At 43.7% G+C, this 144,179-nt stretch overlaps 1 protein-coding gene across 3 annotated transcripts; it reads left to right on the forward strand.

Annotated features, from left to right (window-relative positions):
• The first annotated feature begins 30,525 nt into the window (after nucleotides 1-30,525).
• PDGFRA (platelet derived growth factor receptor alpha) lies at nucleotides 30,526-78,301 on the forward strand. Of its 3 annotated transcripts, none has more exons than XM_019962765.2 (23): nucleotides 30,526-30,706; nucleotides 40,002-40,062; nucleotides 41,538-41,855; nucleotides 45,747-46,007; nucleotides 47,332-47,462; nucleotides 49,335-49,506; nucleotides 49,599-49,788; nucleotides 52,300-52,415; nucleotides 53,341-53,467; nucleotides 54,691-54,884; nucleotides 55,581-55,675; nucleotides 55,886-56,018; nucleotides 58,199-58,303; nucleotides 58,686-58,796; nucleotides 59,052-59,205; nucleotides 60,218-60,384; nucleotides 63,232-63,347; nucleotides 63,701-63,823; nucleotides 64,760-64,871; nucleotides 66,509-66,608; nucleotides 66,719-66,824; nucleotides 68,073-68,314; nucleotides 74,886-78,301. In XM_019962765.2, the coding sequence occupies exons 2-23, from the start codon at nucleotides 40,014-40,016 to the stop codon at nucleotides 75,031-75,033; spliced, it is 3,270 nt and encodes a 1,089-aa protein (XP_019818324.2). In that variant the 5' UTR covers nucleotides 30,526-30,706; nucleotides 40,002-40,013; the 3' UTR covers nucleotides 75,034-78,301. The 3 variants fall into 3 exon arrangements, with proteins under 3 accessions (XP_019818324.2, XP_019818327.2, XP_019818326.2); XM_019962768.2 differs by lacking the exon at nucleotides 30,526-30,706 and adding an exon at nucleotides 31,308-31,873; XM_019962767.2 differs by lacking the exon at nucleotides 30,526-30,706 and adding an exon at nucleotides 33,919-34,331.
• The last annotated feature ends 65,878 nt before the right edge of the window (nucleotides 78,302-144,179 follow it).

Consider the following 144,179-nt stretch of genomic DNA (forward strand, 5'->3'; position numbering starts at 1 on the left):
CCCATGGAAGGTACTAGATTTTTGGGAGAAAGGGCAACTTAGTCTTTATTTCCAAACATTTATTCAGGGCAAGACTTTTCCTAATAAAATTCCATTCAAATGTAATTTTTCTGATTCTGTTTGAGCCTATTCATGTTAATTTCTAATTACAACAGAAAATGTCTAATGTCCTTCTGCATTTGTAGCCAACATGGCTAAGAATACCCCTAATTGAGGACTTTGTAACTGCTCTGAGTTCCTTAGGGTATATTCATCTGTCTTTGTCTCTCCTATATTTATCTTGTGAAAGAAGCTAGCACTGGTACTAAAATAATGCCACAGTGAAATACTGACCCTTGGAGATCAAGGACTATTAATTTGCATTCAAAATAATATGACTCCTGAACTTCCCTAGTGGCCCAGTGGTTAAGAATCCACCTGCCAATGTAGGGGACACGGGGTCGAGCCCTGGTCCAAGAAGATCCCACTTGCTGTGGAGCAACTGAGCCCATGTGCCACAACTATGGAACCCTGGGCACCTGGAGCCAGTGCTCTGCAAGAAGAAAAGTCACTGCAATAAGAAGCCTGTGCACTGCAACAAGAGAAAACCCTTATGCAGCAGCGAAGACCCAGAGTAGCTAAAAATAAAAGTAAATAAATAATTTAAAAAATAATAATATAACTCCTAAGAGAGTGAAAAGACAAGCCACAGATTGGGAGAAATACTTTGCAAAACAGATATTGATAAAGGATTTCGTTTTTCTTTTTTTCTTTTTTATTTTATTTTATTTTTAAACTTTACAATATTGTATTGGTTTTGCCAAATATCAAAATGAATCCGCCACAGGTATACATGTGTTCCCCATCCTGAACCCTCCTCCCTCTGATAAAGGATTTCTATCCAAACTACACAAAGAAATTTTAAAACTCAGCAATAAAAATTAAAAAAAAAAACCTAAAAAATTGGCAAAAGATCTGGGTATCCACCAAAGAAGATAAGCAGGTGGAATAAGCACATGAAAAGGTGCTTAACATCTATATCATTAGGAAACTGCAAATTGAAACAACAATGAGATATCACTAAATACTTCTTAGAATGGTGAAAATGCAAAGCATTGACAACAGCAAATACAAGCAACGGTGTGGAGCAATAGGAACTCTCATTTCTTGCTAGCGGGAGTGTAAAATGGTACAGTCACTTTACACACAGCTTGGCAGAGTCTTACAAAGCTAAACATGGTCTTACCATAAGATCCAGTAATCTCGCTTCTAGTTGTTTACTCAGATGAGAACTTACGTCCACACAAAAACCTGCACACAAATGTTTATAGCAGCTTTATTCATAAGTGCTTAGAAAAAATCAAGGTAATCCTTTGATAGGAGAATGAATAAACAAACTGTGGTATATTACACAGTGAAGAATTTTTCAGTGATAAAAAGAAATGAATGATCAAATCCTAAAAAGACATGGAGGAAACGTAAATGTATATTTCTAAGTGAAAGTAGCCAGTCTATAAAGGCTACTGTATGATTTTCAACTATATGATATTCTGGAAGAGACAAAACTATAGAGACAATAAAAAAGATCAAGGGTTGCCATGGATTGGGGGCAGGGGAAGGGAGGAATGAACAGGTGAGGCACAGGGGATTTTTAGGCTGGCAAAATTATTCTGAATGATTCCGTAATGGTGAACACATGACAGGGTGCCTCTGTCCAAACCCCGAGAACTGCACAACACAGATAGTGGATTGTAACATAAACTATGGCCTTTACTAACAATTGTGCATGTGTGTGTGCTCAATCACGTCTGACTTTGTGATCTCATGGGCTGTAGGCCACCAGGCTCCTCTGTCCATGGAATTTTCTAGGCAAGAACAGTGGAGTGGGTTGCCATTTCCATGTGTGCCAGGCATTTTTCCACACCCTTAACATGTAGGAATTAATTTATTCCTCATAGCAACCCTATGAAATAGGTACTTGTTTAACAGATAAGGAAACTGAACCACAGAGACTTAAATAATTTGCAGCATTATGGTAACAATGGGCTTCCCTGGTGGCTCAGACAGTAAAGAATCTGCCTGCAATGCAGGAGACCTGAGTTCAATCCCTGGGTCAGGAAAATCTCCTGGAGAAAGGAATGGCAACCCACTCCATTCTTGCCTGGAGAATTCCACAGACAGGTGCACCTAAAGGGCTACAGTCCCTGGGGTCGCAAAGAATCGGACACCACGGAGTGACTTCACACACACACACACACACACACACACACACACACACACACACAGGACCAATAAGTGATAGAAAAGGATTTGAACCCAGAGAGTGGCTTTGGAGGCCACACACTTTTGACAACTGCTAAAGTACAGGCTGGGCTTCCCTGGTGGCTCAGAGGGTAAAGCGTCTGCATACAATGTGGGAGACTCGGGGTCGAACCCTGGGTCGGGAAGATCCCCTGGAGAAGGAAATGGCACCCCACTCCAGTACTCTTGCCTGGAAAATCCCATGGACTGAGAAGCCTGGTAGGCCCCAGTCCATGGGGTCACAAAGAGTCAGATATGACTGACCGACTTCACTTTCACTTTCAAAGTAGAGGCTGGGGGAATAAAGAGATATGGCAGCAAATGGTCTCCTCCCTTAAGAAGATTTCAACCCATTAGGACAGCAAGGCATGAAGACTGCAGACAATTACAGAGGACTGACCTTTTGCCTTTGGAATGCTCACTCAGGCCCATCCCTACTGGCACATCAGCTGATGGTTTCTTGATCCATGGCCTGGGCTCAGTTTTCTTATTACATATCATCATAGTCAACATTGACGAGCTATTGACGTTATTTAGTAATTGTTTCCTCTGTGCTTGTCTCTCCTCAGTTAGACTCAAATTCCTTGAGTTCAGGGATAACTTCGGAGTAGGTAGCCTTTCCCTTCTCCAGGGATCTTCCCAACCCAGGTCTCCCGAATGGCAGGCAGATTCTTTACCAGCTGAGCCACAAGGGAAGCCCATATAAAGTTATAGTTGGCTCTCTACCTGCACAGTTCAGTTCAGTTCAGTCGCTCAGTTGTGTCTGACTCTGCGACCCCATGAATTGCAGCACTCCAGGCCTCCCTGTCCATCACCAACTCCCAGAGTTCACTCAAACTCACGTCCATGATGTTGTGATGTCATGAGTCAGTGATGCCATCCAGCCATCTCATCCACTGTCGTCCCCTTCTTCTCCTGCCCCCAATCCCTCCCAGCATCCGAGTCTTTTCCAAAGAGCCAACTCTTCTCATGAGGTGGCCAAAGTATTCGAGTTTCAGCGTTAGCATCAGTCCTTCCGAAGAACACCCAGGACTGATCTCCTTTAGAATGGACTGGTTGGATATCCTTGCAGTCCAAGGGACTCTCAAGAGTCTTCTCCAACACCACAGTTCAAAAGCATCAATTCTTCGGCACTCAGCTTTCTTCACAGTCCAACTCTCACATCCATACATGACCACTGGAAAAACCAGTCTTGACTAGACGGAACTTTGCTGGCAAAATAATGTCTCTGCTTTCTAATATGCTATCTAGGTTGGTCATAACTTTCCTTCCAAGGAGTAAGCATCTTTTAATTTCATGGCTGCAATCACCATCTGCAGTGATTTTGGAGCCCCCAAAAATAAAGTCTGACACCTGCACAGGAGGTGATTAATAAGTACTTTCAGATTGATTAAGTGTTGGGAGAACGCTCAATGAGGAAAGAAATTTTAAGTCAAAGTTTCAATGAAAATAGAACTGAAGGGATTTCCTTGGTGGTCCAGTGGTTAAGAATCTGCACTTCCGTTGTAGGGGGTATGGGTTCGACCCCTGGTTTGGGACCTAAGATTTCGAGTACCTCATGGTGTGGCCAAAAAAAAGAAAAAAGAGAGAGAGAGAGAAAGCTCAAAAGTTATTGTGTGTGTGTTTGCTTGTTTCTTAGGACTTTTGGTGGCAAATTTCCACTTCATTTATAGTTCATTAACTGTGATAGTCATGGTGTGTGATATTAGTCGTATCTTTGATAGCCCATTAGAGTACAAATGCTTGAGTAAACCATTAACATCAGATAGAAAGGAATTCACCTTTGGATCTTCAAGTTCAGAGGTCAAGGGTCAGAAATCACCAGACCTAGGGAAAGGAGTCAACCTCTGGGGAACTGGAGTTGTGAGTGTTTTAGCCTGACACTATCACAGACTGTGTGACTGGGGCAGACCACTGAACTTCTCTGAGCCTCAGTTTTCCATCCACTGCATGAAGCTAATTCTACCTACACTGCCTACTTGCCTACTTCTTAGGGTGTTTGTTTCAACTGAGGCTTTTGTGAATGAAAGAGCAGGATTCTATATAACTTGAAAGAGAGAAGGTGGTGGGAAAGGATAATGATAAACTATTTTGTAATTTGTAATTCATTTTATTATGGTCTGCATCAGAGACTTATTGTTTGAAACAGGGCAGCATAAAAAACATGTTCTTTTTGTGTTCATGTAAGAACTTCCCAAAGAAGGTTTGAATCATCTGGGTCAAGCTGAAGGATACCAAGTAAATACCCTTTTCTCTCTCTTAATAAATTATCCTCTAATGGGACTGAAATATTCACCATTGTCCCAATAGTGTGGAATTGTACCATTGTAGTGAGAACTCTGTATGTCTGCTACTTTCTTTTTCTTTTTTTTGGAGGAGTGATGTGCAGGATCTTAGTTCCCTGACCAGGGATCTAACCCTTGCCACCTGAAGTGGGAGTTTGGAGTTTTTACCACTGGACTGCCAGTGAAGTCCAGTGTATGTTTGCTACTAATAGTCATAATTTTAATAGGATGTCTCCTACTAGGGGAAAATATTTAAACAAGGACTGAACTACCAGTTGGTCAGTGACCAAGTAAAGACCAACGGCAAACCAGTGTTGATCAGTCATTCACATTCCATTTCATATATATTGAAGCCATCAGAGCACTTTACAGTCATAGGTAGGTGGCAGAAACAATTGTCAGGTTTCCCAGAAGTTTTTTCCAAGGAATCTGAAAGCAACTCTTACAGCACTTTAAAGATTCTCTGGGAGGGCATCCTGACTGCCCTTACCATTGGAACCAGAAATCAGCATAGAACGCTGATTTGAAAAGGCTTTGAGAGCTCCATGCAGGATAAATTAGGAGGTGTGGGAGTGGTTGAAGAAAAGATGGAGCCCCCTTGAATCTCCTCCTCTATTACCTCCCACACATACGGCTTGGCGCTTATCTAAAGGAACGAAGGCATTGGCAGAGGGCTCATCCACTTATCCAACCATCATCGTTCCTTTTTTTCCATCCCCAGGGAATAGGAAGCAGAACAGATGTGGCAGAATGCCGTAGACAAAATCCACCAGCACATAGGCTGCCGAGAATAGCCAGGTTCGAGGGACACTTGGCCAGTCCCTTCCCTCTGCCTCTCCAGCAAAGGAGAAGGAAGCCTCAAATTTAGGAGCTATTCTGATGTTTAAATATGCTGATTGTCATGAAGTACTGCAGAGCAAAGCCCAGGTTGGGGTTGGGGTGCATGTGTGTGTGTTCCTAGAGTAAGGAAAGAGGCTTCAAAAAAGCCCTTTGCAGTTTGGGAGAGATGGGTTGACCCTTGGGTGACAGTCTGGCAGACAGTGTAATTATCTGAGGGTGCAGACTCAAAGTGAGATATGGGAGGCGGGAGAGTAGGAGGCGAGAAGAAAACGTGTTTGGGGAAGGATGTGTTTCTCTAAGCTTACAACTGCCTTAAGCACACTGATACCAAGATCTTTATTATTTATTTATTTGGCTGCACCAGGTTTTTTTTTTTTTGGTTTGTTTGTTTAGTTGCTGCATGTGGGATCTTCAGTTTTCATTGGGGCATGCAGGATCCTTGATTGTGGCATCTGGGATCTAGTTCCCTGACCAAGGATTGAATCCCGGGTCCTCTGCATTGGAAGCGTGGAGTCTTACCACTGGACCAGGAAATTCCTCCCACACCCATCCATTTTTGAGCCTTTGGTTAGTTCCTTCAAGGCAGCCCAGATGCACCCCTGGACATTTACAGCCTCAGGAGACGTTTTTAGTGGTGAGGGGCAGGCGTTGGAGAAAGTGGGGGCTGTTGGAGACTAGGTTACTTCATCTTTCCAGCCTCATTTTCATTATTTGTGAAAAATGAATAATAATAATAATTACTACCTAATAATCTGTTGGGGGGCTTAAATAAAATAACATGTGTAAAGCATATAGCATAGTGACTAACACCTACAAGAGTTCCATAATTGCCAGGTTTTTACTGTTTCACATGATACTTCTATTGGAGTAGTTTGCGTATACACTAGTCACTCCCATTTGATTATAAGTCCTTGGGGGCAGCCTCTGAATGTATGCATCTTTGTCTTTCCTTAGGAACTAAGCACTCCTTGAAGGCAGGAACCTGTTCTTATTCTTGTAGATATTTGTTCCTTAGCAAAGGGCATGGCACATAGTAAACAATGGAGCAACTGTGTTTGCTGAATGAATGAATGACAGACTGAATGAGTGAGTGAATGAATGAACGCGTGAATGAATGAATGCGTGAGTGAAAGAATGAATGAAGACCACAATAAAGTGAAGAGAATGGAAATCTGAGAATGGGATGTGATTCCACGTGCCTGTTATTTTTGCTTGAAATTAATTCTTAGATCTTCTCTGCTGGGATCCTGGCTGACATACATTTGCAGGGGTTGACTGGATGATATAATTGCTGTTTTCTGTCTCTAACTACTGTGATTATGACTCAAGTAGTAGATACATTTATGGTGCTATGTAAATAATAATTATTTTAATTATGGTTTGACCTGTACAATATATTCTAACAACGTAGCTGACTGTGCATTTGTGTATGTGCACTCTTGAGAGTGATGGAAAAAAATCTCCTATTATGAAAGTACAAAGGAATCTCCCCTCTATACACATGGTAATTTTAGAATTATAACATAGAGAAGTACAATACCACTGTAATTATACCAAGTTTGCAGAAAGAAATGGCTTTGAAATAGTATATAATCTGTGTTCTATTTAGATAATATAAAGTTTAATTTTATTGACAATATTTTATTTTTGATGCTAGTAAAATTTAGTAATGGTGATTTTCAAGTTCCCTACAAGAGTACGAAAGGGCCTTGCAGATTTAAGTAACATGATTTATGTATGATGCTTCGTCAAGTGTCTGGGATGTGCTAAGTGCTTGGTAAGTATTTGGTATTCATTTGGCAAAAGCATATATGTAAGTAAGCATTCAATATAAATGATGAGCTGTATGCTTTTTTTTTTGCAGGGGGGTTGGTGGGATGTTCACCATGTGGCATGAGGGATCTTAGTTCTCTGACCAGGGATTGAACTCATGCCCCCTTGCAGTGGGAGTTGAGTCCTGACCACTGGACCGCAGGGAAGTCCTGTATGCATTTTTTTAAAATCACCTCCACAAAGAACTCCAGTTTCATCCACGTGGCACCTGGGAGAACTTTATCAATTACAGCAACATTATTTTTTGCACTTGAAATGCACAAAGGACCATGTTAGACACGGGTTGACGTGGAGAATGGTTGACGCCCATGGATAGAACACAAAGATGAACAGCATAGTATGGGCTTCTGAGGAGCTTACACTGACATAAATGAAAGAGACATGACACTCACAGAACAATACTAGAACTCTTGCTGAGCACTTACTATGTGCCAGGAGCTGTTCTACATGCTCTGCACATACAGCTCCAATCAATCTTCACACAGATGAGGAAAACGAGGCACAGGAAAGTTAAGCAAGGTGTCACAGATAGCAAGCAGCAGGCAATTCCAGTCTAAGCTGTCTGACCCCAGCATCCACTCCCAACATTAAACTGCCCCCTCTAAGAGCATGCAAATAGCAGTAATACAAGTATAACCTTCCAGGGAAGGGTAAGAAAACCTTCTGTGGGAATATTCCAATCAAGATGTTGGGAAGCCTTCTCTGGGGACTGGCATTTGAGCTGAATTTTGGATGACTGAGGGAAAGGGATGTCAAGTAGGAAACAACAGCATCCTAGAGAATTTGATGGTGACCCCCATTCTGGGGTAAACTGCTGTAACCCTTAGTACCTTTTATTGCAATTGTCTGTTTAGCTGTTTTATCCCTTGTTAAATATAAGCTCTTTTCTGGACATCTTTTTATCCTGAGCACCTTGGATACCTTCAAGGGCTTACTAATATGATCTCCCACCACATTTTTTTCCCCCTGGAATTAGATATTTTACACAATAAAATGACTACATTTAATTTAAAATACCATATGCCCTACAGAAATGCATGTTTATATAGTGCTAAGATATGCTGAAGGGATTCCCTGTGGCTCAGAGGTTAAAGCGTCTGCATATGCTGAACACACAGCTCATTATTTGAAACATACTTTTGTGGCTAAATCAGTAGGATTATTGGAGCCAAAGTAAACCTTTTAAATGTACACACTATGGCGGATGAATGCCTTCGAATAATCTGGCAAATTAATTTTAAGTGAAAATGACAATAAATCCTGCTCTTATTCTCATTTGAATCCTCTGTACTTTCTATTCCGCTCACAACCCACAGGATGTCTGGCTTCTCCTGTCCAGTAGGAAATCAAGAGCAGTGGTTGTCACATGGGTGCTATCTGATGGAAAAGACAACAGAGGGAAATTGCATTAGCACAAGAGTCAGTGAACACACTTGAGAAATGCACAAAATTACCAACTTCTAATAGTTCATATGTTTTCAAAATTCTTGCCAGCAACACTATTTTTCACATTATCAAATTCTGTCCCCATTGTTATTAAAATGTTTGAGTCTTTGAAGCATATTCTTTCTTACGATAAAGCTATTGGCTTTAGGCTCTGAGCCAGCTGATCCCTAATGCCTGCTCCACTCCTTTGCAATAATCTAAGCCCTTAAGAAAAGGGTATTCCCTTTTGGAAGACATTAGGGTGCTTCCTCGAGATACAGAGGGCTATTTACTGGAATAGCCACACCTTCCCTCACAGTGAAGTGTAGAGAAAGCCCACTCAGTTGTGTCCGACTCTTTGCAACAACTATACAGTCCATGGAATTCTCCAGGCCAGAATACTGGACTGGGTAGTCTTTCCCTTCTCCAGGATTGCTAGGTCATATGGTAGTTTCATTTTTAGTTTTTAAGGAACCTCCATACTGCTCTCCACAATGGCTGTATCAGTTTCCAAAATGGTACAGATGAACCTATTTACAGCGCAAGAACAGAGATGCAGAAGTAGATGTCCATTCTCTACATCAGCATCTCTATTCTTGCGCTGATCCAGCAGTCCCACTACTGAGAAAATCATAATTCAAAAGGACATAAGTACCCCCATTGTTCATTGCAGCACTATTTACAATAGCCAGGACACAGAAATAACCTAAATGTCCAGTGACAGACGAATGGATAACGAAGATGTGGTACATGTATACAATGGAATATTGCTCAGCCACTAAAAGGAACGAAATAGGGTCATGTGTAGAATAGACAGCTAGTGGGAACCTGTTCTAAAGCACAGAGATCTCAGCTCAGTGCTCTGTCAATATCTAGCAGTGGGGTGGGGGAGTTGGGGTGGGAAGGAGGGCCAAAAGGGCGGAGACGTGTGTGTACATACGGCTGATTCACTTCATTGTACGGCAGAAACTAACACAACATTGTAAAGCAATTATATTTAAAACACACACACATATTATTTTACTCATAGTCTAAAATAGACTGTAGTCATTCACTTTTTTTTTTTAAGTAAACATTTGGTGAGTGCCTGGTCAGCCAGGCACAGAGGCTAGAGTGGTTTACGAAGCAGACAGGTTTACAATCTTTAAGGATTTTACAGTCTAATGGGAGAAACAACAAAAAGGGGTGAGGGAGAGATAAATATGTAACTACAAACTGCTTTAAGCACAATGTGATTAGTTCTATGAAGGGAAGAACTGGAGGGAGGGGTTGAGGACCTCCTAAGGGCAGACTTTAAATCTGAGATAAGAAGGGTGGGAAGGAAAGCTTGTGAAGAGGGCAGGATGGAGTGTTTTTGCAGGCTGAGAGGGCAGTGTGCATGTCTAGAGTGGGAAAAAGCTTTAATAGATTTTAAGAAGGAAAAGAATAGTATAGAAGAAAGAGAAAGGGAGTGGCATGCAGTGATATTGCAGTTGTATACTGAGCCACATTTAGCAGTCTGGGTTTTGTTTTAGATTCAGTGAGAAGCCAGGGACTTCCCTGGCCTTCCAGTGGTTAGGACTCTAAGCTTCCACTGCAGAGGACATGGGTTCCATCCATGGTCAGCAAACTAAGATCCCACATGACCTGTGGCACGGCCAAGAAAAAAAAGCAAATTCAATGAGAAGTCATCGAAGGCCATTAAGGAGGAAGTGACACTAGTCAGATTTATGAAAGAACACACTGCCCATGATAATGGCTAAAATTAAAAAGATAGATAAACAGCCAAGAGTTGGCAAGGCTACAAGACAAGTAGAGTGCTTACATCTTGCGAGTGGGAGCATAAATTGGTATAACACTTGGAAAATTGTCAGTATCCACTAAAGTATGCGCACCCCACCAAAAATTCCATCCCTAGGTATATTCCAGACAGAAATGCTTACATAGGCTCACCAAGAGTCAGGCATGAGAATGTTTGCAGCAGTTTTCTTCTTGATAGCTAAAAACTGGAAACTATTCAAGTATCTATCAACAGCAGAATGGGTAAATAAATTGTGGTGAATTCATAAAATGGAATACTTCCCAGAAACGAGAATAAACAAACTACAACTACAAGCCACAACATAGATGAATTTCATTAACAAAATGTTGAGTGAAAGGAACCAGAAGAGAACACGCTGCATGATTCTATTTCTATAAAATTTTAAAGCAGAGGCAAAACCAACCTATGATGTTGGCAGTTAGGACAGATACCTTTAGAAAGAGGGTGGTATGGAAGGTCATGAGGAATTTCTGAGATACTGATCATTAATATATTTGTTTCATGTAAAACATTGTCATACATTTTATGTAAAATCACTGAGTTGTACAGTATGGTTTGTGTTCTTTCTGTGTGTATGTTATATTTCAACAATATGTTTTTCATTTACATTTAAAAAGCATTTACATTTCAAAAGGAGCACCCTGATTAGTGTGTAGGGAATCAATTTACAATAGGCAAGAGTAGGTTAAGAGGGGGCTTTCTCTGGTGGTCCAGAGGTTAAGACTCCAAGCTTCCACTGAAGGGGCTGCGGGTTTGATCCCTGGTTGGGGAACTAAGATCCCACATGTTGCGTGGCATGGCCAAAAAAAAAAAAAAGAATAGGTATAGAGAAGCAATTGGAAGGTGATTCCTAGTGAGAGGAATTTCAGTGGACCAGGTGGATACAGTGGAGACAGAGAGGAACGAACGAATTTGAGATACTCTTGGAAGGAAAAATCAGTAAAACCTGTTAATGGCCTGAATAAAGCCGGTAAAGGAGAAGAAAAAACAAAGCAAAGTTCTAGATTTTGGATTTGGACAACTGAGTGGCTGGTGGTATCATTACCTGAGATGGGAAAGACTAGGGGAGAATCAAGTTTGGGTAGAAATCTACAGTTTGTGGATCAAGATCTCCCATTATCTGCATTGGTGCAAGGCTGATCCTCAGGGAAATTGTTGTTCAGTCACTAAGTCCATGCGACCACATGGACTGCAGCACACCAGGCTTCCCTGTCCTTTACTATCTCCCAGAGTTTGCCCAAACTGATGTCCACCAAGTCAGTGATGCCATCCAGCCATCTCATTCTCTGTCACCTGGTTTTCCTACTGCCTTCAGTCTATCCCAGCATCAGGGTCTTTTCCAATCAATCTTTGAATCAGGTGGCCAACGTATTAGAGCTTCAGCTTCAGCATCTTCACTGATTCCTAAAATGTCAGTGTTCACTCTTGCTGTCTCTCGCTTGAATGGAGAAGGTCCAAATAACTCAGAACACCTAAAGCTTTGCCAATCCTGAACTCTCAGGAAAAATAAAGGAGGAATATTCCCATTCAGAACAAGATCCCCTGTTCTTAGGCCACAGTCTCTCCAGTTTCTTCCCACCTCCATAGCAATGGATCAACAAGCAAACTCTCGCCACCAGGAAGGTAGCAACGGAATCCTTAACATTATTTTCTCTTGGTCAGAAAGTAGAAAATTCTTATCTCTTCCCCTCAGGTCATGTGTGTGCTCAGTTGCTCAGCCATGTCTGACTCTTTGCAACCCCATGGACTATATCTCACCAGATTCCTCTGTCCATGGAATTTTCCAGGCAGGAATACTGGAGTGGGTCTCCATTTCCTATTCCAGGGCATCTTCCCAACCCAGGGATCGAACCTGTGTCCCTTTGCATTTCCTGTATTGGCGGCAGATTCTTTACCGCTGTACTACCTGGGAAGAGCTCCTTAGGTTGTAGATGGTTGCAATTAAAGGAAAAACTTTTACTTGGGACAAAAAAAAGAAAGGAACCCAATAACCAACCAGAGAACACAAGAGGGAAGAAAAAGTGAGTGTTTTCTGAGTTGTCCAGGTTTGACCACAGCTGGCCACAAGCAGGGTGTCCAGGGCAAACCTGGGACGTTGATTAGGGGCTCTGTGGTGGGCTTTGTAGGCAATGCAAAGGATGCTGGAACTTGATCTTATAATATCAGAGGATTATTGAAGAGCTTTGAGTGGCACAGTGAGATTTGCATTTTATATGACTATGAAGGGCATCAGACAAACTAGTGTATTTAGAAACACATTTGGAAGGTATAAAATGGCATGGGAACATGGAATCATTTAAAATGGAGTAGAAGAACTGAAATGAAAGAAAAGTGACCTATATTTCCAGTAGTTTGTTAGGATTTTGAAGCTCAGGATAATTGAATTTATTTATTTAAAAAAATCATTTATTTTGGGCTGTGCTGGGTCTTTGTTGCGGCAGATGGACCCTTCCTTGCTACAAGGGGGCTTTCTGTAGTTTCGGCCAATGGGGGCTGCACTCTAATTTGGGTGTGAAGGTTTCTTCTTGCCGCGACTTGTTGCAGAGCAAGGGCTTTAGGGTGCTTGGGCTTCACTAGTTGTGGCATGAAGGCTCAGTAGCAGTGGCCCATGGGCTTATTTGTCCCAAGGCATGTGGAATCTTAGTTCCCTGTAGATTACAGATCCTACCATAGAGAGAATCTGTGTCCCCTGCATTGGTAGGCAGATTCTTAATGACTGGACCACCAGGGAAGTCCCTAATTGAATCTATTTTTATTCCAAACTTCAGCTATTAAGTAGATGTGGAGCATTCACCCTCTGAATGGTGTGTGTGATTGTAAGTTTGTGCTACTTGGCACAGCTTTAGAATGAAACCTGTAATGGGCATGGAAAAGGCTGTGCTTTTTAACCAATCTTGGCAGACCACTGTGCTCAAAGACCAAGGATTAAGCAGCACCTTCAGACAAGCTCTTTCTCTGTCATCCAGGTAGGGTGGGGGCCAATTCTACTTTCCCAAGTTTTATTGGTGGCTCAAGGGAAAGCAAACAGCACTCAGGCAGATAAGATAACCACTATTTGAAGTGTAAGCCTATAGTTTTAAATTGTCTTTTATTTGGAAATACATTTCAGTTCAATTCAGTTCAGCCGCTCAGTCGGGTCCAACTCTTTGCTACGCCATGGACTGCAGCACGCCAGGCCTCCCTGTCCATTGCCAACTCCTGGAGTTTACTCAAACTCATGTCCATTGAGTCAGTGATGCCATCTAACCATCTCATCCTCTGTCGTCCCCTTCTCCTCCCGCCTTCAATCTTTCCCAGCATCAGAGTCTTTTCTAATGAGTCAGTTCTTTGCATCAGGTGGCCAAAGTATTAGAGTTTCAGTTTCAGTATCAGTCCTTCCAATGAATATTCAGGACTGATCTCCTTTAGAATGGACTGGTTGGATCTCCTAGCAGTCCAAGTGACTCTCAAGAGTCTTCTCCAACACCACAGTTCAAAAGCATCAATTCTTCAGTGCTCAGCTTTCTTTATAGTCCAACTCTCACATCCATACATGACTACTGGAAAAATCATAGCTTTGGAAATACATTTAAATCTCATTTAAAGGCCAGAATAAAACTGTAATACTCAAGCACCTAGTTATAGACAACCTTCATTTTGTGCAGAGTAAAAAAATGTTTGATGTGCTTTCTACCTGCAATAATAGACTACTTTAGTCTATAGACTAATAATAGTATATAGACTAATAGTAGACTAGTTTAGCCTAACTAGGTGTTAGGCTAAAGCATATTAATTGCTGATGTTCAACCATTATTTGGATCTATAGAAACAGGAGTTACAAATGCTAGAGCTGTCAAATCTAATCCAGATTCTGTCACTGGCAAATTTAGGTGACCTACAAGAAAGTTTGATGAAATTTATATTAGCCATTCCTTATTTTGTGTGTGTGTGTGTGTGTGTGTGTGTGTGTGTGTGTGTGGTATGAGATAGTCTGGTATGTCTCTGTCTCAAGAAGTGTTGAAATATATCTTAAAACAAATTTACTTTCATGTGTTTTTAACAAATAAAATCATGCCATTGCACTCTTATTTAGTAGAAGATGGATTAAGCAAAGTGTAAAGTGTTAGTGTCTCAGTCACATCTGACTCTTTGTGACTCCATGGACTCCTCAGTCCATGGAATTCTCCAAGCAAGAATACTGGAGTGAGTTGCCATGTCCTTCTCCAGGGAATCTTTCCAACCCAGGGAATCAAACCCTGGTCTCCTGCATTGCAGGCAGATTCTTTTACCATCTGAGCCACCAGGGAAGCCCGAAGATGGGTTAGTGGTAGAGAATTAAATTTGAAGATTGGAAGTCATCACAATCATGTTTGAATTTGACCAAAAAGCAAATCTGGAAAACTCAGCAGTGGCCACAGGACTGGAAAAGGTCAGTTTTCATTCCAATCCCAAAGAAAGGCAATGCCAAAAAATGCTCAAACTACTGCACAACTGCACTCATCTCACACACTAGTAAAGTAATATTCAAAATTCTCCAAGCCAGGCTTCAGCAATACATGAACCGTGAACTTCCAGATGTTCAAGTTGGTTTTAGAAAAGGCAGAGGAACCAGAGATCAAATTGCCAACATACGCTGGATCATGGAAAAAGCAAGAGAGTTCCCGAAAAACATGTATTTCTGCTTTCTTGACTATGCCAAAGCCTTTGATTGTGTGGATCACAACAAACTGTGGAAAATTCTGAAAGAGATGGGAATACCAGACCACCTGACCTGCCTCTTGAGAAACCTGTATGCAGGTCAGGAAGCAACAGTTAGAACTGGACATGGAACAACGGACTGGTTCCAAATAGGAAAAGGAGTACATCAAGGCTGTATATTGTCACCCTGCTTATTTAACTTATATGCAGAGTACATCATGAGAAACGCTGGGCTGGATGAAGCACTGGAATCAAGATTGCCGGGAGAATTATCAATAACCTCAGATATGCAGATGACACCACCCTTATGGCAGAAAGTGAAGAACTAAAGAGCCTCTTGATGAAAGTGAAAGAGGAGAGTGAAAAAGTTGGCTTAAAGCTCAACATTCAGAAAACTAAGATCATGGCATCTGGTCCCAACACTTCATGGCAAATAGATGGGGAAACAGTGGAAACGGTGTCAGACTTTATTTTTGTGGGCTCCAAAATCACTGCAGATGGTGATTACAGCCATGAAATTAAAAGATGCTTACTCCTTGGAAGGAAAGTTATGACCAACCTAGATAGCATATTCAAAAGCAGACACATTCATTACTTTGTCAACAAAGGTCCGTCTAGTCAAGGCTATGGTTTTTCCAGTGGTCACGTATGGATGTGAGAGATGGACTATAAAGAAAGTTGAGTGCCGAAGAATTGATGCTTTTGAACTGTGGTGTTGGAGAAGACTCTTGAGAGTCCCTTGGACTGCAAGGATTTCTAACCAGTCCATCCTAAAGGAGATCGGTCCTGGGTGCTCATTGGAAGGACTGGTGTTGAAGCTGAAACTCCAATACTTTGGCCACCTGATGCAAAGAGCTGATTCATTTGAAAACATCCTGACGCTGGGAAAGATTGAAGGCGGGAGGAGAAGGGGATGACAGAGGATGAGATGGTTGGATGGCATCACCGACACAATGGACATGGGTTTGGGTGGACTCCGGGAGTTGGTGATGGACAGGGAGGCCTGGCATGCTGCGGTTTACAGGGTCACAGAGAGTCCGACACGACTGAGCAACTGAACTGAACTGAGAATGGAAATAGGTATTGGATCTGAATCATTAAGATTCTTCTTAAAGATGTGTGCATGTGTCAGTCAAGTGTTATGTCTCTGGTAACATGACTTACCATAAATACATGAGTCTCTTAGCTGGATATATCACTGTGGTTCAGCTGACCTTCATGCTCCCAAGTTACAAAATTCGGCTAACCCACAGTAATAATATCAGGTTTCTCACAGGGCTGCCATGGAAAATTATTTGATAAATATTTCCTGTGATGCTGGCTGATTTTAGAGTACTATCTCTACAGGAGAGTCTCAGAAAGTCAAATCTTTTAGCTCCACGATGCAGAAAATTCTGTCCAAATACTGTTTTTGTTGGTGATAAATGCAGAAGTTATTACAACTTTCCTTGCCAGCAGCTAAGGGTTTGTTTCAGTGTTTGAGAACTCCAGCAATTCATGCAGACTCAACCTTATTGAGGCTGTGATATTTGCTAAAGGAGCCCATTTGGGACATTTTCATTCGAGGTGAACTGAAGTTCAGGTCCTGAGTTGGCTCTTTGAAGTCTCTGGGGCCTGTGGGAGTTCAGATCTGCTCGAGTTGCTCACATAGGAAGGGCTGCTAGTCCTTGCCTCTGATGGGGTGCACGGCCTCCCCTCTCGCCCACGTCTCTGCCTGTGCTTCAGCCATTCCCTCTGCAAGAACACTTCTCTCACCTTTCTTCCCTGGCTATTTCTACTCACTCTGCAAGTCTTAGCTCAACCCCAGGAAGCCTTCTGCATTCTCTGAGGTTTGATAAAGTGCCCCAATTTTGTGCTTTCATGGCTTTATATTTGTACCTCTATGTTATCATGACCTTGTTATAGAAATTACCTGTCTCCCTAGCATGCAGCCTGACACCTGGTTGGGGATGGAAACTGGCTATAGTTCTAATTGTATCATCCTCCTCTCCCCCTTCCCCGGTGGCTTAGACAGTAAAGAATCTGCCTGCAATGTGGGAGACTGGTTCGATTCCTGGATTGGAAAGATGCCTGGAGAAAGGAATGGCTCACCAGTCCAGTATTCTTGCCTGGAGAATTCCATGGACAGAGGGGCCTGGTAGGCTACAGTCCACGGGGTCGCAAAGAGTCAGGCAGGACTGAGCAACTAACAACCCCTCCCCCTTGTACTGACACACAAACCTTAGTGTTCCCAGGGCGGCTCCAGACAGGGTCAGATCTTCCAGTGGAACCGCAGCTCGTTGAGGGCTGGACTGAAACTGAACCCTTTCTAGAGGTGACTGGGGAGTCTTGGGGAAGAGAGAGGTCCTGACTGGTTTCTTTCCAGAACATTTGAGAACACTTGGCTTAGTTTCAGGCACTAATTAAGAACTTACCCAGAACGGACTGAGATTCTGAGCTGGCCTCTTGCGCCCTCTGGTGGTTTCAAATCATAGATGAGTAGACCTAGAATTCAAACGCCTGATTGGGTTTTCTCCAAGGAGTAATCAACATTAACCATGGGAGACATCTACCAATCAAGTGAAGTCTTTTCATAAATACACTTAGGGAGCAATAAAATAATTAACCAAATTCACATACAATCGGAACTTGGAACCTCCTGTAGGATCCTTGAAGGGCATTAGGTTTTTTATTTTGTAGCACAAACTCTAACAGGCTGTATGTACCCAATGGATAATCGAAAATGTGCCTTAATCAAAGGCAATCGTTCTTTCATTGTCAGTCTGTGAAACATTAGCTCAGGGGGTGGGTAACAGTATATGTGTCTCTATCTCCCTAAGACAACTCCACCCAAAGGATGACTGCAGAACCAGCTTTGGGACTGTCATGAGGGTTTCGATTACATTCAAATGTCATGATAACCAAGATAACCAATTCCAAGGGGACCAAATTGTCTCTCTCTCTCTCTTTTTATGGCCACACCACACAGCATGATAAAAAAGCAGAGACATTACTTTGCCAACAAAGGTCTGTCTAGTCAAAGCTATGGTTTTTCCAGTGGTCATGTATGGATGTGAGAGTTGGACTATAAAGAAAGCTGAGCACCGAAGAATTGATGCTTTTGAACTGTGGTGTTGGAGAAGACTCTTGAGAGTCCCTTGGACTGCAAGAATATCCAAGCAGTCAATCTTAAAGGAAATCAGTCCTGAATAGTCATTGGAAGGACTGATGTTGAAGCTGAAACTCCAATACTTTGGCCACCTGCTGCAAAGAGCTAACTCTTTGGATGCTGATGCTGGGAAAGATTGAGGTGGGAGAAGGGGACAGCAGAGGATGAGATGATTGGATGGCATCACCAACTTGAGGGACATGAGTTTGAGTAAGCTCCAGGAGTTGGTCACGGACAGGGAAGCCTGGCATGCTGAAGTCCATAGGGTCACAAAGAATTGGACACGACTGAGCAACTGAACTGAACACAGAATGTGGGATCTTAGTTTCTGACTCTGAGTGAAACCTGTGCCCCATGTAGTGGAAGCCAGGACCCCTAACCACTGGACTGCTAGGGAAGTCCCCAGATTGTCTCTTTTGAACAAGGACAGTTCTTTAGTTGAGTGTGTTCAATCGAACTGTGATTCAGTTTCAGAAAATTACAGCTCCTTTGGGGGCACTAAAAAGTGTCATTTCTAGAAACAAGAGAATGTGCTTTGCTGTCTTCTTAACTGCCCAAAACGTATACTTCTTGTGGGAACTGATTTTCTGAGTGACTTTAAAATAATAGCAGAATATAGCTACTTTCCCTAGAAGTGCACGCAGCTTTCTGAGTCCTTTTGCTGTTCACCTGAAATTATCACAACGTTATTAATCAGCTACACCCCAAAGCAAAATAAAAAGCTTTAAAAGAAAAAAAAAAGCATTGCATGCAGCTTTAAATGGCAGCTTCTCAGGGAGTGTCCTTTGAGGCGCTGGCCCAGCGGAGGCTTCCTAGGATGGCCTCTCACAGCCCCAGATGACTGCAGAGCACTTTAATCAGGGCCTGGTTTCTTCTCGGTCTGTCTGCCCCCCAGCAGAAGCTAAGCCTTGCATGCAGAGGTCTTGCTTGTGGCCCCCCACAGTCTAGCACAGCGCCTGGCACAGGGAGGGCTGAATAAACATTCATCAGCTGACTGATAGCATCCAGTAGGGTGAGTGCTGAGGAGACAGGCCATAAAGGAAAGCTAATTTTGATTCTCACTTTAAGTCGCTGAAGGACCCCTTCACTCAAATTATGAACAAAAAAGTATGTGATTCAAGACAGTAATAATCGGGTTGGAGGCTTGAGTGAGCACCCAGAGGCGGATGTATAGCTACATTAGGGAGAGAGGAGAAATTCAATTGTCTCATTCAATTCCTGCGTTAATCAGGCTCAACATTTCCTTCCCTGGTGAGACTGTATTTCTCTGCCAAGGGCCTGGTCGAAGTTGGCCTAAACTCTGTGGATTGTTTACCTACAGGATTGTTGTATGACCCCAAATTGTGGGCATGAAGTTTACCTTTCTGAAAGAGTGTTTTTAAAACACTAAAAATCAAATGAGGATGTAAATATTTTGAGGATCTGAAAGCAGTAAGAAGAGAAGGCCAGAAGTGTGCAACCTGTAAGAATATAATGCAGGGTAAGAAGCAGGATATAGTGAAAATGAAGTATGAAACCAGGAGAAAGGAGATGAAAAAGAGCTAATGTGTCCTTCCTTTTGTCTCTTCACATTTCCTTTCATGTCACCAACTACCCAAAGACAAATTTAAGCTGAACAAGCAGCATGTCTGAATGAGTGTTATAAAACACACGCTTAGAATCTCATAGAACATCGTAAATGCGAGCAGTTCGGCAGGGAGACATCCAGTCTTGGTAGGCTTAATGGGATGTCCCACAGCTGTGTGTGTGTTTTCAGCCTGTCTCATTCCAGACAGCTTTCATTTTTGAGCGAGGGTAGTTGTATTTGTAGTTAGAATGAGCAAACTGTTTCTGACTTCATCAGTTAGAAGCAAGTTTGGCTGCAAGTCACAGAAAAATTCAAAATAAGAGACTCTGCAAGACAGAATTTTATTTCTCCTACATTTTCCAGAAGACACTTGGTAGTTTATACAAGGGGCTGTTTGGAGCTTCATGGGTCAGGAACCTGTTGTTTTATTGCATTACAGTGTGTATTGCATTTTCAAGGTTGCCTCATAATCTAAGATGGCTGCTGAAGCTCCAGTCATCACCTGCTTTCTATCCGGCAAAAAGATCAGATTAAGAAGGATATGCCTTTTATTATTGAAGACACTTCATGGCAGTTGCACCCACAATTCTGCTTACATCCTATTGGCCAGAACTTTTCTTCATGACCACATCTAACTGCAAGAAAGGCTATGAAAAGAAGATTTTGTCCCAGGAAGAAAAACGAAACAAAAGACAAAATGACAGCAACCCAAAAGTTCAATCACTGAGTAGGAAGGAAGAATGATCACTAAAGAACACTGGAATCATACACATTTTTTTGTCTCTGAAAGTGAACCCTGCCTTAATTTCTCCAGGGCTTGCCAAGACTACAAGTTGGGGCGAGAAGATCCTTAGGAAAAGGATCTGGCTTCAACCTTCCTCAGGTCTTTGGGTGATCTGAAAGCCAAATCTGCATACAAATGTACATTTAAGAGTATGAATGAGAGAACATTTTATCTAGCATTAAGCTCTCCTGCTTTCAAAGAATGTTTGTGTGTGTGTGTTTAGTTGCTCAGTTATGTCCAACTCTTTGCAACCTCATGGACTATAGCCTGCCAGGCTTCTCTGTCCATGGAATTTTCTAGGCAAGAATACCGGAGTGGGTTACCATTTCCTACTGCAGGGTATCTTCCCAACACAGAGAACAAATCCGTGTTTCTGGAGTCTTCTGCATTGGCAGGCAGATCTTTACTTCTGTACCACCTGGGAAGCCCAGAATCTTTATGTTATTGTTGTGCGGTTGCTAAATTGTGTCAAATTCTTTATGACCCCGTGGACTGGCAGCCTGCCAGGCTTCCCTGTCCTATCTCCTGGAGTTGATTCAGATTTATATCAATTAAATCACTGATGTCATTCAACTATCTCACCCTCTGTTGCTCCCTTCTCCTGCCCTCAATCTTTCTCAGAATCAGGGCCTTTTCCAATGTGGTGGCTCTTTGCATCACGTGGCCAAAGTATTGGAGAATATTTATGTTGTCATTGTTCAGTCACTCAGTTGTGTCCAATTCTTGAAATTCATGAAATGCAGCACTCCAGGCTTCCCTGTCCTTCACCATCCCCCAGAGCTTGCTCAAACTCATGTCCATTGAGTCGGTGATGCCATCCAACCATCTCATCCTGTGTCATCCCCTTCGCCTCCTGCCTTCAGTCTTACCCAGCATCAGGGTCTATTCTAATGAGTAGGCTCTTCATATTAGGTGGCCAAAGTTTATTGGAGCTTCAGCTTCAGCATCAGTCCTTCCAGTGAATATTCAGGACTGATTTCCTTTAGGATGGACTGGTTGGATCTCCTTGCAGGCCAAGGGACTCTCCAGAGTCTTCTCCAACACTGCAGTTCAAAAGCATCAGTTCTTCAGTGCTTAGCCTTCTTTATGGTCCAACTCTCACATCCATACATAACTACTGGAAAAACCATAGCTTTGACTAGATGGACCTCTGTCAGCAAAGTAATATCTGTTTTTTAATATACTGTTTAAGTTTGTCATAGCTTTTCTTCCAAGGAGTAAGTGTCTTTTAATTTCATGGCTGTAGTCACCATCTGCAGTGATTTTGGAGCCCAAGAAAATAAAGTCTGTTACTATTTCCATTGTTTCCCCATCTATTTGCCATGAAGTGATGGGACCAGATGCCAAGATCTTAGTTTTCTGAATGTTGACTTTTAAGCCAGCTTTTTCAATCTTCTCTTTCACCTTCATCAAGAGGCTCTCTAGTTCCTCTTCGCTTTCTGACATAAGGGTGATGTCATCCGCATATCTGAGGTTATTGATATTTCTCCTGGCAATCTTGATTCCAGCTTGTGCTTCATCCAGCCCAGAATTTTGCATGATGTACTCTGCATATAGGTTAAACAAACAGGGTGACAATATACAGCCTTGACGTATTCCTTTCCCAATTTGGAACCAGTCCGTTGTTCCATGTTCGGTTCTGTTTCTTCTTGACCTGCATACAGGTTTCTCAGGAGGCAGACAAGGTGGTCTCGTATTCCCGTCTCTTTAAGAATTTCCCACAGTGTGTTGTGATCCATACAGTCAAAGGCTTTAGCGTAGTCAATAAAGCAGATGTTTGTCTGGAATTCTCTTGCTTTTTCTATGATCCAACAGATGTTCACAATTTGATGTCTTGTTTTTCTGCCTTTTCTAAATCCAGCTTGTACATCTGGAAGTTCTAGGTTCTTATACTGCTAAAGCCGAACATGGAGAATTTTGAGCATTACTTTGCTAGCACATAAGATGAGTGCACTTGTGTGGTAGTTTGAACACTCTTTGACATTGCCTTTCTTTAGGACTGGAATGAAAACTGACCTTTTCCAATCCTGTGGCCACAGCTGAGTTTTCCAATTTTGCTGGCATATTGAGTGCAGCACTTCCACAGCATCATCTTTTAGGATTTGAAATAGGAGAATATTTATAATCACTCATAAATATAAAGTAACCTGATACGTCTGACCACAATTTATAATGTTGAACTTAGATGGTAAGCATAGAGAGCTCTTTAAGATTCCTAACTGTTTCTCAGCATCTTCTCTGCACACCAGAGTTATCAAGGTTCTATTCTGGATTTTCTCCTCATTTTAATACTTGCCTGCCTGATTTTTTTCAAATGTGTCATGTTGAGGAGTGAACTCATAATGCTCCTTCCAAAATTTATGTTCCTTTTGTCCCCCAACTGAATCAATAGCAAGAGCCCAAGCCAAGGACTCCACTCTCCCTCACAGCTCACATTCTGCTTCTTGCTCTCTGATTCACTTCCCCAAACTCCCTGCCCTCAGGCCCAGGAAGCATCTACCCTTGCTAGGTTACCGTGGTAGCCTCCCTGCCTCCAGGCATCCTGCAGACTAATCTTGCTTAAAATTCAACTCCATTCCTGTTCCACTTATCCTTAAATCAATTCTAAAACCTCTGTAGCATTAAGTTCAGACTCAACATGGCCTTTTAATTTCATTTAATTTCATGAAATTCAAAGACACTTGCTCCTTGGAAGGAAAGGTATGACAAACATAGACAGCGTAATAAAAAGTAGAGACATCAGTTTGCTCACAAAGGCCTGTGTAAGTCAAAGCTATGGTTTTTCCAGTAGTTATGTATGAATGTGAGAGCTGGACCATAAAGAAGGCTGAGCACTGAAGAATTGATGCTTTCGAATTGTGGTGCTGGAGAAGACCCTTGAGAGTCCCTTGGACTGCAAGGAGATCCAACCAGTCCATTCTAAAGGAAATCAGTCCTGAATATTCATTGGAGGGACTGATACTGGAGTTGAAGCTCCAATACTTTGGCTACCTGATGCAAAGAACTGACTCATTGGAAAAGATGCTGGTGCTGGGAAAGATTGAAGGCAGGAGGAGAAGGGGATGACAGAGGATGAGATGGTTGGATGGCATCACCAGCTCAATGGACATAAGTTTGAACAAGCTCTGGAAGTTGGTGAAGGACAAGGAAGACTGGCGTGCTGCAGTTCACGGGGTCACAAAGAGTCAGACACAACCGAGCAACTGAACAGCAACACAGCCTGGAAGGCCTCCAGGATCTGGCTCCTTTTTGCTCCTAGCCATACAAGTTCTAGTCATTCCAAACTTTTTTACTGCTGATGACTTCATGCTGTCTCTCATCTCTAAGCTCATGTCCAGGAGAGTCTTCCAGAATTAGATTATTCTTAGGCTCACAAAGGAGATGTTTCTTCCCTCTAAGAAGTCTTCTCCAAACTCTGAGCTGGGGTTAGGCTCCTCTTATGTGTTTTGACATCACTGTGCACCCTGACATTCACTGACAGCACTATATTCCAACTTTGTGTTTAACTGATTGTTCAACTAGTCTATAAACTCTATGTGGGCAGGACTATATCCTCAGCCCTTGATACAGAGTCTTGGGCATTTGTGGCTCAGGACATATTTACTGTCTTGAATTGGATAAAGGTAAGTTCCTCTCTTCCCTGGTAGCTGAAATGGTAAAGAATCTGCCTGCAATGCAGGAGACCTGTGTTCCAGCCCTGGGTCAGGAAGATCCCCTGGAGAAGGAAACAACTGCATTCCAGTATTCTTGCCTGGAGAATCCCATGGACAGAGGAGCCTGGTGGGCTACAGTCCATGGGGTCTGAAAGAGTGGGACACGACAACAAGCGACTATCACACACACACACACACACACACACACACACACACACAAGCTCCTCTCAGGCCAGGCTGAAGATCCCAGTTGTACACATTGTGGAGAGTTCGGGGGTGGGGTGGGGTGGGGTTCTGTGACCCATGACTCAAGAGGTCTGCCTTCTTTAACCTTCTTCGGAACAGTCTCATGAAAATAATGAGTGCTATACTAATGGGGCCCCTCTCAACACCCAGCAGTGAGGCTGCAGTGGTTGGGGTGGGGAGCACTGGTAGCTAGACAAGAGTATTGTAGCAAATTCCCTCATGGCAAAGACCATATCCATTCTGTTTGCTACTGTAACCCTAATGCCTAATAGAGAGCCAGACACAAGGCATATGTTCATTAAATGTTTTTTCAATCAATGAATAAACTCTTTCTCTCTTTTTTTTTTTTTTTGGCAGGGGAGGGGGGCGGGGGTCACATGGCTTGGATCTTAGTTCCCTGACAAAGAATTGAAACTGGTCCCACAGCAGTGGAAGTGCTGAGTTCTAACCACTGGATCACCAGCGCGCGTGTCAAGTTGCTCAGTCATTTCCGTCTCTTTGTGACCCTATGGAACTGCAGCCAGCCAGGCTTATCTGTCCATGGGGATTCTCCAGGCAAGAATACTGGAGTGGGTTCCCCTGCCCTCCTCCAGGGGATTGTTCCGACCCAGGGATCAAACCCATGTCTCATGTCTCCTGCAATGGCAGGCAAGTTCTTTACCACTAGTGCCACCCAGGAAGGCAAACCAGGGAATTCCCTGAATCAACTCTCTAAAGTGGAGAGCAAACTCTGACTGGCACATGCCACCGTTTTTATAACTTACTTAAATTTTAAAAAAATATAGGTTATTTACAATGTTGTGTGAGTTTTAGATGTGCCATAAGGTTTAATGAATTGAAAAACTGGAAGAGAAACTTCCAAAATCAAGGTTGGAGGATGTCTGGTGGAGGAATGTGACCATGTGTTAGATGCAGGCATGGCACACTTTGACCTACCAAGTGTATCCTCTCAAAGTCTGGGTGCCTGGTGCACAACCTTTCAAGACACCCCAGAGGCTCCCCCACGGATCCTCACTGCAGGTTCCCTGAGACTGAGGCCTCAGCATCCCTTCTACCTGACTTTCTTCCTGATCCTCTCTTGGAGGTGTCAGGCCTGTCTTCTCATTCTGGCTGCTTGTTCTGGTCCTTTCTGGCTCCCTGCTGCCTTCTGGCCTAGAACCCAGTTTTTGAGAGGGCCTGAGACATTGATGGGTAATAGCTAGGAATCAAGATAGCCCTGCCCCACCTTTAACTGAGACATGAACTAGAAAACTAGACTGGCATTCACCCAGTTCTTGAGGCCAATCCAGGGGAAGCAGGGACCTGGAGACGAGTATGTCAGTGACCCTGCCTGTGAAAAAGCCTGAGGAAAGAAGAGAAAGAGAAACTTTATCCAGTGCCTTACTGGGCTTCTCCTGCCTCATACTGTTTAACCTTCTCAACAATCTGGGGACAAAGTGCAGACATGCCCATTCATACAGATGAGGAGACTGAGGCTCAGAGATGTGACCTGTCTTGACTAGATCACACTGGAACTGGAATCCAGGACATGGTTAGGCAGAAACTGGCACTGCTGTGCACAAACTGCTTAACCCCTCTGACTTTGTTTGCTCATCTGTTAATTGGGGGTAATCATGCTCAACCCACAGGGTTGTTCGGGGGATTAAATAAAATAATACCCTGATTAAATAATGTGGCTCACACTCAAACTTCTGTACTATAATTAATGTAGTTGTGGATCCCAGGTTCCACTGGCTTTGCACCGCACAGTTTCTGCTGGAAGCCTTTCGCTTTTTTTTTTTTAAACATCATTAGCCCTTGCCTTACTCCTGGGACTTCCTGAGGACAAGGCCCTTTCTTCAGTCAAGCTGACCTAAACAGAGCCAGCCCTCCTGCCCCTCCCAAGCCACAGCTGTGAGTTGGAAAGCTGGATGCTGAGGCCCCTAATAAAGAGCAGACCTCCCAATCTCCTCCATCCCTCCCCCTCCCCTCACATGGCTTTCAAATTAAAAGTAACTAAAAGCTAAGGTCTAACAGAAGAAAAGGGGAATAGGTGGCACAAAAACCTTTCCATATTGGGAAAGCCAGGCTCTCTCCCTAGGAAGAGGGTATCCAAGAATCCAGACCCAGAGGGGTCTAGTCCCACCATGTCTTTCTCAGCTCTGAGGAGCTTAGTCCTTCCCTGCGCTTGTCAGGGTGGGAAACAGAGCTCACAGTCTATGGTCCTCGGGTCACCAAGCAGGCTGAAGTGTTAGGAACCCTAGCCCTAGCAGAGGCGCGTCTCTCCAGCCACGGGGAACAGCTTTGGACTTCTCTTTGGAGACAAATCTTTGAAGAGAAAGCCTCTAGGAACCCAGAAGAGACGCTGCGCCCTTAGTCAGCCACCAGCCAGAAGACGAGGTGTGTAGGGGGTCCCGGAGAGAACTGTTGCCCCAAGTTACACGAGCCCGTCTGTACCCTCTTTCTCCTCTTTTAATAAGACTTGGGCCTCTGTATTCTGAGCTGCAGACTAGAGCAAGCTTCCAAACCTCAGCTGGGACAGACCCGAGGCAAGGGCGGGGACCCCACCATCCGCAAGCCTCCTCGGAGCCTTCCTCACTAAGGTCCCTTCGCCGGCCCAGGGAGGCGTCTCTTCCAGGATCAGACAAGAATTGAAAGAGGGTGGGGAAAGGGACAGTTAGCGCCTCCCCCCCGCCCCCCAGCCACCAAATGGCCATTTATTTTCAATCCAGAAAGCTAGGGAAAAGAAAAAAAAAAAAAGCTAGGCGTCCCCCCTCACCACACACCCCCAACTTCATTTGAAAAAACCAACTGCGACTTGGTTTAAAGGTGATTTTCGCTACTATCGGCTTTGATAAATGCTGTAATCAGAGGTCTTCCAAAGCGCAAGAACCTTCTGAATTCTCCGAGGAAAGCAGAATTGGGGGGTGGGGCTGGAGCGCCGGGAAGGAGAAGAGAAACAGAAAGCCAACTCAGCGGGGAAACGCCCACGAAACTCAAAGGTGTGACCCGGGGCTGCGGCCGGCCGCGGTCGCCCGGGAGTGGGGTGGGCGAGCCGGGGAGGCAGAGCAGGGAGAGATTTGGGTTTTGTTTTCAGGAATCATTTGGATTTGGTTTTAAAAACTTTGGGTGGGGGGCTCTTTTTGATGGCTGGCTCTGCTCCATCTTTTGCTTCCAATTTCCTTGTCGCTTGAGGGCCTAGATGCGCAAGGCCACGCCAGAACACCGCGCTCCCCTGACTTCCCCACGTGGCTCATCTCTCTAGTTGGGCCTTCTTCCCAGAGGGTCGCAGCCGCCCCGACTGCGGGTTTGGGGAAAAAACCCTCATTCGTAATTCCATGATGATCTCTCAAGGGAAAAACACAAGAGGTGAAAATCAAAATCCGGGTTGAGGCTGGGACATTCGCTCAACTACCCAAGCCGGCGAGGGTCACTCCTCCGGGAGCTCAGGGTGGTGGGTCCCCCGCAGTGCCCCGGGCAGAAGCAGACAGAGAAGAGACCTCTCAGTTCGCCTCGGCCAGGAGGCATTTCTTGCCCGCTGCGGCTCCTGGACCACCCAGGACCCCGGGCATCAGGGGAGCAATCTGAAAGGATCTTAGAACCACACTGGGAGAGGGAAACGGCTCGCCCCACCTCCCGGTGACGCCCCTGTTGATAGACGCGCGCAGTCAATCCGCGGAACCTCGGCAGAGGGCGGACGGCAAGATTCAAACCCGCCTATGAGCAGTGGGAGGAGTGGGTGGGCAGAACTCGTTTTAAGGCACTAACCGCCTCTTTCCGTGGGCCTCCAGCTCCGAGGTTGCTCCCGACTAGTGGGTTTATTTTGCTTTTGCTGGGGAGGCAGATGTTGACCTCCCTCTATCTGCTCGGCCCAGGCTCGGGGAAATCTCCCAACCATTTGCTTCCCTTGCGCCACCCCCCACCGGTGTTCCATCCCCGGAGTCAGCTCCCCAAGCCTTTAAACCTTCTGGAATGTCACACATGGAAACCTTTAGCAAATGTTTGTTAATGATCATAACAAAGGCATCATTCAAATTAGGCAGGTAATTACTACCAGAAGGACAGCTGAGTGCTTACTTGCTCATCCGTTCTGTCTGTTTTAAACCCGCGAGGAGTTATGGCCCGAAGACACCCCTGCACAGTCCGCTTTTCGGGTCCCTTTAAGCGTCTCTGAAAGGAATTGTGAAGTTACCATTTGTGGGCGGGGAGAGTAGAGGCCTGGGTCCTGGAGATCCCGGCTTGACCAGGCTGGCAATATCCTAGCAGCAAAGCAGGCCTTACCGGGTAGGCCCTGCGCTCTGCCTCGCCTCCTACCCTCTCGAGTCCTTGGTATAAAAATTTGTATCTCAGCTGGATTTTATTATTAGCATGAAAGGCAGCACCCGCTTTCCCCCTATTATTCCGCACTCCGATTTTGGGGGGTTCTTTAGTCCTCGTTCGTTATCTACAAACATTACGGTATCCTGTTAGCATTCCGAACAAGGGGCTGTTCATATATTTGCCTTCAATGATTTCCTGAAGGAACATGTGGAAGTAATAGTGAGCAGTGCAGTCACCCGAACTGAAGATGCACGGGAGGCGGTTGCGCAGAAGGACTTGGGGAATGAGGCCCCTAGCCCAGCCTCAGGCGTCTTCACGAACCTGACACCCCAGGAGCCGGTCGCAGTTCCATACAGCACCCCTTCGAGTACTTCTCTGTGAGCATCCCCTGCAGGCTGCTCCGTGTCCACTCTCTAAGGGAGAAGGTGATGGCTGTTCCACATTCCAGCCTAAACCAGGCCGCCCTGGCCACTGTCAAGTGTGTGTTGGGGGGTGGGGGTGGGGGGAGAGTCGGGGGTGGTGGTAAAGGTTGATCCCTCCACCCAACGAGAGAATTCGAAATTAGAGAAGGTTGGGAAGGCAAACGCGCTCCCCTCCCCCGCCCTCGCTGGGAAGCCCCACTCTGCCCAGGTCTGGTTCCTGGAGCGTCAGCGCCCCCTTTCCTTCGCGAGCAGGATCGTCCTCTCCCGGCTTAGTCTCCTGCCTGGCGCCCCAGGGCTAGGGTTGGGGGCTCCCCTCTTATCCCTAGTGTACCCGTACGGCCCGACCCACGCGGCGGGAGAGGGTGCGGGGAGAGTCAAAATTGTACCCTTCCCCTGAATGCGGAGGTGGCAGGCTGGTTGTAGAAGATTCCCCAGACGATCAAGTCTGAGCCTTTTTGTGTGCGTGATAGAAGCCAGGACAACCTCGCCCAGATAACCATGAAAACAAAGGCAAGACAAGATAAGTGCTTTAAGAGAGTAAAGGTCGTTCTGTCGGAGAAAGTTCCAAACCTACGGCAGACCCTCGACTCTGTACCCTACTTCAATTCTGTCTTTAGACAAAATCAAACCAAACTAAAGCAAACCCCCTCCCCGCCCAAGAAAAAAACCACCCATCATCTTCATATTAGACTCAACAGCTGGCCTAATCCCATTAAAGGATTAGCAACTATATGGCACTTTCCTTAAAAGACCCCAGGTTCAAAACAACGCAACGGCTCGGAGACCTCTCCCGACGGCCCGGATTCTAGGTGGGTTAGGAGTTTCTACAGAAAGAACACTTATCGACTCCAGATTTATATTCTCTCTGGGCATTAACTGCAATTTTACGTGTTCCTTTTCTTCCTTTCAAAGAAAATACAAAGCAACGTAGCAGTGTAGGAAACTGTCCCCCGAAATCAAGAGGCAAACTCATTCTGGAAATGATGGGCAGTTTGTATTTTCACGAACCTCTTTCCCGGCAGAGCATCAACACCTCCCCCTCCCCCCCACCCCATCTGGTCGGCTTCTCTCCGCCCCCCAGTTGTTGTCGAAGTCTGGGGGTTGGGGCTGGACCCCCTGATTGCGTAAGAGCGAAAAGCCAAGGCGCAATCTGAAGGCTGGAAGATTCAGAGCGCACGGAGTTCGAGGGAAACTCTTATTTTGAAGAGGCCAAGGGGAGGGGGGGGCTTCATTTCCTGACAGCTATTTACTTAGAGCAAATGATTAGTTTTAGAAGGATGGACTATAACATTGAATCAATTACAAAACGCGGTTTTTGAGCCCATTACAGTTGGAGCTAGAGGGAGAGAAACAGAGGAGGGGACTGCAGGAGAGGGCTGCAGGCCGTGGACACACTTTTTCCTCCTCATGTAGGATTTTCATTGCGAATTGACATTGGAGGAGAAGGTAAGGGAGGAGAAAAAGGATTTTTGTTTCTAAAAGAAATCCCTGATCAGGCTCTTTGGGCTAGAAGTGAAGTAACTTCAAACTTTGGGCGATGAAAAAAAAAATTGGAGTCGAATTCTAGTTGTATGTCCAGAGAGTAATTTATTTTGAATAAACTTCACTTGGAGGGAAGATAACCATAGAGTTCGAAAGTCTAGGGGTTTAAAAAAACACATTTTCCAGACCTATTTTTAAAAGCAGTATTTTTCTAACAACTCTATGGCCTCCCAAAGAAATTGTTGAGGCTTACATTTTTGAGGTTTCTTTTGGGGGTTGGGGGTGATATTCCTGTATACTGGGACGAGCACCAAGCAGTGTTGGGAGTGGGGGCAGAGGTGTTTGCCCTCTTCTTGGCATGGAGTCCTGGAAGGCTACAGGTTTTTAATGAGTATTTTCATTCCTCGCCCGCGGTTTGGCGGGACAGCACTGTAGCCGGCGGTGTGGAGCGCGACTGGTGGACCGAGGGAGGTGGGGAGAAACAAGCGCCGAGTGGGGAGCGGAAGAGGTTGAGGGGAGGGGAGGCGTGAAGGGCTCGGCTGGAGAGGGCCGGACCTGGGGTGCCCACCGGGTGCACATGGCGCCGACCCAGGACGCGTAATTACTGGACGGTGCTGCGCCCGGTAAGGGCCAGACTCAGTACAACCGTGGCGGCTGTGAGACGAGCGGAGGGGGCGCCGATTTGGGCGAAGGTTTGGGGATCAGTGGTTTGCGGGAATCAGTGAACTGCGAGGGAGAGAGGGCGCCAGCCCCGCAGCGCGCTCGGGTTGCGCGCTGTAGCGCGGGGGCGACGGCGGCGCGGGCTGGCGGGCAGGCAGGCGGTCTATGGAGTAATGACAAACACATTTGGCCTCGAGTGAAGAAGTCGTCGTCGCCTCGCATTCCAGCAACTGGGATTTGAGGAATTTCGAACTGCGCTCCAAGGGGCCCTCATTGTGCGCGGTGGTCTCCACCCCCAGCAATCTCTGCGCAGCCCCTTCCTCGGTGGAACCGTTTTTGCAAGCCCGGAGCTCTGCTGCTCCCAGTCCCGGCCGCAGGAAGGAAAGAAGGAAGGTCGCCAAAGAAAAAAAGTGGAGAACTTGTTGTGGGGGAAGTTAGGGACAACTCGGAACGGAGAAACTTGGTTCCCAGGTAAGACAGATACATGGGAGGCGAACCGCCCTCATTACTTGCCTCGGGGTACCCGTGCCCCTTTCCACACGGGGGTGCGGGGCACTCGCCTCCTGCACTGGCCCAGCGCTGCTTCACCCTCTCCAGTGTCCCTGTATCTATTTCACTCCCTGTGCCAGCCTCTGTTCGCCCCGGAGGGGTCTCCTCGCGCCCCACCTTCTTCCATCGTCTATCCCCATGGAAATAGGCTTTTATACATGAGATTAACTTCTCCAGATAGCGCCAAGGGAGCGGGCAGCTTCCCCTTGGCTCGGAAACGACTGGGATCAGCGGTTCAGTTCGGAAAGGGTCTCTGTCAGCTCAGAGCGAGAGGGAGTGTGGCTCGACCGCTGCCTAAAGGGACCAGGAACCTCGGCCTCCTGGCCAGGTGTGAAGTAGCCTGGCCAAGCGTCTCAGCCTTGTCTCTCCCGCAGCCAGAGTGCCCTCCCCACACGTTGTTCCCCCAAGCCCTGCTAGGACTCCAGGACGTGCAGAAAGAGTGCTTAAAAGAACTTGCCACTTACTCCATCTCCAAGGGTGAGAGACCAACGGAGGATGGAGAGGGAGCGCGAATGACCCTTATCAGGTCCGGACTGCCCCGCGCCCGGCCCGGCCGCCTAGAAAAGCCCCGGGCTGCGCTGTGTGGGAAATGGCTTTTTGGCTCCTCAACCGAATTGCTCAACGTTTTGGACCGACTCGCCTCCGCACTGTCGCTCTCGAACAGAACTAGGCAGCTTTTTAGAGCGGGGAGAGACATCCGGGGCAAACGGGGCAGGACAATCAGCCGCCCAGCTCACCAGACTAACACCCCAGAGACCGGCGAGCCTGGGGACCCCTGGAGGGGAGGAAGGGACTCCCCGGACGTGCGCACCTCATTCGGTGACGCGCTGGCTCTGGTTCTAACATTCCCTCCCACCCCCAGCCCCACCTCCATCTGACCCAACCGGGCCCTGATGCTGCTGCTTTGCTCTTTTACTTCTCTCTTTTTTCCTTTCCTTTTCCTTCTCTCTTGGTTTTCTCCTCTTCACAGTCCTCTCGGGAAAAGGGGCCCTTACTCCACTCCCCAACAGACTCACTGACACCCTTGTGAGTCCCTGCTGGGGGCTCTTGAACAGTCTTACTTTGGGTTTGACCCAAGTGTAGCTGGACTCCAAAGCGACGGGTCGTGGCGGGTGGAAGACAGAAAGACGAGGTGGGAGAAGGCACCGGGAAGCTCCAGTCTTTAGACCGAGAGGGGCTCGAAGTGGAGTCCCGGCTGCCGGCCCCAGGTCCGCTTTCCTCCCAGGGCGCGGACTGGGGAGGGGTGTAGGGGGAGGGGCATCGGGGCCAGGCTTTCCAGCTGCAAACGCGTCTGGCGCCGAGGCGGCCCGGTTTTGTGCCTCCTGGGGACCGGCCGTGGGCGGCGCGCAGTGCCGGGACGCGTCCTGGGGACGTGGTGGCCGGCGCCTTCCTGCAGAGCCCGGTGGGTGGGACTCCCTCTGGCCTCCAGGGAGCCGCGACTGTTACATGTTGTTGGTGGAGAAGTGGCAGTTCTAGGAGGAAAGCTAAAAGCCTGCTTAGTCGCCGAAAGGTGCGGCTCTCAATCTCCCTGGCCTCTAGTCTAATAGGGTCGGCGCGCAGCATCAGCCGTCGGGGTACGAGGGGAGAGGGGAAAGGTCTTGCGATCTTCTCTTCTGTGGGATGCAGAGCTGGGGCAGATTGCGTTTCCCCACAGTGCTCTAGGGCTCTGCTGGTGCTTGTATTTTGCTGAAATGGATCGGTGGCATTTTCCTTTTGTTTTCAGCTGAGCAGTGAACCAGGGGTCCGTTGGAAATATAGATTGAAAGGGATAGAGGACCTCGGAATTCCCCACCTATTGCAGTCTACCCCTTCCCCGCGAAAGAGGAGTGAGAGGCGCAGGCGGAGCGTGTGTGCCCAGGGCAACCCGGGCAAAGCGAGCGTCGGGCGAGGGGGACGCAGTGGGTGAGGCTGGGTTCTCTAAAGCGAAGGGAGCGCAGCCTCAGCTCCACGCAGCCTTCTCCGCGCAGCTGTCCGCGGCCGTGGCGCTTTCAGGCCCATAGGAGGCGCTGGCGTGCGACTGTAACCCTAAACCCCTCGATCCTTCTCCCTCCACCCCGTCCGGCCCCCGTCTCAGGTCTCAGTCGAAAACAATGCAAACGCCGAGCGTCGAGCCTAGGGCGCAGCGGCCGCCGCAGCTCTAAACTAGGAGTGCGGCGGATGAGGACGCTAAACCGGGGGGCGGGCGGTCGTTGTCCCCAGCCTCAAGGTGACTGAGCGGCCGAGGGCGTGGACCGCAGCCAGCTCGGGGTCTGTGGGGGCGTGGTGGGGCCGGACCGTGCCAGCGCAGATCCTCCCCTGCGAAGGTGGGCGAGGCGCGGTCCCCGCTGCGCTGTCGGGGACCCGGAGCCAGAGCGACCGGCGGAGGCGAGGAGTGAGCCGGGTAAGATTCGCGCGGCTGCCGCGCCCTCTAGCGGGTGTCCGGCGCGCCGTCCGGCTCCCCGCCAGCCTCGGGAGGTCGGCGCCGCGGCGGGGTCGGAGCGCAGTGCTGGGACCCAGGACTCGACTAACCTCGGTCACCTTACCCACTCCTGGAGCCTCAAAGTGACGCCTTGCAGGCACTTTGTCTGCCCTGGAGGCGCTGGGTGTGCGAGAGAGGCGGAGGTTCCTGGGTTTGGTGATAAGGGTGGGGGTGTCATAATAGTGAAATGTGGGCGAAGCGGAGGATATAGGGTCCTGGGCACTCCTTTGGAGGGATGGGGCGACTTTTGTTTTCTGGCCCTTCGAAAATCCTTCTGCCGCGCAGGCGGCCTGTTGCTGTTTGTTTGTTTTATGACCCCGCGTTATTGTGCAACGGGAACAGTCGTTTCCAATCAGCCCGCAATTCCCAGGCTGCGTGGCAGTCGCGGCCCCCGCCTCGGGGTTTACGAGGCGGTGACAGTGGCTTACGAACAGACCCGACAGCTCGCGCCCGGCTGCGGCGTCGGGGACCCCACCTAGCGCGGCCCAGGTGGTCTGTCTCCCCTCAACGGGTGGACACTGCGAGATGGGGAGAACATTGGCTAAACAAAACCCTGAACCACTCGAGCTACTCCCGAGTGGCTTTTCCTGCTGAACCTTCCAAACCTTTGCGACCTGGAATGGCAGCGCCATTTTCCTGGCTCCCGAAGCTCAGTCGCCCCGGACGACCCGCGGGCAGGGATGATGCTGACGGTGCTGGTGATGATGTCTGGCGAATTCTCTTGGGGCCCAGCGGAACGTTAAGCCTTTTCACCGGCTTCTATTCTACGGGCTTGGAACAGAGGGCACCACGAAACCCAAACGTGCCACCTAATTAAGTAGGAGATTGGAAGATTTGAGATATGTTAACACAGGACTTGTAGCAGCGTTTACGTCGCCGCGAACCCGGAGGACTGCCTGTCTCTTGGACCAATACTGCCACCTGCTGGTTTTATATGAGAACTGCAACGATCCTTTGCTGGCATCGGCTTCGCGGAGATTTTAAGCAAGTCGTGGCATCAGCAAGACGCATTTTTCGGTCCAGTAGGACCAAGTTTTAGTTTTCTGTGAAGCTACAAGAATCACTGGACTGACAGCCCTTGTTTTATGGACTTTTGGGGTAGTCTTTCGCCATAGTTGTTAATCCTTTGTATTTACCTAATAAGCCAAGTGTTGGCCCACCACATCGGGTTATCAGAGCAGACCTGCGAAGAAGATAGGCCAGTTTTTGCGTTTCCTTTTACAGTGAAGCCCTAATGTTGGGGATTTGGTGAGCCTCAAGTATAGTACAAGCTGCTGCACCTAAGGTTGTCCCATTGGGTGTCACACCAGTTTGGTGACAATCAACAGGAAGTGACATTTTAGACTCCCCTGGTTAAATATCTGGTACAGGGGAGCAGAAAAGTTTATGAGCTCAGATTGTCCCACAAAATGTTCCCATGTAAAAATACTCCAGCTCCCACCCAGCACTGGAATGTCTAATGGAACTCAAGAAGATAAAAACAACAAAACAGGTTCTGGTGAGGTGCAGATCCCAGTAAACACTCCCTCGCTCAAGTTGCCACCAGGGTGAACCAGCATTTGGACCGCCTGGACTGAAGTCACAGGAACGTTTGTCACAGGGAAGAAAAACAGCACATGTAATTTTCACAGTTAGAATTAACTAAGGAGAGCTGAAATTAACTGAACCTCGGAAATCTGAATCTTGAAGTCGTCAGTGGCTTTTGGGACTGTGAGAGAGTCTTCAGTGGCCTCTAATCATGCCAGGGTGGGGTGAAATTCAATATTCAGCGGCTCTGCAGCGGGCTGCATTGAGCAGTTGGTGATCCGGAAGCCAGCCCTCTGGGTTTGTGAGAAGAATGCCATGCTCTCTCTTCTGGAAATAGTGCCCTTGCGTTGCTTGCCGTCTGTTTACTCTCTAGCTTAGCATGTTGGTTTTGATTGTAGAGTCATAGTTAATGGCTCTTCACTTCTGTTTGCAGGGACGGGCATGGCAGTGTGTTAAAGAGAAAGAATAGTGGCTGCAAACAGATTTTTTTTCTCTGTTTACATGACTGTATATATATATATTGGTTCAGCTGGGAACAGTCTTGATAGCTACATCAGGCTTCCCTGTATCAGAGTTCAGACCCAATTCTCCGCTAACACTGGTGGTGCAGAGCCAGTCAAGTGGCCTCTGGTTCCTGACTCTCTCAGTAAATAGATGTTGAAGTAGCCACTCTGATGTCCCTCTTGGCTAAGACATCTTTGGAACCTATAGAAAAAGAGGCAGCATGAAAACCAACAGCTGCAGTTTCTGCAGCCCTTTTAATTAAACTGTGTGGAATTTAGTCTTTATAATAATGCATTAAGGCAAGCCAGCAAATGAGGTATTCTTAGTGCTGATTTACAGAGAGAGACTGAGGTTCAGAGAGGTTAGACTGGGTGTCAGATGTGGGATCAGAGCCTAGCCCAATGCCATTTCTATCATATCAGCATCTATTGAGAGAAGAAACGAATGAGAATGAGGGGTGGAAGGGGAGGCCACAGCTACTTGCCTCAGAGTGAACACAGCAGAGATCTTTTTTTCTCCGATTGTTTCTCTAACCAGTGGCAGTAAGCTGTGATTATAGAGGATTGTGACAGAAGTCCAACATACAGTTGGCATGAGAGAAATGATTATGATTAAATTTTTTTTGGATGAAATCCATCATTCCACCTTGCAAAGTGATTTATTCTTGCTGACTCATAGCATGCCATGTTTGTCTGAATCTGCAACCTCAATTATATTTGCACGTCTGACTTTTGGATGAGCGCTGGGATAGGGGTTATTGATTCTGGAGGAGCATTTATTCCCAGAGTGGAAAAGCAGTGGAAACAGCAATACCACTCCTAGAGATTCTCACTCCAGGGCCAAGAGGCAGGGAAAGCTCCGTTCTTCCCAGTTGTTTTCCATCACCTCCCTGTAAGGCTCACAGTCTGCAATTATTCACGAGTAAATTGTCTGAGTCACAGATGAGTAATGACATGAAACTTCACAACTACGCCTGGGTTTCTAGCCAGGGAACCACTCTTATCAGAGATGGGAGTTTGAAATGGTGAGCAAACACGTTGATTTTCAGTATTTGCACCGTTATCGCTTGCTCGGAGGTCCTGTTTTCATTGCCCACTTTGTATGTCAGTAAGTAATCCTCTCTGGCATTGGGTCCCCCGTATCTGGATGCACAGAAGGAAGTCTGGTGGGGCCTGGCCAGGGCAAAATGCCCTTCAGAGCCTGCCTTGTAAAAGCAGCGAGCCCCTCTGTCGAGCTTGGGAATGCTTTAAAAGTGCATCATTGGCAAGCCCCACTAGAGAAATGCAGCATATAAATGTGATAAAACCCAAGCTGGCTGTGGAGGGCTCCTTTGAAGTTCGCTAAGTGGATTATCAGTGGGAGGCTGATATTTATATGTACAAACACACAGGCCATGTGGTAAATCAGGTTGGCCAGCCTGGCTCTGGGGACCCTGTGCCTGTCATTGCAGCAGTGAGGAAACCCTGAAACCTCCAGCACATGCCAGGATCCTTGGAGACTGTCATCCAGCCAGCATTGTGCAGATTGCTCTCCAGTTCAGAGCGCCTTGTGCTTCTCTCGCTGTGGCAGTGAGCAGAGGAGGAAAGCAGGGCCCCAATTTGCATGAGGAAATAGTTGAGGGTGGGGGAAGCCCACAAGGCTGAAACACTGACCTTCCCTTGAGAGAGACCATATGGTGGCTTGGAGAGAGCGTGGTTTTTGCATTACACAGACTTGGTGTTAGAATCCTGGCTTTACTACCAGCTGTGTGATATTGGGTCATTTGCTAAGCCTCTCTGAGCCTCAAGTGGCACTTTAAAACATCAGATATTTCAAAGAGTTATTGTTAACAAGCATGGCATACACATGACCCTTTTGAGCAAATACTGGTTTCTTGTTCTGCTTTGGAGAAATCAGAATTATCATCATTTCTTTCCTGTCTAACTCCTCCCTCCCCATTATCAGCATTCCATCTTTCCCCTTTCTTCCTCCTCCATTTAACTGGTAGACTTTAATGAGGCAGAAATCTGATGTCTGTGAGTAGGCCAGTTCCCAGATTCAAGCGAAAATAAATGATCAGGCTCTACCCAAAACTACTAGGTTGTTATCTACTGGATCCTCTGCAACGAAAAAAAAGGAGGAGGAAACAAGGACTAAACACAGGCATACATTGGCTGTATTCTTCTGTTTTTTAGACAGTTTACTCAGGAATCATGCACACACATCTTCGTTTCCAGAGTCAGTTGTGGAACAAATTAAGTGCTATGAACTCGTTCCATTGCGTGAACTGGGGTTTTGAGCAACTCAGGGACCCAGTGTATCCCAAGCCCAGGCCTGGGTGATCTTTTTAAGGATCATCTTGTAGCTTGTGCCACTGCCCACGACTCTCAGTGGAGCTTCTTTATTTGAAACTTGGGTGCTCAATGGCCCCAACCCCTGCAGGCTCCTTTGGGTGGACCTCAGGAAGATCATTTTCTCAGTTACTTCGTGTGGGAAGTGAAGGGGGAGATGATAAAATGTGTGAGGTGTACGTGGAAAGAAAAGGATAAAGGGACCTTCTCAGAAGGTGGACCAGAATAGACTTCCATGGTTTTACTTCAGGGCAGCACAGGTCCCTCTTCATTTTTCCCTCCCTTACTTTTCCTTATCCTCTCTTTCTTGGCCACTGTTTTTCCCTGTTTGTGTCTTAGGGACATTCGGTTTCAATCTCTCTCTCCACTGCTCTCCTGTTCCCCAGAATTTGCTGCAGGAGATCAGAGTGGAGAACTTGCTTTCTGAAGGTACAGGGACCTGTGTGATGAATTGTCCAAATTTTATCCTGTGCTTTACTGTATCCCTGAAACAGGAATTTAGCCACACTTTTCTCTCTCATTTCCTCTCACTTCTTCACTTCCTTTACTGTTTCGCCTTCCATGCCTGTGCCCTGGGCTTTCTGTGCCTCGTTTAGCCTGACTCTAAGTGTAGCAGGTCCTGGGAGAGCTTGGACTGGGGCCCCAGGCCTGAGCCTACAGATCGGCGTATGATATCCTCTAAGTGACACTGGGTGAGTGCAGCTTCTGGTACCCTCTGTACAGAATGGCTCTTAAGTATTAAGACATTCGTTGGCAGTCCAAGCATCTTTTCCAAAGGTTGCTGAGGATGCGACCGCGTACTTTCTGTTAGCAAAGCACAAAGCAAATGACAACCCATTTTGAGTGAAAACAGCTCAGGTTTAGAAGTTGAGTAAATACACGTTTATTTGTTTTTCGCAATCAATTTAAATGTTTTAAGAGGAACCGTTCTTCTGTACTTTTGGACATATTCCAAGACAATAAAGCCAGACGTTTTGGAATTTGAAAGCTGCAGGCAATCAAAAAGGGTTTCGACTTTAGCTGGCTCCTGTCATGGTCTTGGGCCCACACAAGGCTATATAACTCCTTCTTCTTAGGCATTTTACTGTTTTAACTGTGAATCTTACTTTAACCAGCATGTTGTTGACTGAAATGATGTCGTTAACATTTTCCATAGCACAAAGCACAAAGAGAACTAGGCTCATGACTAGTTGTTTTATTGACTAACATTGTTTCTGTTTGACTTTTTCAGTTTTCCAGAACAATGGGGACTTCCCATTGGGCACTCCTGGTCTTAGGCTGTCTCTTCACAGGTATGGATCTCAAGCCTCTCTGAGTTTGTTGTCGTAGGGGCAATCCCCGCCCCCCGCCCGCCCACCTAAGTTCTGTGCTCTGGGGGTGTATTGCCTGTATTCCTGCAAACAGTCCAAAAGAGTAAAGAGAAACAAGATGTTATCTAGAAGGACTACACACATTCAGTTCCCCTTGCTGTGTTGCGCTAATGCCAAAAAGAATGTTCTCTGGTGGCAATTTCAGTCTGTGTCATCATGGCATTGACACGCTGTTAGGAATAATAGTTTAAATTTGCCCGCCACCCTCTTCCGTTTCCTGGGTCATGGGTTTCCAGGAGAGGTGGGTCAGAGAAATAAATTCAAGAATGCTCAAAGGAAACAAAGAGAGGAAATTTTCATCCAGGAAATCATACGTGTCTTAAGTTACACCTGCCTTAAATGGAAGATGCTTTAATTGCTGCAAAATCTTTGAGTCACCTTTGGCCTTGAAACTGAATTACTCACTATCTCACGCTTGGGGAAGCTTACTAACTTTTCCACCAGGAGGATGCCAGCAGGGCCACGTGTTGAAATATTTATTGGACTTTCTTAGTTTTCATCCAGATAATCATGAATTGCAGATGTTCACCATGACACCAGTGTTTTTCTAGTCTGAGGAGTTAACTTAAGCCTATTAGTCTCTTTAGGTCTCACTTGGATGGATATGGCAACATTGAGCATGATCAGTGATTTAGGAGTTCTGAAGTCCACTCTGTATTCGTCACCCGCAGGACAATAGGGACTCAGGTGCACTTTCCACATCCCTCTTAACAAGCTGACCAATCAGAGTGCACACATACTGAAGTTGGGTGATTTCCCGCACCAGGCTTAGAAGGGGATTAGTGATCTTGAGTGCGTAATTTAGTCATAATATCACTTCTACCAGTTTTATAGACAGGGGAAGCTGAACTGACATTTTAGGTTCTAAGATGAACTGAAGAGTTTTCACTCTTGGGCTTGACTTATTCTTTTTGAATTGAAATCCACATCCTCCTACTTTGGTTTTGGAAGTCATTAGAGAGGAGGCACGCCAGAGTATTGTGAGAAATGGAAGACGCATGCTTCTTGAGCACAAAGCTGCCTTGTGCTTTGTTCAGTCCGTTCCTCTGTCCATAGGGAACGCAGACAGTAAAGAGCCCATATGAGCTTGAGCTTATGCCATCTTGCGCTATTTCGTGGTCCCACATAAGCGTCTAAGATATGGAGCTGGAGTGAGAAGTCCTCTGTCCATTGGAGTGTTTGGAGGGGTGAGCCCAGCAGGGGCTGGACAGGGCTATTGAGGCTTTTGGAGCGTTTGCTGCTCTCAGCAGATGCGGTGCTGTTCATAATGGGGGGCCTTTCATGGGCATCCAGGCTAACGAATTTTTGCGTAGAAATGGTCATTGTTCACAGAAGCTGCTCTGGGTGAGACCGTCCTTTCGGGCTGCATCCTGTTCAGAGCGTGTTTCCTTTTACAGGGCCGAGCCTAATCCTCTGCCAGCTTTCATTACCCTCCATCCTGCCCAATGAAAATGAGAGGGTTGTGCAGCTGAATTCATCCTTTTCTCTGAGATGCTTTGGGGAGAGTGAAGTGAGCTGGCAGTACCCCATGTCTGAAGAAGAGTACCCCGACGTGGAAATCAGAAACGAGGAGAACAACAGTGGCCTTTTTGTGACAGTGCTGGAAGTGGTCAGCGCCTCGGCGGCCCACACTGGGCTGTACACTTGCTATTACAACCACACGCAGATGGACGAGAACGAGATCGAGGGCAGGCACATTTACATCTACGTGCCAGGTGAGTTGCCTGGGTCCCCCTGGACCAGGCTTGTCCTGTCTTGCCTGTTCATTGCATGAAAGTTTTTAGAAGTAGAAAAATAATAAATATTTATCAGAGAAAATTTGAAAACTACAAACACACAAGCTTAAATCAAGATCATTTGTCCTGTCATCATCCAGAAATATTCATTGTTAACATTTTAGAACTATATTAAGTTTTGAAAACCATTTCATTGTGGCATCTTTTATTGGCATTGTGAGGAAAATCTGAAATGTACTCATTTCTATTCATTTTGATCTCTTACTTGCATGTACTGCGTATCAGGCACTGCTAAGTGTTGGGGACACAAAAATTAGTTAGATAGGGCTTATCTTGGAGTGGCTTATAGTTCATTATAATGGCTTCAAAATAACCATGATATTTTTCAAATCCAAAAAACATATACAGGCACGCCTCGGAGAGACTGTGGGTTTGGTTCCCAGATCCCAACATGAAGTGAATATTGCAATAAATTGAGTCATACAAATTTTTATTTTTATTTTTGGTTTTCTAGTGCATTGGATGTTTACACTTCTGTAGTCTTTTTTTTTTTTTTTTTGGCCATGTCATGTGGCATGCAGGATATTAGTTCCCTGACCAAGGGATTAAACCTGTGCCTCCTGGATTGGGAACATAGAGACTTAACCACTGGGCCACCAGAGAAGTCCCACATTGTAGCCTGTTAAGTGTGCAATAGCATTATGTCTTAAAAAGCAATGTACATACCTTAATTTTAAAATATTTTATTGCTAAAAATACTAACCATCATCTGAGCCTTCAGTGAGTTGTAATCTTTTTACAATAGTAGCATCAGAGACAGAGAAGGCAATGGCACCCCACTCCAGTATTCTTGCCTGGAAAATCCCATGGATGGAGGAGTCTGGTAGGCTGCAGTCCATGGGGTCTCTACAAGTCGGACACGACTGAGCAACTTCCCTTTCACTTTTCACTTTCATGCATTGGAGAAGGAAATGGCAACCCACTCCAGTGTTCTTGCCTGGAGAATCCCAGGGATGGGGGAGCCTGGTGGGCTTCCATCTATGGGGTCGCACAGAGTCGGACACGACTGAAGTGACTTAGCAGCAGCAGCAGCATCAGAGATCACCAATCACAGATCACTGTAACAAATGTAATGATAATGAAAACATTTGCAGTATTACAAGATTTACCCGTATTTGACACAGAGTGAGCAAATGCTGTTGGGAAAATGGCACCAATAGATTTTCTTGATGCAGCATTCACAAACTTTGAATTTGTGAAAAATCCAGTATCTGTGAAGCACAATATAGCAAAGTGTAGTAAACCAAGGTGTGCCTGTATTTAACCTTGATGAGTTGGAATGGATTTTTTTCTTTCTAATAAAAATCTTGGTCAGTGTTGTGTTTTGTCCTCCAAGAAGCAAATGCCAGCATAGGAGTAAGGTGGAGTTAAATATGCAAGGGATATATTAAAGGAGAGGCTTATGAGAGAAGGGCTTCCCTGGTGGCTCAAATGGTAAAGCGTGGGAGACCTGGGTTCAATCCCTGAGTCGGGAAGATCCCCTGGAGAAGGAAATGGCAACCCACTCCAGTACTCTGGCCTGGAAAATTCCATGGATGGAGGAGCCTGGAAGGCTACCGTCCATGGGGTTGCAAAGAGTTGGACACGACTGAGCAACTTCACTGGTTCACTGCTTATGAGAGAAGATGAGGAGGGATCCGGCAGAGGCTGGGAGAGTTGTCTGCCTGCAGTGCAAGTGTGACCCTGAATGAAGGAGAGAAGGAAGGAAGTGGGGGTAGATGAGTCCTAGACCTCTGTGTAAAGAAGGTCTGGGAGTCCTCCAGTCTAGGGAGACCTGGTTCCACACAGTCTTTGTCTGGAAACATCTCTGGAAGGAATGGCTTAAGGTTGGGATGGATTTCAGAGTCAGGCAGAATGTGTGGTGCTTTCTGGCAGCAGCCACCCTAATCAACTAGACTTAGCCATGAGCTTGAGATGCAAGCTCATGCATCTCATTTGCTTTACCACCCACCTAGCATTCTCTGGGCATTCCTTTGTAACGATCTATGTTTATCTCTGTACCTGTGTCTGTATCTGTGAAAAGTGAAAGTCGCTCAGTCGTGTCCGACTCTTTGCGACCCCATGGACTGTAGCCCGCCAGCCTACTCTGTCCATGGAATTCTCCAGGCAAGAATACTGGAGTGGGTTGCCATTCCCTTCTCCACAGGATCTTCCCAACCCAGGGATAGAACCTGGATCTTGCATTGCATAAGTAGTACTTGATGGTAGGGAAGACTTGAACTTTAAAGGAAACTCTGGCTGATGTGTTATAGATCAAACTGTATATTTTAACCTGAAGTTATTTTGTGGCTTTGTTTTTTGGAATCTTTGCTAATAGAGTTCAGGAATTTGGAACTCTAAAAACAAATTCAAGTCATGGAAATTTTAGTATATAGATGGTTGAATTAAAGGGGAATACAATTAGAATTTTGGTCTTGTCTTATTTAATCGCTAAGTTGTGTCTCTTTTGCGACCCTATGGATGGTAGCCCGCCAGGCTCTGTCCATGGGATTTTCCAGGAAAGAATACTGGAGTGCGTTGCCATTTCCTTCTCCAGGGGATCTTCCCGACCCAGGGATCGAACCCACATCTCCTGCACTGGCAGGCGGATTCTTTACCGCTGAGTCACATGGGAAGCCCCCAAACTAGAGTACTTGGCTTCAATAAACAAGCATATAAACCATTTATAGCTCTTGCCATCTGTGTTGTTTTAGCGGACATTGAGTAAGGGAGTTTCAGAAGTATATCTTCCTACCTTTCTGCTTTATCAAGTTTTTAAAAATGGCTCCTTGGGACTTTCCTGGAGGTCTCTTGGTTAATACTGCGAGCTTCCACTTCTGGGGGCCTGGGTTTGATCCTTGGTCAGGGAACTAAATCCCTTATCTGCATGGAACAGCCAAAAAAAAGTTTAAAATTGGCACCTTTCCCTGTCTTCTGTAACTATGGATCTAAACCCTCTTCACTTCTTTTCTGCCATTCTCATCTGTATCAACTTTCTTTCCTAACAATTGAAAAAAAATTGTTTCAAAAGGAATAGATATTTAGTATGTCACCCATTGTCGTTCTCACATAAATGCTCCCCTGCTTTGAAGACAGTGGTAGGAAGGTGGGTTTGTTAAACTGAGTCTTGATCTGCCTAAGATTGTCCAGAGATTTTTCCTATTTCTCCCTTGCCCCAGCACAAACATCATCCGGCCAGGCTCTGCATTGCTAGAGATTTTGTTTGCAATTATCTAGAGTTGTGTATCCTTTGTGAAACTGATGCTGGAAACTCTCAGTACTTATTACCAAGTAGTTTAAATAGCCGGTTGTCTTTTGAAAAGAAAAGTCTCAGGCTATTATACATTTGTGGAATTATACATTTTATTTATTATTTGAGAGGTTATTTTTTAGTAGATTTCTGTACTACTTTTCAAGTAATACAGCTATAGGTCATAGGCATTGTAAAAAGCATTTCATATTCAAAAATTATGAGTATTTTCTCATGTTTTGAGCAGACTTGATGATTTTTTTTCAGACTTGATTATTTTAATATCCATTTTGTTTTGTGTTTTGTAGTTTAAATTTTGACCTCCATTTCTGACAGTATTTATATTTGTTTTCAGTATTTTTTAAGAAGGCACGGGCAATTTGGTATTGTTCATACCTTAAAAAAATCACCTTCTAGCTGTTAGGATGACAAATGTCAGTGGGGTGACACTTCTGGATTTATGAGTAAAGGTAAAATTCATACCTAATATGACTAATGCCAAAGAAGTAATTTTTTTGCATATATGTGTGAAGGTGAAATTAATCCTTAATGTGTTTTTCATTTTTTCCCCCAAATGTCAGACCCAGATGTAGCCTTCGTACCTCTAGGAATGACAGATTCCTTGGTCATCGTGGAGGACGAAGATTCGGTCATCATCCCATGCCGCACGACTGATCCTGAGACTCCAGTGACCTTACTCAGCAGTGAGGGGATAGTGCCTGCCTCCTATGACAGCAGACAAGGCTTTAAAGGAACCTTCAGTGTCGGGCTCTATATCTGTGAGGCCACGGTCAGAGGGAAGAAGTTCCAGACCATTCCATTCAATGTTTATGCTTACACAGGTACTTGTGCTCTCTCTTATCTTCTCTAAATAAGAGGTACAGGCAAAGTCATCAAATACATGTAGAATTTTCTTTTAAAATCCTAGTCCCTAGTGATGGAACCCCCAAATTCTGATATGGGGACTTGGCATTAACCTCCTAAAGGTAGATTAACCCCACCTTGAACCTACAATGTTAAGCTCATCTCTGTGGCTGTAATAATATGAAGCTTGGCATTACTAAAGGCAAAATCTTTCCTATCCATGTACGATCTCGTGTTTCAACTTCGTGTTTCAACTTCAGTATACAGTAAGGAATTTTTTTTTTCTTGCATAAGCCTCTTACTGTTTTAGTCGCATTCCTGACTACAAAGGCCGTAACTACAAACACACACCTGTGGGGGTTGGACTTCTAGGTTAATTTTTATAACTTCAGAAAAGTGATTTTGAGAAAAGCTGGTAGCTGCCGACTTCATCCCTTTGATGTGAGTGGTTAATGCAAATGGGAATGTATAAACCACGCTTGGGCCAACACATTTATAGAGCACTTACATGCAGTATGGTGTTAGTGAGAGTATACCATTTAACTCTTGTGAAGGGCTTATTTTATGCCAGACTCCATGCTAGGTTGAGATGCTGAGAATAACTGGGAAGCAGAATGGGAGAGAAGAGGAGAATAAATAAATGATGGGATAGGAGCTAGTGGCTAGGAAAGTGAAGTCAGTAAAGCCTTGATCGGTCAATAAAAGTGATTGCAGTCATAATGCACCCAAATGCTTGAGGATTCGAATGTGGTCTTCTGGCGAATTGGAATTTATTATTACTATTGTTATTGTTTTGCATGTGCGTATATGTATATATGTGTATGTGTTTTCAGTTCAGTTCAGTTCAGCCGCTCAGTCACGTCCAACTCTTTGCCACCCCATGAACCTCAGCACGCCAGGCCTCCCTGTCCATCACCAACTCCCGGAGTTTACCCAAACTCATGCCATCCAGCCATCTCATCCTCTGTCATCCCCTTCTCCTCCTGCCCCCAATCCTTCCCAGCATCAGGGTCTTTTCCAATGAATCAACTCTTTGCATCGGGTGGCCAAAATACTGGAGTTTCAGCTTCAACATCAGTCCTTCCAATGAACACCCAAGAGTGATCTCCTTTAGAATGGAGTACTTTATACCAAATTATGTATGGCAACGCAGATCAAGGCTTCTGAGATTTTCAAAATTTTGTCTTGATCAAAGTTGTTTGCAAATTATTTTTCAGAATCTTCTTTAAAAATTCAAACCTTGTAAGATCCTGACTATACTTTGGATATTTAGGTTCTTGTGTTTGTTCTTTTTTTTAATAGCAACATCAAAACTTGATCTGGAAATGGAATCTCCTAAGACTGTGTATAAGGCAGGCGAATCAATTGTGGTCACCTGCACCGTCTTTAACAACGAGGTGGTTGACTTTCAGTGGACTTACCCTGGACAAATGGTAGGTACCCTCAAGGCCCCTGGTGGCAGGGAGTGGATCACAGTAGGGCTTCAAAGACCTATCGCTCATGGGGCAAAACACTGACCTCCTCTTGACCTTAGCTTTCCATCTCTGATACACACTCTGACAAGAGGACATTGTGGTAATTAGAGCAGTGGGAGAGTCTGAGATGATGATAGCTGAACCAGGTCCTTCAGAATGCATAGAGATTTCACACTGAGTGCTCTTTTTTCATCAGATAGGCAGGTTATATGGCTACAAGATAATGACCAAAAAATTAGCAAAGCAAAACACAAATGAATTTTAAAAGTTTCTGATTGCTGAAAGTCATGAATTCTCCTTTTCTTGCCTCCCATGCCTTTGAATTTTAAGGCATTGGGTAATGTTGTTTGCCTGCTTCCCTGCCTTGTGGACGCCCATGATACTCTGTTTCTTGCCTGCCTGGTCTTGCCTTTGTTTTAATATGAGCCAGAGTCGGACACGACTGAAGCGACTTAGCAGCAGCAGCAGCAGCAGGTCTTAATCTTTTAGTTGTGGCATGCAAACTGTTATTTGAAGCATGTGGGATCTAGCTCCCTGACCAGGATCCAACCTGGGCCCCCTGCATTGGGAGCACAGAGTCTTAGCCACTGGACCACCAGGGAAATTCCTTTATAAAAAAATTCATTTGTTTGTTATTTTGACTGTACCTCGAAACCGCACTAGGGGTCGAACCCAGGCCCCTGGCAGTGGAAGCACAGATTCCTAACCACTGGACTGCCTGGGAATTCCCTGCCTGGTTTTTCTATGCATAACTTTCCTTCAGTGAACAGGCATAACTTGAATCATTCAGTAAAGATTTAGTGATCTTTGCTGAATCCCGAGCACTCTGGTGGAAGCTGGCCCATCCACAGAAAGAAGAAGAAGGGAGGAGTGGAGGTGGGGAAGGGGAGCCACTGTGTCATCTCTGGTCCCTGGGAATTTACACATAGGGTCTCATTCATCCTTTTGTTTATTTTATTGATGTATATTTAATTTACAAAGTTGTGTTAGTTTCAGGTGTACAGCAAAGTAATTCAGTTATATAAATATATATAAAATATATATATTCTTTTTCAGATTCTTTTTATTATAGATTATCATAAAATATTGAGTATAGTTCCCTGTGCTATATAGTAAGTCCTTGTTGTTTTCCTATTTTATATGTATTGGTGTGTGTATGTTAAGTCCAGTTCTCATTCATTCTAACCTATCATGGTCAGTGTGTATGAACTGTGTGTAAAAGGCTGTGATGGTCCCACGCAGAAACCATTTAACAGTGTTTAATGCAGCGCCCTTTTGGAGAGCAAAACCCATCTATGTATAAGTAAATAAATAAATATATATGTATACACACACGCACACATATAAACATATATGTGTGTGTGTATGTATATATATATATATATATATATATATATATATGGTCTTTCCCCCTTCACTCCTAGTTTGCAAATTTCTGCTCCTTGCTCTTTTTTTGGCATCTGATAGTATCTCTCCTTTGTTCCATTTCTCTCCCCCATGCATGTGGGATCTAGTTCCCTGACCAAGGATTGAACCCAGGCCCCTGCATTGGTTGCATGGAGTCTTAGCCACTGGACCACCTGGGAAGTCCCTTTAGAGCAGCTTTAAATTCATAGCAAAACTGAGTAAAAAGTACAAAGATTTCCTGCATTGCCCCTTGGGCTCAACACAGGAGCAGCCTCCCCCGTCTATATCCCCACAGGGTGGTATACTTGTTACAATCCAGGAAGCCACATTGGTGTATTGTTATCACTGAGCCCATAACTTACGCAGGGGTTCCCTCTTAGGAAGCATCTTGTTAGAGTCAGTTTTCCTCCTCTTCTGCTGTAGAAAGGCAAAGGCATCACGAGGCTGGAGGAAACCAAGTTCCCGTCCATCAAGTTGGTGTACACTCTGAGGGTTCCCGAGGCCACGGTGAAAGACAGTGGAGATTACGAATGTGCTGCCCACCAGGCCACCAAGGAGGTCAAAAAGATGAGGAACGTCACCATTTCTGTTCACGGTACACTCTGCTTCCTAAAATGCCTGTCGGCCATGCTGCTTGGGATCCACCGTGAGGTGATCATTGTTTAATGGAAACTCTTCCCTGTACAGAGAAAGGATTTATTGAAATCAAACCCAACTTTAACCTGTTGGAAGCTGTCAACCTGCATGAAGTCAAGCATTTTGTGGTGGATGTGCAGGCCTATCCCCCTCCCAAGATAACCTGGCTAAAGGACAACCTGACTCTGATTGAGAATCTCACGGAGATCACCACTGACATAGAAAAGATTCAGGAAATAAGGTAAAGAAACACCCTTCTCAGGTTTGCCTTTTCTTTGTATTGTATATTCTTAGATAGACTGAGGTTTGTGTGTGTCTTATGACCCCAAACAAGAGTCAGTATAGAAAATTTAGCAATCAGAAATAGAAGATACTGGAAATCAGGTGCATTTCATGATAATGTTGCAATGCAATAATAGTATGTTGGTAAGTATGTAACAATGAAATGAGAAGAAAGAACTGAAAAATCTCTGCTCCCAATGAAAGACAGGTTCCTGGATTCAGAAAGGGGTGGAGGAAAGAAAGTAAAATTGGACCCACTTGGTTTTCATATATATTCCCTGATATCCATCACCCATATTGCAAGTAGACATGTATGGTGATTCCAGTTCCAGGGCAGTTATCACATAAGCCTACATGAAACACAACATCATTGGCTTAATTTGAAACACATTTGCCCCAGTGAGACTTTCATGGGAAATAAGAGTAGTGTCTGAGTAAATTTGGTCAGGAGAGAACGTACAATGGGTAGTTTGGATCCTTGCTCTCTGAGGAGCTGTAGACTGTTGTCATCTCTTAACTAGTGGTGGAGTTGTGTGTAAGTCACCATTCAGCCTCAGTTTCCTCATCTATAGTGTAGGGTTAAGAATACCTTATGTCCTTCAAGATGAGGAACTGGATGATATTTTGAGGTCTCTTGCAGCTTTAAGCCCTGATTAGAATCCAAGAGCAGAAGATCCCTCTTGAAGGGCCCAGCTAATCCAGCCCTGCATCTTTGTTAGAAACCTTTCAAAGGAGACAAAATCCTCTATTTCAAGCCTTCAGGAAAGAGGAGAAGATAGAACCTCTGCCATTAGTTCACTTAATTTCAGGATTTGCTTCCTTCTTTCTGAACTGAATTCCATGTGTAGCTGAGAAGCAACATCTGGGAAAATGGAATGTGACTACCTCTGTGGAACAGTGATAAAGATGGAAGTGGGACACTGAATCTGGAAGGCTTTCTAAGACACAAAATGTAGGAACACAGAGAAGTGGACAGGGTCTAACTTTCTACTAGGCTGTGAGGCCAGAGAGAAATAGGGTGATCCCAGCGTAGCCAACACTTGAGACACCAGGATTGTCTGCAAGCTACCATCGGTAGCGATGGTGGTTGTCCACGGAGCAGTCCAGGAGAGCTGTCTCTTAAGGTGTTTTTTGATTTCCTCCAGCACATATTCTGGTCCCCATGGCAGGCCAGGGAATGTAAGGATGCACACGGTGGAGGGGGGTCTGGTTTCCCTAAGACTCGTGGATTCACAGCTTCCTTGGCTGGACACATGCAAAAAGTGAACGATGGCAGACTGTCTGGTCACTGGCAGCCAGGGGTGCTTAGGGGGCTCTAAAGAAATCCATTCCAGAGGTGTTCAGTTTGGTGCGGCAGAGGCAAGGCCAGCCCAGTGTGCTCATCACATCTCCTAGCGTCAGGTGTCTTGGCTAGAAGACTCGACGTTTGCCGGCTGTTTTAGAGCCTCTGAAATGCTTTCATATAGATTATTTCATGTAATTAATTCTCAAAATGATACTACGCCTTGCATACAGTTATCCCATGGTGTACCCATAAAGGACCTGAGGCTTGGAGAGTTTCAGTAATGCCCCAGGTCTCTCCTTCCATGACCAGTGCTCTTCCTCTCACTCCGCTTGCTCTTCCACACTGTTGTAAAGGACAGTCAGATGGGCAATTACTTTATTGATGCACACACACACACACACACACACGACTAAATGTCATTTATTATACGTGTAAGCATCTTTTGGAGAAATTTCTCTTTAATGAGGTATGAAAGCATATGTTTCTCTATTTTTTTTTTAAGATGCATCTTGCACTTTAAAAATATTCACACCTAAAGACAGTGCATTGTAAGAAGCCTCACTCCTCTTCTGTCCTCGTATGCGTTGGTACCCTCGCCTCCCCACCCACAAGGAATACTTTTATTAGTTTTGTTAGGAAGGTTTCTTATGAAACCTTCCAGAGTTTTTTAAGCAAATACAAGCAAGCAAGAGTTTTATACCCCAGTGACCTCCCTGTATTAATACAGAGACAGTGTCTTTATTATTTCTTCCAAGGTTGTTCCAATATTTGGCTGAATCACTCATATGATGGATGTTAAGAGGAATCAAGTATTTGTTTTTATTTTGTATTGGCGTATAGTTGCTTAACAGTGTTGGCAAGTATTTTTTTCTTAAATATAAAAATCCAGGATTCAAATAAAAGGAAAGCTGGTAAGATTTGTTTTTTCCCATTTAGAAGTCAGGCCTTAGCAGAGCTGACTGCTCTTGTAGCCACATAAGCCATTGTTCATCTCTGGTCTTCTGTTTAAGAATAAAATGTCTACAACTCAGACCTTCAGTGCATAGACAGTATAAGGGAAATCCCAGGAAAGTGATCATATGGACAAGATATTTTTTAACAACATTTGAATTGAAAATGGTAACTGCTTAACGATTGGAATTTATTGGGCTACTCCTTGCTGAAACACAGTCCTTTTCTTTTAAGTTATCGAAGCAAATTAAAGCTGATCCGAGCAAAGGAAGAAGACAGCGGCCATTATACTATTGTAGTTCAAAATGAAGATGATGTGAAGAGCTATACTTTTGAACTCTTGACTCAAGGTTTGTAAGAGCCTGATAAAGATAACTTCAGCTCGGTGGGTGGGTGACTGAGAGTCTCCCGAGGAGAGCCTAGCCCTGTCCCCCCAGGTCATGGAGGGAAAAGCAACCCTTTCAGAGAGAAGCAGGGGGTGTGGGTGTCAGGTGTAGCTCTGTTGGACTTATGAATTTACATAATTCTGAAAAGTTCCAGGCTAGTCTGGAACTGTCTGACTTGGAATTCCTAGGCTTCAATCGCTTCCTTACCACCTGTTTCTCAATTAGGTACTTCCAGTTCTGAAAAGAGTGAGATGATATGTTTTGGCCCGGATGACATTAGGTCGTTCCAGAGTGTTTTGGCTTTTTGTGCCTAGCTTTCTTTATAGACCTCTGGAGAAGCCCCTCCCAGAACGGAGTGCCCGAGTCTGTGTATACTCCAGTTAAGCACCTAGTCACTGAGTACCTACCATGGGCCATGTTAGGCTCTTTTGACCCTCAGAGTCAATCTGTGATACAAGTATTAGCATATTTCTAACATTTGATCACTGGTTACAAAAAAGAATCTTTAAAATGTAATACTATTGCACTTTGGTAAATGCTGCTTTAGGCCCTAGCATTTAGATGAATCTATAAGCTGATTCCCAAGCTATAATTCTAAGAGCCTCTTTGTCTTTCAAGTCAAATCAACACAGGGGCTTTTTGCTTTCTTTACACCAGATTTAAAACACCACAGGGCACAAATGCCGTAAGCATGCTCTTAACCAGTTGGATCTGTGCAAACTGGAGTGTTGTTATGCATAAGACTGGTCTCAGCTCCCTGCTGGGTGGTTGGTTGATTTATAGGTTCAAATGTTATGTGGACAGGTTTTGAACTCATATTCCACTTGGTAGTTCCCCAAAGTTCTGGTATGCCAGCCATCCAGTTCTGATTTCTTTTCACCTCCTGCAGTTCCATCCTCCATACTGGACTTGGTTGACGACCACCATGGCTCTAATGGGGGCCAGACTGTGAGATGCACAGCCGAAGGGACCCCTCTTCCTGATATCGAGTGGATGGTTTGCAAGGATATTAAGAAGTATGGAACACATTCCTTTCTCTTTTGTGGTCAGGATGTTTCTGCCTTAGCACAGAGACCCTCAAATGTATTTTATTTCTTTGGCTGGCTCTGTTTTTGGAATTTGTGATTCTTATTTGGCCTGGTCTCACAAACTACAAGATAGGGTTCTAAACATGGACCTTGTGTGTGTGTGCATGTGTAGGTATGCACGTGTGCTTTTGTGTTCTGAATAGCTGTAAGAAGAAGGTCTACAGCCTTCAGCATATTCTCAAAGGGTCTGCATTCTGAAAAGAGCATGAATTTAAAGACCTGCTCTAAGAGGCTCTTTCCTACCCTGGCCCACATTTTCATTTCACATTTCGTCTTTGATGAACTTTATTTGGTGGCTAGACTGGAGTGTGAACATGCCTGAAGATACTGCCCAGGGGGCTTCTCTGTACCTGCTGTGTGGTGGGAGGTAACTCTCCAGTTCCTCCTTCACTGCTCATTCCTCAACCTTCTCCGTGGGCGTCTCCAGAGTGCAGTGTTCTTGCACTCCTTCCCGGGGTGCCTGCTGTGCTCCGAAGCCTCTGAGCTTTTCTTGGAGGCTGAGACTCCTCCCCCCGGCACCCAAGGCCAAAAGGCACTGGACTTGGATCTAGACGGGCTGGATTCTAGGTCCAGTCCTAGTTACACCTGAGGGGGTCCCCACAGCGGGGGTGGAGAAAAGGGAGGGGACCAGGCCTCTTTTGGAGGGGTGGGACGTTGGCATACTTAAAACATTCTTGAAGTCTAGTTTGCTCAGGGGTTCAAGGCTTGTGATGGGTAGTTCTGTTGGATTGAACTTGTTTATCTCTGCCTTGCCTTCAAAAACAGTTAACTTAAACAATTTTTTAAATTTATTTGGCTGTGCTGGGTCATGTGCATGCGGCATGCAGGATCTTTAGATGCCAACTCTTAGTTGGGGCATGTGGGATCTAGTTCCCTAACCAGGGATCAAACCCAGGCCTCTTGCATTGGGAACTCAGAGTCTTAGCCACTGGACCCACAGGCAGGTCCCAACAGTTAACTTTTAATTACCCACATGTAGTTTATTCTCTAGGAGAACAAGTTTTAAGGTTAATCTGCACCTAAAATATCCATCTGTAGCCTTGCAAATGCAGACAGGGTCAGCACTGCTTGCTGTCTTAAATGATTCTCACTGCTCCACCCCCATGACTCCCCACAATGGGCTCTATATCTGTGCCTTTTACTCTCTCCAGATGTAACAATGAAACTTCATGGACAGTTTTGGCCAACAACGTTTCAAACATCATCACAGGGGTCCACCCCCGAGACAGGAGCACAGTGGAAGGCCAGGTGACATTTGCCAAAGTGGAGGAGACCATTGCAGTCCGGTGTCTGGCCAAGAACCTCCTCGGGGTGGAAAGCCGAGAGCTGAAGCTGGTGGCTCCCAGTGAGTAGCTCATGGGTTAGGACAACTAAGTCTTCAGCTGAGCCCTTCCTCCCTTCGGTGGGACTTTGAATCCCAGATGGGATCCTTATAGGACTGAAGGTCCAGAGGCTCTTAAAGGATCTTCTCTGGGCACCTGTGTAGGAGCCTTGTCTTTTAGTTTCAGATCTCAAACTGCATCTTTCTGAGGCCCCTTGGTATTTTGTTTGTCTATAAGCATATAGCTACCTAGTCTCTTTGGTCTGGTATGGTGATGGAGGATGGGGAAGGAGGATCTTCTGCCTCGTTGGTCCTTGTAACAGTTGAGACAGGTTGACTTCTTAAAAAAGAAAAAATTAGTGAAGCCAAAAGCAATATAAGTATACAGTAACCTTTCAAAATACACTGCACTTAACTTTCTGAACTAATGGCATCGCTCAGCCTCATTTATCAGTCTTTATAGTCCAGTTCACACCTTTGGAGAAAGGATTGTGTTCCCAGCCAAATTTTGTCCCTTGCCCATCCAAGGGGAGAGTTGGAGTAGTTTCATGTATGTAAATAATTGAGAGATGATCTTGTCCATTCCCCAAATGAGCCAGGCAGCCCTTATGCTTCTCACCAGTAGAGAGAGATTTCCAGCCCAGAAATGGCCACCCTGCCTTCCTGCCCTCCTGCGAATTTGTGCAAGTTCTCCACCATGCCCCACCTCTTGTCCTCTAGCTCTGCGCTCTGAGCTCACTGTGGCGGCTGCTGTCCTGGTGTTGTTGGTGATTGTGATCATCTCACTCATTGTCCTGGTCGTCATTTGGAAACAGGTAGATATTTTTTAAAGAACTAAAAATCCTTACTGATAAGAACAAGAAGAGCAACCTAGCTCAGTGCTTGGCACAGAGAAGGAGCTCAGTAACTAGATGATGAGTGAATGTTGCTGAATCCTTCCGTGTCAGTCACTTTGCTGCTGTGGTTAAGCTTTGGTATCTTTGGACGTTGATAATTTGCCAGTTACCTGTCCTCATCATTTATAGAAACCAAGGTATGAAATCCGTTGGAGGGTCATTGAATCAATCAGCCCTGATGGACATGAATACATTTATGTGGACCCGATGCAGCTGCCTTACGACTCGAGATGGGAGTTTCCAAGAGATGGACTCGTGCTTGGTAAGCTCCTGCCCTGCTGGGTGATCTCCCAGGACTCCTTTTGCTTTGTCCACAACTTTACTCTTCACAGGCCTGTGGAGGAACAAAGGATCTGAACCTGTGCTTAGTAAGAGTGAGGCGTTAGAAATTGGCTTTTTTGGAAATGTTTTTCTGCCTTTGAAAGTGAGTCAATCAGATCACTGCAATGATTTTTTTTTTTTTAAACCTCCTTCCATAGCAAATTACAGGTTAAGAAAATTTTACAAAAGAAGAAGCGACTATAGGGAAACACCCATCAGAGTGGCTTTGTTTTGGAAATGATACCTATTGGAAACGAGATGAATTTCTGTGATGAAAAAGGAGCAGATGAAAAATGAATGAAGACAATTCAAAAATATGTTTTGACCCAGTACCTTCTGAGGATGTAGTAGATACTTCTTTAAAAATAGAATGTAAAAATATAAGTTTTTACATTTTAAAGCAAAACATGAAAAACTTTTCAAATATTTTCGTCTTGGGTTGAGACCAAGTACAGGAAACTTTAGTCAAGATATATATATATATATATATTTTTTAATTACATTCTAAATGAATGAAAATAGGACAAAGACAAATGAAGGTGAGAGCTAGAGGTTGTGTCATCATGAATATTCTAACAGTAGGTACTTTGGAGGACGCCGAAGGCATTTTTAAATTATCTACTTGTCTCATTCCAGAAAGCAGCCAAATTAGGTCTTCCTAGAAAGTTACTTAAACTGAGATCAAACAAGACACCCTAGCCTCTCTCATTCAAATACCTATGTCTGAGAACTAAGCTTGCTTTATTATATTTTCTCCCTTGTTTTACAAAAGGTGAGGAGCTTAGGGAAGTTAAAAAGTAATAAAATAAGGAGAAAAAGGGGCAACATTCATTGCTAAGAGGTGTTCCTGTGTCTCTCTGCTTCTGTGTACTGTCGAGCTGCTGGGGAAGTGGTACCTTTGCAGGAATAAGTTCTAGTCAAGCAGACGTGCAGTCAGCGGCACTATGGGCTCCCAGTGCCCGTTAGGAGCCAAGGCTTCCCCTGGTTTGATGGAAACGTCTGTTTTAGACTGCAGACTCTTTAAGAGTGGGCAACACACGGGAAGAAATACTTAGGGAGTTTGGGATGGACAGGTGCACACTGATATTTTAAAATGGATAACCAACAAGGACCTACTGTAGAGCACAGGGAACTCTGCTCAATGTTATGTGGCAGCCTGGATGGGAGGAGAGTTTGGGGGAAAACGGATACATGTATAGGTATGCCTGAGTCAGTCCCTTCTCTGTTCTCCTGAAACTTTCACAACATTGTTAATTGGCTGTACCCCAATACAAAATAAAAAGTTAAAAAAAAATAGTGGGCACGAGAGCCTCCATTTCCTTTTGTATCTCCCAACGCGTGGCAAAGTGTTGTGCTCCTGGGCATGTTTAGCCTTCTCTCTTCCTGGTCCTCCTAACAGACAGACAACAGGAGGGCCAGCCTGAAGTTTGCTTCATCACTACTTGGAATTGATAATGTCCTGAATAGGGAAGTATTTCCAGTGGAGAAGCTTCCCTGGTGGCTCAGATGGTAAAGCATCTGCCTGCAATGTGGGAGACCTGGGTTCGATCCCTGGGTTGGGAAGATCCCCTGGAGAAGGAAATGGCAACCCACTCCAGTACCCTCGCCTGGAAAATCCCATGGACGGAGGAGCCTGGTAGGCTGTAGTCCATGGGGCCGCAAAGGGTCAGACAAGACTGAGCAACTTCATGTTCACTTTCACTTCCAGTGGAGAAAGGCTTTTTGTTGCAAAAGGTGCCCCTGTTTGTGTGGGGAAAACAGAAGGGTAGAGAGCCAGGAGGTTTGGGCCAGAGCCACAGAGAACACGTGCCATAGAGCCCAGGCTTTGGCTCAGCTCTCCAGCCTGTAGATGAGTGCTCACACTAGGGAGGGCTGTACCTCCTTTCTTCCCGTCTGTGTTTTCCCTTTCCTTTGCAAATGTTATGTGACAAAAGCAATTATACTAATTTCCTTCCCTGTGGGCTCAATTCTGGTTTTGACATGATGACTTGGAGGAGTTATTATGCTTTCTCCATATGGGAAAAACACCACCCAGCTGTGCACCCATGATTGCTGGCCATGGTATATGAATTGGATGAGATGCCTGATTCTGTGTGTGTTGATGGTTCTGGTTGCCCACAGGTCGGATCCTGGGGTCTGGTGCATTTGGGAAAGTGGTTGAAGGAACTGCTTATGGATTAAGTCGGTCTCAACCTGTCATGAAAGTAGCAGTGAAGATGCTAAAACGTAAGTGCCCCTTTTCTGGAGATTTCTTGAACATGGAGATATTAAACTCAAAAATCACACAGCCAGTAAATGTCAAATTTAGGACTAGATCTTAGTTATTTCAACTCTAGGTTTTTTGCGTATTTAGACTCTTGTCAGTGAGGTTTATTTAGAGCATTCTTGTCACTTATATGTTGGAAAATCAAGAGTTATTTTTAGTAGCTTCTTTTTACCCTGCAGACTTGGGATAAGTTGTTAGTGTGTAGACTGAGTAACTAGCCATTTCCCTTTGAGACTGTTAGTAAATAAAATGATACCTAGTTGTAGGGTTAGCCATGCTTTTGGCTTTTTCTGGGAAATAAATAATTCAGTTGAACTGATGTATGATTTATTTCTTCAACAGCCACAGCCAGATCCAGTGAAAAACAAGCTCTCATGTCTGAACTGAAGATAATGACCCACCTGGGGCCACATTTAAACATCGTGAACTTGCTGGGCGCCTGCACCAAGTCAGGTAGGCTTGCTCACCTCAGAGTGAGGATTTCCCTAGAACACCTACCATTGCGAAGACTGTCCAAGCTTTTTAATCCCCCAACATTGTACCTCCAGCCACGCCAGCAAATGTCAGTCTGTTGAATGGGGTTGTGGACTGAGTTCCACTGAGGGAAGCTCCCTGTTCTTGAGCAGTGTCTTTTACCACTGTAGATACAGTAGGTTCATGGCTTCTCTGTTCTTCACGCTCATCTCCAACTGGTTTTGGACCCCACAGGCCCCATTTACATCATCACTGAGTACTGCTTCTATGGGGATTTGGTCAACTATTTGCATAAGAATAGGGACAGCTTCCTGAGCCACCATCCAGAGAAGCCAAAGAAAGAGCTGGACATTTTTGGATTGAACCCGGCTGACGAAAGCACAAGAAGGTAGGTGCAGAGACAGACGCTGCTGTGAATCACTGTCTTATGCGTGCGTGCGTGCGTGCTCGGTCGCTTCAGTTGTGTCCGACTCTTGTGGACCCCAGGGACTGTGGTCCACCAGGCTCCTCTGTTCATGGGATTTTCCAGGCAAAGATACTGGAGTGGATTGCCATTTCCTCCTCTAGGGAGGAAATGTCTTATGAGCCTCACCAATGTAGACAACCTGTGTCCTGATGGAGGTCGTGTCTACAGATTTAGGGCCAGGAGGTAGCAAGACTTGAAGTCAACTACCCTGCTCCATCACCCTGTGACATGGTGCTGAGAGATACCCCATGTCTGTAGGTGTCTTAGACAGGATATCATGTTGGGGAAAGCTTTGCTGATAGGTTTGAATGAGAGGAAGAGTCGAAATCATCCTGGGAGCCAGTTGCTATTTATGTGTGGTCCACTTCAGACTTCCAGATGTGTCTCTGGCCAGGGAAGCCTTGGTGCTCATATCTTGTGAGAAACTATCTGAGGATTTACAAGTTTCAGACACTGGTCCTTGCTGAACCCGGGCATACCAGTCAGGCCAATGAAGTGATGACTGCCACTATCGATATCTAAAGTGACTGAAAAGATCGCTGTAGATAAGACGTTCTGCAAGATCAGAATGTGTGTGAATTCACTTCATATTAAATTACTCAATGGATACCAAATTGGTGTTAAATTTATTGGGTAGAAGGAATCGTCTGTCCAAGCCACTTGGTCACGTGGTGAAGCTCTCTGGCCTGTGACTGAAAAACAGAATAAAGAGAGTTGAGCTGAGGTGGTCTGTGTGTGATCCTTGATTAACGCGCATCTGCCCGACTAGACCGCCCACGAGAAGGATGTGGGTGGTTGTGCTTTTGATTCCCCTGCCGCCTCTGTGCCCACCACTGCCTCACACATGGTGGGTACCTGGTCTTCACCTACTGAGTTACGGGTGATCACTCCAGAGGGACACCCTGGCTAAGGTTCCTTTTTTCTGTTTTTACAGTTACGTTATCTTATCTTTTGAAAATAATGGTGACTACATGGACATGAAGCAAGCTGACACGACACAGTATGTCCCCATGCTGGAGAGAAAAGAGGTTTCTAAATACTCGGACATCCAGAGAGCGCTGTATGATCGCCCAGCCTCGTATAAGAAGAAATCCATGTTAGGTAAAGGTGTCTTTGCTTGTGCTTGGGGTGCTGAGATCTCCCGGTGGTTTAATATGATACTTGGAATACTCAGAAGGTGGTGAGCAGGCCTGGTAAGCTGGACTGTCAGGCCACATGGTCCCTAACTGCAGATCTGCACAGCTGGGTCTGTGACACGTTTTTGCGGGTCTGGCCTGTAATTTTTTTAACTAGAACTCATACTAGTTAAACTCTTTTTATTTATTTATCTGTGTTTGGCTGGGCTGGGTCTTCATTGCTGTGTGTGGGCTTTCTCTAGTTGTGGCGACCGAGGGCTGCTCTGCTGCGGTGTGCGGGTTTCTCGTTGTGGTAGCTTCTCTTGTTACGGAGTACAATCTCTAGATGTGCAGGGTTCTGTAGTTGGGCACAGGGGCTTAGTTGCTCCGAGGCATGTGGAATTTTCCCAGACCTATGTCCTCTGCATTTGCAGGCAGATTCTTAATCGCTGTAACACCAGGGAAGTCCTGGCTTGTGAGCTGAAAAAAGGAAAAGAATAAAGACAGAACTAATATAATGAATTTTTCAGATTTTAAGTGTAATTTTATTTTATTAATTTTATTTTGTCTGACTATATTGATATATTGAGATATGATTGACATACAGGGCTGTATACATTTAAGGTGTACAGTGTAATGATTCGACTTACAAACATTGTGAATGATTACCACGATAAATTTAGTGAACATCCATTTTCTCACATAGATACAAAATAAAAGAAAAAGAAAAATTTTTTCCCTTGCAATGAGAACTTTTAGGATTTAGCCTCTTAAATTTCATATATAAAATATAGCAGTATTAATTGTATTAATAATGTTGTACATTGCATCCCTGAATTGTACATTTTAAAGTGTAATCATTTTAAAGAATTATTTATTCTGACATAATAGTATTCATTTTTTGGTTTAACATACCTTTTTTGCTTTAAATGAAGGTATGGTGGTAATTATTTTTTCTCAGTGCCCTTACTTGGTAACATTAAAATCTGGCAATCTTTTATTGATTCCTAATATTATTTTAAAAAATTCAGTTATATAAATCTCTGATATCTGTGTTTAATCGCCCTAGCTGTTAGCTTTGCTAATGCCCAATTTGTGATAGAAACTGAAAAGTGGACAGTTTGAGGTATTTTATCTGACAAGGGTGTTGGGTGTTTCTACTCAATGTTGTTTGAAGGAAGATCCGTTTGTTTTCAAAGCAGATGAGCATGTGGCAGGGTTGATTGATTTATAAACTCCAGGGAGCCTAGCTGATGCCCATACCAGATGGACCACCACACATCTGGTGGGGGGTGGCCCCTGCAGGGTTCTAGTCTAATCACAGGCCTGGAGCTGGGAGGAGGCTTCGGGAGAGATCTGACCATGCTTTGTCACATAATTTTGTATTCCTGGGTCTGAGACCTCCCCTAGGTCCTGCCTGAAAGGTGTTGTGCTGCCATGGAAATTGTTTTGAAAATCACTGATGTACTCTGGATGGTTTCAGGGTTCTTGAATGAAAGGTATAATCATAAAAAAAAAAAAAAAAAGAATGTGCTTGTTTTGCAAAGCGTAGTACATAATAATATTTTCCACTGCTGCAGCTCCAAGTTCCATTCACCTCTCAGTGCCAGCTGGGTAAACTTCCAAGCCCTTTTAAAAGGTTGGCCAACGAGACTTGTCGGAACCAACACTTCCGCTCCCCTGCTGTATTGTTAAAAATAGTTTCCATTGCTTCCCAGGCCGGACCTGGCTCCAGATGTCAGGAGAACCTGATTCATGCTCAGCCCGAGCCCGGTTGGCAGGCAGACCATTGCTTTCTGGCTGGAAAAATGTGAATGGCTGCAGCTACTCTGTACTTGCCTGAGCTTTTTCAAAAAGTGCTGAGAGCTGCTGGCCTAGATTGCCTCCTTCCTCGAAAACCCTGGGACCCTTCCAGGCAGGACCAACTGGGGAAAGTGGGCAAGTTACAGAGAAAGGAACTACATGCAAAGTCTTTGGCACTGAGCTTCAAGATTGCTACTCTAGCCTGATTGGTGGCTAATTTCATTCATAAAGTAAGCCAAGTACTATGAAGGTGGCTTTAAAAAGAAAAACAAAAGCAATTCCTAGAAGCTGCTTTTTCATAGAGGCTTCCTGTACATTCATCATAGAAGATGTGTGGGTGTGGTTGTGGGTGTGGGTGGGTGTGGATATGTGTTTTAAAGGTGGCTGAGGTGATTTGCTAAAGGAAAATTTGGGAGCCAAACAAGAACAAAAATATGTGTGAGAACCTATTAGACTAGTCATTATGGAGATATATATTTAAACCAAGTGTATGTATTTATGGATATATTTCTTTTTATTTATTTTTGAAATTAAAAAAATTATTTATCTATGGCTGCACTGGCTTTCTCAACTTGCAGCGAGTGGGGCTACTCTTCTTCGTGGTGCTCGGGCTTCTCATTGCGGTAGCTTCTCTCTTGTTGTGGAGCATGGGCTGTAGAGCACATGGGCTTCACTAGCTGTGGATCTAGGGCTCTAGAGCAAGAACTCAGTAGTTGTGGCTCACGGGCTTAGTTGTTCCATGGCACATGGAATCTTTCTGGACCAGAGATGGAACCTGTGTCTCCTGCATTGGCAGGTGGATTCTTTACCACGGAGCCACCAGGGAAGTCTGCATTTCTTTTTAAAGAGGACATTTCTGCATAGTGTATACTCATCTGTGAGGTCTAGACACTATGAGAACATGATCATAGGTATGTTCTCTGGACAAGCCTCTGCAGCCTAATGAGTGGCCCAGCCTTGAGAGAGTGTCAAGGTGGCTGATGTTTCATGCTGTTCACTAGCGCCAACACATTTAATTTTTTTCCTGCAGACTCAGAAGTCAAAAACCTCCTTTCAGATGATAACTCAGAAGGCCTGACTTTGTTGGATTTGTTGAGCTTTACCTATCAAGTCGCCCGAGGAATGGAGTTTTTGGCTTCAAAAAATGTAAGTGTGTTCAGACAACAGAGACCTCTTTAGACCCAGGCCTTGCTCTGGGTGAGGTGAGCATGGAAGGAGAGTTGTGGAGGAGCCAGTTGCCACGTTGCTTCTCGATACCCCTTCCCAGAAGGTGAGTGGGCCCTCCGGCAGGATCAGGTGTCCACTTTTCTCCAGAGCTTTCTCCCTCTTGGAAGGCACTGGGTTGAAAGCCTGGGCGGGGTGAGCTCTGGGGGCCAGGACAGCCTTCCTGAGGTGTCCGGGCACCTCCAAGAGTCCCTGTTAAGTGGCCAGTCTTGCAGGGGGCGTGCTATCCAGTGGCAGGTGGATTGACCCCCATCCTGTCTTCCCTTTGTGTGCAGTGTGTCCATCGGGACCTGGCGGCTCGCAACGTCCTCCTGGCGCAAGGGAAAATCGTGAAGATCTGTGACTTTGGCCTGGCCAGAGACATCATGCATGATTCGAACTACGTGTCCAAAGGCAGTGTACGTGCCCCTAGCTCATTTGGCATGCTTGCCCTCCCTTACTTGAATCTTTGAAAGCAGATGTTGCTTCTAGCCATTCACAGCCTGGACTTTTAACATGGAGTCCATGACATTCATGAATGGGGTCCAGGGGTCAGTAGGCAAACCACAAGCTCTGCAGACAGACTGCCTGGGTGTGAGCACCGGCTCGGCATCTACTAGCGTAGGCACTCGGGGCAAGTGTCTTGGCTATTCTGTACCGTGGTTTCCCTAACTGTATCGGGGGAGTGTTATCAGTACCTATCTTCTGAGTTGCCGTGGAGCATTAGATCAGTGGATTTGTGTAAAATGCTGAGGACAGTGCCTGGCACTTACAAAGAAGGAAAGTGTTAGCTATTAATATGTAAATTGTGCATTCATTTCCAAGGAGCACACCTTTGGAGATTATCAAATTTTCAGATGGTGTCTGTGACCCTGAAATGTTAAAGCCATTTGAGTTAATACATTTTAGAGGCACAATTTCCTTAAAGATAGTCATTCTGTTCTACATTTGAACCTTCTTCCCATTGTTGCTTACAGTTCAAAAATGTAATTGGCTCTCAGTTCACTGGGTCTGTTCTTAATTTTGTTCCTACGAACACCTGAAAATAGGGGACAGGTCCACTTAAGGCTCATACCTTTGGGATAAAAATTCAGGATTAAATATCTTTGGATGTTACTCCTTGGGAGGGCATAAGAGACAAGAGTGAGCACCCATCATTCATAAGATATGTATATAGAGCACCTAGTGCTATAGAAGGTGCCAGGCACTCTTCTAGTCCTGGGAGTACAGATGCTCATGCAGAGTGAAGTTCCTGGCGCAAGTTGTTATTAGCTCCAAGAGAAGCCCTTCCTATTTTTGCTGCTGTAGATTATTGCTGCACATGCTGGGTTTAATGTCCTTCCCCTTCCCTGCAGACCTTTCTCCCCGTGAAGTGGATGGCTCCTGAGAGCATCTTTGACAACCTGTACACCACGCTGAGTGACGTCTGGTCCTATGGCATCCTGCTCTGGGAGATCTTTTCCCTTGGTATGGGCCTAATAGCTCCGCTTGTTTGGGTTGTTCTGGACAACACTGGAAGGAAAACGCTGTGTTTTTCAAGCTTTGGGATGTAAATAATGTTAAAATACCTGGTGTTAGTCAAGTGAATGTAGCTGATTAACACGTTGTGCATTTACGATGGCTAGTGTGTGTCCAAGCGGTCTGAGAACGGGTCTTGGGGGGCTGAGCCCTTGCTCCTGGCCTTTGCCTCCCTCTTTCCTTTGGGTTACATCAGAGGAACTTTCTCCTGATGGAGATGCACCTGATGACATCCACTCACCAGTCGCTTCTTCACCTTGGACTTTGGGTTAAGTGGGTTCACCAGGAGAGAGTCCCCCTCCCTGACTCCCATCACTCATGGTGATGGATATGCAGAAAAGCAGTGCAGTGAGGGAAAGGGGATGGGGACTCCCTTCCTGGTCATCATTCTGGAGGGGAGAAACCTCCCAGTCAGTCAGGCACCAGGTACTGAACAACACAGCTGTCCCGTGCTACCAGTTAAGGGCCTTATAAGGGGATGACTGATGACCCTGACCTTGGACAGTTCAGCTGGGGAGATAAAACTTACACATTTAGTGATAATCTATGTGGTCCTGATTTTAAGTTGAAATAGAAGCCCAGGGAAAAGAGAAAGGAGTCCTGGAGTAGTTTTAGAAGGAGATTAAACTTGACCTGGACTTGGCCGGTAAAGTGTGAAATGTTTCATGAACCCACTATTGTCCTGATGTGATAGTAAAGGACTTTTCCTGCTTGTTGCCTTTTTCTATTTTGGTTCATCCCTCCATGGATGTCACTGTGGTTCATCCCAGGGTGTGGCTTAACTGAGAGTCTCATATTCTGTTAAAAGCAGAGAATTAGCTAGACATCCCAAGACTTCTGCCTTAATTATTTGGACATTTCTGATGAAAATGACTTTTTTGGCCTCAGTGATTCAGAATTTCTCTGGATTTCTATTTTGCTTTGTATTCATAGACCCAGTACTCAGAAACGTTGAAGAACACTTCTGTGCTTTTTCTAGATGTGTAGAATTTTTGCTAGGGTTCTAGACTTGATCAACCTAGAAGTCTTGGTTAAATTTTTTTTTAATGATTTATAGGTTACATTTACTTTAGAAATAGGGTTATAAATGAAATACATACGCAATAACTTAAAGAGTTGTTAAATGAATCCATGAATACATGAATGCTTGTCTCTAATCACAGCAAAGTTGAAAGTAGGCATTCTCTTTCAGTTCCTGCTAACTTTTAAAAACATTTTGCATAGAATTCCTTTGAGTAATAGCGGTTCATTTTGGCTTCCCTAGATAGACCTGAATTGCTTACAACATTTCCTTAAAGTAGCTCAGCCTTGTGGTTTGTTAGGGAGGGTGGACTATTAAGTGGTGTGATGCAAACAAGGCTTTGGTGTGTCCCTCTATGTCTGTTTGGACTTTCCCTTTTGGTTAAATTTAAGATTTGGGCAGGGCTGTGAAATCAAGCAGATGGTAACACTAGATTTCCTTGAAAGAACCGATACTTCAAAGTGGGGATCCCCAAACGTTTTCTAGAGGTGCTGTATCACCCCAGGTGTTTCAACAGTGTACCACATACTTGTCAACCCTGGTTGTCTTCTTCCTGGCCTCTCAGGTGGCACACCCTACCCTGGCATGATGGTGGACTCTACATTCTACAATAAGATCAAGAGTGGATACCGGATGGCCAAGCCTGACCATGCCACCAGTGAAGTGTGAGCCTCTCCCCATCCTGTGGGCCTGTGTTCATGCCCGATGGGTCTGTGGGGGTGCGGGTGCCCTGATCATCCTCTCCGTGCCCACTCTGAGTCCTGTGCTTCTCCAGCTACGAGATCATGGTGAAGTGCTGGAACAGTGAGCCGGAGAAGAGACCCTCCTTTTACCACCTGAGTGAAATTGTGGAGAATCTGCTGCCTGGACAATATAAAAAGGTTTGTCTGGGCCTCTTAAGATGGGTGGGTGGCAAGGGATGGACAAGGGGAGGAGACAACAGCTGGTTATGTGAGCGAGCAGTATTGTTTTAATGGAACACTTTCAATGGAGGAAAAAGATTGTGTGATCCAGTGGCTGCGGCTTCATGCAGTGCTCCCCAGGCCCTTGGTAGCAGTGATGAATGAAAACCCTCCCCTTCCTGCACGGCTCCCATTCATCCTAAGTGTGCAACACCTGTAAGCACTTTATTCTCCAGATGTTTTAGTATCTGAAGCTACTGTGCAGTTAGAAGTCTCAGGGCATCCACAGCCATTAAATCGCTAATTTGAATGCACTTAAATCCATGCAAAATTGGCTTTTGCCAGCTGACTGGAAGGAACAACCTCAGCTGTTATCTGTGGTTCCAGCTGGTTTTTTGTGGAATAGGAAGCATTGTTCAAAGGAACAAATGTAATTTCATGGAACCAAGCAGGATATGATAATAAATGAAGCAACTTTCTGCTGAGATGCTGAGAAGGAAACCCAGGCACAATTTCTTAGATTCAGATTAGTTGCCATGTAGACTTTCCATACTTACTGCTTCTCTTCCTTCTTCTCAAGGAAGAGCCGTGTGAGCTGAACTGGAAGTTAAATACTTTTGTTTATTGATTATCTCACTGCCCATTACAATTGCCTTAAGTGAGGCAGCAGGAACGCAGAAGGAAGGAAGGAGATTAACCATAGGAAAGTCAAAGACACTCTGGTTGGTGAAGATGCATTGATGGGAACAGACTGGAGCGCTTGTTTATGGAACCTTTTTAGATCAATGGTCCCTAACTTTTTAATTAGATTTCTTCAGTGTATAGGGATCAAGAAAGTTTCAGGTATGTTGCTCCCAGGGGAAGCCCTAGTCAACTCTTATGGGAACCCATCAAAGCCCAAGAGAGACTATCTGATGGGGACCAGAAGGTTCGATGCTAACTCCAGAGAAGGGAATGTGTATGGGGACACAGTAGTAGCTCCAGACTTGCAGAATGGGTTCCTGGTATCTCAAGACTTACCAGCAGGAGATCTCTGGCAATGGTGGCCCTTTCTTCATGTTCCATATCTCTGGGGACAGTTGACATCTGATTCTCCTTCAGTGGTCCAAACCCCACATCTGTGAGGTTGTTTGAAAGCACAGTTAAACAATAGTAAGTTCTGAGTGGCTGTATTAATTTGCAGTTCTGTCAATAACCCTTGAGTAACTGTGAAATCAATGTTTGCAGAGTTATGAAAAGATCCACCTGGACTTTCTGAAGAGTGACCATCCCGCTGTGGCACGCATGCGCGTGGACTCCGACAACGCCTACATTGGCGTCACCTACAAAAATGAGGAAGACAAGCTGAAGGACTGGGAGGGTGGCCTCGACGAGCAGAGGCTGAGTGCAGATAGCGGCTACATCATCCCTCTGCCCGACATCGACCCTGTTCCTGAGGAGGAAGACCTGGGCAAGAGGAACAGACACAGGTAGGAGCTCCCAATGCCAGCTTCCGCTGACACCCTAAGGGAAGGAGCCATTGCCCCCAGGAAGCCCTCCCAGTGGTCTGGTCAGTCTGTTTTGGGGGAGCCAGTGGCAGAACCCCAAGGGGTCTGTGAGTTTTGAAAATGTTTCCCAGATGATTCTTGAAAAATGTTTTGTTCTTTTAAATTTACTCAAGTGTAGTTGACTTACAATATTTATTAGTGTCAGGGTACAACATAGTGATTCAATATTTTTATAGATTACATGCTATATGAAGTTAGTATATTGACTGTATTCCCTGTGCTGTCCATTGTATCCCTGTGACTTATGTATTTTATAACTGGGAGTTGGTACCTCCTAATCCTGTTCACCTACTTTGCCCCTCCCCCCACCCCTCTCCCCTCTGGTAGCCGCCAGTTTGTTCTCTGTATCAGTGAGTCTATTTCTGTTTCATTTGTTCTGTTTTTTAGATTCTGTATACAAGTGAAAATATATGGTGTTTGTCTCTGTCTGATTTATTTCACTAAGCAAAATACCTTCCAGCTCTATTTGTTTTGCTGCATATGGCAAGATTTCACTCTTATGGCTGAGTCATGTTTCATTGTGTGTATTTATATGTACTGTATCTTCTTTATCTGTTCATCTGTTGATGGGCATTTAGCTTACTTTCATATCATGACTATCATAAATAATGCTCTTATGAACATTGAGGTGCATGTCTTTTTGAATGAGTGTTTTCATTTTCTTTGGATACATACCCAGAAGTGGAATTTCTGGACTATATGGTAGTTTTGGGGGGCTTCCTTGGTGGCCCTAGTGGTAAAGAATCCACCTGCCAGTGCAGGAGACATAAGAGACATGAGTTCAATCCCTGGGTCAGGAAGATCCCCTAAAGGAGGGCATGGCAACCCACCCTAGTATTCTTGCCTGGAGAATCCCATGGACAGAGGAGTCTGGTGGGCTACAGTCCATAGGGTTGTAGAGTCAGACATAACTGGAGTGACTCAGCACACACCTAAGAGTTCTATTTTTAATTTTTTGAGGAACCTCCATAATGTTTTCCATAGTGGCTGTATTAATTTACATTCCCACCAACAGTGTACTGCTAGGGTTCTCTTTTTCCCATATCCTTGCCAGGCTTATTATTTTTTGTCTTTTTAATGATAGCCATTCTGACAGGCATGAGGTGAGAGCTCGTGGTTTTGATGTGCATTCCTCTGATTAGTGATGTGGACCATCTTTTCATGTGCTTGTTGGCCATCTGTATGCCTTTGAAAAGATCCCTATTCAGGTTCTGGGTCTATTTTTTAATTGTACTGTGTTTTTGATGTTGAGTTGTATGAGTTCTTTATTTATTTTGGTTATTAATCCCTTATCAGACATATTTTTTGCAAATATCTTCTTTTATTCAGTAGGTTGCCTTTTTATTTTATTGATGGTTTCCTTTGCTATGCAAAAGGTTTTCAGTTTGATCAAGTCCCGTTTTTTAATTTTGTTTTTGTTGCTTTTGGCTGAGGAGACAGATCCAAAAAAATATTGTTAAGACCAATGTCGGCCTATATTTGCCCCCTTGAGCTGGTGGAGGTATAGGACAGGGAGGAACGTGCTTCCCTGATGGAGAACCTTTGACCTAAATCCTCAGGTAATTTGATCAAACTGACACAGCAGTTGTGATTATTGAAGTAATATAAGCCTCTCTTGCTGGTTTCTTTATTAGTCACTGGAACTGAGGAACAAGTGGAGAGACTGGTTGTTCTGGGCTATCTGATGCTGTGTCAGTGGTTCTTAATCCTAGTTGCATACTGGGACCACCTGGGGAGATTTGAAAACTACTGCTATACAAGCCTCGCCTGGACCAACATATTGTAATCTCAGTGAGGCCCAAGTACTCTCTGGCTGATTTGTGTTTTTTTTCCTGTCTAACTTTGTATTATGGAAAATTTCTAACATGCATGATTCAAGTAAAGTCGGGAACTGTGAGCTGCCCATCACTCAACTTCAACATTTTTGAACTCATGACCAGTCTGCTTGTATAACTTCCATAGCCGTACCTACTCCATCACTTCCCTCTAGATTGTTTTAAAGCAGATCCTAGACATCATATCATTCCATCCGTAATATTTCAGCATATATCTAAAAAAAATAAGGGCTCTGTTTTTTAAAATAACTATAGTTATTAGAGACAGCTCCAGTACCATCATATCACCCCTCCAAATTGGCAGTAAATAGTGAAGAGCATCAGATATTCAGTCTGTGTTCAAATTCCCTTGATTCTCACAAATATTGTTTTACATTTAGTTTGTCCTATTCAAGACCCAAATAAGAGTCACACAACACATTGCCATTGGTTGATAGAGCTATATACATTCGTCCTGCCTCTTTTTGCCCCCTTGAATATTATTTGTGTAAAAACCAGAGCATTTGCCTGAAGAGTTCCCACTCCCACATTCAGAATTTTTCTGCTTGCTTTACTGTGTGTGTTTTATCATATGCTTCTGTCTCCTATATTTGTTGTAATTTGGTAGTGGTCTAGAGGCTTGATCTGACTCAGTAGATTTTTGCCAAGTGTCCTGCAAAGGTGGTGCTGTGTACAGGAGGTACATACTGTATGGCTGTCTCTCTTTTTGGGACAATAGCCCATTGGTGATTGTACCTAGACCTATTCATTCATTACCAAAGTGATACTAATGCACAGCCGTGACCAGAACCACTGGTTCACATGGTCCAGATGGAGGGGCCATGCTCTAATTCCTTTCTCTCTTTCCATAACCCTTGGACAGAGGCAGGAGAAGGTGGTGATATTGGCCCTTGGATCAAAGTCCAAGTTGCTTATGAGTTTCTCTCTTTCTCTCTATTCCCTTCTTCATTCAGGATATTTCTGTCTCTTCCACATTCAGTTGACTACATAAAAATATTTAAGCAGAAGCACATAGCATCGGAGAAGGCAATGGCATCCTACTCCAGTACTCTTGCTTGGAAAATCCCATGGATGGAGGAGCCTGGAAGGCTGCAGTCCATGGGGTTGCTAAGAGTCAGACACGACTGAGCGACTTCACTTTCACCTTTCACTTTCATGCATTGGAGAAGGAAATGGCAACCCACTCCGGTGTTCTTGCCTGGAGAATCCCATGGATGGCGGAGCCTGGCGGGCTGCCGTCTGTGGGGTCGCACAGAGTCGGACACGAATGAAGCGACTTAGCAGCAGCACATAGCATTATTATTTTGGAAGCTTACAATTGTGAGTTCTTAACCAATTTAGATGTAAGATATAGACAACCTTGTTTATTTGTATGCACCAGGTAATTTTAAAAGTATAAAATTATTTTTGTTTTTGACACATGAGATTTGGAGATGGGGGGAAAATGGCCTATCAGACTTACCTTTCTGTTTATCCTCTGCTTAGAACAATTTTTAAATGTGTTTGTATTCCTTTAGCAAGCAGTGCTTCTCCAAATTTTGGGTAGCTTTTGTTGAATTTCATGGGGATAGAAAGGAGGGTCTTGGAGCACTTTACCCCAGATCTGTCATCTATTTGGTTACACTGAGTTTGAGGGATCTGAATAGTTCAACTATAAAAAAGGGTTCTGCTTCTAAACAAAGTTAGAAACTTGCATTGGGATAAATAACATTAGAAAGATGCCAGGAACTGTCCTGGGGCGGGGGCGGGGCGGGGGGGTGTACACAAAGCTGGACTTAAGAATTTAGCACCTATTCCTATTGGTCTTCTTTGAATCACACAAAGTATGTCCCAAATGACTGCACTGGGTCAGTGAGACCAGTCCTGACAGGTGGGCTGAGATGGTGAATATCTTAGTTTGGGCTGCCATAACACAGTACCACAGACGAAGGGGCTTGAACAACAGGAATTTATTTCTCCCGCTCTTGGAGGCTAGAATTTCAAAATCAAGGTGTTTGCAGGTTTGGTTTTTCCTGAAGCCTCTCTCCTCGGCTTGCACATGGCCACCTTATCACTGTCTTCACAAGGGCTTTTCCTGTGTGTGCATCTCTGGTGTCTCTTCGTCTTTTTAAGACACCAATCCTACCGGGCTAGAGTCCCATCCTTATGACTTCATTTAGCTTTAAGTATCTCCATAAAGGCTTTGTCTCCACATATGGTCACATTTGAGGGTTGGGACTTCAACATAGGAATTTGGCAGGATACAATTCAACCTGTAAAAGCTGGGATGCTCTCTGTGTAGGCAGGCAGGAGTGAGCATGGTGGTCTTGTGGAAGTCCTTCCCCAGGCACAGGAGGCTTGGCCTTGGTTGGTGAGTGAGCCTGAGGAAGACAGGGCCTTGCTTCAAAGGACTTGGGGGTGCTAGGTCAGAGCCTATCAGGAGCCAGGCCCTACAAGGTGGATATTGTGACTCAGGAATCAGAAATAAATGCAGTCATCAGCATCAGGACCACCCTGAAGCCCAGTGAGCAGCAAGGATGATGTGGTGCTCAGTCTCAGTAGAAGAATGTGCCCGCACTCCAGCCACTGGCTGAGGTCCCAGGAACTGGGTCTGGTTTCCTGCGGGGAGAGGCTGCCAGGACTGGATAGTTATTAAGACCAGCCAAGGGGACTGGGGTTCACAGTGAGGTTCTAGAACCAAGGTGGGAGTGGGGGTGGGAGGATGAAGTACAGACTGGGAACTGAGCTAAAGCTCAGTCTTGAGGAAGGGCCCGTGTTGGGGTTTGTGAAGGGGAACCTCAGTCCAGTAGCGCCGTCGGTTCTAAGAACTCTCTGGGCCACAGGGGCCCGGGGGTAGAGGGCAACAGGCCGTTTCCTGTGGGCTTCTATTGGCCAGTCTTAGTTCTCTGCTTGGAAACTGATATGAAAAGGAGGGGAGAGAGAATGAGGGTCCAGCCTGGCCTGTCAGGCAGGAAACAGTGGAAAGGGTCGAGAGCCCCGGTTTGGTGTGCGTATGGGAGACTCCATCCTGTGGTGTGGCTGCCCAGCCAGTGGTAGGGCTTTTGTAACGTGTGGAGTGCGGTGCTATATAGCCCCACCATGAGGAGGGGAAGCCACAGTCCTGCCTGTCAGCAGACGAAAATCTGCTAGAGCTAAGTGAACGTGTCAGTTGCTCAGTTGTGTCCGACTCTTTGTGGCCCCATGGACTGTGGCCCGCCAGGTTCCTCTGTTCATGGGATTTTCCAGGCAAGAATACTGGAGTGAGTTGCCATTCCCTTCTCTAGGGTATCTTCCTGACCCAGGGACTGAACCCAGGTCTCCTGAATTGCAGGCAGATTCTTTACCTCCTGAGCCACCAGGAAAGCCCACTTGAAGCTAAAAGAGATACATAAAAATTTAGCAATACAAGGCAGGATACCGATAAGATAGTAAGAGTTCAGAGAAGGCAAGGCGCCAGGTGACAGTGACAGTCTGGAGGCCCTAAAGAATATTTTCTAAAAGTTTTGTGAAAAATTTTAAATATCCATAAAAATTGAAAGATTATTTCTACCACTTAGATTTAGCTGTTGTTAACATTTTATCACATTTGCTTTACATATATATGATATGTATACATACATGTGGGCTTCCTCAATGGCTCAGTGGTAAAGTGCAGTGCAGGAGACACAAGAAATGTGGGTTCAATTTTTTTTTAAATATTTATTTATTTATTTACGGCTGTGCTGAGTCTTCACTGCTACGTGCAGGCTTTCTCCAGTTTCAGGGAGCGTGGGGCACTCTGTAGTTGAGGAGCATAGGCTTCTCACTGCAGTGGCCTCTCCTTGTGGCGGAGAACAGGCTCTAGGGTGCTCGGGCTTTGGTAGGTGAGGCACACGGGCTCAGCTGCCCCACAGCATATGGGATCCTCCTGGACCTGGGATCGAACCAGTGTCTCCTGCCTTGCAAGGCAAGCTCTCAACCACTGGACCACCAGGGAAGCCCCCAGGTTCAGTTCTTGAGTTGGAAAGATCTCCTGGAGAAAGAAATGGCAATCTGCTGCAGTGTTCTTGGCTGGGGTATCCCATAGACAGAGGAGCCTGGTGGGCTGCAGTCCATGCGGTTGCATATGTGTGTGTGTGTGCATTCAGTCACTGAGTCGTGTGCGACTCATGCTTTCTGACTCTAAAACTCCCCTCTCAGATGCTCCTCTAGTAAGTAAAGAGCCTTCACCTGGACTCAAGGGGGTTGGATGTATGAGGAGGACATTCCTGGGTCATGGGCTGAGATCCTGAGATCACAGTTTGGACATTCAGGAGGTTGCAGGGCTAGTAAGTGACTAACTCAGCTGAACTTTGCCCGATTTCATCCCTCTGCTTTTTCTTCCCCAGGCCTTTTGCTCAGGCAGTGCTTGTTTTCTCTTCCACTGGAGTTGAGTAGGGAGAGTAGAAACGGTCACAGCTTGTTAGCAACTCGGAAGATTTGGCAGAAGAGAAGGGAAGTTGAAATGACCATGTAGCCCACTGCAGTGGTGGGGGCTGCTTCTGGCTTGGTGGAAGAATCATGCCTGGCTGAGCAGCCTGGATTTGAAAGCCAAAGGATGTCACAGGAAGAGTTCCTTTGCCTTTGGGAGGCCACCTTGGAACCACCACTGTATTCTAGTTGGTCTGATCATGATTTTTCCTATTCTTTTCCTCTTCCAGCTCACAGACCTCTGAAGAGAGTGCCATTGAGACAGGTTCCAGCAGTTCTACGTTCATCAAGAGAGAGGATGAGACCATCGAGGACATCGACATGATGGACGACATTGGCATAGACTCCTCGGATCTGGTGGAGGACAGCTTCCTGTAACTGGCAGATTCGGGGAGGGGGCGGGACTTCCACTCCTGGACCCACCTTGGATCCTTTTAAGAAAACCACTTTATTGCAATGCAAAGTTTGAGAGGAGGACTTGGATGGTGTGTAAAGAGAAGTTCCCAGCCAATGGCCTCTGGGAGCCTTCTAAAGATGAATGATTGGGATATTTTGAAATGAACTTTTTTGGCGTTGCCTCTGGCAGTGTTTCAGTAGCATCTCATTGGTGTGTGAAGTTTGGAGGTAGATGGACAAGGAAATCATGGGCCATGGAAGATGGACTTTGTGTTTCAAGGGCATTGGTGAGATTCCAACGGACACAACTTTTACTGCAACAAAACTCCAGCATTGTAATTATGTAAATAACTCTAACCAAGGATGTGTTTTGATTTGTATTAACTTCTCTGGACTTCTGGAGAGACCACTCAGTCCATCCATGTACTTCCTGCTTGAAACCTGGTATCAGCTGCTGTTGAACTTTCTTGTGAAGTACATGCAAAACCACTTTTGAACCTTAAAAGGTACTGGTACTATAGCATTTTGCTTTTTTTTTTTTTTTTTTAGTGTTGAGGAGATAAAGAATAATTAACCAACTTTGTTTATTAGATTTGGGTCATTTATAAGCCCAACAACTCATATTGTAATCTACGTTTATAATAATACTACTGTTATCAGTAATTCTAAATGTGTAATATGTAACATGTTTTCCCTACAGAAAAAGCACAATTTAAAAAAAATCCTTACTAAATAGGTGACAAGTCTGACAGTTTTTGACGTTCTATTAAATAACATGTTTCTCTATAAAATATGGTTATAGCTTTAGTGGAGGAAATTTAGTTGAACAAAATAAAAGTAGTGTCTTCTGAAGTCAGAGTTTTTAACTGTACTGAGTAGGTTCCCTAATCCATTGTACTAAAAACAATTAACTGCCCTTTAAAGTAATGAGATTTGAAATAAATAAATAAAACCCCTAGATCCTAAGGTCCTCAATATTAAGGCAGGAGTCTGTGCCTAACATGACTTCTCATGTTATTGTCCAGTGGAAAAGGTATTTATCAGCAAAAAGACTGGATTTGCAGAGGTTTGTTCATGCCTTGTGATAATTCTGGTGCATCTCAACACATGTATATATTTTTCATTTTGTGAATTTTTCAGGAAAAATTCAGAAGGATGCCCTGAACTGGAGCTCCCTTCCTTTGTCTCTTACCCTCAGGAGAAACAGTTTGAAAGTCTGAGACAGTAAAGGCATTGTTCAGTGAAGGTGCTGTGTGCCTTAGCCCGGACCCTTGGTCACCATTTGTAACTGGCAACCAGAATTACCAGATTCTACATCCCCATCCCAGAGATTCTGAATTGTCAGTTCTAGGGGAGCAGAGACCTGTGTTTTTATAAACATCCTGGCTGTTCTGCTCAGCCAGATCTGGGGAACACCGGCATAGATGACAGGAAGTTGCCATGGGAAGAAATAATTTGAAATTAGGAACTGGACTAGAGATCAAACATGTAAGAAGCCTACTATTTAAATCTTTGCCTTTGGGTCAGTGACATTTAATGCCACATATCTAGTAATTGCTACCCTTAATTTTACTTTCCAGTCCTTGCTGAGACTCAGCAAGCCAAATCTTGGTTTGGCATATCTTCTCCCTGCTTAGGGGGAACTGAACTCTCTTCCCACCAACTTCCCCTCAAAAGGCATGTACAAAAATGATGCAATTCAGTGTACCAAGTCTCTGTATGATCAAGTCAATATTTTGGTGAAATTTTTTTTTTTAAGTGTTACTGATATTTCGGGGTTAGATGGGAGGACAAATCGTCACATCCATCCAAACTGTCAAACTGGTCATCATGGGTTCATCAGCATTCTTTGCGATACCACTTAATTGCTGACACCCTATGAATGAAACATGGACTGTGATTACCGCAATCACTGTGTGCGCTCCTGGCAGGTGATGCTTTGGGAGATGTAGAAGCAATAACAAGGTACTTGACTACCTACTGGTGTAATCTCAATGCAAGCCCCACCTTTTTCACGGTAAGCGTGAAGACTGAGCCAGATTGGCCGATTAAAAAACAAAACCTGATGAGGTTCTGTAGAGCCACTTAGACTTGAAATACATTCGTGTTTCTAGAATCACAGCTCAAGCACTCCGCTGATCACTCCCTTTCCTCTTCCTCAAACAGCCTCCTTTTATTGGTGCTTTGCATTTTGATGTCCTCTGAATCTTGCATGATATCATGGGGCTGGATGAAAATTCTCAGACCAGCAGGTTCTAGTCCTAATGAATGCTCTCACCTTAGTTTTTACATGGCAGCATTTTTTTTTCTTAAGTAATGTTTTCAGTGTATCACAGATTTGTTTCCTTTTTGGCCTCCTGCAAAGACCCCAGATGAAAATTTGTCAATCCTTCCTGCTCTCTATTTTTATGAAGACAATCAAAGTTGGCCTGAGAAACACAATTTGTGATTTTTAAAAAAAATGATTGATGATGTCCTTAAAATGTGGTCTGCCAATCTGTACAAAATGGTCCTATTTTTGTGAAGAGGGACGTGAGATAAAGTGATGTTATACATCAATATGTATATATGTATTTCTATATAGACTTGGAGAATACTGCCAAAACATTTATGACAAGCTGTATCACTGCCTTTGTTTATATTTTTTTAACTGTGATATTCCCCACAGGCACATTAACTGTTGCACTTTTGAATGTCCAAAATTTATATTTTAGAAATAATAAAGAGAAAAATACCTAAACGTTCCCAAAACAGTGGTGTGGTGAATGTTCAAGAACTAACTCGGTAGGAAGGGTCTACCAATACAATTGTATTACAAATGCCCCTGTTCATTGTTTTTGTTTTAAAACATGTAAATGAAGATCTTTATATTTCAATAAATGAGATATATATAATTTAAAGTTATGCTAAGGTTTTAGCATTTTTGTCTTTAGTTTAACAGTATAAATGAAAGCAATCCTGTTTAATTTACTTTCTCAGTGACATTGCAATAGGACTCTGTATTATGGTTTTAGTGAAATTAGTAGAAAAGTGTAAACATTATTTGAGTTAGCTCTCAGACCCAGCGTTTAACTTAAAGTTGACTGGCCCTTGGCTCATCTTTGACCTTGTCTTGTGTTTGTTATAGAAGCATTGTAGCATTTTGTGCATTTTTGCCTGTACATGGGATACGGGACTGCATTGACTCTGGACACCATTCAAACACTGTAGACGTGCATAAAATAAAAGATTAAAGTCTTTTTTGACCATATCTACTTCCCTGTCCCTTCCCCATTTCTCAGAGGCAGAATTGTAGTTTTGTGTGTCTTCTTTTATCCTTTCAGTTCCCTTTTTGTGTATCTGCTTATATACATACACATGTACCCATCTGCTTTATATTTTACCTAAATGGGATTGTACTTTACATAATGCTTTGTAATGTGTTTTATTCTTTTTCCTTCTTTTTTTTTTTAATACCTTTCATTTTTTAAAACAGCATTTTAAAATTCATAGCAAAATTGAGCAGGAGTACAGATTTCCTTCATACTCCCTCCCCCAACACATGCTTGACTTAGCTTCCCCCACCGCTATCCTCCCCCACAGAGTGGCACCTTTGTTACAATTGATGAACCTACACTGACACATCTTTATCAGAGTCCATGGTGTGTTTTTATTTTTTTAATATTTATTTATTTTGGCTACACTGGATCTTAGCTGTGGCATGTGAACTTCTTAGTTGCAAGTATGGTTTCAAGTTCCCTGACTAGGGATCAAACCCGGGGCCCCCTGCATTGGGAGCTCAGAGTCTTACCCACTGGACCACCAGGGAAGACCCAGTGTTTTTTCTCTAAGTGCCATCTTTTAGAGAGCTCTGTCAGAAGTATAGATAGATAGGCCTCCCTCATTCTTTATCAACTGCATAGTATCCCATGGTGTACATGTACCATAATTTATGCAATCATTTTCTGTAGATAGATTTATAGTTTCTAATCCTTTGCTATTTAAATGACTTCACAGACATCCTTGCACATACATCCTTGTGGACATATAGTAGTGTTTCGTAGACGAGATTCCTGAAAACAAATGGCTATGCTAAAGAGTGCAGGAATTTGAGGTTGAGCCCAAGCCTTCATATGATTGTCACAGTAAATGCTTGAACATCTGCATGTGAATCACCTGCTTTACTGATTACCTGCAGTTTGCTCGGGTTTCCTCTGCCTCACATGGCTCGCTGTGATGTGATACGTGTGGGAAGATGTGGGTTTTGTATTGTGAAGCACATGGAAACAAAAGACTTTAGGGATTAAAAAAAGGTGCAACTCACTGTAGTTTCAACTCATGGATACTGGAAATTGATTATGTTGTTAATAATTGGAATATACTTGTTATGCCAACATAAATCCTTATTGCCTGCATTCAGGTAGCCTGCAGACTAAAGCCCACCTCCTTGGAGTTAAAGCTGAAAGGAGCTTGGCTGCAGGTTAGGTGTTGGCTCCGCCTCTGGTTTCAGCCCCAGGAGGGAAACAGAGCTTCAGGAACAATAATTCCGCTGATTAAACAATAGCTGGCTAATCTAGCATCAAATCAGTGCTCCAAGCCTGCCCAGAGATCTTTTTGTTCTCCTTTTCAGTGTATAATTCTATCTCTTAATTTAATGCAGGCAATTCTGTCTACTTGATACAGTCATGATAATAAAAGTGACTTTTACTGTCGGAAGGTTTTAAAACTTTTCAGAGATCCTTGTCACCTTTACTTTTGCTGAATCTTACAGTAGTGCTTTGAAGCAGGAAAGGCTTATAGCCGAGGAAACCACGTGATTTCTAAAAATCATACAGCTCAGTAATAAGAACACTGGGATTAGGAATTCCAAATATACTAATTCCAGTGTTGTTTGCAATGAACCGTGGAAAAGAAACAGTTACCAAGAAATGTCTGTATTCAGAAGTAGGTTGCTTTGCTTCTTGAAATGTTTCAAAGGACAAGTGAACTAAGCTGGCCTATAGAACTCTTCGGCGCATTTATATAAAAGTTTCTTTCAGGCTGTACTACAGTTCTGATAATGGACATTATGATTTTAATAGCTATGTGCTTCATAAAATACAGCTCAGGAAAATGGCTTAGACTATCCAAGGCCATCATAAACTAGGCAATTTCCCTGGGATAACAAGGCGATAGAAATGCTTCATTATCTCTGACTCCAAATACACATAAGGATTAAGTCCAACCACGGTTACAGCAAAATTAATGTACTGTGTTTATAACAATTTTTTGCCCTCATCATTAAAATATATGTGAAAATATGTATGTGGCTTTAATTAGCAGATTACAACATTCTGTTCCACCCAGTTACATAAATAGCATCCGTGCCCTAAAGAATAATGCACATATACTTCAAAATGTATTCATATATGGATAATGTTTCCATCACTCACATTCTTGTCTACATATAAAGCGATGGAGACGTCAAGGACACATGATCTCACGTGGCCAGGGGAGCATATTTGTACCCTGTTTCTGGTTTATAGGCTAATTGGAATTTTAAAAAGATTTGCTACATTATCCTGGCAGATGGTATTTTGCTTTATCATTATTCATGGGTATTAATGACTTCCCTCTGGAGCATGTGTATCCTGTCTATTTTGAATTTCATTACATTTCATGCTGACTGCTCCAAACAGAATCAGATCCAGTATTTTCTGTGTGGTGCTTAAGCTGCCAATTGTTCGGATGGTCAAAGTTTTAGACTTGATTAGGAATTAAGTAACTCTTTGAAATGAAGCAAAAGCTTTTCCGTCTCTGTCCTGAATGTTGCATCACATTTCTTATTTTGTTGAGCTTGCTCTCCTACTGGATGGTGTGTGATATCTGGTGTATATGAAGACAGTGCCAGAGTGGATGCATCTTTCATTAGCCTGAGATAATTAGACATCCTTTCTTTGCAGAAAGGTTGGGGTTTGGTTTCCTAGTTGGAGAAAATACATGAGACCATGATGCAAATGATCCGTTTCCAGAAAGTCACTTTTTGATTAATTCCTTCAACAAATATATATTAGAGGACAGCCTTTTCTGTGTTTTGTTGATCTCTAGAATCAGTTCAGTTCAGATTATTTCATTCACTCAGTTGTGTCTGACTATTTGTGACCCCATGGAGTATAGCACACCAGGCTTCCCTGTGCATCACCAACTCCCAGAGCTTGCTCAAACTCATGTCCATCGAGTTGGTAATGCCATCCAACCATCTCATCCTCTGTTGTCCCCTTCTCCTCCTGCCTTCAATCTTTCCCAGCATGAGGGTCTTTTCCAATGAATCAGTTCTTCACATCAGGTGGCCAAAGTATTGAAGCTTCAGCTTCAGCATCAATCCTTCCAATGAATATTCAGGACTAATCTCCTTTAGGATTGACTGGTTTGATCTTCTTGCTGTCCAAGAGATCTCTAGAATGCTTACGCCTAAATGAGGCAGCTGGCAGACTTGATTCCAACCAGCTAATTTACTCAAGGGGGATGTTGTGTGATGGTAGAGCAGCTCAGAGCAGAAAACTGGTAGGTGGAGGCCACAGTCCTTACCTGGGAGTAACAAAAGCCAGAGGAGTAGGATATAGATGGAGCCGTCTGAAAAAACAAAAGCTTTTCTGCAACCAGAGGACACAGGTGTTTTTGGAACATTTAAAAATGGGAGCTGGGGCAGGGTTAGCCAGACCTGGGGGCCTTGCTTCCTGCAATTCTTGTCTTTGCCTGATTCCAGACACCATGGCCACCTTCGCACCCATCCTTCCAAACTCCATCCTTCTATTCTTTGATGCTGTTGAGCTAGACTCTGTTTTAAGCCCTGAAATTCAAAAACTGATACAAGTGATGAGATCTCTGTATCATGGAAGACAGAGTATAGCTGATTTACAATGTTGTGTTAGTAAAAACACAATCATTCTTACTAGGAGTAGGAAATTGCCATTGTTTTCTTACTGTTTTCTATACAGTTAAGGTGCAATGGTTGGGTTGAACATGTATAAGAATAGAGAATAATTCTAATTTATTAATATCCCATAACTCCGCTAGAGAAGAGGGCAGATTTTTGGATGGCCAGTACTATGTCTCTTTCTGGGACAAAGGTTGGTCAGATTTGCTTGCAGTCCATTATAAGAGACTGGTATTACCTAAACTTAGGTTTCTTCAGCTGTGACACAAACCTGTTGCCCATGTACCACCCATCCAGGCCACTTTGCATTGCCCCTGTAGGGCTTGGGGGGCAGGGAGAGCTGACATAAATGCAAGGTTCACGCTATTTACTGTATTATGACTAGGAAAGCCTTTTTTTTTTTTTTTTTTGGCTGCACCATGAAGCTTGCAGGATCTCAGTTCCCTGTCTAGGGATTAAACTCAGGCCATGGCAATAAAAGCCCAGAATCCTAACCACTGGGCCACCAGGAAACTCCCACAAAGTCCTTTGTTTCTGACACAAGAGTCTTGTGTCTTCGGCAGCATCCATGAAACTGTGGGGGGCTAACTTGTTAGCTTGCAAATAGGGTAAACTGTCAGACACTTCATAGTCTTGACACTAACTCAGCATAGTACCAGTCATGTTAAGATCTCTCTCATCTTCTTTATTTCTTTCCCAGATGATACCCTTCATCCAAACCTGGAGAGTCCAGAGGCAAGTGAGTAGAGGAGGAATAAAAAAGCTCTAGCTGAGGAAAATAGAGAAGACATTGATCATATTCATCTCTTTACTACTACAGCCTTTACTTCTTCAGGAGGTTGAAGGTGGAGAAGTAGAAATTAAAGCTGCATATGAAGTTCAGAGTTTATGGTTACTGTACTGGTGGAAGTAGAGAATATTTTACTATCTAAACATGACAAGGAGTATCAATGAGTTGACTAAATCTAAAGGGACAGAAAGAAGGAACTCTACAGAATAGGTATTTAGGGGGAGTTATGGGACATTAATAAATTAAGGTTATTTTCTGTTCTTATACATATTCAACCCAACCATCATACCTCAACTCTATAGAAAACAAAGAAACTAATGACAATTTCCCACTCCTAGCAAGAACAATTGTATTCTAGTGCCGGCGAAGGCAATGGCACCCCACTCCAGTACTCTTGCCTGGAAAATCCCATGGACGGAGGAGCCTGGTAGGCTGCAGTCCATGGGGTCGCTGAGGCGGGCACGACTGAGCGACTTCACTTTCACTTTTCACTTTCATGAATTGGAGAAGGAAATGGCAACCCACTCCAGTGTTCTTGCCTGGAGAATCCCAGGGACGGGGAGCCTGGTGGGCTGCCGTCTCTGGGGTCGCACAGAGTCGGACACGACTGAAGCGACTTAGCAGCAGCAGCAGCTGTCATTCAGCTGCTACTGTAACTCCTTTTGCAACCAGAGTGAGACTATAGCGATGGTAGAGTTTAAGAGATGTGGATGAAGTAGTGTCATCCCTGTCTGGTGAGGCTATGACTCTAGTTACGATTCTGGAAAAGCAGAGCCTTTCAAGCTGAAACATAAAGCATAAAAGGACATTATTTAGTGATCATTCAAAAGCCATTTTCCATGTATTATATTAAGTCCTAAGGATACTAATACCACTAATGTTCAGTGAACACTGTGGTAAATCAAATTATACTTTGGAACTATATTCCTCCCCGCCATCCTCGTAGGAGTAGATATTCTCACTTCATTGACGTTGGCCTTGAGACCACCTTAGACTAACAGGATGTTAACAGACATCATACAGTAGATACCTGAAGTCTGCTTGTGTCGAGGAACTTTGCTCTTGATATCTCAACGCTATTAGTCTTCCAATCTGTTATCATGCTCTATCTCTGCATTTACTTAGGCTTTCTTTATTTTATCTCAGTTATATTTTGTAGTTTCTATGTACTTATATATATTTTATTAAGTTATTTCTAAATATTTCATTTTTGATGCTATTATAAATGGCAGTTTTTCTATTGCTATCTATAGCTATTTTGTAGAAATGTAATTGACTTCATATTATGCAATGTTATCTGTAAGTAAAGATGGTTTTACCTCTTACTTTCTGGTTTGGATAACTAATAACTATTCATAATTAAGAGACTTAGTACAAAGTTGAATGCAAATGGCGAGAGCTGATCATTTTTCTGCATTTGTTGATCATATTTTTATTATCGTTCTTTTTACATTTGTTGATATCAAATTGACTGATTACCAAAAGCCCAACAACGTTGCATCTCTGGGTTAAAAGTATCCGAATTTGTTCATGATAATGATGATCTGTGTGTTCTCTTTTTATTGATGATGTTGACTAGAAGTCTATCAATTTTAGTGATAGTTTCAAAGCTTCCCTGGTGGCTCAGATTGCAAAGACTCTGCCTACAATGCAGGAGACATGGGTTTAATCTCTGGGTCAGAAAGGTTCCCTGAAGAAGGGAATGGCTACCCACTCCAGTACTCTTGCCTGGAAAATTCCAAGGACAGAGGAGCCTGGCGGGCTACAGTCCAGGGGGTCACAAGAGTCGGACATGACTGAGTGAGTAACACACTTTTTCAAAGAGTTCGCTTTTGTTTTCATTGTTTGTCTCTTCTCTACTGTTTGTCCTATTTCTACATTTCTGTTCCATTGATTTTATTTTCACTCATCTTTATTGCTTTTTCCTTCTGCTTACTTTAGGTTTAATTTGTTCTTTTCTCATTTCTTAAGGTAGAAGCATATATAATTTATTTGAGATCTTAATATTTACTAATGTAAAAAATTTAATGCTATAGCATTATTTTAGATGCATTCTGCAAATTTTGATAAAATGCAGTATGATATATAATTCAAAGTATTATCAGAGTACAGAGAAAAGAGCCTTTAATCAAACTAGGGAATGCTGCAGAGAAAGAAGCATTTGAGTTAGATTTTTTTTTTCCCCACCAGACAGAGAAGGTAGGAGCATTCAAGCCAAAATAACAGTCCACCAGGATTCATGAATTGGTCTTTCCTTTTTTTGTTTTTTTTTGGCCTCACTGGCATGAAGGATCTTAGTTCCCTGATCAGGGGTCAAGCCTGTGCCCCCTACATTGGAAGCATGGAGTCTTAACCACTGGACTGCCAGGGAAGTCCTGACCTTTCCTTTATAAAGTGTGCTCATGAATATTTAATAACTGTAGTCTACAGATAGAACATGTCTTTGAGGGAGGGACAGATCCTGGCATTTCCATAAACTAAAAGTGATCAAGGGACTGAATGTTTGGCTCTTGAAGTCATCTTAGTTGATACCAGTTTAAATGAGAATGGTATTGGTCCAATACAAGGTCAAGAAAAGGGCTGTCATGTGTGAAATTCTTTGGCAGTGCTGAGAATAAAGGTAAAAAGAGATACAAATGGAAGCAATAGAGCAGTCTGTTTGCAACACTTTAGATATGAATACAGAGTCATTAAGATGCATTTATTTATCAGAGAGACATTATTTTGGAAGCTCCAACTTCTACAGCTATGAGATCTTTATCTCTGTACAATTTCTTACCCTGTGCAGCCGGTACAAACTGGTTCACTCAATCTTTTTTTCTATACATTGTTTTTATTGCTTTTTTCTAATACAAAATTGGAAAGCAAAAATACTCAAATTCTTTTTGCAGCTAGGATTTGGCCATGTGACATGATTCTGGTCCATAAGATGTAGGTGTCATTTCTGAGGAGGTCTTCCATATTGCATTAAAAAAGGAAAGACTTAAGAAAAAAAACTTTTCATCTTTCTCACTTAGTCCTTCCCATATCTTCCTGCTTGGAACTTGAGGACACTGACTGGAGTTGCAGCAGCCATTTTTTGGACCATGAAATTAAAAGCCACACAGTAAAACAGGGCAGTCCACGAGACAAAGCCAGGCTCCTCGATAACATTCTTGTTCGGGTACATTAACTCTGACCTACTTACTTCCAGATTCCTTTTGTGCATGAGAAAAACACACGTTTAAATGACCAATTTCATGTTTTCCATCACTTGCAACAAATGCTTTCTTAAGTCATGCAACCTCTTTGCAACAAATGAAAATATTGTATAGACATGTTTGTAATTCCAATCTTTGATACACTTTCTTCACTGAGCTTCTAAGACATAAGTGTCTCTTGGTTTTCCTCCTGTACTACTGGTGGCTTTTTGTCAGTCTCTTTGCTGCTTCTTCTCTTCTCCTGGCCTCTATTTATGTTGGAGTGGCCTAAGTCTGTTGGAGTGGCCTAAGGCTAAATCCTTGAGTTCATTTTTTTTGGTCTCATCTATCCTTATGGCTTCAAATAGGATCTATATGCTAGCAACTCCTAAATGTATGTTTCCAACCAAGTCCTCTCTTCCAAATTACAGATTCATATATCCAACTACCTGCTCAACATCATCATTTGTATATCAGAGTTGACCTCTGAATTTCAGAACTTGACTCCTACTTCTTCCCTCTAGCTGATCCACCTGCAAGCTCCCTCATTTCTGTTGATGGCAACTTGATAATCTCCCAGTGGCTTATACCCTTAAATCTCAGAGTCATCCTTGACAATTCTTTTTCTTTCTCACACTCTGCCTCTAATCTGTCAAGACTTTGGTTCTACCTTAAGAATATTCAAGATATATTTAGGATCTGACCACTTCTTACTACCTTCATGGCTACCACCCTGGCCCAAGCCACCATCACTTTTCACCCAGACTACTGCAGTAACTTCCTAAAATGTGTACCTTGCTTTGCTCTCTGCTCTCTACAACAGACATTTTTTTAATGTTTTTTTTTTTTAAGTCTTCTAAAAATTTTGCTTATTTATTTTTGGCTGTTCTGGGTCTTTGTGGCTGTGTGTGGGCTTACTCTAGTTGCGGTGAGTAGGAGGTGGGGGGCGGCTGGGGTGGCTGTGTTTGCGGTGTACAGGCTTTTCATTGTGGTGATTTCTCTTCTTGTGGAGCATGGGCTTTTGCCGGGCTTAGTAGTTCTGTTGTACAGGCTTAGTTGCCCCAGGGCATGTGGAATCTTCCTGGACCAGGGATTGAACCTATGTCCCCTTGCATTGGAAGGAGGATTCATTTTATATTTTTATAACTTTTTATTTTATATAATAGTATAGCTGATTAATGGGGCTTCCCTGGTGGCTCAGACAGTAAAGAGTCTTCCTGCAGTGCGGGAGGCCTGGGTTCAATCCCTGGGTTGGGAAGATCCCCTGGAGAAGGAAATGGCAATCCACTCCAGTATTCTTGCCTGGAAAATCCCATGGATGGAGGAGCCTGGAAGGCACAGCCCACGGGGTCGCAAAGAATAGGACACAACTGAGCGACTTCACTTTTTACTTTATAGCTGGTTAATAGTGCTGTGATAACTTCAGGTGGACAGCAAAGGGATTCAGCCATACATATACATGGACCCCTTCTCCCCCATACTCTCCTACCATCCAGACTGGCAGGCAGATTCTTAACCACTGGAAAGTCCCAGACTGTTCAATACAGCGTCCAGATTGAACCTTTGAAATGAAGTAGGATCATGGTCACCTCTTTGCTCGAAATCCTGCAGTGACTTCCCATTTTACTTGAAGTAAAACATAAAGTGTTTAAGTTCAGTTCAGTTCAGTCACTCAGTCATGTCTGACTCTTTAAGACCCCATGGACTGCAGCACGCCAGGCTTCCCTGTCCATCACCAACTTCTGGAACTTCCCTGTCCATCACTAACTCCTGAAGCTTACTCAAACTCACGTCCATTGGGTCGGTGATGCCATCCAACCTTCTCATCCTCTGTCATCCCCTTCAATCTTTCTCAGCATCAGGGTCTTTTCCAATGAGTCAGTTCTTCACAGCAGGTGGCCAAACTACTGGAGTTTCAGCTTCAGCATCAATCCTTCTAATGAATGTTCAGGACTGGTTTCCTTTAGGATAGACTGGTTGGATCTCTTGTTGTCCAAGGGACTCTTAAGAATCTTCTCCAACACCACAGCTCAAAAGCATCAGTTCTTCGGCGCTCAGCTTTCTTTACAGTCCAACTCTCACATCCATACATGACCACTGGAAAGATCATAGTGTTTAAAATAACTGTCAAAGCCTTTTAAGATCTAGCCTCTGCTGTCCCTCTAACTTCTCCCATTCTCTCATTTGCTTGCTCCCTTCCAACTTCACTGGCCTCATTGTTGTTTCAAGAACACAGCAACGGTACACCCTTGTTACGGCCTTTGGCTGACCTGCCCATGTGCATCAATCCAAAATGCCTGTGACATAAGGACTGTGTTCTTCTCTAGTGAAAAAAGGACAACAAACGTGATAGTGAAAGTACGGGAGGTTTTTAGGGGCGACATATCTGAAAAGTCCTGGAAAAGTGTTTCAATAGAGCTTCTCTTGAGTCTGGAAGGCGTAAACCCTCCATTGAGAGCCATTTACCACCATGATATCCTATTTGGACTAAGGGGAAGAATTACATTCGTATTTTAAATAAAACCCAGAGTTTCGCTGATAACCTGTTCAAGCCTGGAGTGAAGCAAAAGCAAGAAGAGCCAGAGACAGAAGAATTTCTGATCCCAAGCACTATAGGAATTAGGTATGTGGGTGGTCTTGGGTGGTGGCTATTTTCATAAGAAATACACTCATGTATTTGTAGAACTTGAGGTGAGTTTCTCAGAAACACTGACTTTTACCTCACGAGGACTGAGAATTTGTTCCACTTCAGGTATGAATAAGCAAACATTGTTCGCTCTCAATTCCTCTTCAAGTTCAGGACTCTGGTTAGGTTTCAATGGGGGCTACTTGGCAAGGAACCCAGACCGTTCGCAGAGGCAGGCTTCAGCGTGGAGTACGACACACAACAGTCTACATTATGATTATGCTACACGAGGGCTAGCCACCTGATGGAACTCCTCTGTGTGAATGCCACTACAGTGGAAATGCTTTTTCCTGAAGGGTGAGTGAAGGCCAGGAGGCTCTCACAGAGCTGAGAATTCCAAGTGCCTCCTTAAAGTGTGTACCCTAAGCATCTCGCCTGCTTGCCCTTGTCATCAGAAGCCTACTGTAATCAATTCTTATTCCAAAGCTATTGAAATCGAAATAAAATGCTCCAGGAAATCTAGAATTTCCTCAAGCTGAGGAAATTTTCTTTAAATAGTGTCACCATTCTTGACTCTGATTGTCTCTGGTCTAGGACAAGCGTTTCCTTGTTAGCATCTTGAAACTGTGGAGAGCTGTCTGTGGAAACTGCTGTTTCTTGGAATAATAGTAATACTATTTTCTGTTGGAAAAGGGCATTTTCCTCCTATTTCCCTCTTTTCCCCACAAACAGATTATCTTTCCTTTCCCCCCAAAACATCATTTATTCCATTTGTGTTGCCAAATAATTGTGTTTACAACAACACTAATTAAGAATCTGATGGAAAGTTGTTTTTTTTTTTTTTTTTTTTAATAAACTAGCAATTGGGTTTAGACAAAGGCTTAAGGGTCAAGTTCTGTTAAGATGGACTGCTGAAAAAGTTCTAACTAGAATGATGATAAATCCAGTTTTTAAAAATATATACATTAAGGGAGTCATTTACTGATTTTGTCTTTTTAAATGCAGACTTCTGATACGATATAGCATTAAGAAAGACCAATCAATTCAGCCCCATGAAACTCTATATCTGTTGCTTTGGTCAGATCACATGAAATTACTCAGGTTATGATAAGAAACTCTATACCTGCACAGGGATGATGCTCCTCGAATACGATTCATTGATCTACTCTATTGTCAGAAAAAACTCAGAAGTTAGTTTTGCTGGGGAAAGTTTCTAGCAGATCAGAGTCTTGAAGGCTGATGATAATAGTTATTTGCATGTAATATGGAAAGGCTGCTATCACATATCTTAAATAAGCTTCACAATAATCCCATGAACTAACTCATTAGGATTATTTTTATATGGTTGGACCTTCGAACAATTCAAGGGTTGGGGTGTGGACCTTTCACGCAGCTGAAAATCTGCACATAACTTATGTGTGTGTGTGTGTGTATATATATACATACATATATATGGGCTTCCCTGGTGGCTCAGATAGTAGAAAATCTGCCTATAATGCTGGAGACCTGGGTTTGATCCCTGGAGAAGGAAGATCCCTGCAGAAGGAAATGGCAACCCATTCTAGTATTCTTGCCTGGAGAATTCCATGGACAGAGGAGCCTGGCAGGCTACAGTCCATGGAGTTGCAAAGAGTCGGACACAAGTTGATCACCTATACCTGAGGTTCCTCTAAATTCACAGTTCCACATCCACAGACTCAATCGACTTTGGATTGTGTTGTGTTGTAGTATTTACTACTGGTAAAGGTCTGCGTATAAGCGGACACCTGAAGTTCAAACCCATGTTGTTCCAGGGTCAACATTATTTTAGTTGAGTACAGAAAATTCAAAAAATGTAGTAATGTCTAGAATAACAAAGGAAGAGGTGGCCAGGTGAGACCCAGGTTCAATCCCTGGAAGGGGAAGATCCTCTGGAGAAGAAAATGGCAATCCACTCCAGTATTCTTGCCTGGAAAAATCTCAGAGACAGAGGAGCCTGGTGGGCTACAGCCCATGGGGTCACAAAGAGTCGGACATGACTTCTCTACTAAACCACTGCCTTACTTTATAAAAGGGAGAGAGAAGTTAATGCCATTGAAAAAAGATTTTTATTACTTACATTTCCTGAGAGGAGAGAAACACCATGCCATGTAGGACTGTATGGGAAAGTACCAGAGTTGATCAATAGGCAGGAGGAAAAGGGAAATGCATAGGTACAATCTTATTGAGGTTTCTGCCAGAAAGGCAAGACAAGCAGGTTAAGTACTTTGGGATTGGCTAGTTTATTTATTTAATTTTTGGTTGTGCTGGGTCTTTGTTGCTGCACAGCTTTTTCTCTAGTTGCGATGGGTGGAAGTGACTCACTAGTTGTGGTGCACAGGCTTCTCTCTGTGATGGCTTCGCTTGTTGCAGAGCACACAGGCTCAGGACTCAGCAGTTGCAGCTCCTGGGCTCTAGAGCACAGGCTCAGTAATTGTGACCCACATGCTTAGTTGCTCCGCTGCATGTGGGGTCTTCCCAGACCAGGAATCAAACCTGATCTCCTGCATTGGCAGGCAGATTCCTCACCACTGACTGAGCCATCAGGGAAGCCCTGGGATTGGCTAGTTTAAATAATTCCAGCAAGTTGTGGGGCTTAGGGGCTGTCTCGAGATGTCTGACCCTGGGTTGATTTATGACAGGGGGATTTGATGTGTGTGAATGAGATAAAGGAGGTGGTTAAAGTCTGGGCTTGAGATTTGTTGGAGAGTTTGTAATGTAATTTTTGTGCATCTGATAAAACTGGATTGCAGGGGAGTTGTAAACAAATTTGGTCATTAGTTTGGCCCTGTGATGAATGAATGACAAATATAGTCCAAGAAAATACAATTAGAACAAAATGCATTAGAGCAAGAGTTTGACTCCAGATGTAAAGTTCTTCCCACAAAGCCATCTAAACTCATCAAATTCTCCCCCTTCTAGTCTCTGCATCTCTTGTTGTTGGTGTTCAGTTGCTCAGTCATGTCTGACTCTTTGAAGCCCCATGGACTGCAGCACTCCAGTCTTCCCTGTCCTTTACCATCTCCTGAAATTTGCTCAAACTCATATCCATTGAGTCGGTGATTCTATCCAACCATCTCATCCTCTATTGTCCCCTTATCCTGCCTTCAATCTTTCCCAGCATTAGGCTCCACTTCAAACCTCCCAGTTTGCAATATTAGTTAATCAGCCACTTGGTTGCTTTAGTTAGAAACCTAACCCCTCAGCTACATCCTTCAGTTCTACTCCCCAATATCTCTTCAGTTTGTCCTCTTCTTTCTTTCTGCCTTTTGGGTCAGTCTGCCTTGATTTCTCAGTCTCATCATCCTATGCCCACACCCAACTCAGCTTTCATCCTGTTTCCAGAATGACCTTTTGCAGATGACACATTTGATTTGATTGATCACTTCCTTGCTTACATTCTACATATATTCCTATCTCCTTCAAATTTCTCAGCAGAATATAAAGAGTGATGATTCACTCATCTGCTACTTATCTGTCCTACAAAAGTATGATATTGTGTCCATCTACTGACCTGAGCCACCAGCCTAGGGCTGATGTATAATGGGACCATCTTAAATGTTTGAAGAATGAAGATAGATAGATGATAGAGAGAGAGACAGGGAGACAGAGAAAGAGAGAGCTTGAAATTCTTAACCAAATTGGTTTTCTTAAAGAACTGAGTTTTATTAGTGTACAGGAATGGACTCGGGCTTCACAGGTGGCTCAGTGGTAGAGAATCCGTGTGCCAATTCAAGAGATGCAGGTTCGATCCCTGGTTCAGGAAGATTTCCTGGAGAAAGAAATGGCAACCCACTCCAGTATGCTTGCCTGGGAAATCCCATGAGGAAATCCCAGAGGAGCCTGGTGGGCTACAGTCCACGGGGTCACAAGAGTCGGACAGCATTTAGTGACTAAATAATAGCACAACAACAGGAATGGACTCATCGCTAATTTTATTTTGGTTACTGTTAACTTCTTCTCATGAGGTCTTTAAGATCCTTGTGCCTAGGATAGGAGTATAATGCGTTCAAGGTCTCAGTTTCTTATAGTTCAAATATCTTGCAGCTAACAACTGGAGGTGGAATAGAGGCAGTGGGCTGCAGATTGTTTCGAGTACCACAAGGGGTTGCTAGAGAGCAACAGAAGTTCTAAGAAACTTATTCAAAATTTCTCCTTTTGGCCACATCCTCATTTCTTTTGTCTTGGTAGGAATTAAGCTATTTTCTTCTGTTTGGGGTTACATTTATTCAGTGGATACAGCTCTTCTGTGGATTACCCATATTTTTCTGCATGTAATGAGTTTCTTTGTGCCAATCCCTCAAAGAATTTTTTGTCTTCTCTGCTGCGTGGAGAGACTCCTAATATGCTTTCCTAGTCCTCAACTTCTTGAATGCAATCTAAATCGACTTGGTTTTCAGAAGAAAGGAAAGGAATGAGGTTGGCCCATACATCTACCAGGGAACCAACTAGCACAACAAACATCTTTGTATCAATTGCTAAAAGATACCTCCTCTGGATAACAAATTATGAAGAGCGCAACTGCTTCCAGGGTGCCAGGCATGATGACGCCATGATAGATTTTTGGAAGTTAAGTTCAGGCTGAATTTCAACCCTCACTCACTCCTTTGGTCAGGCAATCTGGAGACAGAAGTCTAGAAGAATTAGTGGGACAGAGGGAACCAAGAATAACATAAGTTTTATATAAGTATTTTTAAAAATTTTGTGCAGAATGAATGTACACCCCCTGCACTTTCCAAATTGTCTGAAATATTCTAAACATTGCAATTATTCAGTTAGGTCTTAGTCACAATGAGCACTATTTCTGTATTTCTTTCCCATACATGGAATTAACATTCCCTTATGATTCAAAGTTGCTCAATAACTAATAAAGTCCCATGGGGAGAAATTTAGGATGAGCTACTTTGGCTATTCCACTGCCAGTTCAAGACATTGTAGGAAACGTGGAAATTTTCTCTGATAATGTATGAAAGAGCATTTTATTCCTTCATGCACCAGCCTAACCTGATTTATTCTTTCCTGTGCTTTCTCCTGTCTGATTATCACTCTCTTGTCTGATTATCACAAGAATGATCTATCAGTTAAATTACATTTGACTGCATAAATCACAAAATCCAAATACCAGTAGTTTATACAGTATAGACATTCATTTTTGTTTTTTAGTCATTCAGCTGTGTCTGACTCTTTGTAACCTCATAGACTGCAGAACACCAGGGTTCCCTGTCCTTCACTGTCTCATGGAGTTTGTTCAAACTCTTGTCCATTGAGTTGGTGAAGCCATCCAACCGTCTCATCCTCTGTCGTCCCCTTCTCCTCCTGCCCTCAGTCTTTCCCAGCATCAGGGGTTCATTTTCAATTTCAATTCAGAGCAACCTGGAAGTCACCCAGACTGGTGTAGTAGCTCCACAGTCATCAGAGACCCAGAAACCATTTTTCTGTCCATTCTTTCACCTTTTGTGTGTGGCTTTTATCTTTAAAGTTACCTCATGGTCTAAGACGGCCCCTGGAGCCTCAGCCATCAGGCCCAAGTTCCAGGGAGAAAATAAAAGAAGTTAGAAGAGCAAAAGGTATAAGCCTCTTTGTTGAGTCAGCCCTCTTAGGAGTCTTATTCCACAACTTTCATATGTAACACATTAGTCATTGCTGCAAGGAGATCAAATAAGTCAATCTTAAATGAAATCAACCTCGACTATTCACTGGAGGGACTGATTCTGAGGCTGAAGCTCCAGTATTTGGCCACTTGATGCAAAGAGCCAACTCACTGGAAAAGACCCTGGTGCTGGGAAAGATTGAAGGTAGGAGAAGAAGTGGGTGACAGAAGATGGGATGGTTAGATTAGCATCACCAAACACAACAGCATGAATTGAAGCAAACTCCAGGAGATAGTGAAGGACAGGGAAGCCTGGCATGCTGCAGTCCATGGGGTCTCAAAGAGACAGACAGGACTTAGCAACTGAACAACAACAACAACGTCGTTCCTGTCTGCAGAGGATGCTGGGAAATGTAGTTTTCTAGCTGGGCACACTGAGATTCTTGACAATAATAGGAGTCTGTTATAAAGAGAAAATGGGTATGGGGTAGGCAGCCTCTACCGTGTATGAGAATTCAACTGTCTGTTGCCCAGGAGAATACAGAGATTAGAAAACAAAATGCAAGCGGAGTTACGCAAAGGAGTGTTAGTCGCTAAAGTCGTGTCTGACTCTTGAGATTCCGTGGATTGTAGCCCACCAGTCTCCTTCCTCTGTCCATGGAATTTTCTAGCCAAGAATACTGGAGTGGGTAGCCATTTCCTTCTCTAGGAGATCTTCCCCACCCAGGGACTGAACCCAGGTCTCCTGCATTGCGGGCCGATTCTTCACCCTCTGAGCCACCAGGGAAGCCCCAAAGTGAAAGTGTTAGTAGCTCAGTCGTGTCTGACTCTTTGTGATCCCAAACTAGCCCACTAGGCTTCTCTGTCCATGGACTTCTCCAGGCAAAAATACCAGAATGGGTAGCCATTCCCAACTCCAGGGGATCTTCCTGACCCAGGGCTTGAACTTGGGTCTCCTGCACTGCAGGCAGATGTGTTTTTACCATCTGAGCTACCAGGAAGCCACACAAAGGAAAGTTGCTGCCAAATGTCCCTCTACTAAGTGGCTGCTGGGTGGAGTCAGTCCCTCCACCTTTCTTATCTTGAACTTACGTAGCTTCCCTTACCATCAGTATATTCTCTACTTCCAGTGCTACCATCTCTTCTGGGCTCCAGATGCACATAGACAATTACCCTGGGAAACAGGACCTTCAAGTTCAAAAGGTCCCCAAATGAGCCTGGAGCCCTGCTCCTCCTCCAAGTACTGACTGCTCAAGTCCCAGACCTGAAAGTCACCTGGACTCCTTCTGAATCTCCTAGTTCTCCTCCTAAGTGACTCCTGAATCCTCTGCCTACTCCATCTCCATCTCCAAGGTCAAGCCTGCATCACTTGTCACCTGCATAGCCTCCACAGCCTCTTGACTAGTCTACTTCATCCACTCTTTCTCCATTCAATCCACACTCCACACAACAGCCAGATAAATTATTATTTTTTAAAAACCCACAAACCCAATTATGTCACTCCTTCAGTTCAGTTCAGTTAAGTCGCTCAGTTGTGTCTGACTCCTTTCGACTCCATGAATTGCAGCACGCCAGGCCTCCTTGTCCATCACCAACTCCCAGAGTTCATCCAAACTCATGTCCATTGAGTCAGTGATGCCACCCAGCCATCTCATCCTCTGTCGTCCCCTTCTCCTCCTGCCCCCAATCCCTCCCAGCATCAGAGTCTTTTCCGATGAGTCAACTCTTCGCATGAGGTGGCCAAAGTACTGGAGTTTCAGCTTTAACATCAGTCCTTCCAAAGAATACCCAGGACTGATCTCCTTTAGACTGGTTGGATCTCTTTGCAGTCCAAGGGACTCTCAAGAGTCTTCTCCAACACCACAGTTCAAAAGCATCAGTTCTTTGGCGCTCAGCCTTCTTCACAGTCCAACTCTCACATCCATACATGACCACTGGAAAAACCATAGCCTTGACTAGACGGACCTTTGTTGGCAAAGTATGTCTCTGCTTTTCAATATGCTATCTAGGTTGGTCATAACTTTCCTTCCAAGGAGTAAGCGTCTTTTAATTTCATGGCTGCAGTCACCATCTGCAGTGATTTAGGAGCCCCCCAAAATAAAGTCTGACACTGTTTCCACTGTTTCCCCATCTATTTCCCATGAAGCGATGGGACCGGATGCCATGATCTTCGTTTTCTGAATGTTGAGTTTTAAGCCAACTTTTCCACTCTCCTCTTTCACTTTCATCAAGAGGCTTTTGAGTTCCTCTTCACTTTCTGCCATAAGGGTGGTGTCATCTGCATATCTGAGGTTGTTGGTATTTCTCCCGGCAATCTTGATTCCAGCTTGTGCTTCTTCCTGCCCAGCGTTTCTCATAGCTTCCTGCCAATCAGTGGCTTCTAGTTGCACTTAGGGAGAACTCTAGGTCAAAACAAGGACTAAAAGGCCCTGAGTGATCGCATCACTTTGCACAATTCTCCCTTTCACTCCAGCCCAGCCTTGCTGGTCCCTGTCTCAGGCCTTGGCATGAAAGTTCTCACTGGTTGGAGTCTTCTTTCCTGTCCTCATTTACAGTTTTTGGTGGTGGGGAAACACTTAGTAAAATAAGTAGTCAAATAGTTACTTCATAAGAGTTTTGATCAGCGCTGTAAATAGAAAGATAGGGCATTATGAAGGTACATAAAAGGGGCCTCTGGTCTTAGAGGGACAAGGAGAAGAAGGAAAAGTGAATTTTCTGTCAAGCACATAAATGGGAATGTTTTTGCCATCTCAACTTTAACTCTCCTCTGCATTCCTATCCCTAGCCTTACATTGGACCAACAGATGAAAACCCAGAGTGAGACAAGTTCAATTGAAACCTTTTTTAACCCATCAGTTACCATAATGCTATCTTCTCAAAGCTTCTGATTTCAGAAAAACAACACAGGAATTTGATGCTAATCTCTCTGCCTCTACCTCCACCATTTTCCTGCCCACGTTTCGATGCTCAGACTCTCTCTGCCATCTTAGGCTGGTTCTACTCTTGTCGGAAACTGTGTAGAGATAGGCTCTATATACCAAGCTAAACATGCCCCTGTATTCCCCATCCCCTAGGTTCCTGGACTGGGTCACCATGGATAAGTGAGATTGTGGTGGCCCTTATGAGTTTTCAGTCCATCGTGGCCCGCAGATAATGAACAGTCTGTCAGTCAGTTCAGTTGCTCAGTCTTGTCCGACTCTTTGCAACCCTGTGGACTGCAGCACGCCAGGCCTCCCTGTCCATCACCAACTCCCAGAGTTTACTCAAACTCGTGTCCATTGAATTGATGATGAACAAGAGGGTCTTAAAGATGGCAAGGGAGATGGCAGGGGGTCCTAAGGAACTGACCTTAGAGCTGTCTTTATAGAAATAAAAATAAGAGTTTCCCAAGATACTTTTATTGAAGTTTATATAAAATTGGAGGAATATATACATAATGAAGGAATAAGAACACCAAGGAGGGTTTGAGGGCAGCTCTGATGAAGGTTATAGAATAGTTAATTGTCAACTAGTTCTCCTCGAGGCTATATATTGTCTCTTTGCTTATTTAACTTATATGCAGAGTACATTATGTGAAATGCCAGGCTGGATGACTCATAAACTGGAATCAGGATTGCCAGGAGAAATATCAACAATCTCAGATATGCGGATAATACTACTCTAATGCAGAAAGCAAAGAGGAACTAAAGAGCCTCTTGATGAGGGTGAAAGAGGAAAGTGAAAAAGCTGGCTTACAACAACATTCAAAAAACAAAGATCATGGTATCTGGTCCCATCAATTCATTGCAAATAGATGGAGAAAAAGTGAAAACAGTGACAGATTTTCTTTTCTTGGGCTCCAAAATCACTGCAAATGGTGACTGCACCCATGAAATTAAAAGACACTTGCTCCTTGGAAGAAAAGCTATGATAAACCTAGACAGCATAATAAAAAGCAGAGACATCACTTTGCCAAAATGTCCCTATGAAAGTAAAAGTGTAGTTGCTAAGTTGTGTCTGATTCTTTGTGACCCCCATGGACTATAGCCCGCTACACTCTTCTGTCCATGAATTTTCTAGGCAAGAACACTGGAGTAGATTGCCAGTTCCTTCTCTAAGGGATCTTCCTTACCCAGGGATCAAACCTGGGTCCTCTGCATTGCAGGCAGATTCTTTACCTAAAGGTCCATATAGTCAAAGCTATGGTTTTTCCAGTAGTCATGTACGGATGTGAGAGTTGGACCATAAAGAAGACTGAGTGCCAAAGAATTGATGCTTTTGAATTATGATGCTGGAGAAGACTCTTGAGAGTCCCTTGGTGAGCAAGGAGATCAAACCAGTTTATCCTAAAGGAAACCAATCTTGAGTATTCATTGGAAGAACTGATGCTGAAGCTGAAGCTCCAATACTTTGACCACCTGATGCGAAGAACTGACTCACTGGATAAGACCCTGAAGCTGGGAAAGATTGAGGGCAAGAGGAGAAGATGGTGGCAGAGGATGAGATGGTTGGATGGCATCACCGATTCAATGGAAATGAGTTTGAGTAAACTCCAGGAGATAGTCAAGGACAGGGAAGCCTGGCCTGCTGCCATCATGGAGTCATAAAGAGTTGAACAGGACTTAGCGACTGAATAATAATTCTCTACACAAGCCATCCTTTGACATCAGCTGTTGTTTATAATCTACTGACAGCCTTGAGATGTGATGTGCCTTTGTTGGCAGCCAAGTGCTGCTATGTCTTAGAAGTCAGCTCAGGAACAAGGATAAAATTTGTAGATGGAATTTGTAGGTCAGTTTGAAGGTCAGAGATTTCACTTTGTGCATGTTAATCTTTGGACATCCAGATTTCTTGTGTGCAAGACTCCACCTTCCTTATTCACAGGGTAGGAATTTCATGTGAAATCTTTGGGCATGGGTCTGGAGGAGCCCATGGCACTTACCTTCAGAAAGAGCCCAGGCTTCTTACCTGAGTGGTAAGCAATCCCCAGGTATGGAAAATCTTTGGAGAATTCTTTACTTCCTGTCCAAAGCAGTGACTTGGCCACAAGGGGGAAGCATCACACAGAGATAGCACTCAGGCTGGACCTGCTCTTTGTTCTGGCTTTCTCATTGTCATCCACAAAAGGAAGGCAGGTGAGGGCCACTGCAGGCGGCTGCTCTTCAGCTATGACCGTGCCCAGCTGTGGTCTTATCTTGGCCATACAGTGAATGGACATTCAATTCACACCCATGAATATGCAGGATTTAATTTATTAATGAAATTAAGCAAATCACTGAAAAAGATAAATATAGGTGGCAAATTCATGCGTTCCAAAGATTCATCATGTGCTGAAAACAATCAGACAATCTGGTCCCGTAGTACACTCACAGGTCATGTGCTTTCAGGCACGTCTCTCAACCTCATCTTTCATATGGTCCATCTTTCTGTCTGTATTATGGGGCAGATATGAGGATGGAGCAAGAAAGCATGGGTGAAAGTACTTAGAAAAATGCTAAAGCAGGATTGGAAATCTACTAGCACTACTTTGGTAAGCAAAGAAAATGCAGCTGGTTATTTCTCTCTACTGATGAGGTGAGTAGAGCTTGTGTTTGTGTGTGTGTGACAAGTTGGTGCAACAAAGTTGAAATCTTTAGCTCAATTTAATCTTTGAGACCATCTTCAGACTTGGATGCCAATCATTCTGGTTCACCAGGATTTTGCCAGTTTTAAAACTCAAAGTCATCTGCTTGGGACCCCCTGTCAGTCTCAGGAAAAGCAGAACTCAGTCTCTTTGGAACTCCTGCTCAGGCTTTCCAATCTTCCTGCTCCCCTCTCTTCTCCAGGAAGGCTCTGGCATGATGGCGAAGTGGTTCACCTGACTCAGAGCAGCTAAGAGAAGCCTGGGTCTTTGGATCCCTGTGGAATTCTCTGGATCCTGTTTTGACGGACTGGGCAGCTTCAGAGACTGTTTATGTTCCCATCGTGGCTCTCTTTGGGCCCTTTGGTCCTCAATTTTTCATCTACTCCTTTCCCCAAGCTTTGTCCTCAGGCCAGGTCCCCAGCTCTCCATGACCCAGCAGGCATCGCTCTAGACTTGCGTACTTCTGGTCACCTTCTCGCTGTGGGGAAGGACTTGGAGAAACGGAAGTGCTGCCTCAGGTTCATTCGATTATTGCCCTCTGCCACAATGTCCTTCACTGTCTTTATCATATTAGAAGTGACAGAGTGCCAGGGGAATTGCTCAGCAGCTCAGATATTTTCAGTCTTCCTGGTTCCTCAGTCGTCAGTCAGTCAATCAGTTCAGTCACTCAGTCGAGTCCGACTCTTTGTGACCCCATGGACTGCAGCACGCCAGGCTTCCCTGTCCTCACCAACTCCCAGAGCTTGCTCAAACTCATGTTCATCGAGTTGGTGATGCCATCCAACCATCTCATCCTCTTGTTGTCCCCTTCTCCTCCTGCCTTCAATCTTTCCCAGCATCAGGGTCTTTTCCAACGAGTCAGTTCTTCGCATCAGGTGGCCAAAGTATCAGAGTTTCACCTTCAGCATCAGTCCTTCCAATGAATATTCAGGACTGATTTCCTTCAGAATGGACTGGTTGGATCTCCTTGCAGTCCAAGGGACTCTCAAGAGTCTTCTCCAACACCACAGTTCAAAAGCATCAATTCTTTGGTGCTCATCTTTCTTTTCTATTTCCTATCTGGGTCTTTATGACTTCCTGGAGTAGGCAGAACTCTAAGATCACCCCACGATTCCCAGCCCTTGATGTAGTCACATCTGCAGCTAGCATTCAATAAAACACTAATCTAAGTGCTGCTGAGGAGGGATTTTGCACATCTATTAATCTTAAGAGAGGGAGATTACCCAGGTGAACCAGAGCCTTTAACTACATGAATCCTTTAACCAGCTCTGGTGGTCAGAGACAGAGGACTCAGAGAGATTGGAAAAGTGATATACGTGTCAAGGAGCCGAGGTCAGCCTTTAGTTGCTGAGAATCATCCCTGGGTGACAGCTAGCAAGACAACAGGACCTCAGTCCTACAACTGCAAGGAAATGAATCCTGTTAATTACTCGAATGATCTTTGAGGCAGATCGTTCCCTAGTTGATTTTCCAGGGAGAAGTACAGCCAGCCAACACCTTGACTTCCACCCTGTGAGACCCTGTGCTGAGGATAAGGCTAAAACATGCTGGACTCCTGACTCATGGAAACTAAGATAATCAGTTGTGTTGTTTTATGCCACTATGTGTGGTAATTTGTTACCTGGCGCAGAAAACAAATACAATTCCCCTCTTAGGGAGAGGGCTCGGAGATGGGGAGTGCAAGCATCCTTTTATCTTCCTTCTCAACCCCTTTCTGCCCTTTTCTCCCTAAAGTTCTTCCAATAGGGAGGGATAGGCTGTACCTCTCCAAGAACAGCCAGCCCTGTGGCCCTACTACCACATGGGAAGGACTTTCTTCTGTACCACCCCAAGGAACTCTATGATCTGAAAACTCTAGATGTGAAATGACTTCTGCTCTGGATCTTCTAGAATGATGTGGAACTGAAGACAATCAAAATTTAAAATGGTGGTTTGTGCATGTGTGCTTCTCAGTCTTGTCTGACTCTTTGCAACCCTAGGGATTGTAGCATACCAGGATGCTCCATTTGTGGGGATTCTCTGGGCAAGAATACTGTAATGGGTTGCCATGCCCTCCTCCAGGGGATCTTCCTGACCAGGGATCGAACCCATGTCTCTTAAGTCTCCTGCATTGGCAGGAAGTTTCTATACCACTAGCGCCACCTGGGAAGCCCAATAGGGTGGTTTACTAACCCCCAAATACTGTCCCATTATATGCTACAAAGATGCAGATATTATATATGCCTGCAGTCAATGCTGAAAAGCTAGTGTTGATTCCAAACAACCAGCAAAACAATATTTACTCCTTGCCATTTTCTGAATAGATCTTCAGCCCTGCTCAGAGTGGCTGGTTCTTTATTTTCTCTTCTAAACTAATTCATTTCACAGATGTTGTTTCAACTCCCTGATATGCTCAGTGCTACTGTGGCTTGAAATACAGGGTGGCACTACAGATTTAGTATTCACAAATCATCTCCCCAGTTTCAAAGTTTGTGTCCATCACTGGGGGCCCTCAGCAATGTATCAGGGTCTATCAGAAAGTCACAGAATCAAAGCAGTGCTTTATACTGGGGGGAGTCAATGTCATTTGAAGATTAAGAGGAGAAGATAAGTGTTTTGATATGTCATTTAAAATTTATTTGTAATAATTAAAATAAGTAGTAATCAGTTTTGGAGGAGAATGGAGTATATGCACGAATCTTCAAGACAAAAACAAGGGATTTCAAAGCATTTATAGACTTGTTTTTTGTGTATGGGCTTCCCTGGTGGCTCAGCTGGTAAAGAATCTACCAGCAATGCAGGAGGCCTGGGTTGGATCCCTGGGTTGGGAAGATCCCCTGGAGAAGGGAAAGGCTACCCATTCCAGTATTCTAGCCTGGAGAATTCCATGGACTAGCCATGGGGTCACAAAGAGGCAGGCACAACTGAGCGACTTTCAAATAGACTTGTTTTAGACTGTGATGCGGGGCTCTGGGGCCACGTGACCATCCTTTGACAACCCAATGAGAGATGGTTTTAGAAGGCCATCACCCTTCCGTATGGAGAAAAAGAAAGGGGAGGGAGGGAGGAGGAGGACGTGCCACCTAGGAATTTATGGGAAGACTGAGGAACTGATGGTAGTGAGGTCAGTCTGCTGCCATGGAAGGAGCACTGAAGACCAAGGCCTGGGTTAAAGTCATAGAACATTGGAGTAAAAAAATGAATTATGAGCTATTTTTCATTTGTTTTTAAATATTTACCTTATTCAAGTATGGTTGACTTACAATGCTGTGTTAATTTCTGCTATATAGCAAAGTGATTCAATTATACATACATACATATATATATATATTCTGTGGGTTGTTTTTAGATGTATAAACGATATTATGCTTTCTTTGTGGGGGGGTACATTTTTAGGTACTTTTTTTGGGTACGTCTGGTACATTTCCAGATATTCAACCAGAGGCACATTCCCTCAGGGAGGGTCAGGATTTTATAGTTGGAAAGCACAGAGAAATAAGAAGACAAAGTTGAGGATTTGATGGCCAAAATAGACTCTTAATGCCTGTTGCAACAACTGTACTTGGGCAAGTCATGCACTGAATTGCAAGAGCCAGGCCCTTGAGAGAAAAAATAACATATTTTCCCAAATTCCAAAGGCCTTTCTTTAAATATTCAGTACCAGAGCTTGGAGGACTGAGCTTTTTTTTTTTTTTCCTATAAACTACAGAACTAGGAGAATGTAGGCTATGACAAATTCAATTTCCTGCCACATAGGAAGGCAATTTCAAACTTCCTAAACTAGGAGGAGGCATTTAGGGGGAGAGGAGAGAAGAGAGTAAGACAAAGCAAAGGACTCTGGGAGAAGGTGGACAGCGGACACTCTGTGGGCAGCTTTAGGGGTGAGAATGGAGGAAGTTTCTACTCCACATCCTGTGGGGAGGGAGTTGATCAAATTGCCTATACAATGAAAGGGTTGAATTAAACCTTGAATTCTATGAGAACTTCCAGGTCTGAAATTCTATGATTCTAAATCTTTTTATGTACACTGGGTAGATATTTCAAAAATCCAGATTAGGTTATCAGCTTTGCTGGAATTTTCTGAGTCTCTTCTGATTGTGAATTATCTGTCATTAGGGTTATGGGCTTCCTTGTGGCTCAGCTAGTAAAGAATCTGCCTGCAATGCAGGAGACCTGGGTTCGATCCCTGGGTTGGAAAGATCCCCTGGAGAAGGGAAAGGCTACCCACTCAGTATTCTGGCCTAGAGAATTCCATGGACCGTATAGTCCATGGGATTGCAAAGAGTCAGACACGACTGAGCGACTTCCACTCACTCACTCAGGGTTGTGGGAACTGCAGAGAGGTATGAGGTAGGGATCAGAATTTCTCTATTCACAACTCCTTTTTCTATCATGAACTGAGTTGTGAGTTGTCAGATCTGTGAACCTCTTCCTTTGGGTTTTCTTTCTAGTACCTATAAGAGTAATTTCAGGAAGCAAAACAGTGACCAGTGGGGGGAAAAATTCAAGAACTGTTGATCAACATGTTCTTCTTTTTTTAGAGTTGAGGTACAGTGTAGGTACCATACACATTCACCCGTTTAAAGTGTACAACTCAAAGTTGTCAGTATATTTACAGATACGTGCAGCCACCACCACAGTCAATTTTAGAACATTTTTGTCACCCCAACACAAAGACCCATATGCCTTAGCTACCATCCCCCTTTCTCACTAGAGTCTTCCTCTCTCAGTCCTGGCAACCACTGATGCTGTTTCTCTCTGTATATTTCCATTCTGGATATTTCATACTGTGTAAATTATATTACATATACATATTTTTGGTGACTGGTTTCTTTCACGTATGATGTTTTTAAGGTTAATCCATGTTATAGCATATATCAGAACTTTGTTCCCTTTGATGACCAAATAATGTGTTGTATTTTTCAGTTGAAGTAGAGTTGATTTGGGTTTCCCAGTGGCTTAGATGGTAAAGAATCCCCCTGCAATGCGGGAGACCTGGGATCAATCTCTGGGTTGGGAAGGTCCCCTGGAGGATCCCACTCCAGTATTCTTGCTTGGAGAATCCCCATGGACAGAGGAGCCTGGTGGGCTACAGTCCAGGGGTTGCAAAGGGTCAGACATGACTGAGAGACTAAGCACACAGCATATAGTTGATTTATAATATTGTATTAGCTTCAGGTGTACAACAAAGTGATTCAGTTATCAGATCAGATCAGATCAGATCATTTGCTCAGTCGTGTCCAACTCTTTGCGACCCCATGAATCGCAGCACGCCAGGCCTCCCTGTCCATCACCAAGCCCCGGAGTTCACTCAGACTCACGTCCATTGAGTCAGTGATGCCATCCAGCCATCTCATCCTCTGTCATCCCCTTCTCCTCTTGCCCCCAATCCCTCCCAGCATCAGAGTCTTTTCCAATGAGTCAACTCTTCGCATGAGGTGGCCAAAGTACTGGAGTTTCAGCTTTAGCATCATTCCTTCCAAAGAACATATACATATATATATATATATATATATATATATATATTTCTGATTCTTTTTCATTATAGGTAATTACAAGATATTGAATAAGTTCTCTAGGCTATACAGTAAATCTTTATTGTTTATCAATTTTATATGTGGTGGTGTTGTTTTAGTTGCTAAGTCGTGTCTGATTCTTGTGACCCCATGGACTGTAGACTGCCAGTCTTCTCTGTCCATGGGATTTCCCAGGAAGGACCACTGGCTGCTGCTGCTGCTGCTGCTGCTGCTAAGTCACTTCAGTTGTGTCCGACTCTGTGCGGCGCCATAGACGTCAGCCCACCAGGCTCCCCCGTCCCTGGGATTCTCCAGGCAAGAACACTGGAGTGGGTTGCCATTTCCTTCTCCAATGCATGAAAGTGAAAAGTGAAAGTGAACTCGCTCAGTCATAGCCGACTCTTCGCGACCCCATGGACTGCAGCCTACCAGGCTCCTCCGTCCATGGGATTTTCTAGGCAAGAGTACTGGAGGGGGTGCCATCGCCTTCTCCGCTGGAGTGGGTTACTATTTCCTTCTTCATGGCATCTTCCCAATCCAGGGATCGAACCTGAGTCTCCTGTATTGGCGGGCAGGTTCTTTACCACTGAGCCACCAGGGAAGCCTATTTTATGTACAGTGGTGTATAATCCCTTGTATTGATGTGCCATATCTTATTTACCCATTTGTCAAATGATGGACATTTGGATTGTTTCCACCCGTACTATTTGTGCGTCCTGGAGTGTCTGGGCTTCTCTACTAGCAATAAGACCTATTTCCCTTTTCTGAAAACACGGGTGGACTAGTAAAACCTGGTATGTGTGGGATTGAGACAAATCAAGCTCCGTAGATGTCAAGCAGTGTGTCAAGGTGGTGCTCAGGACAGAACTTCAGAAACGCCCAGGGTCTCATGTTCCCTCAGAGGTGATCAGGCTCAGGAGATTTGACTTGCATTTACCCAACTTGCTAGAAACCCTAACTCAAACCACCAAACCACTTGACGAGTCAAGAAGCTATAATGTCTCCAAACAGAGCTGGAATTAGAAGTTGGCTGGTTTATACATGATCTTCCTGTAGGAAAGTCTACATGAGAAGTCAGATTGCTGCCAGAAGGTTGCCTTGTGAGTATCACAGGAGACTGGATAGCTCTAAAGAACTGACATGTAAACCGTACTAGCAGGACAGCTTTGATAACTGTCTGATTTAGGGCATGGTTTCTCAACAGTGTGATAAATACTGACCACCTTTCACTATTTTCATTATCTTCTTCTCATTCCAAGACGACCACTGGCTTTCTATGTATATTAAGATTTTTTAATGTAGTTATTTAGAACAGTAATATCCAAAATTTTTTTTTATTGTGCATCCCTATGATTAAAACATTTTGAATGCAAACCCTATATATATTTATTTATAAAACATATACATGTATTACTATCAATTTGCATATTAAAATGTATGGAGATTTTTTATTTCTCTAAATTAAATGGAATCTAAATTGAAATATTAATTTTTTCCTAGGTGGCACTAGTGGTAAAGAATCTGCCTGCCAATGCAAGAGACATAAGAGACACGTGTTTGATCTCTAGGTTGGGAAGATCCGCTGGAGAAGGAAATGGTAACTCACTCCAGTATTCTTGCCTGGAGGGTCCCCATGGATAGAGGAGCCTAGCAAGCTACAGTCCTTGGGGTCTCAAAGAGTCAGAAATGACTGAAGTGGCTGAGCACACATGCATGAATACCCCATATTGTCTTGTTGTCTCCATTTAAGGGCTTCCTTGATAGCTCAGTTGGTAAAGAATCTGCCTGCAATGTAGGAGACCCTGGTTTGATCCCCGGTTCTTCCCTAGTGGGAAGATCCCCTGGAGAAGGGATAGGCTACCCACTCCAGTATTCTGGCCTAGAGAATTCCATGGACTGGATAGTCTAAGGGGTCACAAAGAGTCGGACACAACTGAGTGACTTTCACTTCACTTCACTTCTCCATTTAAACAGTACTGTTTTAGAATTTATTTTGTTTTTGCACTAAATCCACCCCAGACTTCATATTACACTTCAATCATATGATTTTTTATTCCAGTTGATTCTCATTTGTACTGACCTTACAAATCCATCTTTTAAAGCAGGTTATTTAGATGAGATCAGAAAGGTTGCTTTATCTGTTTTATATTGATTCCATTTCTTCCCATTTTAGGTCAGGTGACATTTTCTATTCATTCCCCCCAATTTTAGGGCATAGCCTACTGCAGCCTTCTAATCACAGACTAAAATCTTACAGGGGAGCTGATGTTCTGCACTTAGGCTTCTCTGAGAAGAGAAGTGGTGGAGATGAGTGTCTGGGGGTGTCACTCCTATCAAGAATGTGGCTTAATGGCACCAAGATGGTGAAATTGGGGTTAGTAATAGAACTTGGGAATTGGCAAGAATCATTGAGCAGCAAAGCTCTTAGAAGCAGACACGGCACTCTGCCTGCCTAATGATGCCCCCTAACATACAGATTGAACTATAGAGATGTCAGAAGAACAGAAGTTGGAGCCCCAGAGCAGAAATCATGATGGTTCCAGAAAATTCTTCAGTCATAAATAAGAGACACCAGTAGATTAGGATTTGGGTACCCAGGAGAGAATATTTGGGGTTCCAAATAAAGGATAGGCTGGCTTCCAGATGAAAAGAAGTCTGCTTCCTGAGAGACAGGCTTGCTTAAAGAATTCTGTTCTTGGACTTTGTCAGCAATTCTTAACATTGGTTGCAAATTGGAATCACCCGAGGAGTTGTTAAAATTACTGATGCCTGAGTCTCACCCCCCAGAGATTCTGACTTCATTTGTCTGGGCCGAGGCTTGGCCACTGGGACCTTTTAAAAATTTTTAGCTGTTTCTAATGTGCAGCCAAGGTTGGGAACCACTGGACTAGAGAGAAGAAGAATGGAGTGACCTCAGGAGACATAGGAGGAATCTTGGAGGGAAGGGAAGGGACCTGGAACAGCCTAAGTCATCTGAGAAGGGTGAGCCACAGAGTCTTCCATGACCTCATTTCCCAGGCCCCCATTGACACTGTGAAGAGGATATTCAGAAAGAGAAGGCAATGGGGGGAAAGGCTAAGTTTCTATGGCACCTCACAAAGGCGGCCATGGGAACTTCTGTTTGGGGGCTACAGTTGATCTTGGTTATAGCAGTAGCTGGGACCCAGTAACTCCTTTGAAAAAGTGCTAAGTAACTCCTCAGAGAAAGTGCTCCGTAAATGGTATCTTTTGTTGGATCCTTTTCTTTCTCAGTCCTCTCTGGGCCTCTCTGCATAGGTGTCCTCTGGCCTAACATCTTATTTCCCTCCAGTTCCTCTATTTCCCAGGCATGGGAAAGAAGGCATGAGAATGGCTTCCTCTTGGCTGGAAATACCTGGGAGAATCTAGTATATGGTTTTCAGCAGGTATGCGAGTGAATATTCAGCAGCTGCATTTCCCACAGTGAATCATTGATGCTGCTTTCTGGAGATGTTCTCCTCTGGGCCCACACACACTTGAGAAATGCAGCAAGCTTCAGTGCCCTGGTTGAGATGCATGCTGCCCCTCGGGAGAAAAAAATGCTCTAAGATCTCTTGCAGAAAGAGACCTGTTTGTTTTTCCTTAGCCCTCGTGTCCCAACTAATCTGGCTATGGAATTGTTTTTTTCTGCTCAGCACATTAACATCTTGCCTCTTTCTCATGACACACTTTTGGGAAACTGCCCCAGAAACTACAATCGGTGGCTTCATTCACAAAGGACAAAGAAGGCAGCTGCATCCTGAACACACGAAACAGGGCACGAACCCCAGTTGGGCCCTGGCCTCTCACTGAAACTGTGCCCTTTTCCACCCCCTCCACCACCCCCCTTCCTGTTGCCATGGAAATGCCCCTGGAGAGTTAGGACCAGGCCCTCTATTTCTTTCCTGCACCCCTCCTCCCCAACCCCTTTGTGTCTAGAAGAGCACTGAACACGCAGTAGGTGATGTTTTGAAACGTTGATTGATGGGGAGTTGGGGGTGTTCACTTGGGCCATCTGCAGGTGGGCTGGGGAGGAGGGGATGGCGTCCCATGGCTTGCATCTATGTGTCTGGTAGGAGAGCCGGGCGAGAGGGTGGGAGAGGGCAGGTCTGAGAGCTCACATAGCCTTGGCATTGCCTGGTGGTTTTTTTTTTTTTTTTTTTTAATGCTTGATCACAAATATTTCACAAATTAGGGATGGCAAAGGGTACATCCAAAAAAGAAAACATTTTGATTTCTTGGTATGTTTGGTTTAGGGGTGAATTTTTCTTTCAGTAAAATTTCTGGTCATGTTGCTTGCTAGGATGCTGGTTTTGAAATAAATAATTTTCTTTTAAGTTTGAGAAGAAAAGGATGTCCTACTTTCTCCTCTGTCTAACTGGTGACCGTATTTTCAAAGACCCAAACCAGGACACAGCCTGACACACACACAGCCTCACAGAATATTTGAAATAGGGGATCTGACAGGACCAAGTATTTGTGTGTGTGTGTGTTTATGTTTATTTTTTATTGAGGTAACATTGGTTTATAACATTATATGAGTTTCATGTGTACAACATTGTATTTTTATTTCCGTATGCCCTGCATGCTCACCACCAAAAATTTAGTTTCCATGTGTTACCATATACTGATCCCCTTTAGTCAGATGGCCCTCCACTCCATCCCTCACCACTTCCTCTCTGGTAGCCACTACTCTGATCTGAGATAGTGTATTTGAAATGGGGGTGCCAGTCTGAGAAAATCAGCTGTCCTAGCTGCTGTGCCTGGATGCCTCATGAGTAGCATCATTTCTAAACTATAGAGTTAGTGAGGCCAATTTTGGTATCCATTGATCAAATCTGGGTACCACGCATATATTTTCTAAATTGATGTCCACATTTACAAAATTTGTTTATTGGTGCAAAGTCAAGAGCAGCCTTCCCAGAGAGAGGGAAACCCCCCAGAAATTCTATTCAGGGTCTTAAGTGCATGAAAGACCCGGTTATCTCCCGTCTGCTCTGCTGCCCTAGCCCAGGCTTGGGCGCTCTATGAATGAAAGGTTTGTGGGCATCTGCTTGATGCAAACCAAGTGCCTGGGAAAGCCTCACACTACTGAGTCTGTCTCCCAGCCGGCTGGGGAGGCTTCCCAGGGTCTGAAAGTACCAATTCTTCACACGTGAGCACTGGCGGAGGATTATAATTTAAATCAGCTGGTTCTTATTTTAAGTGTGAAAAAAGGCCAGTGATTAGGAGTCTGTGTGTGTGTGTGTGTGACTGGCTAGCATTTGTGAAAACTCTGCTGCGGACTGAGAACTTTATATATCTATGAGACATATGAACAGATATTTATTGATATGTGTATCTAATAAATAGATATCAATTTATCTATCTATATGTATAGATAAATATAAATACCATTTTATATATGCCAGATATATAACTATATATATATTTATTTCCGATATATATCTGGAAATATATCAATATATATTTGAATATGTATCAATATATTTATAGCTATCATTTTATCTTTACAACTTTGTTTTAATACTGTAAGGAGACAAGGAAATGGAAACTGAAAGTGGGTAAATACATAATATGAGCCACATAGGTAAGCCTGTAAATTTTAACTTGTTCTCACCCAGCTCTGTCTCCTGTAAAGAGAAGCCTATTTCTTTAACTTTGGTCATGGGCAGGAGGCACATATAAAAGTCTCTGATAGCAGAGTGTTTTCATGAGTGGGAAATGTAAGGGTTACCCCATTTGCCTGCCTAGGGCCCACATTCGAAGTTTCACCTACCCACCCACCTCTTGCATGATCAATACATCAGGACCTACCTCTTTTAGAAAAGACCACAAGACTGTGGATTGGAGGTGCCAACAGGACAAGCAATAAAGAATAGGCACATAAAATGCAAAGGTTAATTTATACATAACAACGTAAAAATTCTTATTCCCCTAAGTTATTTGAAAAGAAGCATCAAATCAAACAAATTGAGACTGTAAATGAAAGGATGGGAGCCTTGGATTGTGTTGATTTCTGAAAGAAGGGCTGGTTAGCTCAAAGAATGAATAATTAATGGAATTTCAGTGTCCACCCTATTGTAGAGCAATTATCCACCTATGAAAAAAATTTTTTAAAGTCTAGACTAGTGCTGTCCAATAGGAATATAATGAGATGCAAATATGAGCCACATATGTAATTTTAAATCTGCTAGTAGGAAAAAATAGACATGCGAAATTAATTTTAACATGTTATTTAACCCAATATACCCCAAATATTATCATTTTAATATATAATGAATTATTAATAAGATATTTACATTTCTTTTCTGGGTTCTAAGCCTCAGCAATCTGATGTGTATCTTACTTTTACAGAATATCTCAGTCTAACTAACCACATGTTAAATGCCCAATAGCTGCATGTAGCTGGTGGCTACATATTGAAATCAGACTTAGACCTTTAAATAAACCTAGCCTAGAAGTTATAAGGGTGGAAAAAAAAGGAAATCTAAATAATTGACAATGCCGGGTTGGTTAAAAAATAATAGTTTTTACAATGAAATCTTAGGTAGTCATTAAAAATAATGTTGTAAAGGAGTATGAATTTATATAAAATGTGTTCAAGAGACAGTAGGAGCCAAAGTCTAAATAACTTTTTAAAGATGGTGTACTATAGAGGGGAGCAGAGAGATGGGACCAGAATGGAAGAAGGATGTAGGGGAAACACAGGTTTGTTCTTTATTTGCTTCTTTTTTCCAGATGGGGGAGATTACAGTAGTTTGCTTAGTGATAGAAGTGATCTGGCATTGGGGGAACAATAGATAAGAAGTAAATTGCAGAGTGAATCTTCCAGCAGGTGAAAGGAAGTTGGCTGGAGTGCAGAATGGAGGCAGTGGTGTTAGGAACAGACAGTTCATCCTTTGCAACCAGAGAAAGCCTGTGCACAGCAACAAAGACCCAGTGCAGCCAAAAATTAACTAATTAATTAAAAAATCATTGTTTGAAGCCTACAGCAAACATTATTCTCAATGGTGAAAAACTGAAAGCATTCCCCCTAAGATCAGGAACAGGAAAAGGGTGTCCACTTTCACCACTATTATTCAACAGAGTTCTGGAAGCCCTAGCTACAGCAATCAGAGAAGAAAAAGAAATAAAAGGAATCCAGATCGGAAAGAAGAAGTAAAGCTCTCCCTGTTTGCAGATGACATGATACTGTACATAGAAAACCCTAAAGATAGTATCAGAAAATTACTAGAGCTAATCAGTGAATTTAGCAAGGTTGCAGGATACAAAATCAATACACAGAAAACACTTGCTTTTCTATATACTAACTGAAAAACCAGAAAGAGAAATTAAGGAATCAATCCCATTCACCATTGCAGTGAAAAGAATTAAATATCTAGAATTAAACTTACCTAAGGAGACAAAGTGTGTGTGATTACTGGAGTGGGTAGCCTTTCCCTTCTCCAGGGGATCTTCCCAACCCAGGGATTGAACCCAGGTCTCCCACATTGCAGGCAGATTCTTTACCAGCTGAGCCACAAGAGAAGCCCAAAACACTGGTGTGTGTATGAATACTGGAGTGGGAAGTGTTGGAGAAGACTCTTGAGAGTCCCTTGGACTGCAAGGAGATCCAATCAGTCCATCCTAAAGGAAATAAGTCCTGAATATTCACTGGAAGGAAGGATGCTGAAGCTGAAATTCCAATACTTTGGCCATCTGATGTGAAGAACCAACTCATTTGAAAAGACCCTGATCTGGGAAAGACTGAAAGTGGGAGGAGAAGGGGACGACAGAGGATGAGATGATTGGATGGCATCACCAACACGATGGACATGAGTTTGAGTAGGCTCTGGGAGTTGGTAATGGACAGGGAAGCCTGGCGTGCTGAAGTTCATGGGGTTGCAAAGAGTCAGACATGAATGAACTGAACTGAACTGAAGGAGACGAAAGAACTGTACACAGAAAATTATAAGACACTGATGAAAGAAATCAAAGATGATGTAAACAGATGGAGAGATATTCCATGTTCCTGGGTACAGAGATCAATATTGTGAAAATGACTATACTACCAAATGCAATCTACAGATTCAATGTGATCCCTATCAAATTACCAAAGGCATTTTCCACAGAACTAGAACAAAAAATTTCACAATTCGTATGGAAACACAAAAGACCCCTGAATAGCCAAAGCAGTCTTGAGGAAGAAGAATGAAACTGGAGGAATCAACCTTCCTGACTTCAGATTATGCTACAAAGCTACAGTCATCAAAACAGTATGGTACTGGCACAAAAATGGAACTATAGACCAATGGAATAAGAGAGAAAGCCCAGAAATAAACCCATACACCCATGGGTGCCTTATTTTTGACAAAGGAGGCAAGAATATACAATGAGGAAAAGACAGCCTCTTCAATAAATGGTGCTGGGAAAACTGAACAGCTACATGTAAAAGAATGAAATTAGAACACTTCCTAACACCATACACAAAGATAAAGTCAAAATAGATTAAAGACCTAAATGTAAGACCAGAAACTATAAAACTCTTAGAGGAAAACATAGGCAGAACACTTGAGGAGATAAATCAAAGCAAGATCCTCTATGACCCACCTCCTAGAGTAATGGAAATAAAAACAAAAGTAAACAAGTGGGACCTGATTAAACATGAAAGCTTTTGTGCAGCAAAGGAAACTATAAGCAAGGTGAAAAGACAGCCCTCAGAATGGGAAAAAATAGTAGCAAATGAAACAACTGACAAAGGATTAATTTCCAGAATATACAAGCAGCTCATCCAACTCAATGCTAGAAAAACAAACCCAATCAAAAAGTGAGAAAAAGACCTAAACAGACATTTCTCCAAAGAAGACATACAGATGGCTAACAAACACATGAAAAGATGCTCAACATTGCTCATGATTAGAGAAATACAAATCAAAACCACAATGAGATATCACCTCACACCTGTCAGAGTGGCCATCATCAACAAGTCTACAAACAATAAATGCTGGAGAGGGTGGGAGAAAAGGGAACGCTCTTGAGCTGTTGGTAGGAATGCAAATTGATACAGCCACCATGGAAGGCGGTGTGGAGATTCCTTAAAAAACTAAGAATAAAACCACCATATGACCCAGCAATCCCTCTCCTAGGCATATACCCTGAGGAAACCAAAACTGAAAAAGACACACATATACCATTGTCATAGTTTTCCTTCCAAGGAGCAAGCATCTTTTTATTCCATGGCTGCAGTCAGCGTCTACAGTGATTTCGAAGCCCAGGAAAGTAAAGTCTGTCACTGTTTCCATTTTTTCCCCATCTATTTGCCATGAAGTGATGGGATTGGATATCATGATCTTGGTTTTTTGAATACTGAGTTTTAAGCCAGCCTTTTCACTCTCCCACGGAATTACAGGCATTTTGTAAGATCTTCTTTTTGCTTTTGAAGTTTTGATTTCTAACAAGCGTGTAATATTATATATTTTTCTTAGTAGTAGACCTCATCTCCCAGTGCCCTCCTTTCCTGCTGCTCATAAAGGTGATCCTAACCAGTCCTGCCTCTTACCCATTATATGTCCTTGAACAAGTTATTTACATTTCGTTGTGTCTTGGTGTCTTCATTAGTAAAGTGGGGATGTTAATTTCTGTGCTAGTTAATCCACTGGCATGGATATAAAATGTTCTTCTTGTGGTTGTTTCTGATTTTGGTAGGGAAGTATTAGGCAAGGGTGGGATTTAGGACTAGGATGGAATCATCAATTCACCTCTCACAAGCTATAAAAATAATTTTAAGAGCAAAAATGACTTTTCTGATTCAGATAATGCTGCATTGTTTTATCAAGTTTCTGATTAAAAACTTTATGCTAAACTCTGGAAAACAAAATATGGAACATGTTTCCTTTGCTATTATATTAAGTTAACTTGATTATTTGATGCTCTGAGTTAAAATGTTTCCTACTGAGCCAGGTCTTTCTTTTTGGCTTCAGATACATTAATTGTGACATTTACCCACATTTTTGCATTTGTATTCAAAACCACCAAGAGAATATATAACCATGATTATTCTTTTGTCACTTTTTTTCAAATTACTGTGATTGCACTGTTAGATATGCTTCAGCATGTGGGCCCTGCTGGCTTGTCATCATTAGACACCAACATAGAAGTCTACTAAAAAAAAAAAAAAATCAGAAGATGAAGATAAAACCACTTATTTAAGGCACTTTGTACGAATTAAGTAATGATAGTAGAGTCACATTACTCTTCCTCAAGTATAATTCTTAACTGCTTTTGTGTTTCTTGGCATTTGAATATTTCATTGTTGGCCCTGAGGATGATAAAATGAAAAGACAATACTGAGTTTTTGCTGCTGTACAATGTGTAGACTGTTGAAAAATACTCGTTAATCTTTGCTTTCAACTTATTTACATCTCTTCCTTTTTTATTGTTAGATAGTGTGACCCCAGCATCAAAGACTATTTTGAAAAATGAGAAAAATATAACCATCTCCTCATCTGAATATAATCATTTTCCCTTTTTTGTATTCTTGGTCCATTTTTATCCTTTCACATACACAGCTTTCCATGACAGCAACCAGAATATGTATGCAATTTTAAATATGAATTTTTTGAGCTGTATTTAAAAGAATAATTGCCCAAGTTATGTCAAAACTTGATTGTGTTAGAAAAGCCTTGAGATCAGGAGACCTTGTGGGGAGGAAAATCCTCTGGATTTGGGGGATGTTCAGAGGCGAGATCTGATGTGGTGATGGTAGATGTCTTCTCAGGTGGTCCTTGATAAACAGTTTGAACATTTTTGTTTCTTATGATGAAAATCCTGTGATTTATACTGTCTCAAAACGATTTCAACAGTGAAATGTTTTTTGCAATTACTGTTGCTTATGCTTATTTCACACCCCACCATATTTTAAGCTTGTAGGTTGATAGCAAATGTCGCCCCCATTTTTTTAAATCCCTCCTTGTATCCACAACCTTTGCAGCCATTCCCATTAAGAGATAGTCTCTCTTTCCCCAGCCCTGGAATCTGGGCTGGATTCGTGTTACGCTTTGGCTAATGGGACGAAGCAGATGTGACGATGTGTCAGTACCGAGCTTAGGACTCAGGTTGTGTGCACATCTACTATAGCCTGTGCTAGCCTTCTCGAGGATGAGAGAGAGACTCTGGATTAGGGCCAAGTCAGCCCAGCAAAGGCCCAGCGTCCAGCCAGCCTTCAGATGACCACAGATGCAGGGCTGAGCCCAGTCAAGATGAGCAGAGCAGGCCCAGGTGAACAGGACTGCTCAGCTGAGAACTCATACATGGTGGTTATTTAAGGTTTTTATTTATTTATTTTTATTAGTTGAGACTTCATTTATTATTACTATTACTTTATTTGGCCACAAGGCATGCAGGATCTTAGTTTCCGAACCAAGGCTCGAATCTGTAATCCCTGAAGTGGAAGCGTGGAGTCCTAACCACTGGACCACCAAGGAATTCCCCATGTGTCTGGCTGATTGCTGAACCCAGGGTAGAAAAGGCATGAGCTAGGAAGCAGATAAAAAGCTGGAAGAAGATGCGAAGAGCCCTAGGAACTGCAGACATTCTTTATTCGCAGCCGCAAGGCAGACATGTTTTATTCTCTAATGGTTGCCGCAATGCACGGCAACACAACACAAGGCAATTGCAAGAGCTTTTCAGGTGGTCCGTGCGCAGTGCTATAAATGATCTCAGCTGTTACATCATTATTTACAAAATGTAGGGTGAGAGCGAGAGTACATGGGGTGAGAGAGCCTGACCACCGCCATCCTGGCCAATTGCTTTTTCCCTACACCACGATTGCTATTTTAAGCCACTAGCTGTAGGGTGATTTATTGCACAGCATTATTTTGGTAATATATAACTGATATAAAGTTCTATCACATTTTGACACTTTGCACAATTCTAATTTTTCCTCCTGAGTTTCTATTGTCACAATAAACTAATATTGGTATGGGAGGGCATAGAAATGACATATGCTTTGCTTCCATTACTATCACCCATCTTTCATGGAGGCCAAGGGTTGGTGAAGACTACAGACTGACTGAGAAGTACTTCAAATCCCCATTGAGTGCTTCCACTTGGAAAAATCTACCTTAGAGTTTTCATGCTTCTTTCTTCAGTGGGGTGAATGTGAGGTAATACTGCCTTTATTTAATTTTTCCTTTTTTATCAAATCTATCAAGCCTATAATCTCTTCTCAACAGATTTTTCAAGTGAGCAGGAAACAGGAAAAGATAAATGAAAGTTGGAGTGGTATCGTTAAAGGAGAAATGGTCTCTACAGCTCCAAGTACCATCTAATTAACCTCAGAATCAGGGTAGGACCCTGCAAATAGAAGTGCCCAATCCACAAGAATATAACAAAACCACCTAAAATTTAAGCAATTCATCCTTTCGTTGGGGAGGTGCTGTGGCTGTTGTTATTTATTTTCATCCTAGTTTTAAATGGTTTAGGGTATAGATGTACCTTCATTCAGATGCAGTATTTCTCAGCACAGTATGTATATGACAGATTCCTTCTGTGGAATTATGTCATCAATGGGCTCAGGTATCTCACAGGTCAAGCAAGTTCTCGGACAGCAACCACCCCTCAGCAAACAGCAAGAAGAGCATCCACCAGTCTTGTCTTCTGCACTGAGGACAGCACTGAGTTCCTGATTTCTTATTAATTTGCTCTGATGAGGAGGATTTACCCTATTTGAGGAAAAGGGTGAATGGACTAAATCTGTTGTTCCTCTGTTTTTTAAATTCATTGTCTATGTTTCATTGTAAAAACAGAGCGTACAATTATCATTATTTTTAATTATAAAAATTATTTCTGCTCCTTTCATACATCATACTGTTCAGGAAACAGTCTTACATGCATATCTGAGACAATGTACCATCACACACTCTGTTTAAAGGCAAAGCACCACAGGGAAAGCTGCTCAGCTGCCCAGGGCTCTCGTCTCATGGGATCTCCCTTCCTGATTTTACGTTAATTTCTGAAAGTCAAAAATGTCATCTCCAGAAAAATGCTATATGGGGGTTGTAGAAAATACTTCATTCTATATGATAGCTGTAGAAATGGAGTACTTTTCTTTACGTAGTGAAAAACTAAGACGAAAATGCCATGTAACATTGTTGGTACATGGTGTTTATGGCAGCAGAAAAGATACTGCTGTGAGCTTGTCACCTTGACACCAAGAAGTCTAGCCCAGACTTTTAATACGCTTCCTATGTTTTTACTAGAGCTTCTTCCCTGCTGCTTTTCATTCATCGTTTTCCATATTCCAAATCAGAGGGTTGGTACAGCCTTTAAAACTGTATTAATAGGAGCAAATCCAGTATCCACTGATTTCTTCTCAAAAGGCATTCTCACCCATCAGCTAGTCCAGCAGTTTTATTCTCATGAATACTCTAGCCGTGAAAACACTCCATAGGACACAGATGAATCCAGTGAATACAGGAAAAAGTCAATTGAGTTTTGGAGTGTTTGGTGCCTTGGATAAGTCGAAGATTATGAAACCCAAACCTCCCATTGTAGACAGGAAGCTGGACGTGTGTCTTTCCCAGTATACTGTCCATTTATTTCATAGGCCAAGAAAGCTGTGGGCCTGCTGCCCGCGCTCATCAATCACAAAGCCAACACTTCGACTTTGGCAGTTACATCATCAACTGCTTCTCTCGTGGTGAGGAAGTGAGACGCCATCACCAGGACGCACACCATCATGGTCAATGGCATGTGTAACCAGGGCTGTGCTTCTTCAGCTTCAGGTTGGGCCACTCGAACACTAAGCTCTGGACTTGGTTCAAAACCTCCATGTCGGTCACACCACGGGCAGGACTCCACAATTATTTAAAAAAATTTTTTTTCAATTATTCACACATAGTTGACTTACAGTGTTGTGTTAATTTCTGCTGTACAGCAAACTTACTCAGTTATACATATATATACATATATATGTATATATATTCTTTTTCATATCAATTACTTTTCCATTATGGTTTATCATAGGACATTGAATATAATTCCCTGTGCTATACACTAGGACCTTTGTTGTTTATTTTTTTTTAAGTTGTAAAATACTGAAAAATATAAGGAAGAAAAGTAGACCCTTTAAATCCTATGAATACTTTTGGAGAATTTATTTCTAGTCTTATACATATTTTTCTAGACATAATTGGAAATGCAAATGAATAAACAAACAGGAGACACTCATATAAAACCTAAGTAGTGGGAGGAGCAAAGTCAGAAATTTTAGTGGATTTGGAAGGCAAGTATGTGGCCATTCCCTCCTCTAAAGACTGAGGGCAATCGTGGTGTCTGAGGGTGGTGGTGGTGAAAACAAGAGTGAAGCTGTGGACAGGCACGCTTAGGTTGGGACCTGGCAGAAAGCAAAATTCACCATAAATGACAGCAAGCAGAGCAGACATCGATTTGGAGCTTCGTAAGTGCCAGGCATTATTCTAATCCCTTTCTATATAGTAACTCATTTAGTTCTCTTCCCAACCCTAGAGTAAGGAATTGCTATTATTCTTGTTTACACAGGAGGAAATGTTAAGTAACTTGCCTCAAGGGTGGAGCTGGGTTTCAAATCCGTGCCATCTGTTTATAGTGTCCTTGCTTTTAAATGCTATGTGATAATTTTATCATTTTCTTTATTTATCAGTCTGGATTCCCCATGGGACTCCCACAGGCACCTTAGCCATTTAGAAGAAGCCCATCTAGCAGAGCTGTGGGGAATTTCACCTCGCCATTGCAATCATTTCTTGGCTTTCAAGCATGTTCCTCTGCAACAGAAATCTGAGTGTCATCCATCACCATTCATTTGTGCTATCGCCTATCAGGACCTTTTCTTTTTGCCTCTTTTCTTTCAGAACACAATAAATTATATTCAAACTGCAGTCATAGAGGAAACTTTCCTTCCCTCCTTCATCAACAAAGCTGATCGATGGGCGCGAAAGCCCCCGGGAAGCAGCATCTGCTCTAACTCAAGGATCCCCGCCCAAGTGGAGGATGAAATTAACAGACACAGAGCAGTTTTGCAGCTCAACATTTGTGCAAGTCTGGCACATGCACACATCATTAGCAACTCTACTTGAGTAGCAGGATCAAGGAGGTGAGCAGAAGAAGGGATCTCATTAAAGGGATATTCAAGAAAGAAGAAATTCAGAGCATTTAGGTAAACCTTCATGGCTAAAATAAATGAACAAATAGCCAGGTAAGTTGGGGAGGTGTTGACAGACAATTTGCATAATTTTGCCTCTGCACCTTCCAAATCAGAGGGATGTTATGCAATGAACTCCCCAGAGTGGCTGCCTCGTTTACTTAGCTCTGTGAGCTAAAATAAACCCTTTATGAAGGCAAGGATTTGCTGTCCTGTTTCCTGCTGTAATCTGGGCTCATAGCACATGAAAATTAAATATTCATGGAATAAGTTAGTGTAGACTTGCTCAAAGGTTACTTGACCTGAGCTAGGCAGATAAAGTCTGGCATGTTCAGCAGGAATGGTAACTTCTATTCTTAAAGTATATGGAATCAGTGGTGATATATTAGTGGAATGCTTCTTGTGTGCCCACTCTTATTCAAGGAAATGGAGGAGATACAACCAAAGCACAGTTGTAAGGATGATTGTGATTGGCCAGGCATGCTGTAAGTTCATTACTGAAGATTTGCTATTGGCCAGGCATGTTCTAAGTTCATTACTAGCATTAGCATGTTCAATTCTCTAAATACCGCCTTCGAGGTAGGTGGGTAAAGTATACGTGTGATCATCTCCATTTGATGTACAAGGCAACTGGTACCAGGTCAACTTAGTAACTTGCCCAGAGTCCTAGGCTGTTAAACGTGGAGTTGGGATTCCCTCTGCTATGCTCTTTGGGATTCCCTGGTAGCTCAGCTGGTAAAGAATCCACCTGCAATGCAGGAGACCCCAGTTCAATTCCTGGGTTGGGAAGATACACTGAAGAAGGGATAGGCTACCCACTCAATATTCTTGGGCTTCCCTGTTGGCTCAGCTGGTAAAGAATCCGCCTGCAATGTGGGAAACCTGGGTTCAACCCCTGGGTTGGAAAGATCCCCTGGAGAGGAGAACAGCTACCCACTCCAGTATTCTGGCCTGGAGAATTCCATGGACTATAGAGTCCTTAGGGTCACAAAGAGTCAGACACGACTGAGTGACTTTCACTTTATGCTGTGATCTTTACTGCAGTTCTTTGTGTTCTCAGCCTGTTAGGAATTTACCCTTCATGTGAGGACTCAAAAGGAACACATATGAAGCAGAGAACAATGAAATCTTAAACTCTGTGGTCCTGGCAGCAAAAGGGAGAGGAGTACGTGTAGACTGGAGTTTTCAAAGAGAACTTCTGAAAGGAGGCTATACTAGATCTGTCTTGAATTTCATCATTGGTTTGTTTATATACCCATCTGTCCATCCTCCCATACACTTATCCTCCCATACACTTATTGAACAATCATTTTTTTAAATTTATTTTTAATTGAAGGATAATTGCTTTATAGAATTTTGTTGTTTTATATCAAACCTCAACATGAGTCAGCCATAAGTATACATATATCCCCTCCCTTTTGAACTTTGCTCCCATCTCCCACCCCATCCCACCCCTCTAGGTTGATACAGAGCCCCTGTTTGAGTTTCCTGAGCCATACAGCAAATTCCCATTGGCTATCTATTTTACATATAAGAGTTGACTCACTGGAAAAGACTCTGATGCTGGGAGGGATTGGGGGCAAGAGGAGAAGAGGACGGCAGAGGATGAGATGGCTGGATGGCATCACTGACTCGATGGACGTGAGTTTGAGCAAACTCCGGGAGTTGGTGATGGACAGGGAGGCCTGGCGTGCTGCGATTCATGGGGTCGTAAAGAGTCGGATACGACTGAGCAACTGATCTGATCTGATCTGAATGTAAGTTTCCGTGTTACTCTTTCCATACATCTCACCCTATCCTCCCTTCTCCCCATGTACATAAGTCTATTCTCTACATCTGTTTCTCCATTGCTGCCCTGTAAATAAATTCTTCAGTACCATTTTTCTATATTCCGTATATGTGCATTAGAATACAATATTTATCTTTCTCTTTCTAACTCACTTCACTCTGTATAATAGGTTCTAGGTTCATCTACCCCATCAGAACTAACTCAAATGCATTCCTTTTTATGGCTGAGTATTGACTATGCCAAAGCCTTTGACTGTGTGGATCACAATAAACTGTGGAAAATTCTGAAAGAGATGGGAATACCAGACCACCTGACCTGCCTCTTGAGAAATCTGTATGCAGGTCAGGAAGCAACAGTTAGAACTGGACATGGAACAACAGACTGGTTCCAAATAGGAAAAGGAGTACGTCAAGGCTGTATATTGTCTCCCTGCTTATTTAACTTATATGCAGAGTACATCATGAGAAACGCTGGGCTGGAAGAAGCACAAGCTGGAATCAAGATTGTTGGTCAATAACCTCAGGTCAATAACCTGAGGTCAATAACCTCAGATATGCAGATGACACCACCCTTATGGCAGAAAGTGAAGAGGAACTCAAAAGCCTCCTGATGAAAGTGAAAGTGGAGAGTGAAAAAGTTGGCTTAAAGCTCAACATTCAGAAAACGAAGATCATGGCATCTGGTCCCCTCACTTCATGGCAAATAGATAGGGAAACAGTGGAAACAGTGTCAGACTTTATTTTTCTGGGCTCCAAAATCACTGCAGATGGTGATTGCAGCTATGAAATTAAAAGACGCTTACTCCTTGGAAGGAAAGTTATGACCAACCGAGATAGCATATTGAAAAGCAGAGACATTACTTTGCCAACAAAGGTCTGTCTAGTCAAGGCTATGGTTTTTCCTGTGGTCATGTATGGATGTGAGAGTTGGACTGTGAAGAAGGCTAAGCGCTGAAGAATTGATGCTTTTGAACTGTGGTGTTGGAGAAGACTCCTAAGGAGATCCAACCAGTCCATTCTGAAGGAAATCAGCCCTGGGATTTCTTTGGAAGGAATGATGCTAAAACTGAAACTCCAGTACTTTGGCTACCTCATGCGAAGAGTTGACTTATTGGAAAAGACTCTGATGCTGGGAGGGATTGGGGGCAGGAGGAGAAGGGGACGACAGAGGATGAGATGGCTGGATGGCATCACCGACTTGATGGACGTGAGTTTGGATGAACTCCGGGAGTTGGTGATGGACAGGGAGGCCTGGCGTGCTGCGATTCATGGGGTCGCAAAGAGCTGGACACGACTGAGTGACTGAACTGAACTGAACTGAACTGAATATTCCATCATGTATATGTACCTCACCTTCTTTATCCATTCATCTCTCGATGGGCATCTAGGTTGCTTCTATGTTCTAGCTACTGTAAATAGTGCTGCAATGAACAATGGTATATATGTATCTTTTTCAGTTTTGGTTTCCTCCGAGTATATGCCTAAGAGTGGGATTGCTGGGTCATGTGGTGGTTTTATTCCCAGTTTTTTAAGGAATCTCCACACCACCTTCCATGGTGGCTGTATCGATTTACATTCCTACCAACAGCTCAAGAGCATTCCCTTTTCTCCACACCCTCTCATTTATTGTTTGTAGACTTGTTGATGATGGCCACTCTGATGGGTGTGAGCTGATACCTCATTGTGGTTTTGATTTGTATTTCTCTAATTATGAATGATGTTGAGCATCTTTTCATGTGTTTGTTAGCCATCTGTATGTCTTCTTTGGAGAAATGTCTGTTTAGGTCTTTTTCTCACTTTTTGATTGGGTTTGTTTTTCTAGCATTGAGTTGTATGAGCTGCTTGTATATTTTGGAAATTAATCCTTTGTCAGTTGTTTCATTTGCTACTATTTTCTCCCATTCTGAGGGCTGTCTTTTAACCTTGCTTATAGTTTCCTTTACTGCACAAAAGCTTTCAAGTTTAATCAGGTCCCACTTGTTTACTTTTGTTTTTATTTCCATTACTCTGGGAGGTGGGTCATAGAGGATCTTGCTTTGATTTATCTCCTCAAGTGTTCTGCCTATGTTTTCCTCTAAGAGTTTTATAGTTTCTGGTCTTACATTTAGGTCTTTAATCTATTTTGAGTTTATCTTTGTGTATGGTGTTAGGAAGTGTTCTAATTTCATTCTTTTACATGTAGCTGTTCAGTTTTCCCAGCACCATTTATTGAAGAGGCTATCTTTTCCCCATTGTATATTCTTGCCTCCTTTGTCAAAAATAAGGCACCCATAGGTGCATGGGTTTATTTCTGGGCTTTCTCTCTTATTCCATTGGTCTATAGTTCCATTTTTACGCCAGTACCATACTGTTTTGATGACGGTTGCTTTGTATTATAATCTGAAGTCAGGAAGGTTGATTCCTCCAGTTTCATTCTTCTTCCTCAAGACCTTTGGCTATTCAGGGGCTTTTGTGTTTCCACATGAATTGTGAAATTTTTTGTTCTAGTTCTGTGAAAAATGTCTTTGGTAATTTGATAGGGATCACATTGAATCTGTAGATTGCATTTGGTAGTATAGTCATTTTCACAATATTGATCTCCGTACCCAGGAACATGGAATATCTCTCCATCTGTTTACATCATCTTTGATTTCTTTCATCAGTGTCTTATAATTTTCTGTGTACAGTTCTTTTGTCTCCTTCAGTTCAGTTCAGTTCATTCATGTCTGACTCTTTGCAACCCCATGAACTTCAGCACGCCAGGCTTCCCTGTCCATTACCAACTCCCAGAGCCCACTCAAACTCATGTCCATCATGTTGGTGATGCCATCCAATCATCTCATCCTCTGTCGTCCCCTTCTCCTCCCACTTTCAATCTTTCCCAGCTCAGGGTCTTTTCAAATGAGTTGGTTCTTCGCATCAGATGGCCAAAGTATTGGAATTTCAGCTTCAGCATCCATCCTTCCAGTGAATATTCAGGACTTATTTCCTTTAGGATGGACTGATTGGATCTCCTTGCAGTCCAAGGGTCTCTCAAGAGTCTTCTCCAACACTTCTCACTCCAGTATTCATACACACACTTGCGTTTTGGGCTTCTCTTGTGGCTCAGCTGGTAAAGAATCTGCCTGCAATGCGGGAGACCTGGGTTCAATCCCTGGGTTGGGAAGATCCCCTGGAGAAGGGAAAGGCTACCCACTCCAGTAATCACACACACTTTGTCTCCTTAGGTAACTTTATTTCTAGATATTTAATTCTTTTCATTGCAATGGTGAATGGGATTGATTCCTTAATTTCTCTTTCTGGTTTTTCAGTTAGTATATAGAAATGCAAGTGATTTATGTGAATTGATTTTGTATCCTGCAACCTTGCTAAATTCACTGATTAGCTCTAGTAATTTTCTGATACTATCTTTAGGGTTTTCTATGTACAGTATCATGTCATCTGCAAACAGGGAGAGCTTTACTTCTTCTTTTCCAATCTGGATTCCTTTTATTTCTTTTTCTTCTCTGATTGCTATAGCTAGGACTCCAGAACTCTGTTGAATGATAGTGGTGAAAGTGGACACCCTTGTCCTGTTCCTGATCTTAGGGGGAATGCTTTCCATTTTTCATCATTGAGAATAATGTTTGCTGTAGGCTTCAAACAATCATTTTTTAATTAATTAGTTAATTTTTGGCTGCACTGGGTCTTTGTTGCTGTGCACAGGCTTTCTCTGGTTGCAGAAAAATGGGAGCTACTCTCTAGTTGTGGTGCATGGACTTCTCTTTGCAGTGGCTTCTCTTGTTGCAGAGCATGGACTCTAGAGCATGGGCTTCAGTAGTTGTGGTGCATGGGCTTACCTTCCCTGTAGCATATGAAATCTTCCCATTGATTCTTTACCACTGGACCACCAGGACAGTCCTAACAATCCTTTTTTGAGTTCCAGCTATGTAACAGGCCCTGAGTACTGGGGCGGTGGATTTTGTGATGAAGAAGTCATATGTTAGCAGTCTTACCTTCTCTGCCTGAGAGGGCTAAGATGAAGTGATATACACATGCTGACAGAGGGTCTTCCCCAGGCAGGACTGTCTATCAAACCCGAGAATGCTTGTACCCTGAGTACTGCAAGCCCAACTAGAATTCGTCCATAGTGAGGTGACCTGGGCACAAGGGTATTCTCTGCAGTACTGTTTTCAACATCAAAGTGTTAGAAATAGCCCCACGTTCATCAAAAGGGACTGCTGTAATAGAACATGATAGTGCACCCAAAGAGATTATTAAGCAGCTGTAAATTGAAGAAACTAAAGTGCAAATATCTTTAAGACACTTAACTGAAAAAAAGTCAAAGAGCATATGTATAGTAGGCTACCATTTGGGTAAAAGGTGGGGACTATAAACATACTTAGTGTGCATGCTCAGTCGCTTAGTTGTGTCCAACTCTTTGTGACCCTTATGGACTGTAGCCCACCAGACTCCTCTGTCCATGGGATATTCCAGGAAAGAATAATGGAGTGAGTTGTCATTTCCTACTCCAAGGGATCTTCCTGACCCAGGGATTGAACCTGCATCTCCTGTGCCTCCTGCATTGGCAGACATATTCTCTACCGCTCAGCCACCAGGGAAGCAACATACTTGGTAAGATATCTATAAAATATCTCTGGAAAGAGACCAGACACTGATAACATCTGTGGCTTTCAGTGGAGGGAGCAGGGGGTTGAATGGCAAGAGCGGCAGGAAAGTTTTTCACTGGCTACCCTTTTGTATGTTTTGAATTTTGAATCTTGTAAATTTATTGCCTATATTCTCCTCCCAAACACTCTTTTTTTCTTTCAAAAATTCATGCACCCAGACCCTGGATTAGCAGCGTATCCATGAGTGCCAGAGTTTTAATTTTGAGCCCCCAAATCTCTTGAGGCACCAAGAAGAGAGTATCAGGTGCCAGGATCAGCTGACATCTAGAACCCATAGCAGCTAGACTGACACCTAAAGGGCTGTGACATTTGGTTTCTGTCCTTGGCCTTGGGTTTGCAACTTACAAGAGGGTAGGCAGGGTGAGCCTCACTGGAAGATGACACTTGTGCAAAGCTTGAAGTTAGTGAGGGAATGAGTCCCGAAGGTATCAGGGAAGGACATTCCAGAAAGATGGAACAGTTCAAAGAATTGGAAGCAGGAGTATGCTGGGCCAGGTGGCAGGTGTGTCTAGAATGGGGTAAACAAGAGGGAGGGAAGAAACAAAGACCGAGGAGTAAGCGGCAGCCTGTGTGGGGCTGAGGGTGCAGTGGGCAGGAGCACTTTCCCTCCTTCCTCAGGATTCCACACCCAGACCTCAGCTGTTTGTCCATCTCGTGTCCCATTTCTATCAGCTGGTGATGCCTGGTTTCTGAGACCCATCCCTGCCCTGCACTCACAGCTGGTGTTGGTATCATGGCCTCATGCCTGTCCTGGTGACCAGTCCAGGGACCTGGTCTCTCTCAGGTCAGGGAGTGGAGCCTGAATTCCAGTCTGTGCTGGAAGGCACAGCCAGTTCAGTCCCCAAGGGGACTATGGGCACCTGAGCAGGACAGCCAGGAGCAGGGAGTCAGTCTAGCAACTCATCTTTTAATCCTCCTGCTATGCTGGGCTTCCAGATGATTCTCAAATGGCACACTTTTACTTCAGATGCCCTTGGACTTGGAATTCCTCATCCTCAGTCACCCCTCCCCTCCACTTTCTATTTCTCTCAGATGAGTCTCAAAGGCCCTCCTCCTCAGAGAAGCCTTTCCTCACCTCCCGATGGGACAGAGCACCTCCTGTCCCCCAACACTCTTACTTGCCTGAATGTTTTCAGTACATTTATGGATGTTTGTTATAAGGCTCTCCTTGCTAGAATAACAACTTGGGGGCAGTTAGGACTTTGTCTAGAACTGCAGCACCTGTGTGTGGTTTAGCCTCCTGGTCCTTGTCTCAGTAAGTGAGTCTGGTTCCAGATTTTGGCCCCTCCTTTGATCTTAGCAAAGCTTTAAGAGTAGTATGAAGTGCTCATAATTGAAATGGTCATCATTTTCATGAGGTGGCAGTCTATTTTTGTTTTTACTGATTCTTCATTCTTGAGAAGCAGCTTTGATGCTTGTAGACTGGGGGTCAAATTCTGGCTGTGGAATTTGCTGATATTGGGCAAATTAAGCCTTTGTGGGTCTGTTTCCTCATCTATGATGGGCTGGGGAGAGGGAGTGGGGGTGAGGGATAATATCTACCTCCTGCTGTTGGCAGATGAAAGTGTGGGGTGTGGTCTTTGGTACATAGTAAATGATTATTTTTTGCATTTCTTTTCCATGGGGATGGTCTTGATCCCTGTCTCCTGTACAATGTCACGAACCTCCGTCCATAGTTCATCAGGCAGTCTGTCTATCAGATCTAGGCCCTTAAATCTATCTCTCACTTCCACTGTATAATCATAAGGGATTTGATTTAGGTCATACCTGAATGGTCTAGTGGTTTTTCCTACTTTCTTCAATTTAAGTCTGAATTTGGCAATAAAGAGTTCATGATCTGAGCCAGTCAGCTCCTGGTCTTGTTTTTGCTGACTGTATAGAACTTCTCCATCTTTGGCTGCAAAGATTATAATCAATCTGATTTTGGTGTTGACCATCTGGTGATTTCCATGTGTAGAGTCTTCTCTTATGTTGTTGGAAGACGGTGTTTGCTATGACCAGTGTGTTCTCTTGGCAAAACTCTATTAGTCTCTGCCCTGTTTCATTCTGTATTCCAAGGCCAAATTTGCCTGTTACTCCAGGTGTTTCTTGACTTCCTACTTTTGCATTCCAGTCCCCTATAATGAAAAGGACATCTTTTTTGGGTGTTAGTTCCAAAAAGTCTTGTAGGTCTTCATAGAACCGTTCAACTTCAGCTTCTTCAGCATTACTGGTTGGGGCATAGACTTGGATTACTGTGATATTGAATGGTTTGCCTTGGAACTGAACAGAAATTATTCTGTAATTTTTGAGATTGCATATTCAAAAGCAGAGACATTACTTTGCCAACAAAGGTCTGTCTAGTCAAGGCTATGGTTTTTCCTGTGGTCATGTATGGATGTGAGAGTTGGACTGTGAAGAAAGCTGAGCGCCGAAGAATTGATGCTTTTGAACTGTGGTGTTGGAGAAGACTCTTGAGAGTTCCTTGGACTTCAAGAAGATCCAACCAGTCCATCCTAAAGGAGATCAGTCCTGGGTGTTCTTTGGAAGGAACAATGCTAAAGCTGAAACTCCAGTACTTTGGCCACCTCATGTGAAGAGTTGACTCATTAGAAAAGACTCTGATGCTGGGAGGGATTGGGGGCAGGAGGAGAAGGGGACGACAGAGGATGAGATGGCTGGATGGCATCACTGACTCAATGGACGTGAGTTTGAGTGAACTCCAGGAGTTGGTGATAGACAGGGAGGCCTGGCATGCTGCGATTCATGGGGTCGCAAAGAGTCAGACACGACTGAGCGACTGAACTAACTGAACTGACTGTATTTGTAAGGGTTTCATACCATTCTAATCAGTCCACATTGCTTTAGAATTCATCTGAAGTTTTTGAAACTCAGAACCAGGGTTTTATCTCAACTCATGAGGGTTTTGTGACTCGATGATCTTTAGGGTCAGTGCAGATATGGAAAGCTGGTCCGTGGCCCATGTGCTCCTTTGATGGTGTCTGTGGTCATAGGCACATCATATCAGGTAGGATACTAGCACTTGCAACTTCACTTACTCCAGCATCCATATTTCTGTTTCTACTTCCATTACTAAGGGCCAGAAGGAGTAGCATGCCACAGAATTTGGGGGAGAGAATCTCTGCCACTGTCAACTTCAGATGCATGGTGATAGATTTACCTCCAGGATTGCAGTCTGAGCTGAAATAGACACAGCAGATAGTAAAATTAGTTCACATTTGTACTATCATCATGGAGCTGAAAGAACCATTTCATATCCATTCACTCTCTTAGTCCTCTCATTTGAGGTGGATTATTATTTTGTTATTGCTCTTCTTCCCACTTTACAGATAAACAAACTGAAATGCAAAGAGATTAGGAGTATTATTCAAGGATACCTAGATGGTAGGTGGTAATACCCATAGTATTAAGTAAGATTGATTTAAAATATTAAATCAGGACATGTTTGTTGGAAGAATGGGTAAACATTGGTAATAAGTGTGGTCGTGTCAGAAAACTTTGGGCTCTGTCGTAATAGAAAACTCTTGTGGGTAGTTGACTGAACTTTCTGCCTGTTCCTAATTTGTACATTAGGTTAGGAATGGCACTGGTGCTACAGATAAATGTTATGTGGGTCATCTGTCACATTTGTTGGCCACTCTGTAGTTACAATGGCACCCCACTCCAGTACTCTTGCCTGGAAAATCCCACGGGTGGAGGAGCCTGGTGGGCTGCAGTCCATGGGGTCGCTAAGAGTCAGACACGACAGAGACTTCACTTTCACTTTTCACTTTTCACTTTCATGCATTGGAGAAGGAAATGGCAACCCACTCCAGTATTCTTGCCTGGAGAATCCCAGGGACAGAGGAGCCTAGTGGGCTGCCGTCTATGGGGTCGCACAGAGTCGGACACAACTGAAGCGACTTAGCAGCAGCAGCTGTAGTGATTAAGCAGGCTCACACATAGCAACAGGCCTGTAACTCACCAAGGATGGGGCCTGAATCTTATTTCCCTCTGTGGTCACCTTCTGAATTTCCATGGAATAAGTGCTTGTTAGTTGTCAGGACAGCTCAGAAGGGTGAACAGGATGCTTTCCCTGTGGAAGAAGCCTGGAGACTGAGCTCGGGGAGTGGCACGGGGGTACTGAGGCACAGGCTGCAATTTCCAGAGCTAAGAAATTCTGCTAGGACATGGTTTCTGGGTTTTTGATCCCTGTGTTTCTTGCATTGCCCCACACCCTGCTCAGCCCTTTAGCTACCTTCTCTCTGAATTCAAAACACTCACTTACAGGCACTTCAGAGGGCCATCTAAGTATCATTTTTCTCTCAGAAGAAGCCTCAGTCTTTTCTTCAGGAAATAAATTCAGAACTCGAGACAATTGGTCTGGTTCTTGCTCCCTTTCAGTAAATGTGGAAATGTATCCTTTAAAAAAAAATGCAGTTCTTGCTCTTGAAAATACAAGTGGGCTTTCTTCTCCTATATTCTTGCTACAAAGAATTTGGTCATAGGTCTATTTTATCATCACTTGATTTCACTGAAAAATGAACAGAACAAGACAAACTGCCTTTAGCATCCTCAAGACCTGACTTTGTCCTTTGTCCCCCAAATCCAAGCCTTTTTCTCTTTGCACAGTTGTGTATGCATGCTCAGTCACTCAGTCATGTCCAACTCTTTGTGACCCCATGGACTGTTGCCCACCAGGCTCCTCTGTCCATGGGACTCTCCAGGCAAGAATACTGGAGTGGGTTGCCATTCCCTCCTCCAGGGGATCTTCCCAACTCAGGGATTGAACCAACATCTCCTGTATCTCCTGCATTGGCAGGCAGATTCTTTACCACTGCTCTACCTGGGAAGCCCTTTTGCACAGTTGAGCTAAAGTAAATTTGATCCTCTGATCAGACCTCCATTTATGATTCCCATTGACCCTGAGATTCACTACCCACTTTTCCCCTCAGATCTGATCCTTTTGTTCTTCTGTTTCCTGTCTTGACAAGTGGCATTATTTATAAGTAAAAACCCCAGGAGACAACTTCCCTTCCTCTTATGGCAGGCAGATTATAAAATGCTCCCAGGGATCCCCACCTCCTGATTTTCACACTTTGGTGTAATCCCCTCCCTTCCATGTGAGCAGGATCTGTGATTTGCTCCTAACAGGCAGAATATGGCAAAGGTGATGGGGTGTCCTTGTTGTGATCAGGGTACATCAGAGTGTGACTTCTATCTGGCTAGAAGTCTTTCTCCCACAGACTCTGATAAAGCCAGCTGTCACATCAGGGAGGGCCACATGGCAAGGAGCTGAGGGCAGCCTCCAACCAATAGCTAGGAAGGAATTTGGGCCCTCAACCCAACTGAATTCTGCCATTAACCATGTGAACTTGAAATTGGATCCTTCTCCAGTCGAGCCTTCAGATGAGATCTCAACCCTGGCTGACAAGCTGACTGCAGCCTAATGAGATGTCTAGAAGCAGAGGTTTCTACTGAGCCATGCCTGCTTTCCTGACTGATAGAAAATACAAGATAATAAGTGTGTGTTGTTTTAAAGCCACTACATTGGTAGTAATTTGTTACACAGCAGTTGATAACTAATCGACTTCATGACACTGAGTTCTTTTGCTTGTTTTACCAGAGCTCTTAAATTTCTTTGCTTTTCTATATTCCTACTGCCTTTGCTTTGTGTCAGTTTTCATCAGCCCTTGTTTGGACAAAACCATTGCCTCCTGTATCGGTCAGGGTCTCACAGGAGCCAGGGGCAGTCTCAGAGGGTCTAACTGAAGAACAACATGGACCAGTTAAGGGGCATTCTGGGACTAATAAGAGAAGGATGCCACTATGACCCAAGACCCAAAGGGGCAAGGGGAGAGAGAGGTGGTTCCAGAGTCTGCTGGAAGCTGACATGGAAAAGGGGTTGTCTGGCCAGAGCTTTGGCTTTATTTAGAGAGAAAACAGCAGCTGCCAGACAGTGGGTAGGCAAGGGGAACAGATAAATAGGCACCCCAGCCTCTCTCTCATCCTGTTCTCCAGCCTTTCCTGTTTCCCATTGGGGAAGATTCATTCAGAAGCCAGATTGGCCTTCTCCTGCTTTTGAACCAGGACTTATACCATTGGCTCCCATGATTCTCAGGCCTTCTAGCTCAGACTGAATTATACCACCAGCTTTCCTGGGTCTCCAGCTTGCAAATGGCAGACTGTGGGATTTCTCAGCCTCCATAATTGCAAAGGCCAATTCCTCATAATAAATCATTCTTTTTCTTTCTGTCTGTCTCAATATTATATATATTTATATGTATGTGTATGTGTGTGTGCTCAGTCACTTGGTTGTGTCCAACTCTTTGCAACCCCATGGACTGTAGCCCACCAGGCCCCTCTGCCCATGGCATTTTCCAGGCAAGAATACTATACTATATATACACACATAGCTTCCCAGGTGACACTAGTGGTAGAGTTGCAGAGTCAGATACAACTGAAGTGACTTAGCACATATATAATATATATAGGGGCTTCCTGGTGGCTCAGTGGTAAAGAATCTGCCTGCCAATGCAGGAGACACAGGTTTGATCTCTGGGTTGGGAAGATCCCCTGGAGAAGGAAATGTCAACCCACTGGAGTATTGTTGCCTGGGAAATCCCATGGACAGAAGGAGCCTGGCAGGCTATATTCCATGGTTTGCAAGAGTCAGACATGACGTAGCAACTAAACAACAATGAATGTAAATACATATATACCATCTGGGAGACTCAGCACTTTAACTTTAACTTGGTATTTCTGTTTACTGGCTGCCTCTTTTTCCTCTCAAGAGCGGGAACCTGGGTTCATTTACCTTTTTATTGCCAGGGTCCAGAACAAATAGAACCCCAGTTATTCCTGGTATCAGAACAAGCTCGTGGTATAGAAAGCCCTCATTCAGATAGAGCAGCAGAGAGGTGGGGAGCAGTCAGCAGGCAGAAATTGGGAGGCAGTGGCTGTGGGCCAGCAGTAGGATCCACTGCACCCAGACTCTTGATTGAAAGATGAACAGAACATGAAATCTTTGTTTCCCATTTAAAAACACCTGCTCCTGGGGTCAGTCTGTTTCTTTGAGACAGGCTCATCATGATTGGAAGATTATAAGAAGGGTCAGAACTTCTACTTATTAGTTTTACTATTGCTATTGATATTTCCAGTTTAAAAAGGGGTTTTGTGGACGATAATTAATTGATCATATTACCCCAAGAAAATAGCTGTGACTGTGCTTACACCACTATCATGAAGAGCTGAGGGTTCTGTATCCACCTCTGTCCTGATCTGGTAAGACCAGGAGTGTGGTAAGTTGGTAGCTCCTTTATTACCTGTTGGCACAGGACAGCTGGACAGTTAGCTATGTGTTCCAGATAAGGGCCAGAAGGGGCCCACATCCCACTCAAAAACCTGCAGCCTGTGTCCCTCCCTGCCCTCCAAGTGTCCTCCACTTATCTAGGCTTCAGCACATCCTCATTCCCCCAGTTTCAGTCTAAATTCCTCTGTGACTAGAGGCTGACCTAGATCCCCAAACAGCTGGTACCTTGACCTTCCCCTCTCTTCCAGCTCCTCTTCCCAAGAGCTGGACCCAGCTTTCTGAGCCTCCTCTGATCTATGCTAGATATGATGCACTCACATTTTTACCAAGGGGCCCGCACCATACCCCATCACTTGACTCAGAGCCTTTGAGTCTCAGCACGACAATGGACTTGAATTCATCCATCGCTTGGCCTTGGAGCTGAACTGCTGGTTCTTCTCTGGAAAGCTTTGCCCTCTACTGTCTTAGATGCTTTCCTCTCATTTCCATCTGGAGTAGTTCCTGCAATTCCCAGCATACTCTGTGACCAAGACTGTCTGGGTTATAACAAGGTCTGGAGCACAGTGTGCTAAGATAAATAAGAAAAACTGAAAGGAAGGGTAAGAATGATGAGTTCTCTAAGAGTCATTCATCTGTTTATTCATCAATAACTTTGCTCAAACGCCACTGAAATGTCTAGTAACACATTTCCAAACCCATAGTAGGTATTTAGTGTTTGTGGGATCATGCAGATAGGAGAGAGATACAGGGCTTCTGACAGCCAGGTTGGTGAGAGTGGGGCTGCAGCAATACTAATTTCTCTCCCACTCAACTCGGGGCATGGATTCCCCTCATGACTCAGGAAGGATGGGGGGTGTGCTCTGTGTTTAGTGCATCAGCTACTTAAGTCAGGGAATGATAATAACATGGAGATTTTTTTTTGCCCTGATGTCAAGTTTCCACGAAGCAGGATTTCCTGGCCTCTTTTTCTCCCTATCACTCCTTCCCAGGCCCACTCCATACCAGGCTGTTCACACAAAGTGCACGTTTGGCTCTGCTCTGAGTTTCATGGGGCCAGGCCTCTGGAGGAGATTCTGTGATGATCCAGTGCTACTTGGGACTGGGTAGTGAATTTAATTCTGTGGGAGCCTAAGCCCTAATCTGTGTTCTCCCTTATTGGCAATATTATAATAAAGAACATTTGATTTCCATTTTCCAGAGACCATGTCGATCTATCAGTTAGTTCTAAACTTCAGTGGGTGGCAGGGGTGCTGGTTTTTGGGCTCTTTCAAAACCCACCATAAAGGTCCTATTAGGGTTGGTGTGAGGATTAAATGAATCTTTAAGATAGGGCCTGGCACTTAGTGAGAGCTCAAGAAATTTTAGCTATTGTTATTTTTAGTAGGAATTATAGTAGTAACAGTAGCCGGATTCCTGACTATATCTGGTCAAGAAAAAAGAAAACATTATTAACTATGTATTTCAAGTATTGGCAAACAAGGTCTTGGACAAGGGAAGAAGTGAGCAGAAATGCATACTACAAAGTGGGAGAGAAAGGAAGAGGGCCCTATTGAATCATTTGCAGGGAAATCTAGAGAGGCTTGAAAGAAGGCTCAGAGCTGGCCTCCACGTGGGCCCAGCAGCACATTCTGTAGAGTCTTCTCCCATTGCTGTTGGCAGGAGGACCACACCCACTGTCCTCTGGAAGGCCAGGAGAAGGGAGGGGTTGCGTTTCTTGCCCTTTTCCCATTTCCTGTTCCTGGAAGGAAAGTAAAGAGGAGAATGCAAGTCAGAGACCTCAAGCCACTTTAAGTCTGGGGCTGCCTGAGTCTGAGGGGAGGGCCGTCAATGAGGACTCCTCCATTTGTGTGTGCAAACTTCCAATCATGGGCAGGTTAATCTATTCCCATCATTACAGTTAAACTTAAAAGTAGATTGAGTAGCTACTGGGTATTCACTCTGTTGAAGTGTTAACCTACCCAGGGAATAGCTCTAAGGAAGATACTAGTAACTACTTAGAAGCTTAGCAAAGATTTTTTCCTCTTCTTAGTTAATTAAAATGCAACAGTTGGTCGATTTATTAAGCATTTAAAAGTTATTTTCGGGTGCTTCTTACAACTTGCCTGAGGGTGGCAACATTACAGGGATCTTCCTAATTTTCCAGCGAACCCCTCAAATGTGCGCTAGGACTTTTATTTTCATTTTGAAGGAACTCAGAGAAATGTAATGATCCTATGGGGTGGTAAGTGGTTGAGAGATAGCTATTAAGAAAATGTAAATGGGGGCTTCCCATTTAGGACACTGTGTTTCCACTGCAGGGGACCCAGGTTTGATCCCTGCTCAGGGAACTAAGATCCCACAAACTGCGGAGCATGGCCAAAAAAAAAATAAATGAAAGAAAATGTAAATGTTTCATTTTGCATTATTAACAAAGACATCTAAGGAGCAGTGCTGGCAGCAGACACACCTTTTAGACTGTCTTAAGTATGTCTGTGCCAAGAATAGTAGGTGAAGGAGAGAAAGGCCCCTCCCCCGTCCCCCAGCCCCACCCCACCCCACGTCCCCACCAACCCTCAACCCTCTAGTTGTCATTCCTAGGCCATCCCAGTCTCCCATATGTTCCAGAGATCCAGGAAGGAGCAACATTAAAGGGGATCCCTTTCCTCATTCCCATAAGTTTCTCCAACCATTCAACTTTGCCTTCCCCTGAGGAAGATGGTTGAGGTTGGGTGGGTAGTTGATTCCAACAGCCAAATAACTAGGGTCTGAAATTACTTTGGGGCACTGGAGCTCCAGGAGTGTGATGGGGTGGAGTTGGATGGGGGAGACTCTAACAAGGGTGATGATCTGTAACACTGAACCCCTAAGCATCTCAGTACTGCTTCACTTATGGAGATTTCTGCCATGCCCCTAAACTAACTTCTATGATGATGAACCTCCCAGACCCTGTCTCCACTGACCTCATTCATGAGATGATTTACTTAAAGTAGGTGTTTACTTTCTCTAATGCCAAACCTAATAGCTCATATAATTTCTTAACAGTTTCCAATTGGGGCCATCATATAGTGTTTCAGGTAGAGGGCACATGAGCAGAAGGCAAGAATATACCTGGAGGACTCAAGGGCTAACAGAGAGGCCAGGATGGCTGGAGTCAAGTAGGAGGTGGGCAGAGAGGCGGAGACTGGGTCAAAGATGTATCCAGGGCCATAAGCATTTGCAGGTCACCGGGAAGATTTGGACTTTTCTGAGCAAGATGAGGTATTGGGTGAATGTTTTTGGTAGTGAAGTGACATGATCTGACGTATTTTACCAGGATAACTCTGGTTCCTGTGGAGAATTGCTGTCAGGGAGGAGGCAAGAACAGAAGTAGGGAGAACAGTTCGAAAGCTACAGAAACGATCCAGGCCAGAGAGATAGGGGCTTGGACTAGGAAAGGGCTTCTCCACCAATGCGCTGTTGATATTTTAAGCTGGATAGTTTGTTGTGGGGCCTGTCCTGTGCTTTGGGAAATGTTTAGCAGCATCCTTGTCTTCTAGCAACTAGATGCCAGAAGTGCCTTCTTTTTCTTTTTGTAATTTCATGTATTTGGGTCTTCTTTGCTGTGTGGGCTTTTCTCTAGCTGTGGTGCGCGGGCCTCTCATTGAGGTGGCTTTGCTTGTTGAGGCTGGAGCTCTAGGACACGTGGGCATCAGTAGTTGCGGCTCCCAGGCTCCAGAGCACAGGCTCAACAGCTGGGGCGCACAGACTTCATTGCCCCGTGGCATGTGGGATCCTCCCAGACCAGGGATGGAACCTCTGTCTCCTGCACTGGTAGGCGGGTTCTTTGCCACTGAGCCACCAGGGAAGCCCTCAATAGTGCCTTCTTAATTGTGACAACTGAAAGTGCCTCCATGTGTTGCCAAATATCCCCTGGGAGGTGAAATTAGCAAGTGAGGTTGACAACCCCGGGACAAGGGTGATTGCCCTGGAGGGGTGAGAAGTGATCAGATACAAGATTTGTTGGTTTTAACTAGAGAGAGATGAGTCACAGCTGACTCCAGGGTTTTGGCTGAGCAACTGGAGGGATGGAACTGCCATTGACTGAGATGGGGAAGACAGCAAAACAAGTTTGAGGGCAGGGCTGTCTGGAGTCCACACAAGAGGTCTGGGCTGGAGTGAAGTACATGCTTTGCTCATTGCTTATCCAGAGACAGAAAGGAGTTAATAGTTAAGGTCAAGGGGTCTGAGGATGTTGGGGTCATAGACTTTTTCTGGGAGGTCAAGCACTCTCTGGTTTGAGACTTAACAGTAACATGTCTCCTATCTCAGTGCAGGTTAGCATTAATAGTTACTTGCATCTTCAATCTTTCTGTTAGGAGAGGTTACCAGATATCTCTGAATCTTCAGAACCAAAGCAATGGATTATAGCCAAACCTCCACTCTCCACAGCCTTGGGTCAATATGGAATTAGCTTTCCTGGTGGCTCAGCTGGTAAAGAATCCGCCTGCAATGTGGGAGACCTGGGTTAGATCCCTGGGTTGGGAAGATCCCCTGGAGAAGGGAAATGCTACCCACTCCTGTATTCTGGCCTGGAGAAGTCCATGGACTCTGTATAGGGTCACAAAGAGTTGGACATGACTGAGCGACTTTCACTTTCACATACTTTTGTTTAATTATTCAGTGTTTAGATTAACCCCAGCAAAGAGAGCAGCATGGTTTGAAGAAGAATCTGGCTTCTGAATTCCTCATATATTTGATTTATCAAACTGAAAAAAAAAAATTCTCCTTACAAAACTTCCATTGTGCTACACCTTCAATTCTCTGGCTACAGCCTGAGCCGAAAAGTATTTTGCTAAAGCACAGCTATATATAGAAACTTCTTATCTGTCGGAAGATATAAACAACCTCAGGAAGTTTGGAATACATTGCTAAGACTGTTCTCTTGGCTTCCTTGCCACAGATTTTCTTGCCGTTCTGGAGGGATTGTGTTGTTTTCTATCTGGCACGTTGTTTCCGCTGCTCCCTTCTTCCTAAACTTTCTGCAGATGCTCTTTCTACTTCACTGTTGAAGAAATTGCCTAAAAGAAAATGGTGCCCTGTTTTCCAATAAGTGCACTGAACTTTCAAGGTCTAGGAAGACAGTAAAATCTGTTTCAGACTGTAGGTGGCAGGGCGGAGGAGTCAGGAGGGAAAGAGGAAAAGCCCTGACTTTAAATTAATGAACATTCTGAGCTAAATAATTTTGTTTTTACTTTATTTCTTTTGCATGCTAAGCCACTTCAGTTACGTCCGACTCTTTGCAACCCTATGAGTTGTAGCATGCTAGGCTCCTCAGTCCATGGGATTCTCCAGGCAAGAATACTTGAGTGGGTTGCCATTTCCTTCTCCAAAACAGTGCAGTGCTTATGCAGCCCCAGACATCTAAGGGCATCACAGATGCCTGTTAGTGCTCAGTCTCAGACGGCTGAATGCCATTTGTCCTTCTAAGAAGTTGGGGGACACCAACTGCTCAGGGGGTGCCTAACTAGTTAGCATGCCAGAGTCTTTTTCGTTATCAGAATTAACCAGACAAATTGCTCCACCAAGAACAGCCATGCACCACCATCCATGGAATGGAGAAAGAGCTCAATCTGTCAATCCTGTCTGTGACTGGTTATTTCTTTTAAGTAAAGGTAATAACAAAAACCTAATAAAGAGTCCTTAAGTACAAGTCCAGCTGGAGTACACTTTAAGGTGTGAGAAATATATAATGCATGCACATTATTGCTGCAAAGAGAATATCCTGCAAAGAGAATTTTTTAAACAGTGTCAATTTATTAACTAAATAGGTGCATCAAGAAAATGCAATTTCACTAAGTCTGTGTTAGTGGGTTACAACCAATGCTGGTGATCCTCCCTCAGTGTTATAAGCCTGCCCACTTCCCTAACTGAGGTGACCCCAGTGACAAGGGGATGATGTTTTAAACATAAAAGAAGATTGAGTAATAGAAATAATTAATCCTAAAGGTTTTTTTTGTTACACTTTTTTTTTTCAAATTTATGCTATAGGTCCATTAAATCATAAGATTATTTTATCTTCTTAAACTCAGATAAACCAAGTATTGCTCTGTTTTGTTTTTTTTTTTTTTCATCTGATCAAAGAAACAGGTATAATTGCCTGTATAATTCAGGGTCTAAGGACTAAGGTCTTCACTTCCTTATCTCAGTCTTAGCAAAACCACTTGAGATGCCTTCCTAATTCCCCCAAACAACATGTTTATGAACATTTTGGAGACATCTAGAATCTGTTCAATAGAACTTTCTGCAATGATGGAAATATTCTACATCTGCTTTGTCCAATATTGTAGCCACAAGCCATATGTAGTTTTTGAGTACTTGAAATATGACTAATGCTGATGAACTGAATTTTTAATTTCAATTCATTTTAATTTTAATAGCTACATGTAGCTAGTGGCTACTGTACTGGGCAGCTCAGATTCTAGACAGTGTACTAAAGAAATAGAATTCTGTATAAACTTAACATCATCCTTTCCCTCTTTCATCTCTTCTCCATCTCTGCCACCCTTCCATCTTCCTCTCTTACCCTGCTCTGAGTATCTACTATGTGCAGGCTCTGTGCTTAGTACCAGGAAGTAGAGATTAAAGCGATTTCTCTGCCCTCAAGTAATTAACAAATGTTGGGATGACAGGGTCAGATTGTAGGAAGAACATGTGTATCATCAGAACTTAACAAACATGCAGGTATGGTTCTCTTCCTCAAATGTATCTATATCCCAGGTACTCATTTTAGCAAAATCTTATTTTTTTAATGTTAATTATTCATCAAAATGGGCTTTCCAGATGGCTCAGTGGTAAAAGAACCCACCTGCCAATGCAGGAGGCACAGGAAATGCCGGTTCAATCCCTGGGTCAGGAAGATCCCCTGGAGGAGGAAATGGCAGCCCACCCTAGTATTCTTGCCTGGCGGGATGCAGTCCATGGGGTTGCAAAGTGGGACACGCCTGAGCACACAGCACAACATGGGCACGGTAGGGAGAATCATGACACGCTGGAGGGGGCAGAGGTTAAGCAGTAATTACGAAATCTAAAATAGTTGTTTTACATTTGTAATATCACCTCTGAAGAAAAGTTACAGTGTGCATTATAGAGAAATTTGACTTAATATGGGAATCATGTAAGGGTGCTCGGAGGAGGTGACATGTCAGTTGAATAATTGCCCAGGCCGGGTTGAAGAAAAAGGCTTTTTAAACAGAGGAAATGATGCACTGTACTCTTCCTTCCTTCCTTCTTAGCAAATGGCATTACGTAACCATTTGTTTAATTACTTGTTTACAATTCTGTCTCCCCATCTAGACTGGTTTCCCTAGGAGATCCGGAGTTGCATTGGTCTTGGTCACTGAAGCACCCTCAGTTTCCATCCCAGTGCCATGCACATTTCAGGTACTCAGTAAAAACTTATTAGATATAAAACATATGTAACATGTGTAGAAGCTCAGATGCAAGAAGAAATTTGGAGCATTTAACAATCTGAAAGGAGACTGATATGGGAAAACATAGAGTGAGGGATGCGGAGGTCCAAATAGGAATATAGAAGTTATTCTGGGCCTTGTAGGCTATGTGAAGAATTTGGGGACTCCCTCAGAATGGAAGAAAATATTTACAAACAAAGCAACAGAAAAGGATTAATATCCACAATATATTATGCAAACAGCTCATGCAACTCAATTGAAAAAAACAAGCAAATGAATAATAGGTGGAAGAACTAAAGAGACATTTCTCCAGAGAACACATACAGATGGCCAAAAAGCATATGAAAGGATGCTCAGCATTATTAATTATTAGAGAAATACAAATCAAAACTACATTGAGGTATCACTTTATACCAGTCAGAATGGCCATCATCAAAATATTCATTAACAATAAATGCTGGAGGAGATGTGGAGAAAAGGTAACCCTCCTACACTGTTGGTGGGAATGTAAATTGGTACAGCCACTATGGAGAACAGAATGGAGGTCCCTTAAAAAACTAAATGGAACTGCCATATGATCTAGCAGTCCCATTCCTGTGCATATCACTAGAGAAAACCATAATTTGAAAAGATGCACGCACCCCAGCGTTCATAGCAGCGGTGTTCACAATAGCCAGGACATCGAAGCAACCTAAATGTCTCTCAGCAGAGGGATGGATAAAGAAGGGAAGCCTGGAATGCTGCAGTCCATGGGGTTGCAAAGAGTTGGACACGAATGAGCAACTGAACTGAATTGGTCCATATATATAGTGAAATATTACTCAGTCATTAAAAAACAATGCCATTTGCAACTACCTAGATATAGAGATTATCATTCTGAGTGAAGTAAGTCAGACACAGAAAGACAACTATCATGATATCATTTAGATGTGAAATTTAAAAAAAAGGTACAAATTAACTTATTTACAAAACAGAAGTAGAGTCACAGATGTAGAAAACCAACATGGTTACCAGGAGATAGAGGGAGAGGAGAGACATATTAGGATTGACTTACATACACTACTACATATAAAACAGATAACTAACAAGAACCTGCTGTAGAGCACAGGGAACTCGACTCAATAATATGTAACAGCCTATATGGGAGAAGAATCCTTAAAAAAAGTAGGTATGTTTATTGTATAACTGATTCACTTTTCTATATGCCTGAAACAAACACCACATCGCAGATCAACTATACTCCAATAAAGCTCTTTTGAAAAGAAGAAAATCCTGTCATTTTGACAGCATGAATACACCTTGAGAGCATTATGCTAGTGAAGTAAGTCAGACCGAGAAGACAAGTACCACATGACCTCACTTATATGTGGAGTCTAATGAAGACCATGGCAGTGGGAGAGAAGGACACAGGAAGCAGAGGTGAGAAAGCACAGAAGAGAAAGTGTAAGTGGTAAATCCAAATGCTTTGAAAGTTGTCCCTAAGAGCCCCAGGAAAGTGTTTCCTCACATGGAGCCTGGAGTTCGGGCACAGAAGGTTGAGGTTGTGAAGAAACCCTAGTAATAGCTACTGCTTGCTTATTTTAACAATCGTCCACTGAGGGGAACAATTTCCAGCTTTCCTGGGAGCGCTTCAACTTTACAGGCTCTCTTATCTGCCATGTCATTAGGGGAACCAGCATGGCAGCCATTAGATTAACTTAATAGACTTTTATATAGCATTTATCAACATCCATATAGCAGTGATACCATACAGAAATGCCATTAGCGTGTAACTAGTGAGAGTGAGATCAATGGGAAGCATCAAGGAGTTGAAGGCTCTTGATATGTATTAAATAATAATAGCTTCCCCCCAGGGTCCCCATGACATGGCAGATGAGAGGGTCTTTAAAGTTTAACTGCCCCCACCGGAGAAGCTAGACAGCTTCATCCCCAGGGCGAACAATCAGAGAAGGGACAAAAACACTCTTAGGCAGGCTCATGGATTAAAGAGAAATGTGTATCTATGAGTGACATATGTGATAGGTTTGCACTGGTTAATCCCTTTTCTGTCCCGAGACCTGGGGATGCTCTGTGATGTTTACATGACTTGAGAGAAGGGAGAGCACAGGCTCCCAGAGTGAGGGGAGCAGCAGGAATTGGCTGTCCAAGCCAGTCCGTGTCTGGATGAGCAAGTGTCAGACTCAAGAGAGTTGTCAGTGAGTCAGACATGATCGCAGTCCCAGACCATGGTCTCAACAGCCTTATTGGTGATAAGAGTGATATTCTGATCTCTATCTGCTCAACTGAGGTAATTATCTGAACACGGATGGAGAACATGAGTGTTATTTTTTGACCTCCCCAAAGCCCTGCTATCTGTTGTGTGAACCCAGAACCATGAGATATTGACAGGCCTGAGCATTTGGAGAGCAAAGGAACAGGTGGAAAGTGAGGCTTCTGATGTTATCTTGCTTTGGGTAGTTAAGCCTTAGGCTTAGGGAGTGGGATTTCTACCTGTGTGGGATACCACTCCTAAGGAAACTATTCACAGGTCTCAGCGACCACTTGCTTCTTCAGTTTCATGGTGCTGAGTGCTGCCTCTTGACTTGAAACTTTGCATGCACTGCTTGGCATAGGCACTGGTT

Source organism: Bos indicus, chromosome 6, assembly GCF_029378745.1.
Source record: "Bos indicus isolate NIAB-ARS_2022 breed Sahiwal x Tharparkar chromosome 6, NIAB-ARS_B.indTharparkar_mat_pri_1.0, whole genome shotgun sequence".
Classification (NCBI taxonomy): Eukaryota; Metazoa; Chordata; class Mammalia; order Artiodactyla; family Bovidae; genus Bos; species Bos indicus.

Bases quoted from the DNA above. Each gene is read 5' to 3' on its own strand.
- PDGFRA (XM_019962765.2), top strand. From the start codon at position 40,014: ATGGGGACTTCCCATTGGGCACTCCTGGTCTTAGGCTGTCTCTTCACA. The intron at 58,304-58,685 runs GTAAGTGCCCCT...TTTCTTCAACAG, and splicing joins AGCAGTGAAGATGCTAAAAC to CCACAGCCAGATCCAGTGAA. The intron at 66,609-66,718 runs GTGAGCCTCTCC...GTGCTTCTCCAG, and splicing joins GACCATGCCACCAGTGAAGT to CTACGAGATCATGGTGAAGT.